At 35.7% G+C, this 144179-nt stretch overlaps 4 protein-coding genes across 5 annotated transcripts; 1 reads left to right on the top strand and 3 right to left on the bottom strand.

The window, feature by feature from the left end:
• Positions 1-57464: 57464 nt before the first annotated feature.
• LOC137920096 (kin of IRRE-like protein 1) lies at positions 57465-90177 on the bottom strand. Its single transcript, XM_068763343.1, has 13 exons — positions 90174-90177; positions 84228-84349; positions 74462-74611; positions 70322-70505; positions 63953-64147; positions 62165-62359; positions 62025-62096; positions 61834-61954; positions 60946-61086; positions 59476-59660; positions 58562-58717; positions 58368-58466; positions 57465-57499 (listed from the first exon to the last, which is right to left on the bottom strand). Exons 1-13 carry the CDS (start codon positions 90175-90177, stop codon positions 57465-57467), a joined length of 1659 nt encoding a protein of 552 aa, XP_068619444.1.
• Positions 90178-110294: 20117 nt separating this feature from the next.
• Positions 110295-113093, bottom strand: LOC137920508 (uncharacterized). 2 transcript variants are annotated; one of them, XM_068763880.1, is made up of 2 exons: positions 112834-113093; positions 110295-110647 (listed from the first exon to the last, which is right to left on the bottom strand). In XM_068763880.1, the coding sequence occupies exon 2, from the start codon at positions 110645-110647 to the stop codon at positions 110327-110329; it is 321 nt and encodes a 106-aa protein (XP_068619981.1). In that variant the 5' UTR covers positions 112834-113093; the 3' UTR covers positions 110295-110326. The 2 variants fall into 2 exon arrangements, with proteins under 2 accessions (XP_068619981.1, XP_068619980.1); XM_068763879.1 differs by lacking the exon at positions 112834-113093 and adding an exon at positions 110717-111320.
• On the top strand, positions 112882-124123 carry LOC137920088 (uncharacterized). Its single transcript, XM_068763331.1, has 14 exons — positions 112882-112938; positions 113107-113437; positions 114142-114305; positions 114374-114576; positions 114650-114883; positions 115928-116066; positions 116292-116587; positions 116696-116845; positions 119283-119528; positions 119625-119828; positions 120588-120949; positions 121044-121753; positions 122906-123065; positions 123939-124123. The coding sequence occupies exons 1-14, from the start codon at positions 112882-112884 to the stop codon at positions 124121-124123; spliced, it is 3441 nt and encodes a 1146-aa protein (XP_068619432.1).
• Positions 124124-143241: 19118 nt separating this feature from the next.
• LOC137920073 (uncharacterized) lies at positions 143242-143907 on the bottom strand. The gene is made up of 3 exons (XM_068763308.1): positions 143802-143907; positions 143611-143690; positions 143242-143478 (listed from the first exon to the last, which is right to left on the bottom strand). Exons 1-3 carry the CDS (start codon positions 143905-143907, stop codon positions 143242-143244), a joined length of 423 nt encoding a protein of 140 aa, XP_068619409.1.
• Positions 143908-144179: the final 272 nt, after the last annotated feature.

Below are 144179 nucleotides of genomic sequence, written 5' to 3'. Positions count from 1 at the left end.
AGCCAATTATAACTTAGAAGTCTTCAATACAAAAGTGAATAGTTTTTTTTAAGCGAGCATATACTGTCGTAGACTTCATCTCTTAACACCAAGCGAGACAAAGGTCAGATGCTTCACCTACAAACGATTAAAAAAAACAGTTAAATTTCATTTAAAAAATATCAACTACTGGATTTCCGTCCCGCTCTTCTCAACTGGTCAGCATTCCAAGCAAGTGCTAGATTACTCACGGATTGACTACACTGACATTTTTATAATGTTAAAAATTATTAACGATTCAAAATTGTGTGAAAATGCCTACTTGAATAAATATGTTTTGAATTTCACACGGAATTCCAGCGTGTGCTCGTGTTGTATATGTTTTTGCATACTACAATAGTGCAATCAGATGTTCAGTAAACAGTTCCTTTTAAATATTTAATGGAAATGGAATGGGAAATGGAACTCTGTGTTTGGCACTAATCGGTGTAACATAATTCCTGAAGATGCCCCGTGGAGGGGTAAAACACTTGTTGAGGTGGTAGTTGTGTAATTCGCGTTGTTTGCCGCATGCGCATTTATCAGCGAGCTGGCGGACGGTGCACTTTGTTGCACGACTGCCACTGCATGTGCGGAAGTGGCTAAATATTGGTCCTTTTCTTACTTAGTTCCTTTTAATTGTGGACTTGGTTCATTTAGATTCGGGACGCTTGACACCGCTTAGTCAAACAAATACATCGGAAATAGAGAAACCAGATGTGTGGACTACTCGCTCGATTCTGGAGATTGGGGCTACGAGATTTGGCTACGGAAAACAACTGGCTTGCCGTGCCTACCATCCCTCATACCCTGTGCCTCATTATCGGAATGCCTACGCTTTGTTAGATGTAACCTGTGAGTTAAAAGTACATTTTTATTACTTACGAAATCTGAATCTAATAACCATAGTCAACATTATATTTTAATTAACTTTTTTAATCTAGTTAACTTATTCATTAAATTTTGTATTTACAGATTTTGTATTCGAAAAATATTCATTTGTCCAAAAAAAACTTCAGTTGTAATAAATGCACGGGACTTGGACAATGTATATCTTTCATGCAACCGATTGCCGTTTGGACCGGAAGGTCCTCTATTGGCGACCGCTAGGTGATAGGCGCGGCATGAATAGGCACCCCACTAGGTAAACCAAATAGTTAAAGGTCGCAATAAGTCGCTGGGTGCGGGCAGCGCTAGGCCTATCATTGTGGCGAACTTTGAGGCCTATAGTGGGCATCTACCGGCTGTTATGACGATGAGAATATATATTGAATATTATTTTCTCTCGTTCCGAAATTTAGTAAAAAGCAGGCGAATCAAAATATGTATATGTTATGACCTCGTACGTATTCATGGTAAGAAATCAAATTTCTATTAGTACAACAATAAAAGACAAGACATATTACCGCGGTATACAAAATCAATTTAACTATCGATGTATAAAATTTTACAATTTACTAATTCAGGTCTTTATAAGATATTGTATGAACTTGTACCGAGGAATGTTGCACAACACTTTTTGACAGTGAATTGGAATACGAAAATATCTGGTATCCTAAGATCACTTTTGAAGCGAATGGCACGATATACCAAGACCAGGTTTAAAGACTGTTCTCGACGTAATCCTCAGCATTTATTTCATTTATTTATTTATAATTTTAAATAAATAATATACGCATAATTGTTATTTTTAATTTTTACTAAAATAAATATTTAATAAACGTTGTTTTTGCATAATTTGAAGTTAAAATTCAAGTTCTGCCACAGGACACCCTTTTTAAATTTTACTATCATTCGTAGTTATATTATCATTAGTCATATTATTTATATTTTAAATCATTTCAAAAGCAAAATTAAACAAATTTAAAAATTGACTGTTGGTTAACAATGCTTTACCTATAGGTTAAAAACAACATAAATTTTTGGAGTTGGTAAATCTTCTCGTGAGCAATATATACATTTTTACAATAGAAAATGTTGAAGAAGCTATTTCTGCTACATTTTAATGTTAAAGAACTTTAATGTTAGATAATGCACAGGTAAAAACTTTAAATAATCGTAATAGATCAGCACACTTTAATAAAGATATATTCACCTATTTCAATATTTATTAAATATTAAATATCGTAGGACAGTGTTTGGTGTTTAAGAATGTTTACAAATTTAGGACTCTATTTTGGAAGAAACAGATATGGGTGTCCTAAAGGGTGTAGAGAACGCTGCCCTGTACATGTATTTGATTGGGACTCCATCTTGGCCCGGCGTACCGCGAACATAACTGAAATTTGACTGCATTCTAGTATCGTTTGCGTATATTGCAGTGGCGTAGCTGGGGGGTGGCGAGCGGGGCGGCCGCACCAGGCACCACAAGCAGGGGGGCACCAAAGTTGAAAATAATTTTTTTGGATTTTTTTTTTGGATGATGAATAATGAAATGTTAAAATAAAAATGAAAACCATATTTTAAAGTGAATAACATAAAAAGAATATCGAATCTATTTTTGTGCTAAAAAAGTTGTTAAATAACATCAATAAAAAAAGTAAACGGTTACAAATTATAATATACACAGAGTTTAAGCCTTTCATTCGCAAAACACATAAAGGGTTTTTTAAAAGGGCCCTAAATCACAAAAACACATATCTGTGTTCAAGAAATGTACAAGAAGATATATATGTGTTCAACATTTAAGGACATGATCCGCTCCCTTAATGTATAAACCACAAAGATGGGTTCATAAAGGGTTCAAAAAATTAACCAAAACCCGCTGGAGCGCAAGAGAAGATGCCGTTAGATTGTTAAAAACCAACTTTATGAAGATATTAGAATCACTCGAAATCTTGACAGGTAGAAATGAAAATACCGATACAAGGGCTACTGCAGGGGGTTTATTGGTTTCTCTTCAATCTTTCACTTTTTTGGCTTATCTTGGATTTTGGGAACCAATTTTAAGGGAAATTAATGACGCACAATCGTATATGCAAAAAAAAGGGTTAAGTGTTAGGGAGTGTGCTATGAAATTGAAAGCTTTAAATTGTTTCCTCACAGATTCAATAGAAAATATAACTGATTCTTGTTTGACTTTTGCTGAAAATGTATGTTCTGAATTAGAAATTTCAACGGAACAACCCAGATGAATTTCTAGAAATAAGAAAATTTCATGGAAGAGAAGTTAGTAATGAAAATATAATTTACAAGAACAAATTAAGGCGTGAAATAAGTACATGTGTGGAAAAGATAAAACAATAAATATTAACAAGATTCGAACAGTTGCACGAAGTAGCTGGCAAATTCGGATTTCTTTCGCCCTCTCAGTTATTAAATAATCAATTTGATATTGATATTTGTGATGAACCTGATGACATAGACAAAGCAGAATTTTTAATTGAAAGAAAGAAACTTCATAATTTCGTGGAAGCTTCACCGAAGGACCACTAGAACTCTTGAATTTCATACATAAACATCAGATGTCAGATTTTGTGCCTAATATTGTAATACAGCTAAGGATTTTTTTAACTCTCGGAGTAAGTGTAGCCACATGCGAAAGAAGTTTCTCAAAACTTAAATTAATTAAAAACTACTTAAGATCAACAATGTCACATAATAGATGAAATAATCTTGCAATAATGTCAATAGAACATGAACTAGTCGACACTATTGATTTTGAAAATGTGTTTAATGACTTTGCAGGCCAAAAAGCAAGGAATGTTCGTTTTTAAATTTTCCCAATAAATTTAATTAATATCGAATGTTATTTTATGTATATTTATTATTATTTTGAACCAAAAAACTACATTCTGTTCTGAATTTTAAAATTATTTAGACTCTTTAGGGAGGGGGGGGGGAGGGCACCAAGCCCTAATCTGCCCCAGGCCCCATATACCATAGCTAAGCCACTGGTATATTGTTTTAAAGTTGATCACAATGCGAAATACTTATATAGTCGTTTGTGAAGTTTAATTCTTTAAAATTCAACGTGTGAGCTTAAATTATGTAATTTTGTTGTATTTTAAGTAAGTATAAAGACACGTTGAGACTTTTTCAAAGACTTCACAAGTCTAGGGCATTTATTATCATTTTAATAGACTTATTTTTATATCAATAAGATATGTATCGTTATCATATGTTAAATAAAAAAATAATTCGGACTTTAGATACCGCAGTAAAAGGTGCTTTTAGTTTATTTAGCTAATTTATAAATTTCGGGTGGTAATATTTATTTTCATATATTATTATGTAGGAGTATTTTCATTAATAAATTTATTTCAGATGTCCCTTTAGTCTCCATAATTGGGGCTGAAAAAAAAGTCCTTGCGAATCTAGAGGAAGGTATTAGCATTTTGTCATTAGAATGTAAGGCCGATGGAAATCCTGCACCAAGTGTATGGTGGACGAAAGATGGACAAGAAATAATGTCCAATGGCTCTCACCTCTTGATAGTGCCTGTGATGAGAAAGCATTCAGGTAGAATACAAAGTAAAAAAAATGTATGTTTTTTATATTATAAATTAAACTTTAATATCGTTTATAGGTATATACGGATGTCAAGCCAAAAACGATTTGGGTACATCCGAATCGGTGAAAACTGACATCGACGTTAAATGTAAGTATTTATTAATGTTTTAATTTTTATTTTTCAAAAACATATTTATTTTGTTTTCGTGCTGTTTTAGACCCACCTCGTGTAATTTGGGTTGGTCCGGAGCTTCGCCTCGACGTAGATCTCTACTCGCAAACAACTTTTGAATGTATAGCGGACGGGAATCCAACACCATCCTATCAGTGGTATCATTGGTAAGTTTAAGACGCTGCAAGTAACAGTTCACTATTCAACTGCCAATTTTACTTGAAGCAAATAAATCTCTTCTACCTTTAAAATTCAAATGAATAAACACCGTTATTTATACATGTACTATTTCCATATTATGTTGCCTGGTAAAAACTGCCTCGTATATTAAGACCGCCCATTGTATTTTTTCTTTAATATTGTGTAACTATATTTATATGTATATTTTGTAGCGGTAGCTATAAAAAGTATTAAATCAAATTAAACTTCACTCGCACTTTTAAATCCTGAATTATTTTTAACAAAGGTCACTCCTGTGTAAGTCATCACCAGATAATACGAGATACTGAACTTACAAGAAAACTGGTCAGAAACTTAACAATTACTCTTTGATGGGTTCAAATAAATGAAATTTAATTAATAATATTTATATTTAGATTAGATCAGATTAGATTAGATTTAAAACTAAGATATAAAGGTCTAAGATATCTTTTGGAACTTTATTACATTTGCATGCACTCAGAATAACTTTGTAATGTCATTAAGTAAGGCCATTACTATGATTTTTAATTTGTAATTGAAGCAAAATGGTAAAGGAAAAGTAATTTAAACTAATATGGATAAAAAGCAGAAGTCACAGTTCGCCAAAATCAAAGGAATATCATTAACCGAATTGAGGTCGATGTATTTCCTACAGCTGAAATAATATAGATAAAAACGTTATGTGTCCATTAATTAATAAAGTGTGTTTCCAGTCCCAGAACAATGGATACCAATATGTGCTTAGATGGTTACATAATAGCGTCAGAAGCACATCTCTCACTCTGCAACGTGACGTACTCTCATCGTGGGTCATACGTGTGTATCGTCAAAAACCTAATTGGAACAAAGGAAAGGTAAGTTATTAACATTTTTTTTCTTACATTGTAAAAAATGTGAAGGGTCAAGTAGTTAACAGATGTTTCTAGTTGTTACTTCTTTTTATTTATTGTATTTTTTATTTATATCAAACAGCAGCAGGTATAAAATTAGCCATAGATTTGTACAAATTTCGCCATAAAAATTATCTATTCGTATAAAAATGAATGTATCTGTCTGTCTGTATTCGATAGATTAAAAAATAACACTTTCAGTCCCCGTGAAAATCTAGCAAATTATTAGCTACGTGGCTGGGCAGATTTTCGAAGAAAACTTTTTTTGTAATTTTTATAATTAGTCAGAATAGTGTGAGGTATGAAAACTGTCTTTTCGTAATTAAAAATATGAATAATTAAATACATAAGACGTAAACGCGTACACCTCGTTTTATTATATTTTTTTTAATAAAAATATATGAACTAAATAAGGATATTAAATCAACGTGAACAATGAAAATTTACAAAAACGAAATAGATAGTTCACCGGTATCGTAAATAAGGAGATTGTACGAATTTTGGGTGATAATCTTAATATATATAAATCTCGTGTCACAATGTTTGTCCTCAATGGAAGTCCATTAAACCACTTAACCGATTATAATAAAATTCGCACACCATGTGCAGTTCGATCTAACTTGAGAGATAGGATAGTTTAACCTTTAACTGTGGACGCGCGGTCTCACAGACCGCTTGCAGTTTGTAATTTTTGTGTTTACCCCTTTCCCGTTGCTCCCCGCGTTTAATGCTCTCAGTAGCTTTAGTTTTAGCGCCGAAACGTATATTGAGATGATAGGTTGTGTCGGCAGACACAAATTAGGTGAGTTATTTTACTTTATACTTTAACCGCGGTCTGTCGGACCGCACGTCCACGTTTCCTGCGTAAATAACATAAACGGTGATTTCGTTAAATTTGATTGTTTTATGGTTTTTTTATTCAAAATGTCATTGAATATTGAACGAGAAGATGGCCTATGCTCATTTTATATCGCATTCTTGACTTGTGCGGTATAAATGCTCATGTACTACACAATGAGCACCAGAGCAAAAAAATAAAAATACTCCTCATTACTAAAAAAATAGCACGATCTTTAGTGATGATCTTCCGCATATGCAAAGACGAGCAACAGAACCAAATATACCAAACGAATTGAAAATGTCAATGAAGCGAGTTTTAGGGGCAGATATGCTCCAAGATGAACCCCCTAGCCAGGAGAGTGATTCATTAAAACGAAAAACATGTCTTTGTCCAACAAAACTAAAGAGAAAGTCCAATTATACTTGTATAAGTTGTAGGCAGGTCATATGTTTACAGTGTTCCAAACCCTTGTGCAAGGACTGCCAATAATTTTAATCAATTGGACCAATGTCAAAATTTTTGTATTTTAATTTGAGAAGACTTTTATTCGTTTTTATATTAGGTTAAACCTTAGATTTTTGGTTTTGATTGTTATTTTTTCTAAAAAGTTTAATTCATTCGAGTTTTTCGTCCTAGAATCGATCTGTAAATGTATGGCAAAAAGGGCCTTTCATTGTTGGTATGCTTTATTTTATTTACAAATAAAGAAAGATTGATTAAAAGCCTCGAAATTATTTAATTTTAATATACCTAAAAAACAATAAATACAATAGTGTACAAATAAAATTAATATTTACGTAATATTTGGACTTCAGAACATAGCGGTCCGAGAGACCGCGCGTCCATGGTAGTGTGACAAAAAAATGACGTCCATAGTTAAAGGTTAAATCTCAAATTATAGTCGCAATTTTAATTTATTGCTAATTATTGTCTGTTATTATTTGACAGTCACAATTATCTGTTAACTCCAAATGATTCTAACAGATGTCGATACCTTTCGACTGGGTTGAGTAAGTAATCAATAGATGGCGCTGCTATGGTAAATCTACGAACGTGTCATATAAGCTACATTTTAACAGCATAATTACCACGTGTTGTGGACGCTATAAAATTATTTAAATTTATTTTGTAGTGAACGAAATACCGTATAATTCAATTATTTCCACTTTTTAAATTTTTGGTGTTAGCATAGCCGGCCACGTGTTACTTAGACTGATGTAAGTATTATCAAATAATTATAAAATTTAATTAAAATGTCAATGCAAAAATGATACACAATTTCCTACACTTTTTCAATAGTTGTACAAATATATTTTTTTATTGTTTTCATTTAACCGCTATTAAAAAATATTTAGCACTTATTATTTCAATGTGCTATGATAACAAGTTTTTCAGATTTTTTTTCTTATATTTAAACGATTAAATTAGTATTTCAATTCTTATTGAAATTATTATTTAAACTCTATAATTTAAATATGTACATGTCAGTATTATCACATAATTATAAAAGTTAATTAGAATGATTTTCAATTTTTTTTTCTCATATTTAAACGATAATTTATTATTTTCAGTCAAATGCCACGGAAAAAATCTAACCTCAACAACGCGAGCACCAGAGAGGCACGATGCAAACGTATTAAAAGAGCCCATCAGTTGGCAGAACAAATTGAATCAAGAAATCTAGCACAAAGAATCAGTACAGCAGAAGGTCATGCACAAGAATCTCAAGAACAGTGTAACGAACGTCTTCATGAGAATATCATAAGAACAAGAGCAGCAGGAGAACGAGACATAGCCACAGTAGGAGCACAGGAACAATAATTTCAATTTACACATGTAAGTAATATCACATAGTTTTATAAAAGTTAATTAATATATCAATGAGAAAATGGCACAAAACTCCCCACACTTTTTCAATAATTGTACAAAAATTTTTATATTATTTTTATTTAATCTCTATTGAAAATTATTTTGCACTTATTATTTCAATGTGCTATGATAACATGTTTTTCAGTTCCTCTTTCTAATATTTAAACGATTAAATTATTATTTTCAGTCAAATGCCACCGAAAAAATCTAACCTCAACAACGCGAGCAGCAAAGGGTCGCGACGCAAACGTGTTGAAAGAGCTCAGCAATTACCAGAACAAATCGAAACAAGAAATGCAGCTCAAAGAATCAGGACTGCAGAAAGTCGTGCACGAGAATCTCGAGAACAGCGTGACGAACGTCTGCGACAGAATATTACGAGAACTAGAGTGGCACGAGAACGAAACATAGCTACAGTACGAGCACTAGATCGACAAAGGCAACGGATCAGCCGCTCATTAACACGTGCATCATTCGTTCGGCTTGCCTTTGAATATGCACCAGATATTAACTACTCAGCGCATTCAAAAATTGCTATCGGTGGAATGGATAAAGTATGTCAATATTGTCATGCATTGAAATTTCGGAATGAAGCAGCCGGCATGTGCTGCGCATCAGGAAAAGTTGTGCTGTCACCTCTACCCGCTCCGCCGGAGCCTTTATTATCCCTTCTTACTGGCAATTCAGATGATTCCAAATTATTTTTGCGTAAGATACGCAAATTTAATTCTTGCTTCCAAATGACGTCATTTGGGGCAACTAAAATTTGCGATCGTGCATCCGATGGACGTAATTTTGAAACTACATTCAAAATTCAAGGCCAGGTGTACCATAAAATCGGATCACTGATGCCAATGCCTGATAACAATCCGAAATTTCTTCAAATTTATTTTATGGGCGATTGTGAAGAGCGCGTGACGACTCGGTGCCTGTATAATTTTATTGAACAAGCAGAGGAAAGAGCAATTGTGATATTATTGGAAATTTTTTTAGAAGATCACAATCAAGTAATTCAATTGATAAAAAGAGTTTCGCCACGACTGCAAAATGACAATTATCAAATCGTCATAAAAGCCGACAAAGTACCATTAGGTGAACATGCTGGTAGATTCAACGCTCCAACTGTTGATGAGGTTGCTGCTATCATGGTTGGTGATCCAGTTGACAAAAGATCTATAAAAATTACACGGCGAGACAACACTATCAGTACGATTTCGGATCTACACCGTTGATATTTTGCAATATCCATTGATATTTTGGCAAGGACAAGATGAATATCACCTTAATATCAAACAGTATGATCCAAATACCGGTATATTTGACAATTATCTGTTTACTTTCTTACTATATGTATTGATTTAATTTCGTATTGCATTTTATTTTTTATTTTTTTTAGGTGATTACAGAAATAATAAAGTTAGCTCAATGAACTACTACGCACACCGAATAATGGTTAGACAACATCAAGACAATTATATCCTTCGATATCGTCAGCTGTTCCATCAATACATTGTTGATATGTATGCTAAGGTCGAAAGCGAACGCTTGCGATTCCTTCGATTTAATCAGGCAAAACTACGATCGGAAGAATATATTCACTTACGAGATGCTGTTGCTGGAAACATCGATGGAAATTTAAATCCCAATGACATCGGTAATGCTTTCATTTTACCTTCAAGCTACATCGGCAGTCCACGGAACATGCAGGAATACATGCAAGATGCGATGACTTACGTACGTCATTACGGCCGACCGGATTTATTTATTACATTCACATGTAATCCGAATTGGGAAGAGATACAAACTTTACTATTGCCAGGACAACAAGCCATTCATCGTCATGATTTAACTGCACGTGTGTTTAAACAAAAATTGAAATCCTTAATTGATTTTATTGTTAAATATTAAATTTTTGGTATCACACGTTGTTGGCTGTATACGATAGAGTGGCAAAAGCGATGTTTGCCTCATGCCCACATTTTGGTTTGGCTTAAAGATAGAATCCGTCCTGAAGTAATCGATCAAATAATTTCAGCCGAAATTCCAGACCCATTAATTGATCAAGAATTATTTGATATTGTCACCAAACACATGATCCATGGGCCATGCGGTGCTTTCAACATGACGTCACCGTGCATGGAAAATGGAAAATGTAAAAAAAACTTCCCAAAGCCGCATACGAATGACACGATCACGGATATTGATGGTTATCCAAAGTATCGCCGCAGAAGTACTGAGAATGGTGGCCACACATTTACAATGCGACTGCCGAACTTTCCAAATCAAGTTGAGTTTGATAATGAGTGGGTGGTACCATACTCACCACTACTTTCAAAAACTTACAAAGCTCATATCAATGTTGAGCTTTGCAGTTCTGTTAAATCAATTAAGTATATTTGTAATTATGTAAACAAAGGCAGTGATTTGGCCATATTTGAAGTACAAAACATTAATAAAAATGACGAAATAGCACGATACCAAATGGGCAGATACATTAGCAGCAATGAAGCTATTTGGCATATTCTCAGCTTTCCCATCCACGAAAGAGATCCTGCTGTCCAACATCTGGCAATACATCTTGAAAACGGTCAACGTGTATACTTCACTGAAGAAAATGTTCTCCAAAGAGCGTTCGAAGCTCCGAAAACGACTCTAACTGAATTTTTTACATTGTGTCAAAAACCTGATGTTTTTGGCCAATTCGCGAAGACATTGGTGTATGGTGATGTTCCACGTTATTTCACATGGAACAAATCCAGTAAAAAATGGGAGCCACGGAAACAAGGAAAACCACATCCTTCCATTACAGGCATATTCAAAGCTAAGACATTGGGGAGACTTTACACGGTACATCCAAAGCAACGTGAGTGTTTCTATTTACGTTTGTTATTGGTGAATGTTCCCGGACCAACGTCTTTTGAATTTTTACGAACAGTTAATGGTCGAGTATTCAATACATACCAGGATGCATGTCGTGAACTGCAATTGCTAGAAGACGATAACCATTGGGACTTAACGCTTGCTGATGCTGCGTTGACATCAACACCGAATAACATTCGTCAGTTGTTTGCAATTATTTTGACGACATGTTATCCCTCGTAAGCACAAACTTTGTGGGAAAAATATAAAAATTGTATGACAGAAGACATCTTGCACCGAATTAGACAAACAAATCAATCCCAAAACATAGATTATACACCAGAGATGTACAATGAAGCATTGGTCTTAATCGAGGATTTATGTGTTCTTATTTCAAATTTACCACTTAATCATTATGGTATGCCATCACCTAATCGTCCAGCCACCGACTTAGTCAATACCGATTTACAACGAGAAAATCAATATGACCATGGAAGTTTAGCAACAATTATCATGAACAGTGAACCGTTACTGACAGCAGAACAAAAAATTATTTATGATCGGATTATGCTGGCTGTTGCTGCTGAACAAGGCGGTTTTTTTTTCTTGGATGCACCCGGTGGAACCGGTAAGACATTTTTAATATCGTTGATTCTTGCCAAAATACGGTCGCAACAAAAAATCGCATTAGCAGTAGCATCGTCAGGCATTGCGGCTACTTTACTGGATAGTGGGCGAACAGCACATTCAACATTCAAGCTGCCATTGGACGTTCATAATAAACCAGATGCAATGTGTAACATCAAAAAGAATAGTGGAATAGCTGCAGTGTTGCGGAAGAGTTCTATAATAATTTGGGATGAGTGCACAATGGCACACAAATATTCACTTGAAGCATTAAACAGAACTATGCAAGATTTAAACAGCAATAATAAACTTTTCGGTGGTGCTATCTTACTTTTGTCTGGTGACTTCCGGCAGACCTTACCGGTTATACCTCGCTCTACTTTCGCGGATGAGATTAATGCACGTTTGAAACAATCATTCTTATGGCGAAGTGTTGAAACACTTCGATTGACCATAAATATGCGAGTACGATTGCAAAATGATCCATCAGCACAAATATTTTCCGAACAACTACTAGATATTGGGAACGGTAAAATAGAACTGCAACTAAATACGCAGTGCATTAAACTACCAGACAATTTTTGCACTGTTGTTCAGGATAAAAATGAATTGATTCAGAGTATTTTCCCGGATATACAGAATAATTATTTGAATCATGAATGGCTTAGTTAACGGGCGATTTTGGCAGCCAAAAACGTTGATGTTGATGAAATTAACTTCCAGATACAACAGTTGTTACCAGGCGATCTGATGTCTTTTAAATCAATCGATACTGTTGTTGATGAAAATGAAAGTGTAAATTTTCCGATTGAATTTTTAAATTCATTAGATATCCCTGGAATGCCACCACATAATCTTCGATTAAAGATTGGTTCCCCTATTATTCTACTCCGTAATTTGAATCCACCTCAATTATGTAACGGTACGCGTTTGGTCATCAAAAAGATCGCCGGAAACATTCTTGAAGCAACCATTTTGGCTGGGAAGTTTAAAGGAAAAGTGGTCCTGCTGCCACGTATTCCGATGATACCATCAGATTCTACCATACCCTTCAAAAGGCTACAGTTTCCAATTCGTTTAGCTTTCGCCATGTCTATAAATAAATCTCAAGGTTAAACAATGTCCATTTGTGGTTTAGATTTGGAAAATCCATGTTTTTCTCATGGGCAACTATATGTTGCGTGTTCACGTGTTGGGAAACCGTCGAATCTTTTTGTGTTAGCTAAAGACAGGTTAACCAAAAACATTGTGCACCGATTGGTGTTAAATTAAATTGAAATTGAAAGTATTTATAATTCAAAAAAATAGATATTAATGTTTAAAAGTTTAAGACTGTCTGCCTTGCATACCTCATTTATGAGTTTAAGCGTCACATGTTATTTACTGCATTATACTGTATTATACCTATATTTGTTATAAAATAAATAGAAATAATAAATCTGATAAATTTTTATTTTGTACCTATTGATTTCTGCTTAATATCAAGTGTAAGAACATTTTAATTAATTGTGTTCAACGTACTTCCCCTTCAAATCTCAATCCAGTGAATTTGTATACCAACATCAACATTTTCGTCTTTGTTCGTAAATAATTTCATTGTACTAAAGGGTTATAGTAGTAGAAAGTCAAATAAGGAGTCAAATTAGATTGTTTACTATAATGTAATATAACAAAAACTTTAGCCACAGCAACGCGTGGCCGGGTCAGCTAGTGTCATTATAAAACTAAGTTGTAAATAATTAAAAAAGGTGTAGATTTAGTAATGAAAATAAAAGATATGAAACGAAAACTTGTTATAAGTAAAGTATATAAGGTGAGAACTAGGTAAAACTTATGACGCACGACGCGGACTGGGTGTGCGCATAGACATATTCCAGCTGTTTCGAGCGCCTACTGCGGTCCGCTAGCCAGCTCCGTCGCACGCGGCGGGGCCGTGTTGTGCCGCGTTTAAACGGTTGGTACTGTGTTCGCGTCGACTGCGCGAGTACACGGCGCCACTGTTATAAGATTAAAAAACGGTGTCATATTGTATACATTGGGTTTTACCTCTATCGCTGGGCTACAACTGCTCAAAAAAAAAAACGATTACTTATTCGTATTAATGTAAAACCTATACCAAGTATAACGCATACATTTATACGCATCTTGTGCATGTTAACATGTATGTAAATGTAAAATGTATACTATACTTAAAATATGTGATTTGTTTTTTTCTTTATTAAATACGCCCTAAATTGCCCTTTCCTTCATGTGTCTCATCTCCATCCAAAGGTCCGCCTCTTGTACCATCTCTGCATAAGTTGTTTAACATATATTTCTTGTAGTTGTTATATATCCTTTAACATGTACTTTTTTTTTATTATTATTTGTACAACTAATTTACGAAAAAAAAAACTGGTTTGATTGTACATTATTTTTTTTGATAGACCTAACTAATTTATTGTACGCTCGTAGAAGCCACTGGTCAAAGGTCATAACGTTGAATGTCTCTGGACCGCCTGCTACGAAGGACGTAGAAATTGTTCACGGATGGAAAAGTAATATGACTCTGTTGAAAACGACGATCTGTGCTGAACCACCACCGAAAGCTGCGTATTGGGTTAGAGACAAATTGCGTTTTGACGTGCCTTCGGCATATGGTAAGTTATTATCTCATAGTCTACACAGCTCCTCCATTCAAATTACCGGACCTCCTCAAGAAAAAATCTAGGGCGGAATCTTTTGATCAGTTGGCCCGGCATTGTCCTAAACCTCAAACAAAATTTTATAAAATAAAAAAAATTGTGAAACTTTTGAATTAGGTGACGGAAGAACGGAATAGGAAATGGAATGAAAGGGTAAGACAGACGAATATGTGGAAAGTAAAGAAAAGAATGGAAGAACTTAAGATGAAAGGATATAGAGTGTGGAAATAAAATAAAATGTGAAAAAATTTAATAAGCGAAACCAATGACACTGTCCTTCCACAAGATAGGGAGCGAGAAGCCCCTTATAGCGGCGGCCATATAAAAAAAACCTCAAGGCATTTAACGGTCTGTGGCGCTTGGACAACGACTTGAAATAAAATAATGTACCAACTAATCTATAATTGAGTAAAACTTCCAAATTGTATTGTAAATATGTATAACTTTTAGCTGTATTTACCCATAAGAGAAAATTGTATAAGAAAAATTGTAAATAGTGATAAAACGCTGTCGTGCTTCGTAGCTAGGAAAAGAAACATCCGTATCAAATAGCGGCAACCCTCTCCCAACTATCTGCGTTTAGTTAAAGTGAAAAAAAATATTGTAAATAAAACACTAGCGATACAAAATGAGAATTAATAAAAAAAAGTCTACACAGCCTAAAATTCTTTTTGAATTTACGTGTACAATTAAGAATGGTGTATTGTTTTAGATCGATATGAAGCAACCGAAAAACAGTTACTGGACGGTTGTTATTTATATACTTTAATTGTTGAAGATGTTACCCCGGTCGATGAAGGAAATTATAAGCTTTACGTGGAAAACGACAAAGGAATCACTAATTATATCGTAACTATGTTGGTACATGGTAAGACTTAAAATATATCACGATTATATATATGTCATTCTTATATATGTTTAGATATTCGTAGAGAACCGAAATCGGATTAGCTTCTGTTCCAGAATCTGTTAACGTGGCGCCTATGAAAGCAGGGGTGCTTATGATTGCGACGTTGCCTCTCATAATAACGTTCTTTATCGTGTATTGCCATAAGAAAAATGGTAAGTCAATCATTTTAATACCTTTTTACGACAGATTAATATTTTTACCAAGGTAGGCCAAACTACAGGTATGTTATTTCTGGAGATTCCTAGATTTAGATCGAATAAGAGAGATCAGATTAAGAGGCCGTCCTGCATATACTAGGTAGTATGCTCGGAAGCTGCACCGAGGCTCCGTAGTAGAGACATTTTCACCTTTATACTGACCCATCACGATATCTTTAAAACCACAAGACTTAAAAATTTTAAATTTTCCGGAAACATTTCGATATCTTAGTGGATATCAGCTAAGTATGAATTTTACTAAGTTTTACCAAAAAGGACTTTTTATGAATGCATAAAAAAGTTATTTTTTTTATTTCTTTATTTTCTTTTGTATTTTTCACACGAATTGTTTCCTAAGCCATTAAAAATAAAATATATTAACTGGGCACTAGTATCCACTAAACTGGAACTTGAATTTTAATAAACTATGTTATTCATCGGTAATATCATTTTTTCAGTCATAGGTCATTTCAACATCTTCCGACAATGACCACCTTGATGGTGGATCCGTGGTTTTTATTCCAAAACATTACAATCTTAGTGGCCATTTATTCTATGTTCTATTTGGTCTACCCATTACCAGTTTAACTTACCGTTACACTATAACTTCGTTAACTAATTTCTATCGTCTACGGATCTCCTCCTTCCTGATTCAGTCTCGTAAATAAATCCCTAACACAGCCCTTTCTATGGCCCGTTTAGTGTATTGTGTGTTTAATTATGAAGACCACAAATGAGCGGTCATTTTTTATTATTAGTATTTAGCATTTAAAGTTCAGTGTAATATTTTCGTTGTAATTAATACAATGATGTTTTTTCCCAGATCGCAAAAACAATTCTGTGGTGTTTTACCGGTAATTGTTATATATTTTTTTTTATATTTAACTAAAGTAAGTTAATAATAATTTATTTTTAGCTTTGAACCAATTAAATAATTATGGAAAAAAAATTCTGCCACTAAAGAAAATTATTTTTTTCGTATAACTTTCTCAATAATCTTCCAAACATAATATATGTAAATAATTGCAAACAATAAAAAAATAGTATTATAACTATTACAACGTTAAAAATACAGTCACAAAAGAACTGTTAAATTGGTTCTATTTTCAAACTGAATAATTATAACGTAGCCTTTTAAATTTTCTTTATTTTTCCTTAAGTCAGCACTGTTTAAAGCCGCACGGAAGTTCAAATTTGAGAGACCGTTCATAGTAGCAAAATTTGAGGGAGGACTATGCCTTGCAGTCCGCGTCTATCGGCTTATATAGGATGACATAAGACCTGAAAATTATAGTCTTTTTATTCTATTTATCAGCACCAAATATTTTAAATACATTACATATTTTTTCATCATGAACTTTATATTTATGGTATATAATTTTCATTTTACAGTAGCTCAACAAAATCCTCACGATCGGAAAATGAGTTCCCTTATAACCGTAATGCTTGCTGCATTGAGGTGAATAACAGACTAAGACGAGAGTACAACGAGAATTATGCCAACGATTATCCTTCCGCACATCTCTCTGGATCTGTCACTGACTCTTCTGGCACCCTTTAAACTCTACACAGGTAAAACTAACTAGACATTAGCGAAATAAATTATAATAATAATATAAACCTATAGAACTACATATGTTTTTTACTACAATAGATATTAACGTAAAATAAATGTAAGTGCAAATTTATGCAATATTCTCGTCTCTATTTTTGGCCCGTTATATATGTATTTGAAAAAATCTACTCGCAAAGGGGATATATATGCATAGTAAATATATGCATATTTTCATTATTGTAGCACTCATAGACATAAAACTTTTAACCAATATTTTTATGGAAATTTTCTAGAATTTTTTTTTATAAAATAACAACTATGGAAGGCAGTGGTGGCCATTTATATGTAATGCAGTCTTTATATGTAAATAAAAAAATAATTTCCATATATTGTTAAAACGCATATTTATGTGCGCTAGCGCAGCTCAAACTGGTCAACGTTTATTTTTTATTATTTTTGTCAAGCAAGCAAATACTGATTTAGAAAGAAAATAACTAAAATTAAATCAAGTGAAATAATCTAAACGAAACATTGCCATTCTTATAGAAGTAAACGGAATTGTAGCACTTGTCCCAAGGAAAAATAATCGTGTACCATACAGGATTTCAAATAAAATTTATACGATTTACTATCAAAATCTTGTCTTATAATTAAATTAACGAATAAAATAATCAGTCTGAAATACGCTTTACTTTTGATAGTAGTGCCAAAAGTATTTAAAATGTTGGTCGCGGCAGCTAGTAACATATTTTTATTGAATATAAATAAATGAAACGTATTTTGTTTCATTTATTTATATTTTTTTATTATAATGCGACGAGATAATGAATTTTAGCATTATGAAGTCTGAAAAGGAATTTAGCTTTAATTATTTTGCATTACGGGAACGACTTGCTTTATTTGCTCAATGTTGTTATTTTAACGTATGAAAATATAAAAAATTACAAAAGATCTGTAGTTCATTTGTAAGTCTTTACTACATTACGTTCCTCTGTTACTCCCCAGAAATTAGCTTTGCAAGAAAAAAAATAGCTCAAACGGCAAAAATATTTTCACGCCGTTTAAAATAGCAATTTAAATAACGTTAATTATTTTAATGAAAAGGATATCTTTAAAGAATATAAATCAAATATTTATTTACATGCTCAATAGTTAATTATACTAGTTTACTTGTTTTAATATAATAGTATAATATGAAAAAATAAACGTCTTTCTTTTTAGTTTGTCCGTATTTATGTTACTAAGCACTTAACACCTTTTAACCTTTTTTTCTATTTCAGCTAATAACGTTTTTTTTTATTTTTTCGCTCTCCCGAGGTTCAAGTGGAACAAATGGCACACTGCTCTACTACGTGTCAAACAACAGCGATCCTTAAAGCTTCGTTGACGCAAATTGGATGACATTCTGACACATATTTCGTAAATTGTTACTTTGATTATCTAAAGATTTTGAAATTATAACAGATAAAAATAATATTAATAGATAAACCTGATCTATAATCAGAATATAACTTCAACGTAACATGTTTTTAGCGGAAAAAATTCTGAATTTAAATTTAAAAAAATTTCAAACTGTCGACCTCTGACTTCTAACCGACAATGTCGCCCTTCGTATTTATTATTTTTATCAAATTATATAAAACTGTTAACTATTACATATAACATTCTGTTCTGTGTGAGAGATATACTAATTACAGAGTTTAATTAATGTTAATTGATTTACTATTCAGTGACATTTAAATTCTAGATAAGATATTGTTAAGTAACGCAATGGATAAAATAAAAGTCCACAAAAATGTAAAAAAAATATATTCCTGTTTATGATCGATTGTATTCGTAATTTAGAAAGTTTAAAAACGTGTATTCTAAAATATATTAATCCATAATAAATGTTACTCGAGCATTGAAATGGCTTTTATTTCTTATTATTTTTCCTGAAACCTTTGATCAAGACGTTCTTAGTCGACCCTCTTTAAGACATTACATTATTATATTATAACTTACGTCAAAGAACCTTAATTAACACAAAACAAAATAATAAACAAAATTGAAGTACTACATAAAAGGTAAAAGAAAACACAATCTTTTATACAATTATTTCTAAATATTATATCACGTATGATTTTTTAGCTTTGAAGAGTTGAGTTTCGTAATAGGTGTAAAAGCTTTAAAATGAATGTATTGGTCATTTGACAGCAAAAAGTTTTAAAGTTTTGGCACCTATTTTTAGTCAACCTCCATATAGTTGTCACTGTGAAATATATTACATGTTTTTATTTATATTGAAGTACGACGCGCTATAAACTTGTGGCAGTACAGTCAACTGGAACAGACAGTAAACAATAATTAATTTTATAATGTAGTGTTCAGAATTTTAAAGTGGAAGCCGTAAGTTAAAGTGAAAGTGGGCGAAACACATACAACACAAGACGACATGTTTTTGAAAATCACTATAAACTAGATTCCTTTATTCATGATCAGGGTCCCCCAAACAGAGAGCCCTGTGAAATAAGATATAGGAGGCTTATGTCGCTTCAGGCAACCCTTATAAAAATATTAATATCAATCAAAAAAGTAACTCTACTAAAAATTTGAAATACCAAACTATTGTATTTGTCGTGAAATGGAGGTATATCTTAATAAATGAAAAAAAAAATCCACATTTTTAAAATATTTTTTCTCGTAATATTATCATTACTGTATTTAATATTCCTGATACTATTGATATTTGAGCACTGGTGGCCGTGCGGTAAGAACTGAGACTTGCGATCGCAGGACGCGGGTTTGATTCCCGGCATACAATCTTATATATTTCACAATTTGTGCATTAATGACATAGAATTGCCAATGTTTGTGAGCAAGTTTCCAGAGGATAGACAGAAGTATTATAAATAATATATAAGATACGCATATATATATTGGATTATCGCTAGTTTTATTCCTCTACCGCTAAACTACCGCTACTCGAATTATTGAGATATAGTGTACACATAGACTACCAAGTTTTCGTCCTTATTTTGTTTCCATACACTAGTTGTCTGTAGAAATTGTCTGAAGTGATGAGACGGCCCATTGTACTGGTAGTAATTTTTATGTTATTATAACTCTGTGTTGTTCTATCTGGATTCACGTGTACAAACTTTTATAAAAGTTTAAATATTGAAATAGAATTTAAAGTACAAAAATTAAAATTTAAATAAATAAATGGATGGATAAACTTAAATACTATCGTACCTACTGCCTACCGAAAAATTACACTGTAACGTGATCAAAGGCTTTAAAATAAATTGTAAAAGGCGACGTCAATCAAATGTCCAGCCGCGTACACAAAGCACGTGCCGGGCTGGTGTTACGTGGCAGACGATATACGTTGCTCGCTTTGTTCCTTTTACGAAAATCGGGTGTTCGATTTCAGTTTTTATACGGAAATTTATTTCTTTTTATGTTTTTCTCCAATTTTTTTACATGAATCAATAGCAAAATACGCATAATTTATTTATTTATATACATAGATCTATCAGCGACTCTTAAAGAATATTATAATTAAACATAAAAGCTTTAAAAGCCTTACTCTGCGCTTGCCGATCCGTGGTTTCGACACAAAAACCTTATATACCCAGCGGTCAGGTTTTTCGGGTACTACACCCCTGACCACTGCTTGCTAATCAACCATCAATATTAACAGCAATGCTTCTAAAAAGTCAGTAGACTCTTTGCAATGACCAACGTACCAGTAACAATAATTAAACCACAGATAAAATTAAATAATTATAAATAAAATTTTTGCGACCTTTTCTTCATTAAATATATCATACGTAATTATTACGGTGTTATATTCTTTAACTTGCAAAAAGATCTCATGTCTTTATAACAATAAAAATATGTATCAAAAGTGACAGTCTTTATCACAGAAATGCAAAGATGCCAACAACGATCCCCATATAGCGTTTACTCAGTTAAATATTCATGTATAACTGACTATTCATTTTACAACGCGCCGCAAAACACGAATCTGCAGTATAATAAAGAAGCGAAAATGAAGCAATAATATTAATGATATTTCACAAAGCATGACGCACACATACGAAGTTATAATGTATATATAATCCGCTACGCACACCAGTGCGTGTAGGCTGCAGCCAGACGCGTCGCCATGGCAACTGCCCGGGCAAAGCCAATGTAATACCTCCGGATGCTTGCAGGAGTTTCAAATGAAAATTGTGGAATTTGAGCCCTTTATTGTCGAATTGTACAGCTATCGGAATTAGTGCAACCAAATATGTACGTAGTTTTCGAGGGTAAAATGTATTGTTTTCTAATCAATGATTAGGTAAAATTTACCACGAAATTGCTTTAATTTTTTTTTACATTTGTGCAAAAAATAAAAAAGTGATTATGTTCACATGTATTGTATATCTTACTCGGTTTAGTAATATTGAAATATATTTCAGTACAGTCAAATTATTATAGTATATATTAAAATAACGTAATGAGCTTTTTAAATATATGTGTATATATTATTAGAAATCATAACCTAAAAATTGATGTAAGACACTTTTCATGTATTTGGTTACATAATGATGGTACTTTCGTTTTGTTGACGTCAGTACCTTTTGCTATTTGTAGTTTCATCTCTTGCTTGAAGTGTGCTACAGATGACTTTAAGCGGAGTAAAATATTCAAGCAAAAATTGCTTTACTAATTTGTTTACGAACATTGTTGCTCTTTGCATAGTTATAAAACTTGCATACCTATAGAGTTTGTATTTTTTAAGGTTTACACAAAATCTATTTAAAAAGTAAAATATGTATAATTCATATTCCAAGTTGTGAACCAAATAAAAAATTAATTATTTGTTTTCGTACAAAACTTTCGTTTTGTGTATGATTAGTTTGGCTTTCTTTGATTAATTGTTCCTCGATTATGCTCAATTTAAAAATGACAACCTCGTTCGCTTTGGATATATTAACATTCTACTTATCTCTAGTAAACAGAAAAGGAAAATATAGCGGTAGAGGCTATAACTATGTGGGATACATCCACGAAAAGCATGCGAACTGGCAGCAATGAAAGCAAGCCAGCACTGGGTATACCGCGAGATGTCGAAACCACAGTAAGGGCAGCAAGGCGCAGTCTAATACGAGAGGATTATATGCGACATGATTAAGTACTCGTACTTTCCAATGATTAAATAAGTTCAATTAGAAATACAGTGTACAAATGTACATATTTCTAACTTAAAACCAAACCGTACAAAACTAGCCGCAAGAAATGAATTATTTGCACAAAAACAAATCGCAATTGTTCGTTTTTTCCATTTTATTTGTGTAACTCTGTATAAATTGTGAAAAGTAATTAAGGCATGGCGAGAAGACCTTACCAATTGCAGTTTCAACTATTAAACAATCCAATTTGTACAGCGCGCGGGCAAACTGAATGTCACGGAGAGCACAAAGATGCGGACTTAATAAACGCTCTGGCCAACGCTGGGGTCGAACTTGCACCCCTGCTTTGTAAACATACCGCCGGAGCAGCAGCCGTTCAATCGCTGTTTCAATGCAAGGCTTAATTTGAACGGGACAGGTAGAATTTAATTTGGATTGACGTGGCGCTGCGCGATATCCACACAGAGGGACCTTGCAGAGATTCAAATCTATATATTGATGCTTCATTGCAAAATGTAAATAATTTTTATATGTAAATTGTTTGTCCATATGTATAGGTGAATTATACATATTTTTCTCAGTGTTTTTGGTATTAAAAGTAATACTTTTTTGTGAAAAATATTTATAGTTTGCTTCAGTTGCATTCACAGATACCTTTTATTGCAGATAAAATCTATAGATAGAAGCATAGTTCCGAATCACCAACATCATTTCAGTCGGATTTTAAGAGGCTGTCCACTGCGGGATATACCTACCCTTCAGATTTCTAATAGGACAAATAGGAAATAGCTTGCATCCAGCATCTCCCGGCGACTTTAACAAAACAGTATGTCCACCTTGTGAGTGGACGTCCGAACCTTAGCGCTAGTCTGTTCTATAGGCTATGTTATATGTGAACACGAGGCTGTTAAGTTAATGGTTTTTACAAGTTAATGCTTCCTGTTTAGCTCGAATTGTTTTACAAAAAGATGACAAATAAACACAATACATGTATCGCATCCCGTTGACATGTAGTGGTGAAGAAACACACGGTAATAAAATCTTAAAGATGTCCGACATGAAGGAGTGAAAACACGCTGACCGCATTAGACATAACTGCAGTGTTAGCGGAAGGATGATTGGAACGAAATGGAAGAGAAAGATAGATAGAACTGTAGAGTGAAAGAACGGAGAGAAAGATAATATGAAGTATGGAAGAAGAGAATAGAAATAAAAAACAGATGTGAAAAAAATAACAAAGATATATAAAACCCTGTTCCCACAAAAATAGGGGTGGAAGGAGAGGTGTCCAATAGCGGGCACCATTAAAAAACCACATACGCTAACATATACAAACACAAAAACTGTTGAATGGAACAAAAGAAAGATCAGCAAAACCTATAAGCAATACAGTCTTATATACATGTACAGTAATATATTCTACCAGAGGTTTTATGCCGGGGCATAAATAAAAAAATAAGTCGATGCAGTGAAAACAAACGTAATGATTCACTGGTACCTGTATTTAAACATGAGCAACAAAGCGACCAGGTAATATAATATAATAGGATAGAAGAACTGTTCATATGAATATTGATTATATAAGTTGGTGTTCAGGGTTATTAACCTGCATGGCTCAGCTTCGACGTACTTATCGCTTCGTTGACTAAAATTGTTGACATAATTATCATAGCATATTCAATTTAGATTGATTATATATGAGTATATATATTGTATACCTTCGTTTATAATTTATAATTCCAGAAATAATAAATAATGTCATATAATTAGAAAAAGCGTTGTTATATTTCGGATTACTACATATTAAAATTGTACTCTCTGGGGGTCCCAGTGCCTCGGATTAGATTCAGTCTGGCCAAGCTGATCAAAATTAACCTTTGTGGTCAAGAGAAACAAGGCTGATTGGAACCGAATTAAAGCATATTAAGATTGTTCTGCCTGATGTTATTGGTCTTTCGCATTTCAATTTTATTCGACACATTTCAAGATCGAGCTATCAAGAGGATATGTAAATATTTATTTTTTACTTATTTATTGGTAATAACGTTGCGTATTTGACGGAATTTTTTAAAGAAATTCACAAAAACATAAAACAAAGAGTGTCATAAAAATCTACCTTCCAATTACGCAGTGTTGTTTTACCAATCATTATCTTCGACTTATCATTACTTCGAAGGAGGTATAAAAATAGACGTAATCAATAGCACTTCAGAATTCTCGATAAAGAAAAACATCTTTTACGGGGAAATCGTTAGCTTAGGTTGTTGTTATTCTCTCTCTTATGTACATTTTTTATGTATTATCTATTTTATAAATTTTGCTTATATACATGTATATATATAATATACAAATACATATGTACAAATATATATGAGATTAACACTCCTAAACTAACTCATTGCGATATTTCTAGAAGCTTCTAGAAATTTAGTTAATTAGCAAATTACTTACATCGGGTTCAAGTCAACTAAGAACGGATTTTAGGTAAATCTACCAGTAATGGAACTGAGGAGGTTCAATGAAAATGCATTTTTTCAAGCTACTTTTCCCAGTATAAATCTCGGATAATTTTTTTTTTAAATCCACAGTAGATAGTGCGAACCATGGAATCAAGACGAGGAAAAAGTAGTTTAACATGAGCCGCTCTCTGTTCCTCGTGGTCGCCGTAAGTAACGGAAAAAAACATTTTTATTGCGTGCTCCGTGTAGGTTGAATAAAACGAAAAATTTTAAATGGAAGAATTTAAAATTGATATTTTTAATGTCAATCCTTGTGCATTAAAGCGCAAATATATAAACTATTTGTTTGCTTACCGAATTTAAGATAAGAAAATTTTAGTTTGTTCACTTTATAACATATCCTTTAAAGCTTGTTGTGTAATTTATTTGTAGGATTTGGACCCTTTTCTTCGTCCACCCTATCTAAAACCTGCTAAAGGAAGAATCTTATGACGAACTCTGGTTTTATATGTTTTATTGTTTTGTCATTTTATCATGTATCTAGTTTTTTTAAATTTCCTCATTGTGTAAAACTAAGAAAAATAGCAGTAGTTATTATTTTTATTTATGTTGTGGTATTTATTCTTTCCTGTCGGCTATATGAAATCTAAATAATATTTAATAAATAAAAATTTATCGCCAAAAGTTTTGCTGAAGTCAAAACTAATAGAGCATTTTTTTAAATTTTAGTTAAGGACCTAAGAACGTAGAAAAGCTGAAACGACGACATATATAAACTATTAATTACCGAAAATGCTTACCGGAGGGATTTGAAATTGTAGGCATCGTTATTGTATATCGTATATCGATCAGACTTTATCCCATAAGGCGGACAGACGACCGTGCAGAGATCGTCGGAAGACGCTCTATGCAGGCCGCTTCCAACCGGTCCTACTTTAAGTCTATGAAGAATACTTATGTTCAGCAGTGAACTTCCTATGGTTGAAAGCTCTGTATATTCATCCGAAATTCTGTAATACTTTTTTATTAATTTTATTGTTTTAAGATATAAAATCGTATACTAACAAGAAGTAGTTATCTTCAGATTGATTTATCACTAAGATAAGGTTGCAACCATGTTAAGGTCATCAGAAGACGTAATGTGGTCGCTACCATCCGGCCCTTTACGAAATCCATAGGGAAGACCGACGTTCAGCAGTGGACGTCAGCTTAAATGATGATGATGTATTAAAGAAATATAATGTGGCATCGAAAGCTTTGGTATGCCTAGCAAATTAAATAAATAAATATAAATTCTAGTGAAAAGATGTTAAGAGCTGGTTCTCAGACGAGAAGAATACCGTTTTGTAACAAAAAATCTGTTTATTTACATGCAGCACACAAGCAAGTGTAGTCTAAATGATCTTATGTTACTTATAAGTGTGACTTAGTGAGATATAGACTAAGGAAGAGGAACACGAGGCCCGCTGGCCGCTTGCGGCACATTAAACATGTTTATGCAGAGCGGAAATTGTTTCTCATTTTTTTTTTGTCGACTTCTTATAATCAAGATATAATATAAATTTTATTATATTAAAATGGTTATACATACTAAACCGAAACAATTATTCTTGAATCTAGCTTCATCAATTCCGGCTAACATGGAACAGCTAGAACCGAAAATACAGCCTCAAATATCTCTTTAAAAATTTCAAGTAAACTCGATTATCTGTCCTTTTCTTGTTTGGTTTTTCTTATAAATAAGACTGTTAAATATTTTTTTTTAAATTTAAATTGGCCTGTATGATAAAAAAGGTTCATATATCCCTGGTCTAGGCGTTAACATTTTGTAAACAAATTATTAATAAGCAGTATCATAACGATTTACTAATTACTGATATTATTTGATAATGTATCTAATAAAGTCTACCCCTGATGTTAATTGACGCTTATCATAACACCTCGATCCTCGTGCGCAAGCTCATAGTGGATCGATAAGCCATGGTAAGAGCTTTACTCGGGACTCCATTACCAGATCAAATCATGAATGTTGAAATCCATAGACTATATTATGGTTTTACCATTTTCTATTTGTTTAAATAATCGTTGTTATAATCTGTGATATTACTTTCATTATACAAACTAAATACAATTGAAATAGTGAAAATATTCGGAAGCATTAATTGTATGTAAAAGTTTGTTGCTCTTCCGCTACTATATAAAGAGATAGAAAAACATATCGTTGAGGTTTAAGAAGAAAAAATAATTATTATTAATATATAAATATATATATGTATGAAGATCAACAAACTTTTACATACAATTAATGCTTCCGAATATTTTCACTGTTTCAATTGTATTTAGTTTGTATATATATAGGTGTATTTTTTTAATTTTAATTTGTTGCTTGTGTGAGGAATTGAACGCTTCTGTTGGGCGGCAAGCGTTTGCTTCCGCCCTACCCGAAATAAAGCCGGAAAACAGGGGGAGTCCCTCGCCAGTCTGCTTCAAGGCCGCTAACCGTCAACATCCGAGCTAAGTGAATTTTAAAACTATTATTTATAATCGATACCTATTTTGTGATTTACAAAGGATTTTGTGTAAAGCTACCGAAATCGATATCGCTTTTCGTTGTTATTTGGCATACAGTAACTTGAGTTATATGAAAGCAAAACGTCGAAGGTGAGGAAATGCAAACACGCACGAAATTTTTCGTACCTGAAAGTGTCATTTCCAGTGCAAATGTAAGTAGCAACTGTTTTACACTTTAGTTATTATTTTACTAACTTCATAACATTAATTTATTGTGTTATAATTCATTATAATTATTTAAATGATATATAAAGATATTTAAATTCATGATTTATATTATATATACATATCATTGCAGGTAGTAGTAGTCAGTAGTGCATACAACATTAGATATTTTATATCTTCGACATTATTTTCCTTCTCATTTTGATCTTTCTTTTCTTTCTCTTTTATGAGTTTTACTTATTGCACCTTCATTAATTTACCTCTGCACCCCTCAAACGGTTAACTGGTAAAAATGCCTTCGGTATTATGTTCGCCGCACTACTTACATTATATAAGAGATATTTAAATGAATAAATAGTAAATACATTAATTGAGTATATGTACCTCATTTTAAATAATTATTATTTACTAAAAATTGCTCTTTTTGCAACAATTTTAATGTGTTAAATGCTAATATATGATTCATTAGTCTATTAATTGGGTACTATCCATTATTGATAGAGTATATTTCAAATTGTTTATATATTTTTATTTAATACATTTATGTTACTAACAAACTGTTTCACGTAATTCATTTACTAATTTTATTACTATCATTTATTATAAAGTACCCTTTACATTATTACCCTTTACGAAAATTTTATTATAATTCATTATATTTTATTGCATTCTAATAATAAATGATTTATTTATTGTGAAATGTAAGTTAGCGCAAACCGCCTGCGGTGGCAGCCAGGCGTTAGACGATCATAGGTCACGGGTTAGATTCCTGGTATATCTTAAAGAATTCACACATTATGCATTATTTTTATACGATTGCTATTGCTCACATACAAGTTTCCTGAGGGTGCGCAGCGGTGTCCTCTGCGTACCAAATCACCACATTTCCAAGCTTTATAGCTTAGAGTATCGGCGAAAAGTTACCAGTATATCGGTATGCTATACAAACACTGCATTTTGGAGAGTGTGCGTCGAAACTACACCAAATGATTCCCTCATATCCTTTCTTCCATCGGACAACAAGACGCACGGATTCTCGTAATCTGTACACGGTTGAAATCAATTTGAAGTGCGAATAGCCAAGAAGTGGAAACTATAACTTGGGAGTCTTTAAAACCAGAATAAATGAGTTGTTTCTCGGGCAACTTGAGGTCCCGCTTGTTGGGAACCTACCTACGAAGCGTCCGCCGGCTTGTGGTCGCCACTCGAGAGCCTTTCGGTCTCAAAGGCCATCGGTTACATAAGCGATGAGCCCCGCCCACCACCACTTAAGACGAGCAATACATTTGCATCTTTCTTACTTATGTGTTGTATTATTATGGTTTTTTTGTTATTCATTCTTCATTATTTATATTACTCATTATGCGATATTATTACTAACTGACATGTGATTGTCAAAACTCGCGCTAATTGTAAGTTAAATAAATAGAGAATATTGTTTGAACGCCACATAAGAAGAGTATTCTGCACTCGCCTTCGTCAACAAGGTGCATTGGTTTCTAAAAAGCCCAGTAGTCTATTTCAGCTCAAAAGTACGGCTTTAAATGCTATCAAATGACGATAAATTTTCATTTAAAAATTTACGTTTAAATTAAATAATGTTTTACTTAAATAAATGTCAGAGCATCAGTTGTTCATATTACTAAGTAACATTCTGATTATTTTATATCTGATTCCATGAACTAATTACATGTAATAAGTCTGATAATCTACTTTAGTTTTATTTTCATAAATATATATTTATTAATGAAAAATATTAGTATCACATGTTTTATTAAAAATGTCTTGTTTTGTTATAGATTTTTTAAAATAAATTACTTGTCAAAATGTAATCATACGACATCACAAGTATTGTTTAATGCAAACAAGAAGAACGAAGAAAACTATTATCTATGTCAATAATTTTTGATTTATATTCTCTACAATACAATTATTTTTAAAAAATGGGTAAGTACAATTACCATATTTTTACTATGTTTAAAATAATTGTAATTTCACATAATAATTCGTAATTTAGGTCAGTTGCCTGGAGATAAATCGCCTTTTAAATACCGAGAATCTACAACAGGTAAAACGCTTACTCACAGCCTCAAAAATCTTTATTTTGGTGAGGAAAAACAGGAATTAATTTTTAAAATTTTGTTGAGGAACGGACTAATTTAAAAAAAAATGATTCCATAATTTTTTATTATACTTTTAAATGAAAAACGAAATGTATTATATAACTGTTGACTTCGATCACTATTTGACCAGATTTTTTATTTGTATTTTTCTTTGTTACAACTTTAAACATTAGGTTCAATTTGTATGTACTATAATATTTGTGTAGCACAAATTTGCGGAGTAATGTATCATTATATATCTTTTACGCTAACAATAGTATGAAAATATTGAATGCCTAAAATAGCAAAATGTAAATATCCAAAACGTAAATTGTCAATTTCTGTTTTAAGGTATTCATAGTGTAAGTTTGTACACGTTTTTTAATATTTCTTTTTTATTACCACTTTTGCTTATACTTTTCATTTTCACTTTTCATTTGTACATTGACTTATATTACAAAATAAAGCTCCTGAAAATCTAGATAGATTCATAGAGTTTATGTAAAATATTCAGCTGTTTAAATGTTTCGTGTCATTAGAAAAAAATACGTATTTCATAGAATTTGACATATCTATAAAATAATTGAGTATATAAATAATAATACGCTTTTAAGTATAAATTATAATATTTAAAAAATTAAGTCAAATTTTCATACTCCACATTAGGTCAAATCGTAATAGAGGTCTTGAGAGTTTCCCTTTTTTTTGTTTGGGCCTCCTGTAATCCTTTGCAGCTAAAAGGCAGAGATGTTTTAGATTGGTTACATTTGTTATCATTTCTTTCTTCTTTTCACTTTTATTCTTCTATATTTTTATATTTTTCTTTATCGCTAATTCCTTGTTTAATTTTTTATCTATATAGTACTTAATTATTACTTCTTTATTATTTACCTAGATTGCTTATTTCTAAATGTTAATCTATTTATATTATTTTTCAATTTACTGCCAAATTATAATATTTATTTCCTCCTATATCCTATATTAGTCTTAAATTATGTAGTAATTCTGTTATCTATATGTACAATGTGTGCTTGCCTTCTATATACAACAAACTATTCATTACGTCGTCATTGGCGTCGTTTCAACCCATAGATGCCCACTGCAAGGCATAGGCCTCCCCCGAATATATCAATGGAGGGTAATACCATAACCTCGCTTAGCAGGCAGTTTGGTCGTAATGTGGTTTTATGGTGTGGACGCTACAGCCCATCCCCTTGGAACTTATTTGTGAGCAGTGGCAATCCTTTAAAATTAATGCACGAAGTGTGAAATACATAAGATTGGATCCCGGGTATAGAACTTGCAACACACAACTGCAAATCTCAGTTCTTTATCCCTGGAATACCACTGCTCATTTAGAGAGAATATGGGAACGTAAATTTTGGATTGGAGTGTTCGTCTAACTGTTATTTTATATTTGATTTTTTTTTTGTGTTTAAAACATTTTTAATTAAAATTATTAATCTTTTTTATAATTTCTGATGTTTAAACATAATTTATTTGTCGATTATTTAGTCGGTTTTATATAATACTTACTGTCTTATTACATTTAAGTAACACTTTATTTTGTACCATATTTTCAATGTTATTATTTTATGTCTACTGATATCTTCGTCGGGATTTCATTCAAATTTTTGTTGTATATATAAAATATGTGTTCAATATTAATACATTTTAATCAAGTATATTTAATTTTACACTTAAAAATGTAATTATTACATTTTAATGAATGTAAGCTATTATAAGTAATTAATAATTAAATTTACTTATTTAACGTTTCTGTGATAATTTTCAATATGGTTTTTAACATGACTTTTTTAAAAACAACTTTTAAAAGTTCTTATAAGAATTATCTAAGCAACCACGGTATGACGATATATAATAAATATTTACATCTGAGTTGAGGATGGTTGAGTATAGGCAGCAGCGTCTTGTGTGCCACAATACTACACTTCGAGCGCCGTCCCGCCTGCCAAGCGTGGCATTTATGGTACATCTCCCCATTGACAAATGGGGTACGCCTATGACTTATAGTGGACGTCTAAGAGCGGTACTCAATTTACGTATGTTGATTTATCAAACAAGTTTCAATTGATTTTAAAGTATATACATATAAGGGTTTTACTTTATGTTGTATGAAATATAGTTTTATATATTATATGTGGTATATGTTATGCACGTTATAGTATAGGTTATACATGGTCGCAAGCATCGAGTATTTCTCACCATTCATTAAGGTTGTTGGTGCTAAGGTACTTTTTTAGCATTATATTTACCCTGTTACTTCACACAGCGTATGAGATTTCTAAAAAAAATATTCTTCGCAGTTTAAGAAGAAAGTCGCTGGTGGCTGTATCACAGCTTGAAACTAGTAGACGAACAAACTACGTAAATAAGTCATAAGTAAAAATATTATTCGTAACTAATTACTTAGTTAATTAAACTTAATATACGAGTATGTATGTATTTTTATTTAATGCTGTCTGACAATTAAATTGTATAATAATTAATGTAGCCTTAGCAATAAGCAAAATTAATAATAAAACACTATATTTAAATGTAAATACACAGCAAGTAAAATATTAAATTTTTATTATACTCGTATGATATAAAGAAATACTTATGCGATATTTTATTCAATGTAGACTTAGAAACAGTTCATCTTTATAAATATAATATGAAATTTACAAAGCCAATTCATTATACTTTTTTTATTAAGAAATCTTTTGGTGTTGTTGCTGTTATGTTATTGAATGCGCATTGCCAGTAGTAATAAGATGCGTAAACTAGCTGCCAGCTTTTAAAAACGGTAAAAGAGTTTGAAATATAATATTGATTAGCAATTATAAATAGATTTGTAATTTATATGAATAAGATTTGCGCGACATCTCCTCCAATGCCGCCTTGACGTTCCACGCAGCAAGCCACAGGCCACGCACGTATGTGCCCTTGAGGTTGCTGGACCGGTCCGTCACCTTCTCGATAATCAGGAGGTTGGCCTTTGGATCTACACACGCTCGCAATTCGCGAGCCAACTGCTCCTAACTCGGGAGCCCTTTCTTCGACCTAGTGCGCGATGGCTGCACGGAGGGGTCGAAGAGTCCCTCCTCCTCACTGTCGGTCCCGGCGACCGTTTCCGTGCCGTCGGTCTCCTGCGCAGAAGCAGCCGCATATTTTGCGGCCACAGAGCCAGGGCTCGGGGGCTTGGACCTCCTCTTACAGACCCTAGAGGGCTCGCCAGGGCCGACCGATGCGCGAGAGGCGTCCGATCCGCCCTCACTTTCACCGGCTGTACTCATCTCCATGCAGGCGGAGCGCAAAAATCGCCCGCGCTTATCACGTACCGGGCCTGATGGTCGGCCCGGCACCTCCGGCTCTTAAAAGTTTTGGGCCCCGGATGTTAAGGGCCCAGCGGCAGACGCTGAAGCGTCGCCGCGATGCATGTTTTTGCCCCGCCCCCAGATACGGCGGGGCTGCCTGGGCAAAGCCCAGTGGTGGATTCCCCAGCATCGCTGGGACCACCCTGGGCAAAATTTGTTTTTCTAACTGCGTCCATGTTTTTTCCTTTTAAGGGTGAGGTCCCTTCGCGCTTGTGGGCTGAACTCCCTTCCAGCCATTCATCCCGTCGGCACGGTCCAACCTTGGGATTAGGGTTATTTTTGAAGAGGTTTTCTTCCTCGCAGCTCCGTACAGGTACGGAGCCCCCGGTCCCTACTGGGATTACGGGTTGTCCGGTGTCGGCAGAAGCCGAGTGCAGCTGGCACATCACCGTACTGGTCGCATCCTCTGTCCCATCTCTTAAAGATGGGCACGGGATGCTACCTCAAGCCTGAGCGGCTCGTCTCTGGGACTGTGCAGTCCTTGGCCGTTTCTCGGTTCTGGAAAGAACCGATGGTACGCCCCTAACCCTACCAGTTTTGGTAGGGTTAGGGGAAGCCCCCGATCGCGCCCGATGAAAGATCTGGCAACTCCACACGGGATCCAAGCTCTAAGCTACAACAACTTGACTGTTTACTTCAACGATATCGTCGACTTCTCCCGTCTGATCGCCACGTGGACTCGTATGCAGGTGCGTACTAAATATAATATTCCGTGTATTGTACTATACTATACTAAGTTATATTGATCTTTCGGCAATATAATAATCATAGGAAAACAATAATAAGAATGTATGAACTTAAATCCGTTCATATTTAAATTAACATTCGTATTAATTAAATACGATATATTGTAAAAGTTTAAGTTTATTTTTATTTAGTCCTTGTTTTAAAGATAGTGAGAACGTTGGAATAAGGAAATAAAATCGTTTCTCCGTAGATGTTTAAAGTTGAATTGGTAATTATTTACAACACGTTACTAATCGGACTTTATTGTAACCTAAAACTAAATCTTTACTCGGCTGTAAATACACACTACATCGTTTTACACATTTTAGCAAACGATTACAATTATGAATAAAGTATTTTTTATGGCATCTCAGTTAAGTTGTAGTTGTTGTAAGTTTAGTTGTCACGCTGACAATCTGTCGTCACTAGGGGACAATCAGCGGTTGAGTGTAACGTTATATAAATCTATGATTAGAAGCGCGATCACTGTCCCATTCCGATTTTAAATTTAGACGCTTTTTTTAGTCACGTACAATCTTTCCTCTATCGTGTACGGTAGTAATTAACCTATAGGTAGTAATTTTTTTAAAGTTATTTATATATCTAGTTTTATCCTCATTTCTGAATATTTGGATGGTAATATCATTTAATGGTGGTAATTTAATAAATTTTCGTATAACCGGCCGTTGGGGCCGAAAGGTTCTCGAGCGGCTAGATGCGACTTAGTCATGCCACCCACTATCCCACTGATGGGGAAGTCGCTGTATGATGGCAATGCACGATCGGTCATTGCGTCGATTTTTGGAAGAAGTCTTTGCTTTGCAGTGACCGTTTATTAGTTGTTATGTTGTACTCAGCTATTTACAAGAGCTTTACGCTTTTTATAAGTAGAACAAAAATAGAGATAAAAAGAAGTGCTCGAGACAATAAATTTCAGATATCAAAGCTTCGAAAGTTTGACGAGTCGTACACCGAATCCAGATATTTCATTAGGGTCCGGTAGGGTTCCCCTATCGAATACCCCGAGGCCTGTCTGCCGTCGGCTCACTGAGGGCTATGAGTTTGAGATAAGTATAAATACATACAAGTTAATAGGGGATGATATTTTATTTAATGTCAATCGTTTCTTTTACTTCATATCATTTCGTTGTTGTTGATTCTTTTTACACAGTGTGATTTGTTATGGGTGTAAAAGTTTTAAAGAGGTGAATGTAAAGCTTATTAGTCAGCAAGAACTCTGGAATGTGACTTTAATTTTTTTTTATTTAAACGCTATAAACTAATAACTTCTAGAAGTACAAAGTCTGCAGAGGCTGCTGTAAATTAGATATAAATAAATATATTATAAATAATCTTAATATGTAGAAATAATCGTACTCAATAATCCATTTTTGATTTTTGAATAGAGCGTACTAGACAATAATCGGAACGTGAATGAGGTTTACACTCACCAAAGTTTTTTAATCTATAAATAATCAACCTGTAACAGTTGTATAAAACAATAAAAGTTATACCTTTTTTCACACACGTGCAAGTTATACCTTTTGTCACACATTGCAGCCTTATGGTTGTATTGAATTATCTGTCATTTGTTTTGTTATTAAACTACCTGATACTACCATGAACAATTTAATATGAACAAAGAAGAGCATTGTCTCATAAGAATTGCTGTACTTTAAACGAGACAACAAAACCTGTTGAAAATCATAATCTATTTAGTCAGCGCAATAAATAATTGTCTTATATTTTGTGTTTTTATTAAATTTTATTTTAATTGTTTAATTATATTAAGACCTACGATACATTTCTCAAGTATAAATACAATGTAAACGTTAACTTTATAGGAGCCTATTGTCATGATAATAATTGTAGTAATAATTAGCAATTTGTTGTTCTTACTGACAGTGCGAAGGCGTGCAAGGAATTATTTGACATACAACAAAATTATTGCTTTGGTTACAAATGCAAACCAGAATATGAGTTATTTATTTATTTTAATTTGTTTATTTAGAAGTAAGGACTAATGGCGGACTTGAAAATAACGAAAAGAAATAGATATTAAAAGAAATAAACGAAGAATGATTCTGTAGCCAATTCTCATTATTCTTTTAAAAACATATAATTCCAATGAAAACAAAGCCTTCAGTAATGTTTATTTGCTTAAGTAGTCTTTATTGGTAATCATTAATTAATTATTTTAGCCTCCATTTGTTTGTTTAGACTACAAATACGTCTTTGAAAAATACTTATTGGAATCCATTAAGGTTATATCGTCCTTTTTTATCTTGTTTATTTGTCACTGATACTTCTTCGTATTTATTTATAAGGCTACCTAGTAAAAGGTATTTTATAGGAGGTTGTCGAGGTAGTATTACGGCATCTTTATCTACAGTCGAGTTTTCAAACATTGTGTATTATACTCTACAGTATTCAAATAATGGTTTAACATTTGGTTTACATTTCTCTACTTAAACTTATTCTTTAACTTGTTTGTTAGTTATTTTCTTATTACAATGGTTTCTAACTTAATTTTTTTATTATTTTCAACATATTCATTGTCATCATCACTTTAGTCGTATGATGTTCATTGCTGGATTGTCGTTTTATTGATTTCCATTAAGCACGGTACAGAGCGAGCTTTATCTACAATCTTTCGACAATCTTAACAAGTCGTCTATGCAACTTGTGAGTGGACCACTCGGGCTGCGCTACCTAGTAAATTTCGCTCTGGAACCTTATGACATTGTGATTACCATCCGTGTAGAGAAATATTCGCGCTATGTGGTCTACTTAATTTTACACTACCACTTTGTTTTACCAACTCGCCGGACTATCTCGCTTACTTTCGTTTCTCTACTGATCTCACTCCTGATTCGATATTTTACAATACAAACAAACATATCACTCTTTCTTGCTCGCTGAGCACCTACGAGTTATTTATGAGTTCCGAATTGAGAGACAATGTTTTACAGTTCATTATAATACTAAGGTTAAATTAATTGTGCGTGAAGTATTTTTATTAATATCGTACGCTTTTCCCTAGTAGGTTGAACGTCTGAACACAGGGCTCATTTTATTTAGAAATAATACAAAATATAATTATAATATAGAAAAAAGAGGAAACATACATATTAAAATGAATTATTGTATCCGTCTCTGTAGAGTTTGTACTACCAGAATTTATTGGCCTGTCATATTCCAATAGAAGTAAAATAATAAAACATGTTTTAGAGTGATTACTATACATGTTGTACATGTTCATTTATAAAGCTTTAACATTTATAACCAATCAGTAGTAAAACTATTTGACATATTATGTAAATTTAATTTATAATCTGTTATTGTTCGTTTTTGTTTTAACCCATAGATGCCCACTGCAAGGCAAAGGTCTCCCCCAAAGATATCTAAGGGGGGATAATCGCCCAGCTTGTCAGGTGGGTTGGCGATCACAGTGTCGTATTATGGTATGCAGAAGACGCTGCCGCCCATCCCGCTCGCCCTCTTGAAACTTGTTTGTGAGCAGTGATGATCCTATATAATTCAAGCGCAAAGTGCAAATTATATATGAGATTTGTCCCGGGAACAAAATCCGCGACCTACGATCGCAAGTCTCTGTTATACAACTCATATTTTTTTTTAAATCTACGAGCATATTCTTTTTGTCCAATTAATTGTCTTTTGCTTTATCCATCCCCATGCCATCAATATATATATATTAAATAACAAGCTTAGATTTATACAAAGCGTTCATTTACAATGAGTGGTAGAAAAAATATTACATTACTTATCGAGGTGAATCAAGAATACATTCGGAAAATATTTTCGATTTTTGCTCCTTAATCTAAATAAGTAGATAATTGGTTAAGCGTAAATATGCATCGAATACTAAAAGCAACAAAAGGAAACCAACTTACCAATAATATTAGTCAAATTACCATTATTCATACAAATAGATAAAATAGGACTGTTTGTTTTGAAAATATACGGCATATATACCAAAATTATATTTATTTTAAATTTTCGTTTGTCTGTCTGTTTGTTTCGGTTTATATCTGGAATAGTTGGACATATTTTGATGAAACATGTACTGGCAGGTAGCTCATGTAATAAGAAGTGACTAAGGATACTTTAATGTTTTGAAAAATTCTTATACAAAAAAAACTGTAATATTTTTGTTAAAGTCCACGCTCACAAAGTTGCATTCACAGCTAGTTTAACATATAATAAAAATAGTGTCATAATAAAGAGTAAAGATCTAGAATTGTTAATATTAAAATGTTTAATATATAGAACTACTAATCGCCTTCAATAATCCATTACACAGAGCGCACGCTGTTCATCGCTGAAATGCTCCTTGGAGATGAAACTTCTGAGAACTAGCTACTTATTCCACAACTTGCGGCGTGTTGTAGCTGACCTCACATTTATTTTATTTTAATATTATATTATAAACCTATTCATAGTACTATTTACTTAAGTATAAAGATATTTGCCAAGATTATATAAACTCTTGGATAAAACCTTTTTAAAATCTTATTTGTAAAACCTCTTTTTGGAAAGAAATTTAAAAATTTTATATTAAAATATTCATCATATCTATCATGAATTAAGCCGTAGAATGTCCACTATTGTACATAGATATACCCAACAGAACTGGGTGTCCGTCTATCCTAACGAGCTTGTTTGTTCACTCTGCGTGTGTGCACGTCCTGCGCTGTATTTGAGAGTCGGGTTTCTATACTCCAAAACCTTAAGATCCCGGAGTCAAATATTAAGTTTGTTATGTATTAAGTTTAAAAATATTAAGGTACTCTTTTGTATTAAGATAAGTCTAGCCTTTAGTCATTTGTACAATATCGGCACTCTTGGAATTACATCGAAAATAATATTTGGCGGATATATAAACATACATTGGATTTACATTTTTTACACTGTTACAACAGATGAGGTAAATCTTTATTATTATATTAAAAGATTATAATTATGTTTGTAGAGATGGTTTAAAAATACTAAATATTTTTATAAATACCAAGCCTACAGGTATCTCTAAAGATCTAACATAAAGATCTAACACCAACCATAATATATACAAATACATACATACATATATATATATATATTATGGGTGGTGTAATTGTAGATCTCTAATAACAAAACCAAATATAAAATATATGTGATTACTGCACATAATATGAGTAAGAAAGAAGCCTCTACTAAAATATTAATAAAAGTTTCTGTGTTAATGAATATTTAGATTTATGTGCATTTGACTGTACTTATATATAAAAAGTATGATATTTACTGTACACTAGCTAGCACCATGTTGTTCAGTGGTATGTACTTTATGAGTATTGATGATGTTAATACTACAGTATAACTTAGGCAGAGACTATATAACGCACTTTCAATAGCACTATGAGCGAGTGAAATAGATAGAAGAAGTTCATGGACGTTAATAGTTGTAAATGTAAGGATGCGTTTATTCAATCAGTTTTTTTTCCTGGTTTACCCATGTACATGCTGGACAAAGATATCACAGATTGAACACGATTTTATGCAAAGGATAAAAAAATACGGGTTAGATAAAAAATGGTTAAAAAAAAACTATTTACGTAAAAACATATGAAGCGTTCCCACCGTGCAAACGACAGACGAAGACTGCCATTTTCTCCCCATTTTGTAAACGCATCCTTACAGCGTTACTTGCTAATATGATAAATTGTGCAAAAATGTATAAAACATATATTTACATGAAATCTTATTTTAAAATATATACATAAATTTAAATATATGTTGGTAAGTGCGCATTTGTTGCGTGGAGTTGATTATCAAAAATTAATGATTGAGAGTATATGAATAAGGTAAGGTGTCTAGTTAGTGAATATATTCACATCGGCGTCATACAATTGTCGTTTGAAACGTAGCGTTGACCACTACCAAGACATTTTACGCCGTTGGTATAATCCAAGCAGTTTCACCGAAATTGGAAGTTTCCTATAATTACCAAAATGATATGATATATGATAACATATCATTTTGGTCCCACATAAGTATATAAATGTTAATGAATTTATCTAATATACTTTACTTTTCTAAATGTAAGTTACTAGAATATCATAAATATTTACAGTATATCTAAAAATTGACTTGTAGTATGGGAATTCATATTTCATTTATATTTACACAACCTTAATAATGTTTGCAGCAAAAATATAATTAGACGAAAGACTGAAATTATAGACGCTTTACAATAGGCTTTAAAACAGAAATCGCAGTGGGCGGAACATATAGCAATATATTGAAACAAAAGATGAATATTGGAGATGACTACATGGAAAGGACCAAAAGTAAAAATGCACTTTATTGCACGACTACTGCTACATAGCGGAAGTAGCTATATATTAGTACTTTTCTTATTAAATAAATACATTTGAACAAACTGAATATAATATAAAAATAAAGACACGAGTACTCATACAAACTTATATTTAAAATGTAATTGGTTTATGTTATATCATGTAATTGTAAAATTAAAATTGTAGATCGGGAATAAACAGGCTTTATTATTACTGCAAATATCATGCAACCACTTTGTGATATTTATAAAAAGTTTTCTGAAATATTATTACATGTAAAATTCTGTATATTAAACGAAAGACGAAGATTGAAGATTTAAATTTCCAATTTAAATAACAACGATCTAAATAATAATTAATCAATAATATTTCATTAAATATAGAAAGGTTTAAATAAAAAGGACATAATAAAATTACATAAAAAAGCATTAATCATAATATAACAGAATAAAATTATGTAAATTGTCTTTCTAATTCCACCTTATTTGAAGTATAAAATTTCTAATGTTAAGCGATTCTTTTCCCCAATTATTATCTATTGTTTTATTACCTTCTAATTATTTAAACTGTATTAGGTAATTAATTATAAGTTGAATTTAATTTGAACAGTAATGTCATGAATTTTCCCGACAGTTATGTCCAAGGTCCTTCAGGGCTAGAGTTAATAGGTATCTAGTGAGTCAGGGTGCTTCATAGTTGAACACACCGACGCTTTCCATCAGTCTAGCTAGTGAATAAACGCAGACAAGTAAGCGTTAAAAAATAAAGAGTTTTGTGAGGTGGAAAAACGTTTATTTAATTATTAAAACAATTTGTGCGCGGAAAATGAATAATTCGCCTACGCGCGGTTGCGCATCGAACCATGGCTCAAATCCGACTCTCGAGAACTCCAACGGCCGCGGGCGCACGTGCTGCGTCTTGGCTACCTGCCAAGAGCAAGCAAGAGCGCGTATCGTGCACGCCCTGCGAGTGAGCGAGACGAGTGGGCGAGACAAACAGAAGGTTAAGCGTTGTGACGACGTCCGCGGGAACTTTCACATATGGCGGCTTTTTATATAGCAATATTATTACAGTTTTCATAACACTAAACGTGAATATAATATACATAAATAAAGTTCTTGTTTTCAACATTTTCAAAGAGAACTTTTTATTAATATTTGCATTGAAATAGGTAAAAAAATTGTGGCATAGATATAAATTGAAAACTAGTGATAATATCCTAACATTTAAATAAATTTTTGATTAAATCTATCGGTTAATTATTTATTTACATTTTATTGTACACCAAAATAACACACTACATATTAAAATACATCTAAAAGGAAATTTAAAAAAAAGTTTATATCTCATAATTTAATTAATGCAGAGGTGGTACAACAGGCGGTCTTATCGATTGAGGCGGTCTCTACCAGAATAACTTTGAATGCGGATGGGAGACATGAAGGGCAGATTAGGGTGTATATAATAAAGAAAACATAAAAGTAGTATATACACTTCATAGTATAATAATCTTAGTATATATACATCCAAATACATTGTGCATTTACATTTAAATATAGTGTTTTATTATTAATTTTGCTTATTGCTAAGGCTACATTAATTATTATACAATTTAATTGTCAGACAGCATTAAATAAAAATACATACATACTCGTATATTAAGTTTAATTAACTAAGTAATTAGTTACGAATAATATTTTTACTTATGACTTATTTACGTAGTTTGTTCGTCTACTAGTTTCAAGCTGTGATACAGCCACCAGCGACTTTCTTCTTAAACTGCGAAGAATATTTTTTTTAGAAATCTCATACGCTGTGTGAAGTAACAGGGTAAATATAATGCTAAAAAAGTACCTTAGCACCAACAACCTTAATGAATGGTGAGAAATACTCGATGCTTGCGACCATGTATAACCTATACTATAACGTGCATAACATATACCACATATAATATATAAAACTATATTTCATACAACATAAAGTAAAACCCTTATATGTATATACTTTAAAATCAATTGAAACTTGTTTGATAAATCAACATACGTAAATTGAGTACCGCTCTTAGACGTCCACTATAAGTCATAGGCGTACCCCATTTGTCAATGGGGAGATGTACCATAAATGCCACGCTTGGCAGGCGGGACGGCGCTCGAAGTGTAGTATTGTGGCACACAAGACGCTGCTGCCTATACTCAACCATCCTCAACTCAGATGTAAATATTTATTATATATCGTCATACCGTGGTTGCTTAGATAATTCTTATAAGAACTTTTAAAAGTTGTTTTTAAAAAAGTCATGTTAAAAACCATATTGAAAATTATCACAGAAACGTTAAATAAGTAAATTTAATTATTAATTACTTATAATAGCTTACATTCATTAAAATGTAATAATTACATTTTTAAGTGTAAAATTAAATATACTTGATTAAAATGTATTAATATTGAACACATATTTTATATATACAACAAAAATTTGAATGAAATCCCGACGAAGATATCAGTAGACATAAAATAATAACATTGAAAATATGGTACAAAATAAAGTGTTACTTAAATGTAATAAGACAGTAAGTATTATATAAAACCGACTAAATAATCGACAAATAAATTATGTTTAAACATCAGAAATTATAAAAAAGATTAATAATTTTAATTAAAAATGTTTTAAACACAAAAAAAAAATCAAATATAAAATAATATTTAGACGAACACTTCAATCCAAAATTTACGTTCCCATATTTTCTCTAAATGAGCAGTGGTATTCCAGGGATAAAGAACTGAGATTTGCAGTTGTGTGTTGCAAGTTCTATACCCGGGATCCAATCTTATGTATTTCACACTTCGTGCATTAATTTTAAAGGATTGCCACTGCTCACAAATAAGTTCCAAGGGGATGGGCTGTAGCGTCCACACCATAAAACCACATTACGACCAAACTGCCTGCTAAGCGAGGTTATGGTATTACCCTCCATTGATATATTCGGGGGAGGCCTATGCCTTGCAGTGGGCATCTATGGGTTGAAACGACGCCAATGACGACGTAATGAATAGTTTGTTGTATATAGAAGGCAAGCACACATTGTACATATAGATAACAGAATTACTACATAATTTAAGACTAATATAGGATATAGGAGGAAATAAATATTATAATTTGGCAGTAAATTGAAAAATAATATAAATAGATTAACATTTAGAAATAAGCAATCTAGGTAAATAATAAAGAAGTAATAATTAAGTACTATATAGATAAAAAATTAAACAAGGAATTAGCGATAAAGAAAAATATAAAAATATAGAAGAATAAAAGTGAAAAGAAGAAAGAAATGATAACAAATGTAACCAATCTAAAACATCTCTGCCTTTTAGCTGCAAAGGATTACAGGAGGCCCAAACAAAAAAAAGGGAAACTCTCAAGACCTCTATTACGATTTGACCTAATGTGGAGTATGAAAATTTGACTTAATTTTTTAAATATTATAATTTATACTTAAAAGCGTATTATTATTTATATACTCAATTATTTTATAGATATGTCAAATTCTATGAAATACGTATTTTTTTCTAATGACACGAAACATTTAAACAGCTGAATATTTTACATAAACTCTATGAATCTATCTAGATTTTCAGGAGCTTTATTTTGTAATATAAGTCAATGTACAAATGAAAAGTGAAAATGAAAAGTATAAGCAAAAGTGGTAATAAAAAAGAAATATTAAAAAACGTGTACAAACTTACACTATGAATACCTTAAAACAGAAATTGACAATTTACGTTTTGGATATTTACATTTTGCTATTTTAGGCATTCAATATTTTCATACTATTGTTAGCGTAAAAGATATATAATGATACATTACTCCGCAAATTTGTGCTACACAAATATTATAGTACATACAAATTGAACCTAATGTTTAAAGTTGTAACAAAGAAAAATACAAATAAAAAATCTGGTCAAATAGTGATCGAAGTCAACAGTTATATAATACATTTCGTTTTTCATTTAAAAGTATAATAAAAAATTATGGAATCATTTTTTTTTAAATTAGTCCGTTCCTCAACAAAATTTTAAAAATTAATTCCTGTTTTTCCTCACCAAAATAAAGATTTTTGAGGCTGTGAGTAAGCGTTTTACCTGTTGTAGATTCTCGGTATTTAAAAGGCGATTTATCTCCAGGCAACTGACCTAAATTACGAATTATTATGTGAAATTACAATTATTTTAAACATAGTAAAAATATGGTAATTGTACTTACCCATTTTTTAAAAATAATTGTATTGTAGAGAATATAAATCAAAAATTATTGACATAGATAATAGTTTTCTTCGTTCTTCTTGTTTGCATTAAACAATACTTGTGATGTCGTATGATTACATTTTGACAAGTAATTTATTTTAAAAAATCTATAACAAAACAAGACATTTTTAATAAAACATGTGATACTAATATTTTTCATTAATAAATATATATTTATGAAAATAAAACTAAAGTAGATTATCAGACTTATTACATGTAATTAGTTCATGGAATCAGATATAAAATAATCAGAATGTTACTTAGTAATATGAACAACTGATGCTCTGACATTTATTTAAGTAAAACATTATTTAATTTAAACGTAAATTTTTAAATGAAAATTTATCGTCATTTGATAGCATTTAAAGCCGTACTTTTGAGCTGAAATAGACTACTGGGCTTTTTAGAAACCAATGCACCTTGTTGACGAAGGCGAGTGCAGAATACTCTTCTTATGTGGCGTTCAAACAATATTCTCTATTTATTTAACTTACAATTAGCGCGAGTTTTGACAATCACATGTCAGTTAGTAATAATATCGCATAATGAGTAATATAAATAATGAAGAATGAATAACAAAAAAACCATAATAATACAACACATAAGTAAGAAAGATGCAAATGTATTGCTCGTCTTAAGTGGTGGTGGGCGGGGCTCATCGCTTATGTAACCGATGGCCTTTGAGACCGAAAGGCTCTCGAGTGGCGACCACAAGCCGGCGGACGCTTCGTAGGTAGGTTCCCAACAAGCGGGACCTCAAGTTGCCCGAGAAACAACTCATTTATTCTGGTTTTAAAGACTCCCAAGTTATAGTTTCCACTTCTTGGCTATTCGCACTTCAAATTGATTTCAACCGTGTACAGATTACGAGAATCCGTGCGTCTTGTTGTCCGATGGAAGAAAGGATATGAGGGAATCATTTGGTGTAGTTTCGACGCACACTCTCCAAAATGCAGTGTTTGTATAGCATACCGATATACTGGTAACTTTTCGCCGATACTCTAAGCTATAAAGCTTGGAAATGTGGTGATTTGGTACGCAGAGGACACCGCTGCGCACCCTCAGGAAACTTGTATGTGAGCAATAGCAATCGTATAAAAATAATGCATAATGTGTGAATTCTTTAAGATATACCAGGAATCTAACCCGTGACCTATGATCGTCTAACGCCTGGCTGCCACCGCAGGCGGTTTGCGCTAACTTACATTTCACAATAAATAAATCATTTATTATTAGAATGCAATAAAATATAATGAATTATAATAAAATTTTCGTAAAGGGTAATAATGTAAAGGGTACTTTATAATAAATGATAGTAATAAAATTAGTAAATGAATTACGTGAAACAGTTTGTTAGTAACATAAATGTATTAAATAAAAATATATAAACAATTTGAAATATACTCTATCAATAATGGATAGTACCCAATTAATAGACTAATGAATCATATATTAGCATTTAACACATTAAAATTGTTGCAAAAAGAGCAATTTTTAGTAAATAATAATTATTTAAAATGAGGTACATATACTCAATTAATGTATTTACTATTTATTCATTTAAATATCTCTTATATAATGTAAGTAGTGCGGCGAACATAATACCGAAGGCATTTTTACCAGTTAACCGTTTGAGGGGTGCAGAGGTAAATTAATGAAGGTGCAATAAGTAAAACTCATAAAAGAGAAAGAAAAGAAAGATCAAAATGAGAAGGAAAATAATGTCGAAGATATAAAATATCTAATGTTGTATGCACTACTGACTACTACTACCTGCAATGATATGTATATATAATATAAATCATGAATTTAAATATCTTTATATATCATTTAAATAATTATAATGAATTATAACACAATAAATTAATGTTATGAAGTTAGTAAAATAATAACTAAAGTGTAAAACAGTTGCTACTTACATTTGCACTGGAAATGACACTTTCAGGTACGAAAAATTTCGTGCGTGTTTGCATTTCCTCACCTTCGACGTTTTGCTTTCATATAACTCAAGTTACTGTATGCCAAATAACAACGAAAAGCGATATCGATTTCGGTAGCTTTACACAAAATCCTTTGTAAATCACAAAATAGGTATCGATTATAAATAATAGTTTTAAAATTCACTTAGCTCGGATGTTGACGGTTAGCGGCCTTGAAGCAGACTGGCGAGGGACTCCCCCTGTTTTCCGGCTTTATTTCGGGTAGGGCGGAAGCAAACGCTTGCCGCCCAACAGAAGCGTTCAATTCCTCACACAAGCAACAAATTAAAATTAAAAAAATACACCTATATATATACAAACTAAATACAATTGAAACAGTGAAAATATTCGGAAGCATTAATTGTATGTAAAAGTTTGTTGATCTTCATACATATATATATTTATATATTAATAATAATTATTTTTTCTTCTTAAACCTCAACGATATGTTTTTCTATCTCTTTATATAGTAGCGGAAGAGCAACAAACTTTTACATACAATTAATGCTTCCGAATATTTTCACTATTTCAATTGTATTTAGTTTGTATAATGAAAGTAATATCACAGATTATAACAACGATTATTTAAACAAATAGAAAATGGTAAAACCATAATATAGTCTATGGATTTCAACATTCATGATTTGATCTGGTAATGGAGTCCCGAGTAAAGCTCTTACCATGGCTTATCGATCCACTATGAGCTTGCGCACGAGGATCGAGGTGTTATGATAAGCGTCAATTAACATCAGGGGTAGACTTTATTAGATACATTATCAAATAATATCAGTAATTAGTAAATCGTTATGATACTGCTTATTAATAATTTGTTTACAAAATGTTAACGCCTAGACCAGGGATATATGAACCTTTTTTATCATACAGGCCAATTTAAATTTAAAAAAAAATATTTAACAGTCTTATTTATAAGAAAAACCAAACAAGAAAAGGACAGATAATCGAGTTTACTTGAAATTTTTAAAGAGATATTTGAGGCTGTATTTTCGGTTCTAGCTGTTCCATGTTAGCCGGAATTGATGAAGCTAGATTCAAGAATAATTGTTTCGGTTTAGTATGTATAACCATTTTAATATAATAAAATTTATATTATATCTTGATTATAAGAAGTCGACAAAAAAAAAATGAGAAACAATTTCCGCTCTGCATAAACATGTTTAATGTGCCGCAAGCGGCCAGCGGGCCTCGTGTTCCTCTTCCTTAGTCTATATCTCACTAAGTCACACTTATAAGTAACATAAGATCATTTAGACTACACTTGCTTGTGTGCTGCATGTAAATAAACAGATTTTTTGTTACAAAACGGTATTCTTCTCGTCTGAGAACCAGCTCTTAACATCTTTTCACTAGAATTTATATTTATTTATTTAATTTGCTAGGCATACCAAAGCTTTCGATGCCACATTATATTTCTTTAATACATCATCATCATTTAAGCTGACGTCCACTGCTGAACGTCGGTCTTCCCTATGGATTTCGTAAAGGGCCGGATGGTAGCGACCACATTACGTCTTCTGATGACCTTAACATGGTTGCAACCTTATCTTAGTGATAAATCAATCTGAAGATAACTACTTCTTGTTAGTATACGATTTTATATCTTAAAACAATAAAATTAATAAAAAAGTATTACAGAATTTCGGATGAATATACAGAGCTTTCAACCATAGGAAGTTCACTGCTGAACATAAGTATTCTTCATAGACTTAAAGTAGGACCGGTTGGAAGCGGCCTGCATAGAGCGTCTTCCGACGATCTCTGCACGGTCGTCTGTCCGCCTTATGGGATAAAGTCTGATCGATATACGATATACAATAACGATGCCTACAATTTCAAATCCCTCCGGTAAGCATTTTCGGTAATTAATAGTTTATATATGTCGTCGTTTCAGCTTTTCTACGTTCTTAGGTCCTTAACTAAAATTTAAAAAAATGCTCTATTAGTTTTGACTTCAGCAAAACTTTTGGCGATAAATTTTTATTTATTAAATATTATTTAGATTTCATATAGCCGACAGGAAAGAATAAATACCACAACATAAATAAAAATAATAACTACTGCTATTTTTCTTAGTTTTACACAATGAGGAAATTTAAAAAAACTAGATACATGATAAAATGACAAAACAATAAAACATATAAAACCAGAGTTCGTCATAAGATTCTTCCTTTAGCAGGTTTTAGATAGGGTGGACGAAGAAAAGGGTCCAAATCCTACAAATAAATTACACAACAAGCTTTAAAGGATATGTTATAAAGTGAACAAACTAAAATTTTCTTATCTTAAATTCGGTAAGCAAACAAATAGTTTATATATTTGCGCTTTAATGCACAAGGATTGACATTAAAAATATCAATTTTAAATTCTTCCATTTAAAATTTTTCGTTTTATTCAACCTACACGGAGCACGCAATAAAAATGTTTTTTTCCGTTACTTACGGCGACCACGAGGAACAGAGAGCGGCTCATGTTAAACTACTTTTTCCTCGTCTTGATTCCATGGTTCGCACTATCTACTGTGGATTTAAAAAAAAAATTATCCGAGATTTATACTGGGAAAAGTAGCTTGAAAAAATGCATTTTCATTGAACCTCCTCAGTTCCATTACTGGTAGATTTACCTAAAATCCGTTCTTAGTTGACTTGAACCCGATGTAAGTAATTTGCTAATTAACTAAATTTCTAGAAGCTTCTAGAAATATCGCAATGAGTTAGTTTAGGAGTGTTAATCTCATATATATTTGTACATATGTATTTGTATATTATATATATACATGTATATAAGCAAAATTTATAAAATAGATAATACATAAAAAATGTACATAAGAGAGAGAATAACAACAACCTAAGCTAACGATTTCCCCGTAAAAGATGTTTTTCTTTATCGAGAATTCTGAAGTGCTATTGATTACGTCTATTTTTATACCTCCTTCGAAGTAATGATAAGTCGAAGATAATGATTGGTAAAACAACACTGCGTAATTGGAAGGTAGATTTTTATGACACTCTTTGTTTTATGTTTTTGTGAATTTCTTTAAAAAATTCCGTCAAATACGCAACGTTATTACCAATAAATAAGTAAAAAATAAATATTTACATATCCTCTTGATAGCTCGATCTTGAAATGTGTCGAATAAAATTGAAATGCGAAAGACCAATAACATCAGGCAGAACAATCTTAATATGCTTTAATTCGGTTCCAATCAGCCTTGTTTCTCTTGACCACAAAGGTTAATTTTGATCAGCTTGGCCAGACTGAATCTAATCCGAGGCACTGGGACCCCCAGAGAGTACAATTTTAATATGTAGTAATCCGAAATATAACAACGCTTTTTCTAATTATATGACATTATTTATTATTTCTGGAATTATAAATTATAAACGAAGGTATACAATATATATACTCATATATAATCAATCTAAATTGAATATGCTATGATAATTATGTCAACAATTTTAGTCAACGAAGCGATAAGTACGTCGAAGCTGAGCCATGCAGGTTAATAACCCTGAACACCAACTTATATAATCAATATTCATATGAACAGTTCTTCTATCCTATTATATTATATTACCTGGTCGCTTTGTTGCTCATGTTTAAATACAGGTACCAGTGAATCATTACGTTTGTTTTCACTGCATCGACTTATTTTTTTATTTATGCCCCGGCATAAAACCTCTGGTAGAATATATTACTGTACATGTATATAAGACTGTATTGCTTATAGGTTTTGCTGATCTTTCTTTTGTTCCATTCAACAGTTTTTGTGTTTGTATATGTTAGCGTATGTGGTTTTTTAATGGTGCCCGCTATTGGACACCTCTCCTTCCACCCCTATTTTTGTGGGAACAGGGTTTTATATATCTTTGTTATTTTTTTCACATCTGTTTTTTATTTCTATTCTCTTCTTCCATACTTCATATTATCTTTCTCTCCGTTCTTTCACTCTACAGTTCTATCTATCTTTCTCTTCCATTTCGTTCCAATCATCCTTCCGCTAACACTGCAGTTATGTCTAATGCGGTCAGCGTGTTTTCACTCCTTCATGTCGGACATCTTTAAGATTTTATTACCGTGTGTTTCTTCACCACTACATGTCAACGGGATGCGATACATGTATTGTGTTTATTTGTCATCTTTTTGTAAAACAATTCGAGCTAAACAGGAAGCATTAACTTGTAAAAACCATTAACTTAACAGCCTCGTGTTCACATATAACATAGCCTATAGAACAGACTAGCGCTAAGGTTCGGACGTCCACTCACAAGGTGGACATACTGTTTTGTTAAAGTCGCCGGGAGATGCTGGATGCAAGCTATTTCCTATTTGTCCTATTAGAAATCTGAAGGGTAGGTATATCCCGCAGTGGACAGCCTCTTAAAATCCGACTGAAATGATGTTGGTGATTCGGAACTATGCTTCTATCTATAGATTTTATCTGCAATAAAAGGTATCTGTGAATGCAACTGAAGCAAACTATAAATATTTTTCACAAAAAAGTATTACTTTTAATACCAAAAACACTGAGAAAAATATGTATAATTCACCTATACATATGGACAAACAATTTACATATAAAAATTATTTACATTTTGCAATGAAGCATCAATATATAGATTTGAATCTCTGCAAGGTCCCTCTGTGTGGATATCGCGCAGCGCCACGTCAATCCAAATTAAATTCTACCTGTCCCGTTCAAATTAAGCCTTGCATTGAAACAGCGATTGAACGGCTGCTGCTCCGGCGGTATGTTTACAAAGCAGGGGTGCAAGTTCGACCCCAGCGTTGGCCAGAGCGTTTATTAAGTCCGCATCTTTGTGCTCTCCGTGACATTCAGTTTGCCCGCGCGCTGTACAAATTGGATTGTTTAATAGTTGAAACTGCAATTGGTAAGGTCTTCTCGCCATGCCTTAATTACTTTTCACAATTTATACAGAGTTACACAAATAAAATGGAAAAAACGAACAATTGCGATTTGTTTTTGTGCAAATAATTCATTTCTTGCGGCTAGTTTTGTACGGTTTGGTTTTAAGTTAGAAATATGTACATTTGTACACTGTATTTCTAATTGAACTTATTTAATCATTGGAAAGTACGAGTACTTAATCATGTCGCATATAATCCTCTCGTATTAGACTGCGCCTTGCTGCCCTTACTGTGGTTTCGACATCTCGCGGTATACCCAGTGCTGGCTTGCTTTCATTGCTGCCAGTTCGCATGCTTTTCGTGGATGTATCCCACATAGTTATAGCCTCTACCGCTATATTTTCCTTTTCTGTTTACTAGAGATAAGTAGAATGTTAATATATCCAAAGCGAACGAGGTTGTCATTTTTAAATTGAGCATAATCGAGGAACAATTAATCAAAGAAAGCCAAACTAATCATACACAAAACGAAAGTTTTGTACGAAAACAAATAATTAATTTTTTATTTGGTTCACAACTTGGAATATGAATTATACATATTTTACTTTTTAAATAGATTTTGTGTAAACCTTAAAAAATACAAACTCTATAGGTATGCAAGTTTTATAACTATGCAAAGAGCAACAATGTTCGTAAACAAATTAGTAAAGCAATTTTTGCTTGAATATTTTACTCCGCTTAAAGTCATCTGTAGCACACTTCAAGCAAGAGATGAAACTACAAATAGCAAAAGGTACTGACGTCAACAAAACGAAAGTACCATCATTATGTAACCAAATACATGAAAAGTGTCTTACATCAATTTTTAGGTTATGATTTCTAATAATATATACACATATATTTAAAAAGCTCATTACGTTATTTTAATATATACTATAATAATTTGACTGTACTGAAATATATTTCAATATTACTAAACCGAGTAAGATATACAATACATGTGAACATAATCACTTTTTTATTTTTTGCACAAATGTAAAAAAAAATTAAAGCAATTTCGTGGTAAATTTTACCTAATCATTGATTAGAAAACAATACATTTTACCCTCGAAAACTACGTACATATTTGGTTGCACTAATTCCGATAGCTGTACAATTCGACAATAAAGGGCTCAAATTCCACAATTTTCATTTGAAACTCCTGCAAGCATCCGGAGGTATTACATTGGCTTTGCCCGGGCAGTTGCCATGGCGACGCGTCTGGCTGCAGCCTACACGCACTGGTGTGCGTAGCGGATTATATATACATTATAACTTCGTATGTGTGCGTCATGCTTTGTGAAATATCATTAATATTATTGCTTCATTTTCGCTTCTTTATTATACTGCAGATTCGTGTTTTGCGGCGCGTTGTAAAATGAATAGTCAGTTATACATGAATATTTAACTGAGTAAACGCTATATGGGGATCGTTGTTGGCATCTTTGCATTTCTGTGATAAAGACTGTCACTTTTGATACATATTTTTATTGTTATAAAGACATGAGATCTTTTTGCAAGTTAAAGAATATAACACCGTAATAATTACGTATGATATATTTAATGAAGAAAAGGTCGCAAAAATTTTATTTATAATTATTTAATTTTATCTGTGGTTTAATTATTGTTACTGGTACGTTGGTCATTGCAAAGAGTCTACTGACTTTTTAGAAGCATTGCTGTTAATATTGATGGTTGATTAGCAAGCAGTGGTCAGGGGTGTAGTACCCGAAAAACCTGACCGCTGGGTATATAAGGTTTTTGTGTCGAAACCACGGATCGGCAAGCGCAGAGTAAGGCTTTTAAAGCTTTTATGTTTAATTATAATATTCTTTAAGAGTCGCTGATAGATCTATGTATATAAATAAATAAATTATGCGTATTTTGCTATTGATTCATGTAAAAAAATTGGAGAAAAACATAAAAAGAAATAAATTTCCGTATAAAAACTGAAATCGAACACCCGATTTTCGTAAAAGGAACAAAGCGAGCAACGTATATCGTCTGCCACGTAACACCAGCCCGGCACGTGCTTTGTGTACGCGGCTGGACATTTGATTGACGTCGCCTTTTACAATTTATTTTAAAGCCTTTGATCACGTTACAGTGTAATTTTTCGGTAGGCAGTAGGTACGATAGTATTTAAGTTTATCCATCCATTTATTTATTTAAATTTTAATTTTTGTACTTTAAATTCTATTTCAATATTTAAACTTTTATAAAAGTTTGTACACGTGAATCCAGATAGAACAACACAGAGTTATAATAACATAAAAATTACTACCAGTACAATGGGCCGTCTCATCACTTCAGACAATTTCTACAGACAACTAGTGTATGGAAACAAAATAAGGACGAAAACTTGGTAGTCTATGTGTACACTATATCTCAATAATTCGAGTAGCGGTAGTTTAGCGGTAGAGGAATAAAACTAGCGATAATCCAATATATATATGCGTATCTTATATATTATTTATAATACTTCTGTCTATCCTCTGGAAACTTGCTCACAAACATTGGCAATTCTATGTCATTAATGCACAAATTGTGAAATATATAAGATTGTATGCCGGGAATCAAACCCGCGTCCTGCGATCGCAAGTCTCAGTTCTTACCGCACGGCCACCAGTGCTCAAATATCAATAGTATCAGGAATATTAAATACAGTAATGATAATATTACGAGAAAAAATATTTTAAAAATGTGGATTTTTTTTTTCATTTATTAAGATATACCTCCATTTCACGACAAATACAATAGTTTGGTATTTCAAATTTTTAGTAGAGTTACTTTTTTGATTGATATTAATATTTTTATAAGGGTTGCCTGAAGCGACATAAGCCTCCTATATCTTATTTCACAGGGCTCTCTGTTTGGGGGACCCTGATCATGAATAAAGGAATCTAGTTTATAGTGATTTTCAAAAACATGTCGTCTTGTGTTGTATGTGTTTCGCCCACTTTCACTTTAACTTACGGCTTCCACTTTAAAATTCTGAACACTACATTATAAAATTAATTATTGTTTACTGTCTGTTCCAGTTGACTGTACTGCCACAAGTTTATAGCGCGTCGTACTTCAATATAAATAAAAACATGTAATATATTTCACAGTGACAACTATATGGAGGTTGACTAAAAATAGGTGCCAAAACTTTAAAACTTTTTGCTGTCAAATGACCAATACATTCATTTTAAAGCTTTTACACCTATTACGAAACTCAACTCTTCAAAGCTAAAAAATCATACGTGATATAATATTTAGAAATAATTGTATAAAAGATTGTGTTTTCTTTTACCTTTTATGTAGTACTTCAATTTTGTTTATTATTTTGTTTTGTGTTAATTAAGGTTCTTTGACGTAAGTTATAATATAATAATGTAATGTCTTAAAGAGGGTCGACTAAGAACGTCTTGATCAAAGGTTTCAGGAAAAATAATAAGAAATAAAAGCCATTTCAATGCTCGAGTAACATTTATTATGGATTAATATATTTTAGAATACACGTTTTTAAACTTTCTAAATTACGAATACAATCGATCATAAACAGGAATATATTTTTTTTACATTTTTGTGGACTTTTATTTTATCCATTGCGTTACTTAACAATATCTTATCTAGAATTTAAATGTCACTGAATAGTAAATCAATTAACATTAATTAAACTCTGTAATTAGTATATCTCTCACACAGAACAGAATGTTATATGTAATAGTTAACAGTTTTATATAATTTGATAAAAATAATAAATACGAAGGGCGACATTGTCGGTTAGAAGTCAGAGGTCGACAGTTTGAAATTTTTTTAAATTTAAATTCAGAATTTTTTCCGCTAAAAACATGTTACGTTGAAGTTATATTCTGATTATAGATCAGGTTTATCTATTAATATTATTTTTATCTGTTATAATTTCAAAATCTTTAGATAATCAAAGTAACAATTTACGAAATATGTGTCAGAATGTCATCCAATTTGCGTCAACGAAGCTTTAAGGATCGCTGTTGTTTGACACGTAGTAGAGCAGTGTGCCATTTGTTCCACTTGAACCTCGGGAGAGCGAAAAAATAAAAAAAAACGTTATTAGCTGAAATAGAAAAAAAGGTTAAAAGGTGTTAAGTGCTTAGTAACATAAATACGGACAAACTAAAAAGAAAGACGTTTATTTTTTCATATTATACTATTATATTAAAACAAGTAAACTAGTATAATTAACTATTGAGCATGTAAATAAATATTTGATTTATATTCTTTAAAGATATCCTTTTCATTAAAATAATTAACGTTATTTAAATTGCTATTTTAAACGGCGTGAAAATATTTTTGCCGTTTGAGCTATTTTTTTTCTTGCAAAGCTAATTTCTGGGGAGTAACAGAGGAACGTAATGTAGTAAAGACTTACAAATGAACTACAGATCTTTTGTAATTTTTTATATTTTCATACGTTAAAATAACAACATTGAGCAAATAAAGCAAGTCGTTCCCGTAATGCAAAATAATTAAAGCTAAATTCCTTTTCAGACTTCATAATGCTAAAATTCATTATCTCGTCGCATTATAATAAAAAAATATAAATAAATGAAACAAAATACGTTTCATTTATTTATATTCAATAAAAATATGTTACTAGCTGCCGCGACCAACATTTTAAATACTTTTGGCACTACTATCAAAAGTAAAGCGTATTTCAGACTGATTATTTTATTCGTTAATTTAATTATAAGACAAGATTTTGATAGTAAATCGTATAAATTTTATTTGAAATCCTGTATGGTACACGATTATTTTTCCTTGGGACAAGTGCTACAATTCCGTTTACTTCTATAAGAATGGCAATGTTTCGTTTAGATTATTTCACTTGATTTAATTTTAGTTATTTTCTTTCTAAATCAGTATTTGCTTGCTTGACAAAAATAATAAAAAATAAACGTTGACCAGTTTGAGCTGCGCTAGCGCACATAAATATGCGTTTTAACAATATATGGAAATTATTTTTTTATTTACATATAAAGACTGCATTACATATAAATGGCCACCACTGCCTTCCATAGTTGTTATTTTATAAAAAAAAATTCTAGAAAATTTCCATAAAAATATTGGTTAAAAGTTTTATGTCTATGAGTGCTACAATAATGAAAATATGCATATATTTACTATGCATATATATCCCCTTTGCGAGTAGATTTTTTCAAATACATATATAACGGGCCAAAAATAGAGACGAGAATATTGCATAAATTTGCACTTACATTTATTTTACGTTAATATCTATTGTAGTAAAAAACATATGTAGTTCTATAGGTTTATATTATTATTATAATTTATTTCGCTAATGTCTAGTTAGTTTTACCTGTGTAGAGTTTAAAGGGTGCCAGAAGAGTCAGTGACAGATCCAGAGAGATGTGCGGAAGGATAATCGTTGGCATAATTCTCGTTGTACTCTCGTCTTAGTCTGTTATTCACCTCAATGCAGCAAGCATTACGGTTATAAGGGAACTCATTTTCCGATCGTGAGGATTTTGTTGAGCTACTGTAAAATGAAAATTATATACCATAAATATAAAGTTCATGATGAAAAAATATGTAATGTATTTAAAATATTTGGTGCTGATAAATAGAATAAAAAGACTATAATTTTCAGGTCTTATGTCATCCTATATAAGCCGATAGACGCGGACTGCAAGGCATAGTCCTCCCTCAAATTTTGCTACTATGAACGGTCTCTCAAATTTGAACTTCCGTGCGGCTTTAAACAGTGCTGACTTAAGGAAAAATAAAGAAAATTTAAAAGGCTACGTTATAATTATTCAGTTTGAAAATAGAACCAATTTAACAGTTCTTTTGTGACTGTATTTTTAACGTTGTAATAGTTATAATACTATTTTTTTATTGTTTGCAATTATTTACATATATTATGTTTGGAAGATTATTGAGAAAGTTATACGAAAAAAATAATTTTCTTTAGTGGCAGAATTTTTTTTCCATAATTATTTAATTGGTTCAAAGCTAAAAATAAATTATTATTAACTTACTTTAGTTAAATATAAAAAAAAATATATAACAATTACCGGTAAAACACCACAGAATTGTTTTTGCGATCTGGGAAAAAACATCATTGTATTAATTACAACGAAAATATTACACTGAACTTTAAATGCTAAATACTAATAATAAAAAATGACCGCTCATTTGTGGTCTTCATAATTAAACACACAATACACTAAACGGGCCATAGAAAGGGCTGTGTTAGGGATTTATTTACGAGACTGAATCAGGAAGGAGGAGATCCGTAGACGATAGAAATTAGTTAACGAAGTTATAGTGTAACGGTAAGTTAAACTGGTAATGGGTAGACCAAATAGAACATAGAATAAATGGCCACTAAGATTGTAATGTTTTGGAATAAAAACCACGGATCCACCATCAAGGTGGTCATTGTCGGAAGATGTTGAAATGACCTATGACTGAAAAAATGATATTACCGATGAATAACATAGTTTATTAAAATTCAAGTTCCAGTTTAGTGGATACTAGTGCCCAGTTAATATATTTTATTTTTAATGGCTTAGGAAACAATTCGTGTGAAAAATACAAAAGAAAATAAAGAAATAAAAAAAATAACTTTTTTATGCATTCATAAAAAGTCCTTTTTGGTAAAACTTAGTAAAATTCATACTTAGCTGATATCCACTAAGATATCGAAATGTTTCCGGAAAATTTAAAATTTTTAAGTCTTGTGGTTTTAAAGATATCGTGATGGGTCAGTATAAAGGTGAAAATGTCTCTACTACGGAGCCTCGGTGCAGCTTCCGAGCATACTACCTAGTATATGCAGGACGGCCTCTTAATCTGATCTCTCTTATTCGATCTAAATCTAGGAATCTCCAGAAATAACATACCTGTAGTTTGGCCTACCTTGGTAAAAATATTAATCTGTCGTAAAAAGGTATTAAAATGATTGACTTACCATTTTTCTTGTGACAATACACGATAAAGAACGTTATTATGAGAGGCAACGTCGCAATCATAAGCACCCCTGCTTTCATAGGCGCCACGTTAACAGATTCTGGAACAGAAGCTAATCCGATTTCGGTTCTCTACGAATATCTAAACATATATAAGAATGACATATATATAATCGTGATATATTTTAAGTCTTACCATGTACCAACATAGTTACGATATAATTAGTGATTCCTTTGTCGTTTTCCACGTAAAGCTTATAATTTCCTTCATCGACCGGGGTAACATCTTCAACAATTAAAGTATATAAATAACAACCGTCCAGTAACTGTTTTTCGGTTGCTTCATATCGATCTAAAACAATACACCATTCTTAATTGTACACGTAAATTCAAAAAGAATTTTAGGCTGTGTAGACTTTTTTTTATTAATTCTCATTTTGTATCGCTAGTGTTTTATTTACAATATTTTTTTTCACTTTAACTAAACGCAGATAGTTGGGAGAGGGTTGCCGCTATTTGATACGGATGTTTCTTTTCCTAGCTACGAAGCACGACAGCGTTTTATCACTATTTACAATTTTTCTTATACAATTTTCTCTTATGGGTAAATACAGCTAAAATTTATACATATTTACAATATAATTTGGAAGTTTTACTCAATTATAGATTAGTTGGTACATTATTTTATTTCAAGTCGTTGTCCAAGCGCCACAGACCGTTAAATGCCTTGAGGTTTTTTTTATATGGCCGCCGCTATAAGGGGCTTCTCGCTCCCCTATCTTGTGGAAGGACAGTGTCATTGGTTTCGCTCATTAAATTTTTTCACATTTTATTTTATTTCCACACTCTATATCCTTTCATCTTAAGTTCTTCCATTCTTTTCTTTACTTTCCACATTTCGTCTGTCTTACTCTTTCATTCCATTTCCTATTCCGTTCTTCCGTCACCTAAAACCTAAGTTTCACAATTTTTTTTATTTTATAAAATTTTGTTTGAGGTTTAGGACAGTGCCGGGCCAACTGATCAAAAGATTCCGCCCTAGATTTTTTTCTTGAGGAGGTCCGGTAATTTGAATGGAGGAGCTGTGTAGACTATGAGATAATAACTTACCATATGCCGAAGGCACGTCAAAACGCAATTTGTCTCTAACCCAATACGCAGCTTTCGGTGGTGGTTCAGCACAGATCGTCGTTTTCAACAGAGTCATATTACTTTTCCATCCGTGAACAATTTCTACGTCCTTCGTAGCAGGCGGTCCAGAGACATTCAACGTTATGACCTTTGACCAGTGGCTTCTACGAGCGTACAATAAATTAGTTAGGTCTATCAAAAAAAATAATGTACAATCAAACCAGTTTTTTTTTCGTAAATTAGTTGTACAAATAATAATAAAAAAAAGTACATGTTAAAGGATATATAACAACTACAAGAAATATATGTTAAACAACTTATGCAGAGATGGTACAAGAGGCGGACCTTTGGATGGAGGTGAGACACATGAAGGAAAGGGCAATTTAGGGCGTATTTAATAAAAAAAAACAAATCACATATTTTAAGTATAATATACATTTTACATTTACATACATGTTAACATACACAAGATGCGTATAAATGTATGCGATATACTTGGTATAGGTTTTACATTAATACGAATAAGTAATCGTTTTTTTTTTGAGCAGTTGTAGCCCAGCGATAAAGGTAAAACCCAATGTATACAATATGACACCGTTTTTTAATCTTATAACAGTGGCGCCGTGTACTCGCGCAGTCGACGCGAACACAGTACCAACCGTTTAAACGCGGCACAACACGGCCCCGCCGCGTGCGACGGAGCTGGCTAGCGGACCGCAGTAGGCGCTCGAAACAGCTGGAATATGTCTATGCGCACACCCAGTCCGCGTCGTGCGTCATAAGTTTTACCTAGTTCTCACCTTATATACTTTACTTATAACAAGTTTTCGTTTCATATCTTTTATTTTCATTACTAAATCTACACCTTTTTATTATTTACAACTTAGTTTTATAATGACATTATCATCCAAACTTCGTACAATCTCCTTATTTACGATACCGGTGAACTATCTATTTCGTTTTTGTAAATTTTCATTGTTCACGTTGATTTAATATCCTTATTTAGTTCATATATTTTTATTAAAAAAAATATAATAAAACGAGGTGTACGCGTTTACGTCTTATGTATTTAATTATTCATATTTTTAATTACGAAAAGACAGTTTTCATACCTCACACTATTCTGACTAATAATAAAAATTACAAAAAAAGTTTTCTTCGAAAATCTGCCCGGCCACGTAGCTAATAATTTGCTAGATTTTCACGGGGACTGAAAGTGTTATTTTTTAATCTATCGAATAAAGACAGACAGATACATTCATTTTTATACGAATAGATAATTTTTATGGCGAAATTTGTACAAATCTATGGCTAATTTTATACCTGCTGCTGTTTGATATAACTAAAAAATACAATAAATAAAAAGAAGTAACAACTAGAAACATCTGTTAACTACTTGACCCTTCACATTTTTTACAATGTAAGAAAAAAAATGTATTAATAACTTACCTTTCCTTTGTTCCAATTAGGTTTTTGACGATACACACGTATGACCCACGATGAGAGTACGTCACGTTGCAGAGTGAGAGATGTGCTTCTGACGCTATTATGTAACCATCTAAGCACATATTGGTATCCATTGTTCTGGGACTGGAAACACACTTTATTAATTAATGGACACATAACGTTTCTATCTATATTATTTCAGCTGTAGGAAATACATCGACCTCAATTCGGTTAATGATATTCCTTTGATTTTGGCGACCTGTGACTTCTGCTTTTTATCCGTATTAGTTTAAATTACTTTTCCTTTACCATTTTGCTTCAATTACAAATTAAAAATCATAGTAATGGCCTTACTTAATGACATTACAAAGTTATTCTGAGTGCATGCAAATGTAATAAAGTTCCAAAAGATATCGTAGACCTTTATATCTTAGTTTTAAATCTAATCTAATCTAATCTAATCTAAATATAAATATTATTAATTCAATTTCATTTATTTGAACCCATCAAAGAGTAATTGTTAAGTTTCTGACCAGTTTTCTTGTAAGTTCAGTATCCCGTATTATCTGGTGATGACCTACACAGGAGTGACCTTTGTTAAAAATAATTCAGGATTTAAAAGTGCGAGTGAAGTTTAATTTGATTTAATACTTTTTATAGCTACCGCTACAAAATATACATATAAATATAGTTACACAATATTAAAGAAAAAATACAATGGGCGGTCTTCATACACGAGGCAGTTTTTACCAGGCAACATAATATGGAAATAGTACATGTATAAATAACGGTGTTTATTCATTTGAATTTTGAAGGTAAAAGAGTTTTATTTGCTTCAAGTAAAGTTGGCAGTTGAACAGTGAACTGTTGCTTGCAGCGTTTAAAACTTACCAATGATACCACTGATAGGACGGTATTGGATTCCCGTCCGCAATACATTCAAAAGTTGTTTGCGAGTAGAGATCTACGTCGAGGCGAAGCTCCGGACCAACCCAAATTACACGAGGTGGGTCTAAAACAGCACGAAAACAAAATAAATATGTTTTTGAAAAATAAAAATGAAAACATTAATAAATACTTACATTTAACGTCGATGTCAGTTTTCACCGATTCGGATGTACCCAAATCGTTTTTGGCTTGACATCCGTATATACCTATAAACGATATTAAAGTTTAATTTATAATATTAAAAACATACAATTTTTTTTACTTAGTATTCTACCTGAATGCTTTCTCATCACAGGCACTATCAAGAGCTGAGAGCCATTGGACATTATTTCTTGTCCATCTTTCGTCCACCATACACTTGGTGCAGGATTGCCATCGGCCTTACATTCTAATGACAAAGTGCTAATACCTTCCTCTAGATTCGCAAGGACTTTTTTTTCAGCCCCAATTATGGAGACTAAAGGGACATCTGAAATAAATTTATTAATGATAATACTCGTACATAATAATATATTAAAATAAATATTACCACAAACGACTTTATAAGTTAAGTAAGTACTTTCACAAACGACTATATAAGTATTTCGCATTGTGATCAACTTAAAAATAATATACGCAAACGATATTAGAATGCAGTTAAATTTCAGTTGTACGCCGGGCTAAGATGGAGTCCCAATCAAATACATGTACAGGGCAGCGTTCTCTACACCCTTTAGGACACCCATATCTGTTTCTTCCAAAATAGAGTCCTAAATTTGTAAACATTCTTAAACACCAAACACTGTCCTACAATATTTAATAAATATTGAAATAGGTGAATATATCTTTATTAAAGTGTGCTGATCTGTTACGATTATTTAAAGTTTTTACCTGTGCATTATCTAACATTAAAGTTCTTTAACATTAAAATATAGCAGAAATAGCTTTTTCAACATTTTCTATTGTAAAAATGTATACATTGCTCACGAGAAGATTTACCAACTCCAAATTTATGTTGTTTTTAACCTATAGGTAAAGCATTGTTAACCAACAGTCAATTTTTAAATTTGTTTTTATTTTGCTTCTGAAAAATACTTTACGATTTAAAATATAAATAATATGACTAATGATAATATAACTACGAATGATAGTAAAATTTAAAAAGGGTGTCCTGTGGCAGAACTTGAATTTTAACTTCAAATTATGCAAAAACAACGTTTATTAAATATTTATTTTAGTAAAAATTAAAAATAACAATTATGCGTATATTATTTATTTAAAATTATAAATAAATAAATGAAATAAATGCTGAGGATTACGTCGAGAACAGTCTTTAAACCTGGTCTTGGTATATCGTGCCATTCGCTTCAAAAGTGATCTTAGGATACCAGATATTTTCGTATTCCAATTCACTGTCAAAAAGTGTTGTGCAACATTCCTCGGTACAAGTTCATACAATATCTTATAAAGACCTGAATTAGTAAATTGTAAAATTTTATACATCGATAGTTAAATTGATTTTGTATACCGCGGTAATATGTCTTGTCTTTTATTGTTGTACTAATAGAAATTTGATTTCTTACCATGAATACGTACGAGGTCATAACATATACATATTTTGATTCGCCTGCTTTTTACTAAATTTCGGAACGAGAGAAAATAATATTCAATATATATTCTCATCGTCATAACAGCCGGTAGATGCCCACTATAGGCCTCAAAGTTCGCCACAATGATAGGCCTAGCGCTGCCCGCACCCAGCGACTTATTGCGACCTTTAACTATTTGGTTTACCTAGTGGGGTGCCTATTCATGCCGCGCCTATCACCTAGCGGTCGCCAATAGAGGACCTTCCGGTCCAAACGGCAATCGGTTGCATGAAAGATATACATTGTCCAAGTCCCGTGCATTTATTACAACTGAAGTTTTTTTTGGACAAATGAATATTTTTCGAATACAAAATCTGTAAATACAAAATTTAATGAATAAGTTAACTAGATTAAAAAAGTTAATTAAAATATAATGTTGACTATGGTTATTAGATTCAGATTTCGTAAGTAATAAAAATGTACTTTTAACTCACAGGTTACATCTAACAAAGCGTAGGCATTCCGATAATGAGGCACAGGGTATGAGGGATGGTAGGCACGGCAAGCCAGTTGTTTTCCGTAGCCAAATCTCGTAGCCCCAATCTCCAGAATCGAGCGAGTAGTCCACACATCTGGTTTCTCTATTTCCGATGTATTTGTTTGACTAAGCGGTGTCAAGCGTCCCGAATCTAAATGAACCAAGTCCACAATTAAAAGGAACTAAGTAAGAAAAGGACCAATATTTTGCCACTTCCGCACATGCAGTGGCAGTCGTGCAACAAAGTGCACCGTCCGCCAGCCCGCTGATAAATGCGCATGCGGCAAACAATGCGAATTACACAACTACCACCTCAACAAGTGTTTTACCCCTCCACGCGGCATCTACAGGAATTATGTTACACAGATTAGTGCCAAACACAGAGTTCCATTTCCCATTCCATTTCCATTAAATATTTAAAAGGAACTGTTTACTGAATATCTGACTGCACTATTGTAGTATGCAAAAACATATACAACACGAGCACACGCTGGAATTCCGTGTGAAATTCAAAATATATTTATTCAAGTAGGCATTTTCACACAATTTTGAATCGTTAATAATTTTTAACATTATAAAAATGTCAGTGTAGTCAATCCGTGAGTAATCTAGCACTTGCTTGGAATGCTGACCAGTTGAGAAGAGCGGGACGGAAATCCAGTAGTTGATATTTTTTAAATGAAATTTAACTGTTTTTTTTAATCGTTTGTAGGTGAAGCATCTGACCTTTGTCTCGCTTGGTGTTAAGAGATGAAGTCTACGACAGTATATGCTCGCTTAAAAAAAACTATTCACTTTTGTATTGAAGACTTCTAAGTTATAATTGGCTGGAAGTAATGACGCCGGTTGTTTCACTCCTTGGCTGTTCGCAATATAAAATTGTGGCAGCCAAACGCTTAGTGCGGGTGGAAGGGATTTCAACATTGTACGGACGTCGTGAATCCGTGCGTCTCGCAGTCCGATGGAAGAAAGGAGATGAAACAGAATACTAATCAAGTGGTAACTTTTTACCGATGCCAAGCTTTGAAGTTTAGTTTTAGGTATCCATTATCTTACAAACCCTGCTAATGATTCGACAGAATAAGTTTCACATATTTCGATTAAATAAGAACTGTAAAATGCTATAATAATATTTATTTAATAATATGATTTTAATATTATGTTCCAAATTAAGAAAAGTAAGGTTTAAACTTAAGACATACTTTATTATTTATGCATACTAAAGTGTTAGAGTGTAATTAAAAGATGTTTGTAACACTTTATCAATTTATTTAACGCACGAACAAATATTTGTTAACGCTTGAGGGCGAGTAAAAAGAACGTGCATTCGCCGTGGGATCCTGGGGCGCACTGAGCTCCGCGACCGAGCGACAGCGGGCAATAGAACAAAGCTGCGCCTTTGTTGTTTGAAACAAAAGGTCTGCGCCCGCGTCACCGGTGCGTGCGCGTGCCCACTGCACTACGTCGGCACACTAGGCTCGCCCGTCGGCTCCGCTCGCCCACAAAATCTTACACCAATTATTCATCCAGACATCACATTAGCGCATCTACGACTCCCACAGTACTCCCCCGCTGAGACCGAAGGTTACTGCGGTCGATAGTGGTCTGGAAAGCGGACAGTACGTCCCGATTTGGTTTTCCTTACTGGAACGGTTTCTTCTGTCAAAGTGGGGCTGATATTTTTAGGAACGGAATTGGCTAAAGTCGGAATCTGCTCGGTTCTGGTTTGTGGTGTCGTGTTGTCATCTCTGGTCATATATGCTGGTTTTAGTCGATCTATGGTAACGGTGGACTCTCTGTCGTTAACAACTATCTTAAAGGTTTTGCTTCCTCTTTCTAGAACTTTATAGGGACCTGTATATGGTGGTTCCAGTGAACGTTTGGCTGCATCTTGCCGAAGGAAGACGAACTCTGCTGTGGCAAGATCTTTCGGTACGTAAAATGTTTTCTTTCCATGTCTGCTTGCAGGTTCAGGAGACAGCCGAGCCATGTGGAGACGGAGTCGTGATACGAAGTCGGTGACGTCAGGAGAAGCCTTGTTAGGTACGAAGAACTCTCCTGGTAGTCGTAGTGTTTCGCCGTAGACGAGCTCAGCTGCTGAAGCTTTAATATCTTCTTTCCAGGCTGTGCGGATCCCCAAGAGTACTAACGGAAGCGCTTCGGTCCATCCAGTGTTCTGATGGCACATGATTGCAGCCTTCAATTGACGGTGTAGGCGTTCCACCATGCCATTGCACGCTGGATGATATGCTGTAGTAGGGCGATGCTGCGTACCCAAGATGGACGTCAGGTTGCGGAAGAGCTCACACTGGAACTGTGTACCCCGGTCAGTAGTGATGCGATGAGGTACACCAAAGCGAGACACCCAGCCAGCGATGAAGGCGCGGGCGCATGTCTCTGCCGTGATGTCTGGAAGTGGATATGCCTCAGGCCAACGAGTGTAGCGATCGATGACCGTAAGGCAGTACCTGTAACCGCACGAAATTGGTAAAGGGCCCACAATATCCATGTGGATGGCGGAAAAACGTTGAGAAGGAAGAGGGAAATCGGAAATAGGGGATTGGGTATGCCGGTATATCTTGCTTTTCTGGCAATCTGTGCATTCTTTGGCCCACTGCCGACAATCTTTTTGTGCTCCAGGCCATATAAATCTTTGAGTGACAAGTTTTGCTGTCGCTTTTGCGCCTGGATGGCTAAGTCGATGTAGAGCGTCAAAGACCAGTTTTCGGTAAGAAGGTGTTACATATGGACGTTGGTTTTGAGTAGAAACGTCGCAGAAGACAAACGTTTCGGAATCAGGAGCTTTAATCTTTTTTAAGTTGAGTGCGGAACCTCTCTGTATCAGTTCTTTGAGTTCTGGGTCTGTATCTTGTGCTTTGGCGAGTGCTTCATAATCCAGCGTTTGTGTTCCAATTTCTTCCATGCGTGAAAGCGCGTCCGCTACGACATTCTGGCTTCCTTTAATATATCGGATATCCATTGTAAACTGGGATATGTAGTCAAGGTATCGGAACTGTCTGGGAGAACATTTTTCGCGGTTATGGGAAAAGACAAATGTCAACGGTTTATGATCTGTATAAACCGTGAACGGTCTTGCTTCTACCATATGTCGAAAGTGGCGGATGGCGTCGTATATAGCTAACAGCTCACGATCATAGGGGCTATATTTTTTCTGTGCTGAAGTTAAGCGTCGTGAGAAGAAAGCGAGTGGTTGCCAACTGTCATCAAATTTTTGCTGAAGTGCTGCTCCTATCGATGTATCCGATGCGTCTGTGAACACAGCCAACTGCGCGTCCGGCGTAGGGTGAGCAAGTAAAACTGCGTTTGAAAGACTGGTTTTGCAGGTGTTGAAGGCTTGTAACATCTCTGGGGTCATCGTAATGGTCTGCGATCCTTTTGTCTTAGGTCCTGATAGCACGATGTTGAGAGGGGCTTGAAATTCTGCTGCTCTAGGTATGAATCGGCGGTAGAAGTTGTACATGCCAAGAAATTTGCGCATTTCTTTCACTGTAGTTGGAGTTGGGTAGTCCTGGATAGCTTGCACTTTATCAGGAAGTGGTTTGATGCCCGTTGTACTGACTTCATGTCCAAGAAAAGTTATATGCGTCTTCCCAAACTCGCATTTACTGGTATTGATGAGCATACCATATTCTGCCAAGCGTTTGAATAATTGTCGCAAGTGTTGCAGGTGAAGGGCTTCGTCTTTAGAGGCGAGTAAAATGTCATCTAAGAATCCGTAGCAAAATGGAAGATCCTTAAACATTTCATCCACAAACCTCTGAAAAGTTTGTGCCGCATTTCGTAAGCCGAAAGTCATGTACGGAAATTCGTATAACCCAAAAGGCGTAGTGATGGCAGCTTTCGGTATATCTGCTGCGTGTATAGGTATTTGATTGTAAGCCTTGACCAAGTCGATTTTTGAAAAAATTGTGGTACCTGCCAGCTGTTGCGAAAAGTCTTGAATGTGGCGTATCGGGTATTTATCAGGAATCGTACGTGCGTTGAGTGCCCTGTAGTCACCGCATGGACGCCAACCATTGTCCTTCTTCGGTACGAGGTGAAGTGGGGATGCCCATGCACTTTCAGATCTGCGCGCGGTACCATTCGCCAACATTTCATCGAATTCGTTCTTGGCTATTATCAGTCTATCCGGTGGGAGTCTTCTAGGTCGGCTAGACACCGGTGGACCTGGTGTCGTACGAATGTGGTGTTCCGTACCGTGTTTAACCTCCCTCTGCGTGCCAGCTGGACATGTGATAGCGGGGTACTCACGTAAAAGTTGGTGGTAGACGGTGTCTCCGCTAACGGCTTTGATTGATGAGATGACATCATGCTGCTTGACAGGTGCACCGCTTGTTGAAAGTGTAGTCAGACCGTCAATTAAGCGATTATTTCTCACATCAACCAATAATCCATAAAATTTGAGGAAATCAGCGCCTATGTGGTCTTGACACGTCCGCTATTACAAAACGCCAACTGTACGCTCGCCGCAATCCAAGGTCAAGTTTCAAGTGGATCCAGCCGTAGGTTGCTATTGAGGACCCATTTGCGGCATAGAGTTGATAGCTTGCTTTAGAACGCGCTTGATTCAATAGCGACCGTGGAAACGCGCACACTTCTGATCCCGAGTCTACAAGATATGGCGTTTTCGTTGGCCGGTCTGTGACAAATAAGCGGACTGTTTTGTACGGGCAGCCGTTAGCCGCTATTTCTGGCTGCCACTTGCGTTTCCCTGCACGACGAATTTGCACGGAGTCGTACATCGAGTAGCCCGTTCACCAAATCTATTGTGGTACCAACAAAAATCTGGGTTCTGTTGTCTGGGGCGTGAGCGCGAGCGCGAGTTGCGGCTATGTTGCCTATTTTGTTGTCCATCATCACGCGAATTAGATCTGCCGTACTCACGTGATCTAGTCACTTGCCCTCGTAGTGATGCAACTTCTTTTGACAGTTCTGCTAGCTGATACATCACATCCGTCATTGATATGCTGTTGTCGGTAGACGCCACGATATGAACTGCGGGTGCTGGTACAATCTCGTACACCCGGTCCGCCAGGTCAGCCGCTGTTTCCAATGGCGTATCTGCCTGTGATGCAATAATTGTTTGCACGTTGTGTGGCAACCGACTACTCCATAAAGTGCGCAGGAACGAATCTGGTACAGCAGGGCCAGCCAGCGTCTGTAGGTGCCTCAAAAATTGAGAGGGCTTCCGGTCACCTAATTCCTCATGCATAAGTAGCTGCTTTAACTTCTTTTCCTGGGAGGCTGACAGCCGTTTAATCAGCTCCGTTTTCAACTTGAGGAATTTGTTTTCTTGCGGCGGGGCTATTATAATGTCTTTCACCTCAGCGGCATATTGCTGTTCCAGTTGGGATATCACATGGTAAAATTTTGTTGCATCAGATGTGATTCCAGAAACCTGGAATTGGCCTTCCACTTGTGCGAACCACAGTGTTGGTTCTTCGGGCCAAAATGGCGGTATTTTAACACCAACTTTAAAAATGCTGACCGCTCCGTCTGCATTGCGCTCTCGACTACCGCTTCTTGATTCCATCTTAATGCTTGCTGCGATCACGTCGGGGTCACCAGTAAAGTGTTAGAGTGTAATTAAAAGATGTTTGTAACACTTTATCAATTTATTTAACGCACGAACAAATATTTGTTAACGCTTGAGGGCGAGTAAAAAGAACGTGCATTCGCCGTGGGATCCTGGGGCGCACTGAGCTCCGCGACCGAGCGACAGCGGACAATAGAACAAAGCTGCGCCTTTGTTGTTTGAAACAAAAGGTCTGCGCCCGCGTCACCGGTGCGTGCGCGTGCCCACTGCACTACGTCGGCACACTAGGCTCGCCCGTCGGCTCCGCTCGCCCACAAAATCTTACACCAATTATTCATCCAGACATCACATTAGCGCATCTACGACTCCCACAATACTTTCAAACCTATGGCGGATTTGTTAACTTTTTAAAGACAAAATTAAGACGTTACGTGTTTATTTATATTTCTTATATTTACCATCTGCCTGTCCTTCCTTGATATGATTTTAAATAATGGCGCGTAAATAGTATTGTATAAAAATGTTATGCGAAGCAACCATCACCGTGTACCAATTTCTTTATAAATGTCTTTTACAAAATTGTTTAATAAACATTGCGTTTTTCTGAAGAGCAATTCTTCGAACTACATCGGTTCATGTGCGAATTTCTTCATTTGTGATGTTTCTCGTTTTTCTTTTTCTCTTTGCTCTATTACAATGTATATATAAGAATTTGTTAAGTATTAGGAGAATGTCAATGCAGAAAGCGCCTTATTATTAAATATTTACCTAGATACCATTCGACGCGAGCAGGTGGGTTTCCATATCTGACCTCACAGATGACCGTAGCTCTTGCTCCAGCTGACAATATAATTTTCTGGTTCGGTTCAACCAGGGTTCCGTTGAAGAGAAACCTCGGTGACTCTGGTTCAGCTCGTACAACTAGAGCTGCCGGAGGACTTGAGAGCGCATCCTAAAATAGATTACTAACTAATCTTTTAAATCTTACACATCAGTTAGATATTTTAGTATAGCATTGTGTATTTTTTTTTGTATTTGAAATAGGTATATGTAATTTTTTTATAATAATATTAATTTGAGAGAGCACGCTCGTAGTAAATCCTTTTTTTAATTAAAACACAAGTTACATATTGTATATTATGTTCATTCTTCGAGTGTAGAGAATATATACGTACAAATATGAATGTTTTTTAATATATTTTTACAGAAAACATTATTAAGGGTTCTTCGTTTTTTAATTCCTATACTATATAATAAAAATGTAATATGTTTCTATTTACTATAGACTAAAAATAAATAAACGTTTTTGATAATAGTAAATTTCTCTTTTAAACACAATTACAACGTTTTGTTATTATTATCTTTAGTTAATGATATTGGAATAAACATAAATATTTCTCATATTTTATTTTTAATGGCGAGCGACAACTACCATAAACGTCTTTAAAATTGCACATACGGGATTTACATATTAGTTAAATGATGAGAATAAATATATAGAATATTCTTATAATGTTGTTAATTTTGGAGTCTTTTTAAAATCAATAAGCAGTTTTATTTTAAATGTAATTCGATATTTTAATAAAATTCCTTAATTTCGTTAATTGCACAAGTTGTAACGTCGCAAGTTAACGTCCCATAAATCTCAGTTAAAATTTTAACCAAAAAAATATAAACACGAGAAACATCTCATAAATCGCAATACAGCAAAAAATTGTTCAACCCTTAGCGGGTAACGGTGCATCTCAAGTGGCGTGGGGTCGTGGGAGCGTGCTATTGGTTCAGCGGATCTTTGTTTTTATAACAAAAATTCCAATGCGCACGCGCACCAGCACACAGCAGTTTACACCAGTGCTCAGGAGAAGGATCCTGGCCTCGGTCGCGTTCACTAGCTAGGTGTCGTCTCACGCACCGACGCACACTCTTTGTGTCGGTTGCGTACACCAGCTACGTGTCTTCTCACGCGCCGGGGCCAATTAGAATTTACGTTATAAATTCACGTCTTGGTCCTATTCATTCTCTGGGCATCATTTAGTTCACGCCACAACCTTTATATCGCCTCGCACCCCAAAAGGGTAAGTGTTGAACAAATATTATAAAGACATCAATATTAAGTAGCATTTATCTATAAGTTAGAGCTCAACATTTTGTCTGAGTCCATAGTTCCATCATTATGTATTCATTATTACTTTTCAATTTGTTTAATTGTTTACCTCTCCTATTCTTGTTTTATATGCTTTACATTTTGTAACTCCGTTCTGACATTAAACAATCACATCAACTGCTTTCGGTTTCTGCCCTTCCTTCATCGCAAGCCATCTCCGGGTTTACTGTCAGCGGAGCAAATTGTACATATATTTATATATGTATATCATAACTGTGACATTAATTCACAGGTGCAACTTTTACACTGCGAGTTTTACACTGCGAGTTTTCCACTTAAAATTACCTACTAATTGAGGTTGAATTCATATCAACTTTCACCGGAACCATCACATCCTGCAACCTACCGGCGCTCCCTGCTCTCGACTTGCTGCCGCCTGACCAGTCCAGGGAGATCACGTCGAGGCTACCATCACCAACAGGGGAGTACCGAGCTGCGGTGCAAAATTAGACCAGACCTTCTGCCCAATACCCATTTTTATTAAATATATATATTTTTCTTCATAACGGCACACTGGCGCCCTTAACGAGGTATCAAAAGGTCTGATTTTGCATTGTAATGTAGTTATGTGATTGTTTTTTTTATTTAATTAATTTTGTGAAACGTTATTTTTGCCTTTTTTATTGCCAGCAACTGAAGTGTATATCCTTCACTTAAAAAAAAACTACTTCACTTTCCAGTTTTTGTTTAGTTTAACATACATTTTGTTCTAATGTTGTAATTTTTTTTTTGCTTTTGCTATTTTTTCATAGGACCGTACACATTAGTTGCAGTTATACACATTATTTTCATGTTTTTTTTGTGTTATTTTTTTATTCTTATACTAGCAACCATAACGTTCGTTAGTGAATTTGTAACAGAACGGAGTAGATTGAGTAGAATACTTGTTCAACACCTTCCTTATTGTGGTGCATTTAATTTTTTCTTCTTTCTCTCTTTACCAATTTATAAAAGTAGGTAAAACATGGCGCTATTGTTAATAATTTACGTAAACAAATTGCTACACTGGGTCCTCTTTTTCCTTCTGAGGATGTTTTATACTAATAGAGTCAATCAAAATTCGGACGATTCCGATAGCGTAGAAGACGTGTTTGTTAAGACGTACGTTATTCTTGATTCTTTATATAAAATGTATAATTAAAAATAATTCTCTCTTAGTGTATGTATTAGAAGACATGGCCGATAAAAATGTTGGAACATGGCACATAAAGGATTTAAAAATAATAGGTTTGAATAAATAACAAACATAATGCGACACAACATAAACTGAAGCATTACCATTAACCGCGTAATATTTCGTTTGGGTTATTAGAATGAATCTATAACCTTCATAATTGTTTGGTCGCGTTAGTAATCCTTATAATGATTACTATTGCTAGTTTGTTTGCGAGAAGTATGAAGGAATGAGTTTAAAAGGATAAAAATGAAATTGTTATCAGTAAGTTCGGATTTTATTTCCTTTAAATGAAATAAAATCCTTCGGTGACGCGCGGAGTAATGTAACGTTGCAAATTAACGTCCCATAAATCTCAGTTAAAATTTTAACCAAAAAATATAAACACGAGAAACATCTCATAAATCGCAATACAGCAAAAAATTGTTCAACCCTTAGCGGGTAACGGTGCATCTCAAGTGGCGTGGGGTCGTGGGAGCGTGCTATTGGTTCAGCGGATCTTTGTTTTTATAACAAAAATTCCTATGCGCCCGCGCACCAGCGAGATCAGTTCACATTTGCCAGGCAGAAGGATCCTGGCCTCGGTCGCGTTCACTAGCCAGGTGTCGTCTCACGCACCGACGCACACTCTTTGTGTCGGTTGCGTACACCAGCTACGTGACGTCTCACGCGCCGGGGCCAATTAGAATTTACGTTATAAATTCACGTCTTGGTCCTATTCATTCTCTGGGCATCATAAATGATATAATGATATGAACTAAAGTTCACGCCACAACCTTTACATCGCCTCGCACCCCAAAGGGGTAAGTGTTGAACAAATATTATAAAGACATCATTATTAAGTAGCGTTTTTCTATAAGTTAGAGCTCAACATTTTGTCTGTGTCCATAGTTCCATCATTATGTATTCATTATTACTTTTCAATTTGTTTATTTATTTATCTCTTCTATTTTTGTTTTACATGCTTTACATTTTGTAACTCCGTTCTGACAGTAATCAATCACATCAACTGCTTTCGGTTTCTGCCCTTCCTTCATCGCAAGCCATCTCCGGGTTTACTGTCAGCGGAGCAAATTGTACACATATTTATATATGTATATCATAACTGTGACATTAATTCACAGGTGCAAGTTTTACACTGCAAGTTTTACACTGCGAGTTTTACACTGCGACTTTTACACTGCGAGTTTTATACTGCGAGTTTTCCACTTAAAATTACCTACTATTTGAGGTTGAATTCATATCAACTTTCACCGGAACCATCACATCCTGCAACCTACCGGCGCTCCCTGCTCTCGACTTGCTACCGCCTGACCAGTCCTGGAAGATCGTGCGGCTGGCTACCACCACCATCAGGGGAGTACCGAGCTGCGATGTAAAATTAGACCAGGCCTTCTGCCCACTACCCTTAGTTAATTAAATATATACATACTTTTCTTCTTGTGCCTTTTTGTTGCCAACAACCACTACCCATTTTATTATTTTATACATATTTCTTCTTATTAAACGGCACAAAGTGTATAATGAGAATGAATATATAAAATATTATAATATTGTTTACATTTATAACCTGCATGTCGAAGTTGCTGGGAGTTACTTGGCATTGCCAATTGCCATTGTCCATGTGTAGCTTGGCACCACGAATCAGAATAGTGCAGTCGCCATTCATTTTTGTACGAGGGGTCGCCCATTCGTACTTGCCTCGATGCATACCTACAGGCTAAAAATAAAAGTCAAATTGTAATAATTGTTTCATTTTAGAGAAATGAGTGTACTTTATCTAGTTCTTCGAGTAATAAGGGATCCTTCATCCATTATCATCATCGTTACAGCCGTAGCCGTACTCTTTATTGCTGTAAAGCGTGTTAGTTATTTATTGTTATAATAACACCAAAATCTATGAGGCTCATTGAAAATTATTTCCATTGTTTGATGGATGGAATACAGTCCTTTAAACGTTGAGACCAGTTATTAATAACACACACTCTAATATTTAATGGAATCAGGCGTTACCTTGCGGAAGTCCATCCTAAGTAAGAAAAGGACCAGTATTTAGCCACTTATTATTAATGTCATCTGAATCAAGGAAGTCAAATGAATGAAGGAAGTGGCTAAATATTGGTCCTTTTCGTACTTAACACACACTCTTTTTGGGAAAATTCTTTACTGCCCATGGATTGTTTCAGAAATTTCAAATTATTATCCAACTTAGAGACGCCATACTGTCTAAAACTTATAATTCATCAAATTAAGAATGGGAGTGGATGAGAGCGCTCTTGAATCTTCAATGAAAGAGTGTTGTTATAATTCTGTTTTATTGTTGCAGAAAATTGAAAATTAAATTCCATATAAAATAATAAATATTCTTTAACAAATTATTTTTTCACCGTGTGGAATAACTAAAGATCAAGAACAACATATATCACATACAAACTCCTTACAATAATCGGATCAAGCTACCAAAGACGAAGTGGGGTAGCATGAATTGTCTGCGAAGTTTAATCGGAGTTGAACGTTTACTCTCCAGTTTAATCCAGTCTAATTGGCTATTTAGTAATAACCTGGGGATATGTGATGTTAATAATACCACAGCTAATTAATATATTTACTTCATCAAATTGAGTAACTGTTGGCTAGCAGATTAGGATTTGTCATTATTGATATGGGTTCAAATTACCGGTGTATACATTTAAACATAAAAGTTGATGTCGATTCTTAGTTATAATTGATTTGTTCTATTAACTACTAAATATATTACAATTGACTTATGTGGTAATTTATTATTTTTATTTATTTATTAGCAAAAGATAAATGTTCTTGTCAGGTAGTCATCTATTATTATAATGACAGTCCTTATAATAATTATGCTTGTTGAATTTTATAGTTATTTTTAAAATTGTGTTTCTTATATTTATTAGTAAATAAACAAATATATAAATAAATGTTTAAATATACCTGCTGAGTTAGCAAAATTATGTATTAAAAATGTTTACTAAAATAATAATATTTTTAAAAATGTTTCTAATAATATTAGAAAATTTTTACCAAAGTTCTAATTTATAAAATTAATTGATTAGAAAAAGTTACCGGGAATTTTGATAGAAAATAAAAAGATAGCGTACAAAATGTCGTGAAACAATTATTTCATTTAGGAAAGATGGTTGCATTACAAATGTAAAATAAAGACGTAAAATAATAATAATAAAAACAGAGTTATTACACACAATAATTATAGTGACATATCTAGTGGAAGTATACACAAAAACAAAAAAATAATACTTATTATTAATATACATACAGATATAATTTTTTCATAGATATCCCGAACGGAATGGTATTCTTATATGTGTATGTTTTGTTTTTGCACATGCAAGCAGACCTATTTAGACAGAACCGCGGAAGTGACGCGGTCTTTCATAGGCCCGTGATGTTCAGTGCGCATGGTCGTGTCAAATTAATTAAATACATACTCATATATGATATTATATGTATATATATATGTATATATATATATATATATATATATATGTATATATATATATATATATATATATATATATATATATATTTACACATATGTATTAGGCGTTGAAATCAGTTCCAATCTAAGTTCGTAAGTGATGGAGCATTGAGTTGGTTTGCACAAGTTTTATGTTTTGTAATAAAATGTTTATTTATTATTTTTATAAATATTTTGGACGGTTTTTTATCTAAAAACGTATGTCTAAGCACAATGGCGTTATTACATAAATTGTAAACATTAATGTATTCATGATGAAGCAATTATGCCTGGACGGTTAAAGAATGACTGCTAAAAAGCTACGAACTTTTCAGCTCGAGATTCTTAGGGAAATATGAAAAATTCTTCAAAGAGAATTTTCTCAGTATTCTGTTACATGAAAGCTCTGAAATATAATTAACTGCATTTTAACGACAATGTATTTTTACATCGCTGTTAACGATCAATAACAAGTTTCCGACAAAAATAAAAATTACTTTAGATTGTTACGTCTTAAGATAGGGATCTAATTAAAATGACATTTTACTCAAAAGGTGTAATATTTCATCATATTTCTGTACTTCATCAGAGCTGAAGACTGACCGTCATCTAATCTTGGTTATAGTAAACTGGATTATGATTTAGTTTTAGAGAGTAAGGCTTGCTCTTAACGCTACAAAAATTCAGAGTCCCTAAAGCAATCCGTACGATTGCCAGTGAAGAATTTCCACATAGAAAGGGAGCGAGCTGCCAATGGACACTTAAAATAGGCTATATAAATTTTTAATAGTTTTATATTAAACTAACATAATGTAATGCTGAAAAATATTATGTAAAATAAAAAAAATGTATTTGATTTTTATGACAAGACTAAGCACATGTGTTATTTGTGACCTAACCAGTAAATGCTCAAATTAATAAAAACAGCTTTAATTTTTATAAACAAAATGATTCTTTTATGCATATTGAATTAGTATCGCAAAAGATTAAAAGACATTTTTCAACCATAACCTTCTCTGAAGAGAGTAGTCGTAACATCCCACAATAGCTCGTCTTAACAAAGTGAACGACTTGATAAGGAATGCGTTATGACTGAAAAGGGCGAGTTCATTGCCCAAAGAGACTTGAAATGAATGGATATTAAAAGTTACCTTTTTTCGTTGACTTTCTGTTTCGTCTCGTTATTATCGATAAGTTTTTATTTCACGTTTCCCTAAGCACTGTAACCTTTACTCGGATTAAAAAACTTTCAGTGGGATATAGATTTAAGTAGATTTTTGGCGTAAATTCTCAATATTGCATAGATTTATAATATGATTTCCGGGTGCAATGAGTTGTAAAAAGAAGCCGGGCTTGGTACAAGGAACTGGCGACCTAGTTTCAGAAGGACTGCTTGCAATGAATCGGTGCCCACCATCAGCGTTAAGACTCCTGTCCCTAACTAACCAAATTGACAATGATTCTGCCAATGCTGCTTTGAATGCCCGTTGAAATGAACCGGTGTTCGCTTTTGATAAGCATAAATCTTTCAGTAGGTTGTAGAGATTTCGCTGTTATAATAGTTGGCACAAAAGTAATACCATAATGTGAACGTGACATAATTTTTACAAGTGGGCACAAATATCTGCTTTGACATTTATCAAGTAGATATATAGAGAATTAGTTGTCAATAAACGATGGAATATGTAATATATATTTATAAAGTTAGTTTTGCACCACCTGTTACCTCTCGCTTCTATTTCCACCGCATAAAAATTCACAAAAACCTAATTATTTCTAGTTATTTCGTTGACAACGGCCTAGTTTTAGTACTTGTTGACATTATTTGTGTGATTAAGAAAGGGACTAATAATATAGCCACTTCCGCTATGCAGCAGTAGTCGTGCAATGAAGTGCACCGCCTGCCAGCCCGCTGATAAATGCGCGTGCGGCAAACAATGCGAATTACACAACTGCCACCGTCAAATCACTCTACACGTGTTTTACCACTCCACGTTGCATCCTCAGGAGTAATGTTACACCGACCAGTGCCAAACACCGAGTCAATTATTTGTGTGACGTTTAAATATATTTGTCTCCTAGAGAACAATAAATTATTGTACATTGTATCGCCCGAACGATATGGCAAATTAATGAATGGAGAAACAATTGAATTTAGTTATGCCGGTGGTAAGAATAAAATTATTTCTAAAATAATTTTTAGTGAATCTAAAATACGAAGATTTCAAAAAGTATATTCTTTAAGAATATAGAATTTAACTTTACATTAAATCATGCATCAAGAAGAGGATAGAATGTTTCCGATAATTGTACAAACAATAGCCCACAGATGAATGGTTCACAGGGAATGTATTACATGTAACCCACGCAGGAATGCTTTATCAGGCAGCGTGTACCACAAGCGGTGTACGCATGAATAGTCCATCGGATGGTATGGACGTTAGTTCATGGTAGAATGACCTATTAAAATTAGCAACCACTTAAAAAATTGCTTTGGGTGAGCATATAATTCGATTATCGCAATGATAATCTTGTTTACTTAGCTATAGGCAGCGTACACACTCGCGCACTAGGATAAAATATAATGCAGGGATGATCGACACGCGGGTCGCTTGCGGCAGGTTAAACATGTTCATGTGACCCCACGAGCATTTCTATAATGAATTTATTTTATCGACTTTGCTTCTTTAATATATTATTCTAAAATTAATTATAATAAAAGGGTTATACGTAATAAATAAAAATAATTAATCGAAAATGACAACCGATCAAAACTGAAAGATGTACTATTAGATTACTAGGTACATGTAGCTTCTTCATCAATTTGGGCTGACATTGATCAGGTTGTATCAAAAAAACAGTATCAAAATTTCAAGTAATTTTCTTTTTTTTTTCTTTTTTTTAATTTATATTAAAATGTATGTATTTTAATTTAATATTCCTTATTGTACACATTGGGATACATTTAAATAGTTTCAAAAAAATGTACAAAAAGCGGTCGGCGGTCTTATCATACAAGGCAATCTCTAACAGAACCTACAGGACCGCATCCCTGCACTCGGCCCTCATCCTTGCCGGGCTGCTTCCTCTGGACCTGCGGGTCCAAGAAGTAGCCCGTTTATTTGAAATAAAGCGAGGTTTCTCTCTGCACGTGGTGAGGGACCGGGAACTGGAGTTGCCGGCAAGCTTTTTGAAGCTACCGCACCCGTCTGAGCAAATCGGTGTGGAGTTCTCCTGCCTGGAGGCAGGTGAGGAGGCTGCTCAGCTTGCCACCGCGGCTGCCGATCAGGTAATTTATACCGACGGCAGCCGCATAGAGGACAAGGTGGGTGCGGCGTTCTGTGTCATGCAGGGCGCCGCACAGAAGTACAGTAAAAAACTCAAGTTGGGCGGCTTCTGTACCGTGTACCAGGCGGAGCTGCTGGCGGAAAGAACGGGGTACGCGGTCAGCGGAGAAATGCGCCATACTAAGAGACTCGCGATCCGCCTTCCAGACTGTCGCGAGACCTGACACCCTCCATCCCCTAGCGTTAAGATTGAAAGAAAATGTCAAGAAAGCGCGCGAGAAAGGGAAGAATGTAAGTATCTTTTGGGTAAAAGCGCACGCAGGGGCGGAGGGTAATGAGAGGGCGGACCAGTTGGCCAAGGACGCGGCCCTGAAGAGTAAATGCAAACCTGTATATGAGGAATGCCCCATCTCATTCGTCAAGCGGCAGCATAGACTGGAATCGCTCGACGAATGGAATAGGAGGTATGTGGAAAAAGAGACAGCTTCGGTAACGAGGATATTTTTGCCGAATGCTATGCAGTCTTATTGCATGCTCCGCAAGGTCGGGTGGACGCGGTCTTGGCCCAGCTCTTCACGGGGCACGGGGGGTTCCCTGAGTACCTTCATAGGTTCAAGCTCAAGGAGGACCCCTTGTGCTACTGCGAACCGGGCGTGGACCAGACCGTGGCCCACTTTGTGGCCTACTGTCCCGCACATGCACGGATGCGCAGTGCCCTAGAGACTGAAACGAAGCTAAAAATAGACATAGAGAGCATCGCCGTTATGATGGGCGACGACAACCTTCGCCCATCATTCCTATCTTTCGCTCGTGGGGTGGCGAGTGATATGGTTGAAAGAAATAAAACTGTATAGAATAAGGTACTTAATAAACTCTGCACAACATAAATTGTTAACTAATAATAAGAAATAGAAAAAGAAATGTGTAATAAAGAATTAGGAAAGTAAAATAAATGTGTAAATAAAGATAAAATAAATGTAAGATAACATTAAAGAATAAAAAAAAATAAAATGTACCTAGCCACCTTAGAGTAAGAAGATGATGGAAGAAAGGCGAGGAAAGAAAGAAGGTATAAAAGAGCAAAACGAAAGATATTGTCAAGGACAAAAGTAAAGAATGAAAGATATTGTGACGCGTGAAAGAGAGTGATGAATAAAGAAAAGACTGAAAAAATTATTAAACAATAAAGTCCCTGATCCCAAAAAGTTAGGAGTACGAGAGGCAGGGGCCATGAAAAAAAAAATCTCTTACAGACAACTATAGTATAAAAAGGTTGAAGTACAAATAATGGGTAGTAAACGTATATAAGGTATAATACATTTTATAAATGTAATACAATTATAAATAAAAACATAAAACTGATTTGGATCGCACTTGTATGTATGAATATATAATGTTTTGGTTTAGTCCGGCTAATCTCTGTAATGGCTGCACAGATTTTGACGGAACTTATGCTGACAGGTATCTGATATAATAAAGAATAACTTAAGCTTATTTTATTTTAGAAAAATTCTTGTACGAAATGTAAAAACTTAATTAACTAAATATATTATTTGTTGAATTCCACGCGGATAAAGTCGCGAGCATAGGTAGTTATTAACAGTTTCGTAAATTATTTATAAGTTTTACTTTATTTGAGGCCCCAATGTATATATATTTATATATGTATATATATATATATATACCACTACTGTTTACCACTACTCGGTACAACTGTAAATATGTTTATATTACCTTGAATATAAATTATTTATTTTTCTATATAAACTAAAAAGCATTCTACATTCCGGCTACTGCAGAATTTCATAATTCTCCTTTAGCGTAGATTTTATTTTCCAGGGTTGGAATTCCTGTCGAATGTTTTATCAGATTCCATCTTTTATTAAGTCTGGTATTATTAATAAAATACTAAATGAGCTTTTTATACATCAGATGAACCTTGTTAAGGTAGCACACCAAGCTGACAAAATATACATTATTTCCGATTCGGTAAGAAATATAAAGTTTAAGTGTACGGTTTTACAAACAGAAACAAATAGTATCAACGACAAATGTTTCTATTAAAGTGTTAACAAATAATACTGAAAACTATAGAAACAAAAGTTTTTATGTGTGGATTCACAAATACATTGTTTAAGAGTAACTCTTATAAAAATAGTAATAATAAGAATACTCTTGTGTAATAGTGCCGAACCAGATATTATGTAGTCAACTTATAAAGTGCATCTAAAGAAAACAATAAAATAACCATATTACTGTGAAATAGATTTGTTAATTGATAATAGAGCTTTAAAATGAATTTCTCTAATACGGTGTTATGGAAGTTTGTAAAAATAATCACAAAACAAGCAGAAGCGCAGTTTGTTGTAGACTACATATATATATATATATATATATATATATATATATATATATATATATATATATATAGATCAGAACGTATTAAAAACCTTATTACTTGTATTTTAAGTTGAAAAATGTTATTACAAGCAGGCTCACTTTGTTTCCTACTTCTATTTACTTCTAAATTATACTTTTTATGAATGAGAGAATGAAAAAACGACTACACTAAAACATCGCAATTAAAAGTACATGCACTATAGAAACGAAAACCTCCGTCTCTTTCAATCCGGTAATATCAATCGATATCGAACCTATTTACTTAGAACGATATTTAGATTAAAAACCTTCTGCTCACTTTCGTTCAAATTCATTGAATCTGTAAATGCTAAAAATGCATGTAACTTTAGATAAAAAAGAGGTTTAGGAAGAGAATAAACCTTTTTCCAGAGACGTAGGTTAGGTTGTAATTCGCTTTATGCAGTCATGGTTATGCTCGAGATTTCTCCGCGAGATCGGATTAGGAGGAGATCTGTACGAAAGAAATGAAATGACATAGCCCAGCGGGTTGGCAAACTGAAGTGGTAATGGATAAGCCTCATATTGCTCCGAGTTGTTAGCCTCTAGGAATTAGAAATAGAAATTCTGAAGTGGATATCCTGTACAAGGTGGACAGACCACCTTCACAAAGTCGAAAGACTATGGATGCAAACCGCTTCCAACTAGATTTTGTAGCCTTCGATGTCATAGTTCTTGATAACAATTTAACTTCATATATCTTAAATTATTTTACGAAGAAAAGAGATATATACTTTATTTTGTATCTGTAGATTTGACTAAATTCATCTCTCTAATAGAATCAAGCGTTACCTCAAGGAAGTCCATGCTAACTTAGAAAGGAACTAATATCTAGCTACTTCCACTATGCAGCAGTAATCATGCAATCCAGTGCACCGCCCGCCCGCTCGCTGATAAATGCGCGTGCGGTAAACAATGCGAAACACAACTACCACCGTTAATCTACTTTGCGCGTGTTTCACCACGGGGCATTCTCAACAGATGTTAGATCGACCAATGCCAAACACCGAGTCAACACATTTCATATTAATTTTAAACGGTCTCTGGCAAGCGCTGTTTGGCTATTTGAACTCTATAAACAAATATTATGGTAGATGTTGAACTCTACTCAAAACTGTCTGCAATAAAATGGTTTGCACAGTAAAATGAAAAGTCAATGTCAGTTCTCTGACTGCGGGAGTATTTGCTAACCGGCAACTACGAAGGTACGAAACAGTTAACGGACAACCTCCTTGATATCGAAGCGCCGTCATAACTTGCTGTCGTTTAAGCAATTAAATAAAGTTTTGAACAATTTTCAATTGATTAAGAAAAGGACCAATATTTAGCCACTTCCGCACATGCAGTGGTAGTCGTGCAATAAAGTGCACCGCCCGCCAGCCCGCTGATAAATGCGTATGCGGCAAACAATGCGAATCACACAACCGATACCGCCAAATTACTCAACACGTGTTTCACCCCTCCACGGGGCATCTTCAGGAGTTATGTTACACCGATAAGTGCCAAACACAGAGTGAGCTCAGTCCGTCACCGCTCGTTATTTATATGCCACCTCCACCTCCATAACAGAAAGTAGAAACAGAAGGTAGAAATTTTAACATTAGTTATAAGGAGAATCGATTTGAATTTAATTCAAGCTGATCACTTAGGTTTTTATTCTCAAAAGATATTAGTTGCCTTCTAATAGATAATTGAAGATATAATAGCTTTTCTTACAAGAATAAGTTTTCTATTTGGCACAGAATTTTAGTAATAATGTGATTATACTTTCAATGTAATGCTTTATGGAAAACCATATTTTTTGATGCGATACACGTGTATGTTTTGACAGGGGTATTATCTACTTATGGTTTGCGAAAAATCATTTATGTCCTTGATATTTTTCGGTTTTTATCTGCATAAGGAACTTCCCTTGTGTGTTAACGAAAACTTTAAAAAATTTTGCTTTAGACGAGCCGTTATTTACGAGGTTTGCGTTCAGCAACACATTAGACGACACAAATACATTCATATATATAGATTTCACAATGGTAAAAATGTGATAAAAATGGTGATAAAGAATTATTACAAAACTTGTACAGTCACCAACGAAATTTTAAATTAATTTTATATTAAGAAAAGAAGTTTTTTACCTTATTGTTTCTCAGCCACGAGCATGCTCCCCTTTTATTAGATACGCGGCATCTCAGCAATGCGTTTTCATCCGGATTTACTTCTGTATACGAAGGTACATCTAAGAACTGCTGTAAAGCAACTGAGAGAAAATTAAAATTTTGAGAAAGATGAATCCAAGCTCTTAGAACCTCCTGCAATACAATTTTGTCTTTAAAATGAAAACGAACAGTTGCGGCGTTTAGTCGTAAAGTAATCAATACTGCGTCAAATTCTAAATGATAACGATATAAATACTAAGAGCAGTGGAAGTCCTGTGGTAGAGCTTTATATTACCAATAATACATTGCGATCACCAACCCGCCTGCTAGGCGTGACAGTTATACTCTATCATATTTTTTTCAAAAAACTTTACGTTCATAATTTAACAAACAGCTAATTATTATTTTCACATTTCTATATTTTTTAGCTTATATCAAGAGATATAATATTTTAAGTGTTTCTTTTATTTTAAGTTGTATGTGTTAAATTTTTTCGTACCAAGGTTTGTAATTACAGTACAGTAGATTAACGAAAGTAACCGACATATTCCATCGGATTGGCAGGTTGATGTGTCAGAAGAACAGTTGGTCGCTAGGGCCTTAACGCTTTGTAGTGGAGACAACGGACTGATAAGGTCAGCATGAATGACCACCAGGAGATTAGATGACCTCGGTAAGGTTATTCATTTATATATATATATATATATGTGTGTGTGTGTGTATATATATATTTATATATACATATATATCAAATCGTCGTCATCTTTTCAGCACATAGACGCACACTGAAAGATGTAGGCCTCCCTCAAAGATATCTCGATTCTCAAAATAATCAAGCAGCATAATAGAAAAAAAATAATAATATTGAAAAAAAATTATTATCTTATTAAGTCTCTTATCTTTGTATTATTATTACTAATTCATATTGTAGTTAAATGTATTTTATATTACTTGGTTTTATATTAATCATGTAATTAATTCTTTAAACATTCTCCTTATTATTTATCTTGTTAAATATGATGTTTAATTTACATTTTATATAAATTTTTATGTATTGTTTAAAAAAAATAACTAATGAAATTGGTTTGATGTTTATTATTTTAATAATAAATATTAATTTATTGTATACATATAGAAAAATATTTATTTGTAATACTTTTAGTTAGATAAGTTGTAAATATAAAAATAAACTTTTGACGTATGAATTTATATATTATTATAAAACCTCCCTATTGTACATATAGCCCTAGAATTGGAGTGTGTCATTAACATTCACGTGATCCGAACTACTTCATTAGTAGTTGTTTTACTAGAAAAGCTGTTACAGCAAATTTATAAATATTACTATGTTAATTAAAAAGGTCAATTATAGCTTTAGTTAATGAATAAGGTTGTACATACAGCTCAAACGGTTCCAAGAACTTCAAGTAATTTGGCCATATCTCTGAGCTATAAAACAAACCACAGTTGCAATCTGCCGTATAGAGAAGGACAAAAGTACAATTAAACAATAAAAATAAGATTCATCAATTTTATTTTCATAACCATCAACAGCCTTTGCCGTTGTTTTTAGTTTACCAGAAAATGGTTTCACGTTCTTGACTACATATTTAAATTATTATTACTTATACTTAGTCTGGCCATAAATACTGTTACTATTCAAAAAAAGAAAATATTACGTTTGAATTTGGAATCTGTCATTTTTATATGATTGCTTGATGTGTTTTCTTATTTTCGCGCCATTATATTGTTAAATATTTTGTTATATTAAAATGGAGTGGGGTGATAAAGAGAACCGAATCGCTGTGATTGCCTTACATAAAGTAGGTATGGAGAAAAGTGCAATTTTTAAAACCCTCCACCCGCTTGGTATTAGTCAAATGTTTGTTTACCGGGCTATTGATAGGTACAATGATACCTCCTCTGTTTGTGACAGAAAAAGATCTGGCCGTCCACGTACCGTTCGTGTGAAAAAGGTGATTAAAGCAGTTAGGGAAAGAATTCGAAGAAATCCTGTCCGTAAGCAAAAGATTTTATCTCGGGAGATGAAGATAGCTCCTAGAACCATGTCGCGTATATTAAAAGATGACTTAGGACTTGCAGCCTATAAGAGACGTACTGATCACTTCTTAACTGATAATTTAAAGAAGAATAGGGTGGTAAAATCCAAACAACTACTTAAGCGGTACGCAAAGGGAGGTCATAAAAAAATTTTGTTTACGGATGAGAAAATTTTTACAATTGAGCAGTATTTTAATAAACAAAATGACCGTATTTATGCTGGAAGCTCTAAAGAAGCTTCGCAATTAGTAAACAGAGTACAACGTGGGCATTATCCCACTTCAGTGATGGTTTGGTGGGGTGTTAGCTATGAAGGGGTGACTGAGCCATATTTTTGTGAAAAAGGTATTAAAACGTCGGCACAAGTTTATCAAAATACCATTCTTGAGACGGTAGTTAAGCCTTTAACTAACACCATGTTCAATAACAAAGAATGGTGCTTTCAACAAGACTCGGCACCGGGTCATAGAGCTCGATCCACCCAATCTTGGTTGAAAACTAACGTTCCGGACTTTATCAGCACTGAAAACTGGCCGTCGTCAAGTCCTGACCTAAATCCATTGGATTATGATTTATGGTCAGTTTTAGAGAGTAAGGCTTGCTCTAAACGCCATGATAATTTGGAGTCCCTAAAACGATCCATTCGGTTGGCAGTGAAGAATTTTCCTCTAGAAAGAGTTCGTGCTGCTATTGATAACTGGCCTCAACGTTTAAAAGACTGTATTGCAGCCAATGGAGACCACTTCGAATAAACATTGTATATTTTTAATAGTTATATATTGATGTATTAAACTAACTCACTATGAAAGGAATAAATGTTACGTATAAAAAAAAATCGTGCTTTTCTTTATAACAATATTTATGGCAAGACTAAGTATATTTCATTTGATCCGTTTAGATAATTAGAATTATTATCATTATTTTCGTAGTATTAATTCAAATCTCGAATACTTTGTATAAGGTATTTTTAAAGCTTTATAAAGAACATAATTAATTTTATAATATAGTTAGGATATATATGTAAATATATTAGAAATTTCGTCTCCATTATTACAATTTAAAAACACAAAACCAGTCTCTATGCCGTAGAGTTAACCGCCAAAACCTACACCGTTCTAACATACAGCTGCTTCGACAATAATTGCTTCCACTTTGTTAACTTCGTAGCACTTCTCGTAGCATCTTCGAAATCTACAGCTTTATGCATAGTTAAGAATTTTAAAGAATAGTTTAGGGTAAAATAATTAGATATAACTTCTGATTCAATTGATTTATCAATTTACTTTTTTTTTTAAATTATTTTTTCCAACAAGTATTTGTTTTAAATATTCTATAATAGGAGTAATATAATACGTAGACCCCTATTTTTTCTCTTGTTCTGTAACATTTTAAAATAAAAAAATATATTATTGATAAAAATTCATTAGCACCTCTTCCAATTTCAAAATGAAAATATTTTTTTTATTTTGAATTGATTTATTATTAGTTTTTATGATTGTGCAAACAGTTTTACGTGAATTCGCATGTAAATAGATTTTAGAATAGCTATTTAGTTGTAAGATCATGTACATATATAACATTAATAACATGGGAAGTCTAACCAATATAATTAAGAACGAAAAAATTCCGAGGAGTAAATACTATTCATAGACCTCGGATTTAGTATAAATTAGATATAGATAAGTTATCTACTGTTTTAACTTTTTTTATTATGTTTACTCTCAACTTTCAATTTTATTATTTTTGTCACTTTTCGGATCACCATATATCTAAAACAAACAATAACAAACTTATAAAGTTCGACAAACTTCTTTTTACCTTTTTATGTTAGCCATAATTTTTTTCTCGAAATTACGTACATCGACAGTAGTACAGGTTAAAATTCTAGGTAAAATACTCAAATATGATAAATTACAGACATCACTTATGCATTTGGCCATGTTTCGTTTTAATTGTGACTTTGATATTTAATCTTAACTTTCCCACTTTTAAATCATGCATATGTTTAGTTCAAGTTGTCTAAATAAATTATCTTTTGTTTTTAATATACCTATCTAACAATTAAATAAACGTTGCTTAGTTCTGTACATAAATTCTACGAACAACTTGACTTACACAATATTATGATTAAGTTACAATTTATTTCCGTGTCCGTACATATAATAACTGTACATATAACTTTAAAGATCCGGAAACTACCTTATATATTCCACTATTTACTATTTTAATCATTTAATTTCGCTCATTATTATTATTTTATATTATTGTACAACGTAAATTGATTAAGTATTAATATTGCACGTGCCATATAAAATCTAAAATTTTGATAAATAAGTTGAAAAGATCAAAAATAATTAGTTTGGTTGTAAGGTTTTATCAGAATGTTATTTTATTTAAATTACTTGAAATTGTTGCTAATTAAACCATTGCTTGTACACCAAAACATATTCTAATTTTTTTTTATATTTTACGACGTTTATTCTCTTCATTTTTCATTCTTTCTGTAAAAATATTTTTTTCGGTTCTATTTCTGTATTTCTATTCACGTTTTCAAAGTATAACGTGATTATGAAATAATTATGTTAATTTTATAACAAAAATTAGTATTATTTTAAATTAGTTATATCTTAAATACTTTTTTTTAATGATAGTCGATTATATTTTCATTTTATTCGTCTAAAACTTTTCTTTTATTATGTTATGTTCTATTTCAGAAAAATATTTTAATTTTATTTACATATATCTAGATCAATGTAACGAATGTACACATTGAAAGTTTTCTTTAATTTCATTTTTAAATTATGATTTTTATTTGTAATAGTCATTAAATTGTTAAAAATGACTCAATCAAAATGATAAATTTATATTAATTTATCATTATAGCTGGCAAAAGAAAACTTAATTTTGTAACGTACTTAATAACATTTTTTATTTAGATAAATGGTAGTATATATTTTTTTATTTAGATAATAGTAAAATAAAGTGAAAGCAAGAAGCTGTGTATTATCCAGAGCTAGCTATATGGTATGGTAACTGATATGTTTCATAGTATACATTGATATACGTCAGAGTAATTTTTTTTATTACTAGAATCTATATTTCACAATCAGCGTCCTAGTCTTTATTTGACGTTTAATATTTCCGAACAAAAAAAAGAACTTTTTTGCTTACGTTTTTGCATGTTTTATTGTTTACTAAGTCTTTTAATGTTTTAGTAAACAGATTAAGAGACTTTAATCATAAGCTATTTAAAACTAAGTTGAAGTCAACTAACTACTACGATTATTTTTTTTAAAAGCAACCGAGATACCAAATCTCGGTTGTTTTTAACGACGCCCTGACAACGTCAACTTTGAAAAATTTCTGTTTGTTAAGTTATTTTAGTTTAAAATTGCTTTAGATAATTTGTAGGCATAGTTTTAAGGAGTATGTACAAAAGTCAAAGAAAAAACAGTGCAACATAATAATTAAGTGGAAATGAATTCCCAGTTTTGTACATATATAGGAATATAGCTCGGTAGTAGTGTACTTTATTTTCATAATTAGCCATCAAAATAATTTATTAAAACATTGTACATACACATTAAATGCATTCATTCATTTCATTTATGATCATTTATTATTATGCAACTAAATTTATTTGGAATCATATAGACCAAAATATATAGTTTTTAAAATATTTGTAAGGTTAATTGATTTTATACATTTCATTCAAATTATTTATACTTTGCATTTTACATTAATTTTTACCCACAAAATATACAAATTACATAGTTGCATAGGGTCTAAAGACTCTCAGTAGTTTTGTAAATACAACACTTTATTAGTCTTCGTGTAATGGGTACATTCAAAAACAACATTTACTCATCTTGACTCATACATATCATTTCTAAGTTAAGACAATAATGTAGATTAGGTATCATTAAATAAATATAAAATTAAGAATGGTTTTGGGTCTCATATATTTCATTGTTTTTAGCCTGCGATGGTAAAAAGCGTTAGCCTAGAAGTAATTAATTTTTAAAACATCTTGCTAAATAATATTTTGTTGCAATATTAATAAAAAATAGTTTGTTGTAATATTAATCCATGTAATGACGGTGTCCATTACATGGATTAATAATAGTAATACGAGTTTTTAGTTAGATAAAAGTGAAAATTTAAAAAGGTAAAAACTAAAAAATAGTAGCGAATAACTTCGATCAAATACATAAGTTCTTTTATCAATAATTAAATTGTAATGTAATTATTTGATTAAATTTGTTGTTATAATCCTTAACTAAACAATACTAACTTCGTTTACTTAGCAATATTAATAACATTATTAAAATCTTAATTGTTAAATTTAATATTTAGTTATTTAGTCAATTTGATTTATGTAAAATTAACATTTGTTTTACGTTATCTGGGAAAAAAATGACGCTATATGTAACAGATCCGTAATGCTATCGCGCGTGGTGGTGGCGTAGTAGATCGACGAGTATCCTATCCAAGAGAACGTCAAATGCGGCTCCCATCATAACAATAGCTTAGTCTTTCAAACTCATAGAGTGTAATATTGAATACTTTTTTCATTTGTTTAAAAAATTGTATAGTATTTTTACTGCGCTGTGTGCCAATTAAATAAGATTGAAAAATTAGTGAAAATTATAGATTTCAATCCAGTTTAGTAATGGTTTTTGTTTAACAAGTTCATATATAAGTAAAACAGCACGAGATCATAATACGAACTACATAATTTATTAAGAATACAAACTTGTTTCTCTAATTTATAGGAATTTAATAATTATTTGGTATATTTATAAGATTTACAGTTTAATTATGATATTTTTATTACCAATTATGTAATAATTTATAAACAATGAAACTGGTTGGTTATATCTGCAGTTTTCTATACATTACAATATGTTTCCTTTATGTGTTATGCGATAGCTTGTTATGTTTAGGTAATAAAATTATGTTACCAAATATTTTGTTCTGTATTATATTTTATGATAATAAATGTTTGTTTTGTAAAATCTTATTTCATTTACTACATTTCTCCAAATCTTCGGCTCATATAGAACAGCATTCGGAGTTCTACATGCCTTTGTCTCGTGTAGCTTCTACTCCAAAACTATACGCTACTAATAGATTATTTATAATGACAGAGAAAATATGCGACAAATGCCAAGATGATTGGCAAAATGAAGAATGAATAGTTAGAACACTAAAAAGTCTTACAATTAGAAGCAAAGGTCCCCAGCCCTGAAGAGACTGTTGATAAAGAGAAGCTACATACACACAGAATGACTGTTAACCCCTGGACTCCTACAGCGCTCTCTGTTCAACCGGCGGCTCAGTTCGGGTAACGGTTACTTTATTCGACAAGCTTCATGCCTTAAAAACCGCCGCAACGGATAGCGCGTTTTAGACACGCGCGACCGTCGACACTTTTATGATGTTATACCTACGTATACACTGGTTGATTGATAATAGATCTATAAGATTTAAATGGGTTGAATGTATGGTACACCTTATCCTAATCAATGGTTTCAAAACTGATAAATAACGTAGTAACACTGTAGTGAGAAAAAGCGTTACAAAAATTTTGATTTTTACATGTTTAAATTATTATTATTTACTATCTGTACTTGTAGACTGTACAATTTATGAAATTGGTTGTATAGTAGAAAAAAAAAATTTCACAGTGATTAATTTGTACAGGGTGATTGGAAATATGTGCTAAAAACTTTAAAGTTTTTTGACAAACGTGCTGCAAATTTCAAATCACTTTGTATGAATCGTTAATATTTTTTGCAAATAGCCATTCCATATAAATCAGTCATTAGATTTACTTCATACAAGTGTTATATATTAATTGAACTAAAAAAAAAAACAAAAATTAAGTGGAATAAAATCGAGTAGACCGTATGTTAAAAATACTTTTGGCTAAATATACTACTGTCAAAGAAAAAAATATCACATCGCTCAAAATCTCGACTATGCGATTGGTTAATACCGAGCATGGTTAATTTGAAAAGTTTTTGAAAACAGAACTCAATAGATTGCGCGGTCACTTAGTACGCCTTCGTGTGAATGCAACCCACGTTTGTTCGATGATGCATTTATTAATCTTAGGTATACAAAAAATGCTGCATGTTATAGCATACAAATATAATAACTGCTATGTGTGCTAATCAAGACCAGTGACAACGTTATACTATATCAACTAATACATAATATCGCTAAAATTAAAAAAAAAAGTATTATGAAATATTTGAATTAAGAATTAATTAATTATCATCATGTCAGTTGAAAGAAGCCTTGGAGACTCCCCCAATGATCACCGCGATGAACGGTCTTTCGGATGAAGCGACTTACGTCGTTGGTCCAACTAGTGGACACTAACCATAGTGTTGCTAATTTGTATAAAACAGAATTTTTTATGTAAGATCATAAAAACTGTCAGTGTTTTTTTTTTAAATGAAGAGAAATATTTTTGTGCAAATGGATAACTTTACAGGTACATCACTTTTTTTTTAATTGTCCAAATAACAAAAAAATATTTTAAAATAATTGGTTTTATATGCCAATTGAATATTCGAATAAATATAAAAATAAATCGTCAATGATAATGTAAAGCGATAAATTCAATAATAACTTCACTAATGTGCCTTTTTATACAGTATATATGTACAATTTTTTTTTAACTCTGCCGTTGCCGGTCCCAAGCCCGGATGACAAAAGAGGAGGGTTCGCTAAGAACGGCGATCCGAATTCCTCCTACAAACACCAAGGTGGAAGTCAGCTGTAAAACAAGATGCCAACGCCGAGCAATGGCGGCGGTAAATAACCAATCAAAATCGCTAACCCATAACCGTGAGCGAGTAAATATCCTCAGAAATATTGGGTGTATGCGCCTCCTGTATTACGTGTATTACTACTCTCCCGCCCCTTTTTTTATGATAATGGAAAATAAAGAATGCGATTTGTCCTGCGATCCGGCTAATCCGCCGGGGGTTACGAGGTCCCCGGGCCTCATGGTGTGAAATCTGTTACCGAAGACTGCGCAGACGTGGGTAACCAGGCCTCTGCCTTAGTGAATGCTACTGGAATACGTAATTTTGTGCAACAGGTGTTCCATCCAAGCCTTCTTACGAGAACACGATCTAATTCACTGGGAAGTACCTCCCATATAAACTCTCCAAAACAAAAAACACTTGATAAAAATTTAGAAATAGATACTCCCAAACCGCCTGACTGGCAAATAGTACCTGTATCTAGAAACCATAAACGGAAAAATATCACCGACACCATCTCCAGAAAGAGTAAAAACCCAGAACTGATCCCAAGATCTGTCTGTGGACGAGACCAAGAATTCTAGTGAATCAACTGAAAAACAACCTAGTAAACCGCCACCATTTTATTATCATTCTGTTTGGCATTGAGGACGTAAACGGACTCACAGAACTTGGAAACGGCAGCTGATTCAAACTTATTTACCTTTAAGATAGTCAATAGAAATCAACTAAGGGTTCCTTGTAAAGATCTTACAACCTTAAAAAGGAGCAGCGCAGCCTTAGAGTGGTCATAAAAAATCTTCACCACTCCACACCACATAGTGCCATCGTGGAAGAAATAGAAAAAACTGGGAATAAAGTCTTCGGCGAGATCATTAATACCAAGTACGGGCCAGGCAAAAAACCCACATCTACGTTCTTTGTGAATATCGTCCCAGGACCAAACAACAAGGTTGTTAAAGACATCAAGTACATATACCACCAGTCTATCGTAATTGAAGATCCTAAAAAGAGGAGAACACTACCACAATGCCAGAGGTGCCAACAGTACGGCCACTCGAAGAACTACTGCATGCGACATATCGTTGTGTAAAATGCGCTCAAAGTCATAAAACTGCTGACTGTCCAAAAAAAGACCGCAACTCACCAGCCCAGTGTGTCCTCTGTGAAGGTGCACATCCTGCAAACTATAAAGGTTGCTCGATATACAAAGAGTTCCTTGCTAGAAGAATGCCACAAAGGACGACTCAGAAAAACACCACTAGGCCGACAGAGTAAAAAAAAACTACTCCAACAAAACCCGAAAACCCCGTAGGAAGTAAACCCAACGACAGCTACGCTGAAACATTAAAGAAGAACGCACGTGAACCGCAACCTGAAGCGAGAACGTATAATAAATTAGAAGAATTAACAGATGAGCACTCTCTTGAGACTCATAACAACACTGTTAGATAAGACCACAAAATGACTCCACTCATGATAGCCACTTGGAACATTAATGGTTTGACGCCAAACAAGTCCGAGTTGGAAGTATTGATTGCGAACAATAAACTGGATGTTGTACTCATATCTTGAAGCACTGCACACCAAAAAGCAACATAAAAGTCAAAGGTTGCTACATCTACATAACTTGCCACCCCGGCACTGGTCACGCAAGAACGGCCATAGCCATTAAAACTTCTATTAAGCACCACATCTTGCTCGAGTACAAAACCAGCCAAATACAGGCAACTTCTATCGCAGTTGAAAGTAAGGATGGACCCCTCAATATATCTTCAGTATATTGCCCACCAAGACATACAATAGATAGTGCAAAATTCTCTGATTTCTTCCTCACACTCCGGAACAGGTTTATTGCTGGTAGCGACTGGAACGCACACATACTGGGGCTCCAGATTAACAACTACAAGAGGCAGGCAGCTCAAAGGGTGCCTAGATAGACATAACTTAATCCCGATCTCGTCGGGCGAACCCACATTCTGGCCTACAGACCTAAAGATAAAGCTTGACCTGCTAGACTTTTTCATCACCGGAGGACTTTCGAGACACTACCTCAAACCCGAGTCTTGCCACGACAGTAACTCTGATCATACCCCTGTGATACTGACCGTAAGCACGACTCTAATAAGCTACGAGGAACCCGAAACCTTGTCCAATAAATACACTCACGAACTCTGAAGTCCACGAAGCTCTGGAGATCGAAACAGTAAAGGAGGAGATCCAGCAGTCATCTACTAATTATAAAAATCGGCTAGACAAACACCCAAATGACTTGGCTTCCGAATTGACTTGCATCCAGTACAGGAAACGTCTTAAACGCCATGACATCCAGAGAATAGACGCTCGATGGTGAACTGGGAGTGTCTCCCGCCGGGGAGACCCCTTCCAAAGATATAACCACTCAACAAATCCGCTTATAATCCTGGGACTAATCGCAGATGAAATAAGGAACACAAAAAAATAAAACTGTTAGTAGTTAGTAGTTTTTGTTGGTAGTTTTTAATATTTCATCGTGTGAATAGGTAATTTAATTAAAAACTTAATATCAAACAGTTAACATATATATTTAATAGTAATAAAGATAATTACAAAAGAACGTTCCAGCGTTTTCAATTGGAATCAAGGGCTCTGTAAATATAGAGCACTAATTGCTACTACCATTAATACTCTCGGAGCGCTTTTGCATAGTTTGTGAGATTTAATTTTCGTATTAATCCGAACCTGGATATTTCATTAGGGTCCGGTGGAGCTCACCCCTGACGCACGGGGCACATCAGCCGGACGCTTAGGGTGTCTGCGCTTCCGGGCTAATGATACACGTCGTTAATGATTTTGTAAACATACCGCTACAGCTTATACATTTTAATGACACAGCTAATAAAGATAATCCTTCATTAAGAACTTTATTTTCCAAGAAATATCAAAACAACAGGACTAATTATAATAAATCAATTCTTAACCAGATTTGGATGTAGAAATCCATATTTATTAAATCTTTCTTTAGTTTCGCGTAAAAAAAAAACTGAAATCTTAATCAACAAACGTAATTTACTTTTGTACAAATTTTGTTAAAACACACGAGGTTATCTCATTCAAATGTCTGTTAAAATTTAACAATTTCCTATAGGATTACATGATGGTATGATAGCAGCAGTGTTATATTTAAAATTACTTGTAGCTTACTTAGTAACAATAAAGTGTTTGCTAACTGACTCGACAGTTTCAGGCATTACTTCGGGTGAATATCATTCAGTGAAACCTCTATCTCTCAACACTCGCAAGTAAATTCAGCTCGGTCGTCTTTGCAATTGAAAATTAAGACAGTAAACGGAAGTTAATAAGCCTTGACTCGTATATTTTACCAACTTTCATAGCAATTTTGTCTTACGGTATTTTATTATGAGACTGCTGCCGAAATCAATTCTATGATTATTTTACAAAAAAATCTATGCGGATTCTTTAAATTTATAAACAAAAGATTCCCTGAAAGAAATTGTTATTCTTAGGGTTGCCATCATACATACCGCTTGTTTGAGTGATCTTTGGGGATGGCCTATGCCTTGCACTGGGCGTCTATGGAATGTAATAATAATATTTGAAAATTAAAGAAAAGTCTTATACTATTGAACATAAAAAATAGTATTTTTTATATTATTATGTTAGCTATATTATTATTTATATGAAGATGATGATGAAACATTCACTTAAAAATGAATACGCTTTACATGAATTTTCATGTAACAAACAGGACAAATACGATATTAACTTTTCGGAATATCAGTCAGACAAAAGTTATTAAGTGTTTCCATAAAACGAAAATGCAAATGTAACTCGACGCTGCATATTTGTATCCCGACAATTTCCGTTCTATTCAAATATTGTCGTAATATCTCGTATCTATTTTACATTTGGCATCGCTTTGACGCACGGTAAACAGATGCGAACAGTTCAAAGCTTTGGGTCAGTTAACTGAGCTTTTGATTACGCCACCCGTGTTCTCGCCATGTTCTCTGAATATTTTGTTATTTACACCCAACCCCACCTACTTTTCTGAATAACTCGCTAGTTCTGATTAACTTTCGTTCATTCGTTATACTATAATATTATATTACATTACAGTACCATTGAGATGTTCCTTGTTTTTTCGTTTTTGAGATTCCCCATCCTCGAACGTGCACACAAAACTACTACTACTACTACTAATCTATACTACTCAAGCGCGCCTTTACAGTGATCTTTCTAACATAGAAGAAGGTCGTGTAGCGGTCGTGTAGCGGTCATGTAGCGATCGTGTAGCGGTCGTGTAGCGGTCGTGTAGCGGTCGTGTAGCGGTCGTGTAGCGGGTCATCAGCCCTGTGTAGCGCTCTTCATAGCTCGCGGTGCGCCTGTGTTTAATCCTGTGCTATTTAAATAGACAGCGCTCCCCGAGGTATATATTTTTTACGCTGCAACCAACACACGCATCCATCATCATTACAATAGAGACAACGTCAAATTATAGATCGCATCGACATCACAGAAGTAAATGTGAACTTAAGACCATCACCTTAAACTTAAAGGCAGAAGAATAAAGGGCCGGCCGACAAAATCAAGTAATTGTCAAAAAATAATCCATAAGTAAAATGAGCGAATGATAATTTGAAAATAAAATTTCCCAATTAAAATCATAACAATACATAAGTTACAAATTCCGTAAACATTACTAGATATTTCCTTAATACATTTTTTCCCTCTCCGCAGATTTGAAATAGGAAAAAAATGATTTCTTTATGTTACCTTCAAAAACAGGTGTCGAAACAAGTGCTACAGCTATTTATTCGATTGAAAGAGATATCGATTCAATACGAACGTTCGAAAATGTCATATGTTTAAACAGTAGTAAAGTACAAAAGTCTTTTTCGTTGTAAAGGTGTAGATGCATATAACGAGATGCAGAGTTCATAGTTACGGATGACCTATTTATTAAATCTTCATGTACTACAGGACCCTTTGTCTTTTTCGATATAGTTAAGGCTGCGACAAGTCGCTGGACGCAGCCAGCGCAAGACTGGTCATCGCGGTGATTTTTGGGAGAAACCTCTGCCTCGACCGGAAGGCGCGGCAATCTTTATGTCAGCTGATGTACGCCCATGAAATTAATGATGATGTTGGTGGGTGCGGCGTGCGCGAATACAACGCTCGCGTAAAAGAAAATTGGTCTTACGCAAGCCTCGTTCAAGTACAGCTTGTGCCTAAGGGCAATTTGCTTGAGGAGCAAATGATAGGGTAAAGCCTATTTAGGATGTGAGAGGCTTTATTCCTTGGCGAATATGCTGGTTGAATGTCAGTTTGGAGTTGAAGGTGACCCCGAGGTATTTGACCGAATCCTTTCAAGGGATGGGTCAGTCGAAGAGGGAGAGGATGTCCGGTCAGCGAGACGCTTGCGCTTGCGTACCCGGCAGTCTGAATTCAACGCGAAAATATAATCGACTGGCTTTTGTCGGGGTTAACGTTTATTCTCCATTTCCTTAACCACTCGCTCAGGCGGGTGGCCGCGACTTGAAACGCGCGCGCGGATGGAAATGTCGCTAAATTAATGCGCGCGCTCTGCTAGAGGTGAAGAGTGCGGTGTCGTCCGCAAAGAACGCGAGTAGGATCTTGCTATCTCTCGGTATATTGCTAGTGAATAGCGAAAAGAGTAGTGGAGAGAGGCAGGATACCTGAGAGACACCTGCTCGGATGGGACGAGGAGTAAAGGATACGCCTTCCGCTCGATAGCGGAAAGTGCGGTTCGACAAGAAGGCTCGTATGATCTTAAAGAGTCTATCCGGCACGTTGAGTGCGTACAGTTTATATAATAAACCGTTGTGCCAGACTTTGTCGAAAGCCTTGGCGATATCGAACAAGATAGCGCCTGTGTCACTAGGCTTGCTTGGCTCAAAGCCGATGAGTATGGATTCCGTGAATCTGTGTGTGTGACGGACGCACGAATGGTAATTTTGGAATCCGAACTGTTCGTCCGGGAGGAGTTTTTGCTTGTGAGCGACGACTTTAAGCCGCTTGAGAAGGACGCGTTCGTATAGCTTCCCCGAGGTGTTGAGAAGACTTATAGGGCGATAACATGACGGGAGGTTCCTTGATTTGCTAGGCTTCGGAATCCCCACCACCGCCGCTTTCTTACCGACATCTGCAAAAGAGCAGCTGGCGGTAAGGGAGCTGAAGATGGAAACCAGTAGGAGAATAAGGTGAGGAGGGAGGATTTTTAGGACTCTATTGGATATACCATCAGGTCCCGGGGCAGATTTGTTTTTAAGAGCTTTTATAAGGTCTACGACCACTTCGAAGGAAACGTAAGGGATTTCCGGTCCGTACCGCGGGAGCGTCGATTTGATCCGGAGTTCAGATTCGACCGTACACAGATGGATGGCGAAGATTCAGTGCATTGTTGCTTTTAGCTGTCGGCCAGGCATTCAACCTTGTCAATGTCGTCGAATGCTAAGGAGGAGTCGGATTCTCTAAGAGGGGGGCATGAGGGAGCTATCGTCTGCTTTGAGACTTCGAGCCAGACGCCAGAAGGCGTCTTTTGTAGGCTTGAGGTCACTAAGCAGATCGTCCCATTTTTTGTTTCTGTGCTCTGCGAGCCGTTCTTTGACAAGCTTTTGAAGTTTGGGAAGGCGCGGTCTATTCTCCTCGGTGCGATACCTATCGGGGAGTCTCATAGCAGTGTTTTTTTGTCTAATCAGGCGCCGAATATACTCTGGAAGAGGGTCGAAAAACTTGCGCTTGATGACTGTCCTCCGGGTAGATTCTTCGGTGGCTGAGTGAACGTGTTTAGCGAATGAGTTTATTGCCTGTAGGGTTTCCTCAGGCGAGTTGAGGTTATCGGGAATACTAGAGAGATGCTGAGTCTCGATTCGAGGGCATATCAGTTACGCTAGTTTTGGTTGTAAGAACCTCTGTAGCGCTATGGCCCAGTTGCATTAGGACACCATTAATTTGCAACGTGACGTTGCTAAACAGGGCTAGGTCAATAGTTGACGCCCTGTGAGGCAGCAGGTTATTGGGGTAACGAGTGGGTGATGTGGGAGCCCTTATGGCTAAACCTAGTTCGTCGGATGTTTGCGTTGTTGGAGCTGGCATTCCAGCTGTCGTGCTTGCTGTTAAAGTCGCCAGCAATCAAGAGTGTTGGTCCTAAGGAAGTGAGCGTCCTAATGTCCGATCGAAATATCTCTTTGTTACTAGGGAGGTATGCAGATATTAATATTAGTGGAGGGTGTCCGGTGAGAGACATTTCACACACTAAGACTTCCAAGTTGGTGAGTGGTGGAGAATCAAGAGGAAAACAGTGCAGAGACCTTTAGAAATAAATCAAAGTTCCTCCTCCCTTTCTGGGAAGTCTGTCATTTCTAACGAAGTGATAATTAGCTATTTTAGGATCGCGGTTGGAGGGCTAGAGGTGGGAGTCCTGAATGAGCAAAACGTCGACGTTATGTTCACTCAGTAACTGAGCCACTTCATCCTTTTTATCGGAGAGGCCGTCAATGTTGAAATAGACAACAGTTAGAGCCAGCGATGGTAGGATGACGACTAAGGGGCGCGGGCTAAACCCGGTGTGTAGAGGGAGAGAGCTTTTAAGGAAAGTTTACATCTATTGCTATATTTAAATGTACAGCTTATTTAGTGTCAATGAATACATACTGCACCCTATCCATTGAGCTATGGTAGCCTAGCTGAGACTTGCAATTGTTGGTCGCAGGTTCGATCCCCAGGATGCGATCTTTAATATTTCACACTTTGTGCATTAATTATATGGCATTTTCGCTGTTCACAAACAAGTTTCCAAAGGATGGGCAGCAGAGTTCTCTGCGCCATATTATAACACCACACTGCTATCGCTAACTCGCCTGCAAAGCGTGGCGACTATGGTATATCCCACCTGGCTATCTCTGGCGGAGGCCTATGCCTATTACGGGCGTCTAGGTACTCAAACGACGACTACGACAACCCCATATCTAGAAATCAATGGTTTCAGAAATAATTTATAATGTAATGCTTGAAAACCTTTTTCAAAATTCAAATTACTGCATATTAAAGCTAATTACTGTTTCCTAGTTATCAATGCAGGTTTTGTGATGCCAAGAGTTATTGGCTTGGAAGAGAAAAATAAGTTAATGTAATATATTTCAGAGAGATTACTTTATACGGGTGATTGTAAATAGGTGCATAAGTTTTGAGGGTATTCGCTCTCAAATGAAATATACATTCACCTTTTCTAAAACTTTTCTACACCTTTAACAAATCTCCCTGTATACATTTATATGTGTATAAAAATGTGTATGTGTGTATTTATCTTTTTTAATATATTGAGCCACATTCTAAACTTTTACGTACAAAGTATACTTGTCGAATACTCGCTTCTTGTACTTTTTCTGTTGACATATTATAGTAGTCTGTTTTTTATAGGGTTCCGTTTCCGGGGCCTATTGTTCAACCCTTATAAGGGTGAACAGGGTCCATATTTACATCATTATTTTTCAAATAATTTTGATATATTTCCATACTCATCGTTCGTCCTCCACTACATCTTTTATCATTTCTATGCTTTCCTTCCATACGTCGCCTCACTTTTTTCGCTTCTTCGCACTTACGTCTAGAGTTCTACAATTTTTACGTTTATTATTTTTTATCATTTGTTTAACAATTTATTTATACATATCTTATATCATAGCTATTTCGTCACTTTAATTTATAATTTTAATTTTTTTAGTTCTTTATTTTTATTTAATTTTTAATTGCTTTTTAATGGTTGTTTGTTAGAAAGTGAGTTAAAAGATCACCCATTCTACCGGTGTAATGTGAACATTAAGAGTATTAAATTAAAAACCACTTTTTTAACACAGACATATATTTAGTAAGGTTTTACAACATCAATAAAATTCAAAATTATATATAGTCTTATCATTATTATGTAATAAATTAATATTATTATAAAAGACTAGTTAAAAACATTTATACTAATAAAAATACATTTTATTTTCGAAAATACATTCATATACATCAACATTGAGTTTAAACACTCATTTAATCTTATGACGCACAACACCGAGGTTTATTGTCATATTAACATAAATATACATTTTAAAGCACATTTACTTATACATAAGTAGCTAAATATATATTATTTATATACACTTAATATGCCAATAGTAAAAATAACAATTTTTCAATTAATCTGTAAGTATATTTTCAAAAAAATTATCTAAAACAATTATAAATAAAATTATAATTACCTTGTCAATTAAATTTCTCTAAATCGATTTCAATTGATTTTTTTTAAATATTAATACATATACCCATTAATGCAATTTGTACAAAAAAACGATGTATAAAAAATATACAAATGAATGAAAAACAAAAAATAACTTACAAATTATAAACAATGTAGTCTTTAATGAAAATTAAAATAATAATAAACCGTAACTAACTCTAATTAACATGTCTATAACTTTGTTATCAATATAGAAAGAATCATATTCCTTATCACTGCTATAAAATAGCGAGTGTCAAGAAAATGTATTTTTTAAACACACTGTGAACTAACAGAACAAAGTATGTCAATGTATTCCTAAAAATGGAACTTTGTCGAAGTACTGCTCGGTATATAATACAATCAAAACTGAACGTTCTAGAATATTCATTAATAAATTCGATACATTATGAGTTAGCAAATACAATCAACATGAAAATCCGTCCAGTAGTTTCAGACTCTACAGACTAAAACCAAAGTAATAATTATATAAAGTTTATTTTTTTTTTGTTTAACACATAATTTATTATTTACTCATAATTGTTATTTTATACATTATTCTAAAATTAACAACTCAATCGAATTACCGAATCATTGATGTAATCTATAGGCGTGCTATTAACATTTAAAAAAAGCAGGAAAGAAAACCAGAGGAAATTTTTTCCTCAAGTTACTTCCTAAAGGTATTAATAGGCTGGATTGTACATAGAATAACAGAAGATGAACAGTACTGCCAATGTTCTTTCAACATATACAATTTATAAAAAAAAAGATAAATATGAGAATAAATTTTCAATTAAAGGATAAGCAATTAAGAATCGTGATCAGGGAAATCATAAAACAATACGATAATTGAAATTATCACAAAATTAAAGGACTGAATTATTAATGACAATGTACACTATATAAGTTACTATCCACAAAGGCAAAAAATTTTGTTTTATGCCAAGATCTTAAATCAGAAATAATTACAGTACCCGGCAATAAATATTGCACATCGAACTTTGGAAAGAGACAATCGGCTTATTTCGGCTTCTATATAGACACTGTTGCTGCATATGTAATAAATAAATTGTTTAAAGTAATGAAAAGATTAATATGTGTTTACATTTATTTTAAATTAATACGGACATGGGCAAAGGCTCGAATTTAACATTACTTTCCCAATATATGTTTATACTGTCACCTACATTAATATCTTGATTTATTACTAAAAGTATTAACAATTACCTAAATACTAATGCACAATACTATACTATATATACTACCCGGACGTTGTTAAAAAAGGTAAAAAAGTGTTATTTCAACCGTACTTCAGTAAACAAGTGACAGAGGTATAATTTTACGAAGCATCATTTTAATTATAATTTTTCTTTAATAATTAAAAGTTAAATTAATATTTCCGGAGCGAGGAGTAATATGTTGTTATCTGTTATATAATCTTTAAGAAACCGATTTTGCGGTCAAAAAAAGAAAAACGTTTGATTTTCAAACTGTAAACTAAATATGCTTTTACACATGACTTCTTTTATTAATGATGCGCAGATAAACTGACAGTATAATATTTATTTTTAATTCGTTCCAAAAATCAGTTGTACGTAATCCACAAAACAAAATTATAATCTTTGAAAATTAATAAGTCCAATACAGCTATTAAAATTTTTATTCGACGTTTATGATTTTGTTGTGAGTCTAGTTATAGTTAAATTTAATTTATTTAAGCAGCAAGCACAATTACATTTTGCCACCAATGTAAACGCATCCTTATTTCTTTATAAATATCCGATAAGGAAATCTGTATATCTTGTTGTAACAACTATATCCGATATCATAAAGGTCTGAAATTACTGGACCAAATTAAAAAAAATATTTTACTACTAATAATGTACGTCACTCCGCTTCACAATTATTATTCTTCAATTTTAGTAACATTCCGAGTACTTAGGCAGCATTTCAAAAATGAATATAGACAATTTAAAACCACTCTATTCTCAAAAAAAAAAATTATCTCACATGGAACACAACAATACAGTTCGTCCTATGATTCGAAAAAAAACAGAAAAAATAATAAATGAAAAAAAAAGTATTCCTGAACTCAAACGACTCCAACCTTAACATTAATCAAAAACTGTAAAATGTTATCCTAAGAACCGTGTCAAGCGCGCTATGGCTTATTAAAAACACAGAGATCGATGAAGCGTTAAACATAAGAACTGTTAAAGAGGACTTAAAAGTAGCAGGGAGTAAATATACACAACGACTGTAAAATGAACGACTTAGCTACCGTTAGCTGCGCAAAATTGTTCAAACTCCATGTCACGCAAAAACTTGGTGACAGATGGTGAGGGATGAGGTATCTCCTGTTGAGGAGCCCCTAACACGTAATGAAGGAATAGACAGATCTGCTGACAGCTTGAGACTGATTGCAGATAAACACAGAAAAAAATTTAAGCTTATTGAAACGTTTTTATCAATATCAATTTGCAATCTCAAAGAGCACGAACTCGACATTAAAAATAAAAGATTTCATTTTTCTCGTGATAAGAGATTTGATCTAATCTTTTGAATGTAAGACTTCAAGTTTATTTAAAAGAATAGTTTTTAAAGGTCTTTCCGATTGCATTTCCTTTGTTGTGAGCTTTCCCTTTCACCTTATTACCCGTGCAAAGAAAACGCAGGGATGAACAGTTCATTCAGTGAAGAGGGCGGAATGAACTCCGTATAAATTGAAAATATATTTAATAAATTTGATCCAATATTCAATTAACATTTAAACTTAAAAATCATTTTAAAATATTAAATTTTTTTAGACGTTATTAAGTTTTTTATAATTTAAATACAAAACTTAATAACGTTCAAAAATGTTAAAAATGGAACCCGTTTGTAAATGTAAAGGATTTTTTTAAACCATAAAAACCTTCCAAAATTAAAAAAAAAATTATATGGATGCGGTAGAAAATTAAAAAAAAAGAAGTTGTGATACTAATTATACAAAATTTTAAATAATAAAGTAAAAACTAAAACATTGTTATTACAATATGAGTTTGAAATAATTTAGCAAACCGATTATCAATTTGTAATGCCATAAACTAGACGGCTATATATATTAAAGAACATAATATCTATAATCAAAATTATGTAATACCGTATTAGCAAATTAAACGTTCGGAAACGAAATTACATCAGGTACGTAACCTTGTCAAAATATATTTTATTTACTACCGAAACTAGTTTTCGGTAGTAAATAAAATATAATATAGGTATTATAGGTAGTAATAAAGTAAAAATTATTATAGGTTATATTGTAACTAAATTAATAACTTATTTACAATGCGACATTAAGACAGGCTTCAACATCATAATTGCCCCGGTAACCTTGTAAAATAAGCACATTCATTCTTAAAGTTAATATAAATATATAGGGCTCTATCGTCAACATAAAGCTCATGATCCATTTAACTAGCTTTTAGCTAAACATGTCTATGGTTTTGAACCGTGGAAGAGAATTGAAAAGATTTTGAGCCAACTAAATACCTTAAATAAAGAAAGACTTATTGTGTAAAACTTGACATTTGACATTTGACGTTTGATGTTTGACACTTGACAATTTAATTTATTTAAATAATGTTTTATGCCAACTTAAGATAGCGATAGATAGCGAAATTACTAAACTTCAATCACAAACAAATAAATATAAGTTACTTTTTATTATTATTAATCTTAAAAAAAATAATAACTTATATTAAAATGTCATGTCTTATTACTGTATTGCCATTTTAAATTTTCATAATTAAAATTCTCAAAATAAATGTCTGATACTCATTTTATTTTAGATTTTAAAAAACTTATCTTCTCATTAGTAAATGATTTTCAACATCCAGACAAACTAAAATCAAGGTTATGAAATGAAACTGAAATTAACGATTGCTTTTCGTCATTTTTAAATTGCGAACCATGTGGTATATACCTGAACCTGTCTCTGGACCTGGATAATGGTCTGTTGCCCCACTGTCTCCACTCGTACTGTGGAAACAACTCTTGTTTGCTGATGACAGAAATGCGAAAGACTGTTAGCTGGGATACTGGGAGGGCTTTGCAACACCACAATTCGCAAATATCTCTCGGGCCTGTGAGGCGTATTGTTGACTTCCATTGTTAGAAATTTATTTTAACTTTTCTTATAATATCTGCAAAAAGTTTTAAAAGTTACTTTTTCTATGAATGTGATAGTAAGGTTTAATTAAGTAATTAATTACATAATTTAGTCGATTTTAAGTCAGCTATTAATTTTAACCAATAAAATCGATAAATTTTAATTGAAGATTTTTTCACGATAACGTCGTTTTCATTTAAGCTTTATATTCGATTTTGATCCAGATCTACGGGGTGATCGGTTAAAATTACAAAAGCTTCAAAGCTGTGTATTTTCAATTTTCCTGAATAAAATGATTACTTTAAAATGTTATATTATTGTTTTTGCAATGCGACAGGCCAGTGACTTCTATCCGTACAAAGTCTGCAGAGATATATAGTAAATAATAATAATTAATAAATTAATTTAAGATAGTAATTAATTTAAAAAAATTAAATTTTGGTATATTTTCAAAAATTAATCTTTTCTTAATAATTATTAATAATTTAAGACTCATGCTGTGTCCATTTGTATTACGTGATATAATATGATGCATCATTGTTTTTCACGATTACTTCTGTACATATTTACACCGTTAATTGGAATACTATATTAAATTTAATACTAAAGTATTGTCACTCGAATTCTTTAAGTACAAAAAAATTAAATATATAGTAAATACACTATTGGGTAAAACAAATATTGTGTGGCACAAGATGGAAAAACGTCGATTGATATCTTTAAGAAAAAAAAAACACTTTTTTTCGTGGACGTTCGTGTTCATTTTACGTCGCATTTACTAAATGTTGTTCAAACTTAATGAAAGAAAAAACCAAATAATTGTTATATTTATTCTTTCGACTCTGCTAAGCACGTTCATAAAGTAAAGACATTGACAAAATAAATATTATTAGATAGTATTATTCTGTATTATCCTCATTCAACTTCCAGGGTTCGGAATATTGTTTATACCGAGAAGAACTTGGCAAGAAATTGGCATTTAATATTTATAACTCCGTAATATATATAATATCGATAAAGAAGGAGATCCTAGTGTATCGAGGCTTCGATTATCACAAAAACTTATATGTACTCAAGAGAGACATGTCTATTTACAAATTAAGTTCAAGTTACGATTACTTTAAATATTTAATTCGTCGTCATCAAAAGCTAGTAAGAGAGAGAAAAAAAAGAATGAATAAATTCAATGAAAAATATAGTTAATCAATAATAAAAAATATAAATTAAAAGTTACCTTATATAGGCAGATGTTTCTTTGTTAAAAATATGACGCGATGTACTAAAAACAGAACTTATTGATATTTCTATCGGGCACTGGGATGTTGACAGGCTGCGAGGGCCGCCCAGACTGACGCGAATATGCCACTGAATCCCCATTTGAATGAAACAGGGCGGAGAGGTATCTGACGCCCTCCCTACGTGTGGGTTCTACGAATGTTTTACTTTTTGTAATGATATTCAATTGTCGATGCTCCTTTTTTGTAGTGAGCTTAATAACAACATTTTTATACAGTAGTTATGATCCGTAGAAAAGCGCGCTAAATTATTGTGTAAAAATTGCTGAGATATATGTTTCAATAAAATGTTCGAATTAAAAAGTATATGCTCTTATTGGTGAACGCCGTTATTTCAAAATCTTGTAAAAATCCTGTGTAAATATAGTTGATTATTGTTTTTATCTAAATAAGGCGTGTATGTATAAATCTGCATTAAACTTTATTAAAAGGAGTGTTGATGTGGAGTTTTTCCCTGCTTCTTCTCCACAGCCATAACACCATGCGAAGCAGAGTAGAGTCAGAAATAAAATAGATTTAAAAAATAAATAGACAATAAGTTGGCGATCAATAAGAATTCTGTTAAAAGTTCCAATGTTGAACAAACGTGTTTTATCTCTATCTTTTTTTAACATTAAAGTTCGTTCGCAACAAGTCGTTTCGCAAATAGTTTATATAAAATTGTAATAAAATCTCTTCAACTTAATGTATCTGCTGGCTGGTTTCGATGGCAGAATGGCCTCTATATACTACTTTAGCTAAACGTAAATAAAGAAAAGAAACCTACCAATTAGTACGACATACAAAAACTGTACCAGTCTTTTATATTCTAGATTTTAGTTATTTTTATGACTAAAATAGTTCAAATGTTTTATGTTTATTTACAGATATTATTATCCATATAGGAATATTTGCAGCGATTACCTCGTCAGCAAAAGAATCCCTGAAGATCTCAATTTGATGGAAACTATAATAAGACTGAACTCTCCTATAATAGCATCCTCCTACTCAATGTTCCAAGTGCGCCCTGATATGAGAAGAGCCCACAACAAACTCAGACAGTTTAGTTTGTGGTCAATTTTACAATATCCGTAATACAGCATTAGATTCTTCATTCCCTAGCTTTATTATCAATAAAAAAATCCTTCAAACGTGGATAGAATTTTTTTTAATGAACTCAAACAACGGAGATTGACATTGCAAAAGAGTTACTAATTTTATGACTCCCAAAGAAAGGTATTATAAGCTTGTCTTTATTTATAGTTCTCACCTTATGTACTTCTGTATTCATCTTAATTTAATTAATTTTCTTAGGCATATATATGTATATATATATACATCGGATTGTCATATAATATAACAACAAGTATTTTTTTGTACGATGAGGTCCACTGCCAGGCAAAGGTCTCCCTCAGAGATGTCTTTGGGGGATATACCACAATCGCCACATTTAACAGGTGGGTTGGAGATCGCAGTTTGGTATTATGGTACTTAAAAGCGCTACTGCCCAATCTCAGATTCAGAGCAGTAGCAGTCATAAGTAATTTTTAATTATTAATGCCAAAATTAGAGTTATATTTAAGATTATAATAAGGGAAATAAACCCGTCACAATGCATCGCGACCGGGCTACCATTGCTCTTCTTCACTCCTTTCCCGCTGTTGTCACTGATTCGCGATTCCTATTTCTCGGTCAGCCTTTTCATTGACAATTCACATGTTTTAGCTTTAATAGTTCATCTAGTCCATGGCTGCATAGACTTATCAAGACCAGGGGCCACTCGGGCAAATCATGAACTAATGGCGGGCCGGCTGCCAGAATTATAGGTAATTAAAAACAATAAAGAATTGATAATTATTTAATAAAATTTAAAAAGAATTTAATAATTTGAAGCGTGGCACTGCATAGTGCTTAAAATCTTTTTTGTATTTGGCTCAAATTTCATATCAGTGATTACGACAACGCCTCGCACAGCGCCATCTAGCAAATTATTCTGTACTTACTAAGTGAATTTCGCTATGATCCTGCTTCAGTAGCGGAAATCCGCCGTAAGCAATACTGCATTTTGAACATAGACCTGAATCTGTTCCCACAAATACAATAGTTTTATGAATTTATTCCTTACGGTTCAGATCTCTCCTTTTACTATATTACCTTCTAACGCAGAATATCGTAGGGCATACCCTTGCACTCTTCAGACCGTTGGATCGCTATGGGTGATCTGCGTCCGGGAATAGGCATTCATCGATAAAAACTCCGGGGGCTGCTACAACTATTAGCGTAGGCGCGCAGGGCGTTTTCGTTATGACGTTTGGACTCGGGCAGCGCCATTGTTAGCGCTTTGTTTTTCTATCGCAGCAATACCCTGAGTTGTTTTCTTAGGGACAGCTTTTAAAATTATTTAGTTTTCGAAGAGATTCAACTGACGTCAAGTTTGTTCCGAGACAGGTCAAGGTTCAATGAAAGAGACACTAAGTAAGCTCAGCGTAATTTATTCCTGAGGATGGGCACATGCGGGCTCGCTACTCGTCTTTAGACCAGGGCGCGGAGGACACGGGCGGCAGGCGGCGCCACTGCGGCAGCTGCGACCACTGCTCCTGCTGCTCAGCGACCGCCACGGGCGCGGCAGAGACGGCGGCGTCGGGTAACGCGCGGGCAGAGCGGTGCGCGTCCGCGCATCCCACGGCGACGCTGACGGAGGCGCGCCCGAGGCAGCCGCGTGGCCCGGCGCGCCGCTGCACACCCGCGTGCCCCAGCGCCTCGTCGATACTGACAGCGGGGTAGGGCTGCGAGTCCACCACCTGCACGTGCAGCGTGCTCACGCGCCGGCACGCGCGCGTCATCTGCGCAGCGAAAGAGGAGCGGGCTCAGTGTCGCGCGGCTGTGCTGGCGGGAGAGGACGCGGTACTCACGTTGTGCACGACGCCGGAGCACTGCCGGTCCGGGATGTAGAAGTGGTCCAGCGTGGTGTCCGGCGCGCTGTAGCCATTGCCTGTGCCGATAAATCACAAATAGCTCAGCAGCAAAAGCGCTTACATACACACGAAATAAAAGGAAATAACTACAGGAGCGCGGCGAGCGGCGCGGCGAGCGGCGCGACGAGCGAGCGCATGTCCGTGGCGGCGGCGCGGCGAGTGCTCCGGCGCGCGCTTACCCGCGCTTATAGCCCCGCAGCCGCGCGCGCATTGTTCAACCGCGGAAAATTACTTACGCACGCCGAGAGAATGCTCCTCGCAATCCGAACCTCGTGCACCTCGAGTCAATAAGTATAGAAGACCAGGCTTTCTTCCTCAGAAGCGTGTGACTTCAGGAACAAACGTAAGCACGCACGCAATTTCAAATAGATTAAGTATGCAAAATACTTAACTAAATTGCACAGACTGCACTCAGGAAGGAAGGTTTCCTTTGGTTGTCTAATTTGTGTTCCTGTCGATTCGTCACACGGGCTATGAATGTTCAGTAGCCGTCGTATGCGCGGGAACAAGAAGCAGCAACAAGCGGCAACAAGCAGCAACAAGCGGCAACAAGCGGCCGACAAATAGGCCGTCGCCAGGCCGGTGAGCGCCGTAGCACTCCGCATTCGATTCATATATCCAACAAGTTCGACTCGCTTTACGTGACGAAAATATTTTAAATTGTTGAAGTTGACGTGAGAACCACTTCGAGAATCGTTTGACTATTGTTTGGATTCCGCCGCATGCGGACAATGTGCCTACGATTTAAACACGTAAGGCGAACAACGCGTCCCTCAGAGACGCGCTGTAACGATAAAACTAAGAATTTGGTCACGCGCACGAATTCCTTGATCCGTGTTAGTGGAAAAATAAGTCGCGTGTGAAAATAATGTTCCTAGAACAAATCAAACTAAGATCACCATACAAATTTAAATGTATTCTAAAGTGTACGATAACAAATTAAGACCGGGAACTGGATTACACGCCTCCTGATATATTGCTCATTAAGGGAAATGAGCAGGTGTCCTTTTGTCGTCTGCGGTTATTGTGAAACGCATTGGCGAGGCGACAACGTTATGTCCTAGCAGGGTGCCCCTACTACTTCGTTCCTCGTGACAGGGAGAAAGAAAACGAGTGTTCGGGTCCCAAAATTAATCAATGACCGCAAATACCACCTTAATTACTACCCTGTAGTCAAGCGCGCCATCGAACTTGTGGTATGAAATTTAATTTAATCTGTCGGAAAACACGCACGGAACCCGAAACATTCCTTGAAAAAGGAAAGGCAATCTGATCGGACAGAAGTTACAAAACAACTCGTGGAATCCGACCCACGCGGAACGGCACTGGACACCTTTTGGAGGCGGCAACAACATCTAAACTTTTAAGACGCACATGTACAGGTACATAAACTGATTGGTGGTTCCTTATATGAAATGATCCCAACAATATAAATAACATGTTCATGTTATTTATATAACAAAGGTTCACACTTACACTAACAATCCATTTTATACTCGTACATACAATAGTAAGTAAGTAGTAAGGTGAAATGAAACAGACATTTCAATTAAAAGGGTAGCGGCAGAAGGCCTGGTCTGTTTTTACATCGCAGGCCGGTGCTACTCTAATGCTGGTGGTGAGCAGCCGCGCGATCTCCCGGGACCCGAGAGCAGTTGATGTGATTGTTTACTGTCAGAACGGAGTTACATAATTTAGAGCATTCTAAAACAAAAGAGGAAAGATAAAAAAACTTATTGAAAAATAATAAGTGTGCGTAAAATTAGCGTGATTATAATTAAAATGCAGTCGGTACGTGTTGCTTGCATGAGTTTAATAGATGAAGTGAAAGAATGACACGTTAATGACATGCAAATTATCTATACGTAATAGTTAACAAAGTGTGTAAAAGTAAAAAAAAAAGTAATTGCCCCTACAAGTGTTCAAATATTTTACTGCATTATAAATTGTGACAATTGTTGCTTTCGTATCTTTTCTTTGTTGTTTAAATTTTAATTTAGACATGGAAAGCTAACATGCAATATTACACAACTTCATACTAAAAATCTAGTTACCGATATAAATTTCTAGAATTCTTTCTTGGTTACTAAGCGTGGTAAGTAATGAGCAAAGTTGAAGCGGTGGCTCCGGCGGCTCCAGCGCCCGACTCTCGTGCTTTGGTTGGCAGAGCCGGCGCCGCGGTCCGAACTCGCCATCGAGACATAATCGTATGAGGAAACAAAAGAACTGAGAGATTAGTCGTTCAACTCGAATGTAGCACCGCGGCAGGCAGAGCGAGCTACGTGGGTGTTGTTCGCGCGTTTTCCGATGACAATATATTAATTTAGTTTGGAACGAGGCGGGCGGGGCGCGCGGGCCGCGCGGGCCGGGCGAGCGCTTTCTATTTCAAGCGCAGTGGCGAAACGCGCGCGGCATTGGGCGGGCGGGCGATGCGCGAGTCCGCGTGGCAGGGCGCGGGTGCGGGCGCGGGCGCGGCGCAGGCGGTGCTGCGCGCCGTGTTCGCGCGGCTGACGGGCAGCGAGCTGCGCACGGCGGCGGCCGTGTGCCGCGCGTGGCTCCGCGTCGCCGCCGACGACGCGCTGTGGCGCCGCGCGCTGCTGCCGCGCGCCTCGCCGCAGCATCTGCGCGCGCTGAACGCCGCCCGCCAGCAGCAAGCAGGTCCGTGTCTCCCCTGCTCACTCCATACACTCGTTGCCGTGCGTTTGTGCGCCGCTGCGAAGGACTACGCAGCACATCGCCGTGTAACGACCGGCATCGACGCGTTCACACAGACATCTCTTCTTGTACTTTTCCGTGTTATTAAAAATTCAACATAGATTTTAAATAAGAGAACGTCTGTATAGTCCACGTTTGTATACAAACGTTGCATTGCCGCCGCCTTAGCATTATAAATGGTCGCACCTGATGTAGATCATGAAGCACTCAGTCCATAACTAGCCACCAAAGCGCGAGTGCTCTTATTACTCGTCGTCGATAGATGGCGCTGTTCATTTTCCGGCATAATCGTACAAAACGAACGCGGCGTGATGGAATCGTTAACAAAAAGGAATCTCTAGCGACAAGACATATTTATTCAAGCTTATCATTACATAAAAATTTTATCGAGTTTATAAAAAATTCAACAGTAAAACCCTACCTCTTCAACACCCGATCGAGTTTGTATTTGCTTCAATTTTTTTTGAATGAATTCGACGGTAAATTGAACAGCTTGAAAATTATCAGAAATAAAATTACATACATTATAAACGTGCGCACAAATACATTTTACACCTCGGTGTATAGCATATTAGATTATAAACAATTATAAAAAAAATAATTGTTTCCAAATCTTATTGGAAAAATTAACAAAGCGACCGTTACAGAGACATGGCGAAGTTGGTCGTGGAGGCGCGAGCACCAGCTGGCGTCAGCGCGCTGGCGCCTGCGCGCGCGCACTCTGGTAGCACGCGGCGCGCACGCCACGCACGCCGCGCTCAGCAACGCCGGCGACAGGCTGGCCGTGGCCGCAGATGACGCCTCGGTCACGGTACGCGCCGAACACCGGCCGCCCGCGGCGCCCGCAGGCCGGGTGTAGAGAGTGCGCGACGTGTGCAGGTGTGGTCGCGCAGCAGCGAGGAGAGTGGCGCAGGGTGCTGCTGGCGCGCGCGCTGGCGACACAGCGAGAGCGCGCGCGGCTGGGCGGCGGCTTGCGCGGTGCACTGGGCGCCCGATGATGCGCGCCTCCTGCTGGCCGGCCCGTTGACGCTCGCAGACCGCTGGGAGCTGGTCGTGCTGCGCTTCGATGGCGAGTACCATGCGTTAGAAAAATCGGCCGCTCGGCCAGGAGCACGCTTCTTCGGGAGCCTGAAGGATACAGTTTGCGAGGTACAGACGGGCGTGTGCAGCACGCGGCTGGGCGGCGGCGGCGCGAGTGGCGGGCAGCGCGTGCGGCGGGTGCTGGGCGGGCGCGCGCGCCTTCGTGTCGCTGACGACGCGGCTGCTGGCGCCGGGCCGCGCAGTGACCACGCTGTGGCTCAACGCGGCCGACCAGCGCCTGCACTCGGAGCACGCGGGCGTCACGGCGCCGGCGCTGCGCGTCTACAACGAGGCGGCCGCCGGTATCACGTGAGACTGCTCCCCGTTTATTCAATGTCGCGCTCGCCTGCTTCTGCTCCTGCTCCTGCTCTTGCTCCTGCTGCTGCTCTTGCTCCTGCCCCTGCTCTTGCTCCTGCTCCTACTCTTGCTCCTGCACCGGCAGAGACGTTTCAGCTCGCAAATAGTTTGGTTGACCATATTGTTTTTATTTTTATTTACGGAATTTTCCGTTAGACTTGTACGTGTCGTAACTTATCTACAATAAGAATTAAAAGTAACTTATTTACTAAGCTTAAGTAAGTTAAACCTGTTTGTCCATGCTGACTTTTATAGATCTACAGATATAAATGGCATTTAGCATATTTCTATTCTATATTTAGCTATTGGCCGATTTTCGTCTCCTTTTTGGGGAGTGCTCTCCTTAGTCGAAAACCCTGGTCTTGCGACGCCTAAAGACCCTTTGTTACTTAGTGGGGGGATAGACGTCCCGCACTAACGCTATAGTGCTCGAGCTGACGTGCAGTACCAGATCGTGTCCCAGTTCGCGGACGCGTTGAACAGCTGCCAGGTCCTTCAGAAATGTCGCTGCCTCCGCCGGTTCGATTTGTCACTTTCCGTTTCCACGACTGCTGTAACCGTCTTTCCTTTTATTGATTGAATTCTTTCTTTACACATGAAGCTCTTCAGGGTAAAAACAAGTTTGTGGGAAACTTGTACACGCTAAAGTTCCTTCGATGCTTGCCCTCGGTAGTTTACTTTAGAGGTCTTCAGATATGCAACAGGCCACAACACCTGTGTCACATGGCTACTGCGTTCCAGAACGTTACGCAAGAAGGCTCTGCCGCAGCACCCTCGCTGTGGCTCCGCAAATGTCTAATTAGTGTAGTTGTCCGTCTTGGTTTTACTTGTGCTAAGACGTCTTCGTCTTAGGAAGAGAATCCTCCTTTAGCTGATCTGTGTTTTTTTTCACTAGTACAACATAAAAAGCTAGAATTAAACAAAAACCTTACCAGCGGAAGAGTAAATTGCTGTTGCTTTTATGAATTTGATTATTTTTTGAATTTGATTTTTCAGACACTTACTCGTTGTCGAAGTGCCCGCAGAAGAGTTGGAGGTGTTGGAAGCAGAGATCGCGGCGAGCGCAGGGCCAGCGGGCGGAGGGCCGGAGGACGCCGATGGGCCGCTGCCACAGTACTGGCGCGCGACGCTGCCGGTGGGTGCGCACGACCGACCTGCGCGCGGTGTGGCCGCTTTCGTACACTACTCGGCGGGCAATGAGCGACTCTCTTCCATACTGCTCCTACAGCTTTAATATAAACCGATAGAGCACATCTTTATTCATATTCTTGTTTGAGATAATACTTTTATAGTTCGGTGAGAAAAGCCTCGCGCGCACCCACAGGACGCCCGGGTGTGATGCTTTGATGCTGTGGTGCAGGTGCAGGCGGCGAGACGCGTGCGCGTGCTAGTGGCGGCGCTGGGTGCGGTGGGCGGCGCGCGCGAGGAAGCGCGAGCGCTGGGTGCGTGGCGGCTGCGTGCACGCGCGCCGCCGCCGCTGGTGGCGCGCGTGCCGCTGGCAGAGCGCGTGCGCGCGCGCCGCACAGCGCCACCTCCCGCAGTGCCGCGTGCCGGCTCACCGCCGCCCAGCGAGGACGCGGTGCGCGTGCTGTGTACGCCGCCGCTCGCCACCTTTGACTTCGGGTGCAGGGTGCTCGGACTAAAAGTGCATTCCAAGTAATTTCAATATTAATTCACGCATCCTCAGATGACCAACCGCCATTTCGTGAAGGGAGAAGTGGCGGTAGAGATAAAATCAATGAACTGTGTTTGCGGCATGCGCAGCGGCGGGTGCGTGTGGGCGTGCGGGCGCTCGGGCGAAGCGTGCGTGTCGCTGCCGGCGCTGCTGCCGCTGCTGCGCGTGCACGACGCCGCGTCGGCACTGGAGCTGCCCTACGCGGTGCAGCCTGCCGTCTCCGACGACTTCATCGTCGCGTGAGTCCCTGCACTCTCTACGTTTCGGTTCCATCGCTCCGTTCGAATGTAATCATCCTGATCATCGACGTTTTACACATAGGATATCCACTGCTGAACAAAGTCCTCCTTCATAGGTTTTCAATAGGACGTGTTGAAAGTGGCCTGCGTCCAGTATCTTGAGACGGGTGCGCTTACAGATCAATATTGTCCACTCCAGAACCTCACGGCCCGAGCGCTCATTTGTTCTGCAGACTCGCCGCGCCAATCGGCAGGGTTAAGTCGGTTACTGTCGTTCGATTGCAGATCTCAATTCCGATTCGATCAATCGCGCCGGCCTCTCCGTGTCTCGTCGAGCGCTTGGTGTTTGTCAACGAAGCTTAGAGTGAGCGACTACATCTCTGCACCCGTTAGCCTGAGCTTCTGTTATTACGGATTCTGCTGAGTTTGCTCAAGAAATTAGTGTCTGTGCGCCTGAAAGATCGAAGGAATCATTTCAGTTTTGCAATCAATCAAATCCGGGATTCTTTCCTCAACTGTTCGAGGTATAGCGATCACACGAGCCGACCGAACTCGATATTTCGACCCAAATGATAATGTAAAGCAACCTTCCCATCCGCAACGCTTGCCTGCGGAACATTTGAATTAGGTGGATCGTAGGCACGTACGAAAGCTCCCGCCGGCGCTACATTCAAGCTTGCGCAGGCCGGGCGGCGGCGGGAAGCGCGCGCTGCACGTGTGGGCGGCCCGCTCGGGGGCGCGCGCCGCCCCGCTGCAGCACGCCGCGCCGCCCGTGGTCGCGCTGCTGGCCGCGCGACCACATCACCTGCTCGCGCTGGCCGGCCCCGACCTCTACGTGAGTACTCCTCCCCCCCCGGCCTAGCGCACCCGACACCGTATATGACATTTCTCTAATTATTCGTATATATTACTTTTTGAATTTATGTACTAGTGATAGCGGAGTGTCAATGTGATTGATATTTTGGAACAATTATTTGTTTTGTCAGTAGAGTAACATTATACTTTAATCCTTTAATAAATTAAAATATTTTACTTTTGTGGTTTATGTTATCGCAAATTACGGAAAAACTATGCACCGAACGCGCCTTCAATACCAATAAAAGGTAATACATCTACCGCATAAGTTGCGCGTCGATGACAGCGGGAAATGTAAAAAGTAACAACTCGACGCGACGACGCGACGACGTGACGACGCGACGACGCGACGACACGCCGGGCGCCGGTCGGAAGCCTTCACGCTCGGTGTCAAAAGTAAAGATGCCTGCAATTGCATCAAATATACAGATTTTAATTTACAATTTGTGCGCGCTCGGCAAGGCATTTAGAAAAGAAAAGACGTTATTGAGAAACATTTATTTAAGACATGGTTAACTCACAGCAACCGAAGTCGACTCTAATCTATTTCTCACAGTAATCATATATCACCACGACCAGGAGCAACAGCATCGGCGCGCGAATGAACACGTTTACAACCTGGATTCGGGCTACGCAAGGGCGGATAGATTAAACACAGTTCTTAAAAAAGCGTCGGCGGTGCCCGGCACTCGACAGCGGCGGCGGTCCTATCTATCGGTTCTGTCTGTGCGTATTAAAGCTTACAACAGCACGCACAATAGAGCAGCAGTTTGGCCTGCAACAATCTCGCAGCATTGCAATGCTTATATTAACCGACACAACCTAGAAGTACCGCAGGTTCTATTGACGCCGGAACCTCCCGTTAGTGCATTATGTAACCTGTAAGGCTCGCGTATCTCCGCGGGGGTATTCGATTACAGCATCTGCACCGCATTGCGTATCTATAGGGTCCGGTAAATTTTTGAACGAATGTCTGGTAAAAATTTTAAATGAAAAACAAAGTTTTATTGAAGTAAACTGCATCGAGTGGGATCTTGCACGTGGTGGTTTTGCCTTATAAACTTCCATCGTCGGTACCGTCTATTCCTGGACAGAAACCTGGTCCATAATTATGAAACCACAGAGGGAACACTGGCCAGCACTGGCACCAACAGAAAATCCTTCTACATTAGACAAATGAGCGTGATGCCATCCACCGCGCCAATCTATAGCAATGTAAAACATTCTAAGCAAAAGGCATTCAGGTACAGTGACCGACCTCACGTCTGCCGTAGCGGGGGGCTAGACGGACAAGTCATAATTTATTATATCTTGGAAACGGAACGGAGGGGTCCGTGAACTTTATGTTTAAGTTAAACACACCTACGCTCGCAATTATAATGAGCGCGGCGACGGTTAAGAATAAAACACGAAAGACCTCAAGACAGTTTGTAATAAAGTTAAATGCAATTTTTTTGATCCAAGACCCACACTTTTATAAGTACTAACATTGTGTGTAAGGTATTGTATTCAAAATAAATGTGATAGCGGCGCTGTGAACGTAAATTAGTTTTATACATAATTTACTTTGTTTATTTTAAAGGTGTGGACATGTCCAGTGCTTGAAACTGATGATGTGGTGGTCGGCGCCGAGGAGGATTAGTTTGTCGGTCAGTGGTCATTCACGAGAACCTTTTAAACAACCAAACAAAATACTGCGCGACGCGCGGCCGTCGCGACCGCGCGGCCCTCGCGACGCATCTGCGGTCGCACCACGCACGCACGGGACTCACACGCCATGGCGCTGCACCGAGCCGCGATGCGCGCGATTACCAGCCGCTTGCACACGGTAAAGCTGTATTTTATTTTCATGACTTTGGCTAAGTCGTCAAAGCTCTAAAGGATAGACTTTCAGCGCCGGCCACTTGACTGTCCCGCACCGCAGGGGCTGCGCGCGTCGTGGTGCGCGCCGCGCGAGCTGCCCGCGTGTGCGCCGTGCGCGCCGGCGGCGGAGCCCGCGTGCCGCGCGCCGGGCCGCACGTCGTTGCGCGGCGTGCGCTTGCGCTGCCGGCCACCAGCGCGCGCGCCCCCGCCGCCCTGCGCTGCCCCGTCGCCGCCCTGCGCGCTCTCCTGCCAACACCACACGCAGGTGGTTTCATTCATAATACGGTGAAATGAAAGTTCCGAGCGTTTGTGTAGTCCTCTATGTAATCAATTTTATTTGTTACAATGACATATCGTAATTGATAAAAAAATTACCAACTCGTGAACACCAGCCCGGACGAGTTTCGTACCGTCAGTACACTTACGCATGAGCTTAAAGAAGATGATTACTACTCGATTTTAGACCGAATTTTATGATGCGTTTCTTCTATAAAAACTGTTGAAGCTTTCGCTCTACGAATTCATCACCGCCGCCCATGTTCATCAAATTAGAATGTTTCTCGTTAATCGCCCGCTGCGCCGGTCAGCTGTAAACATGTCGACGTCGACAGTCAAAAATGTTTTAGCAACAAATAATCGCGAACATCAATTCACTGGAAAGGATCTGTTGCGTCAATTCATACAGCCGGCCTTCTAGAAAAAGTTTGTTCATTGCGTTTCGCCCTCTCCGAGTTGCCGTGGAAAACAACAAAATGTTCTACACAGCAACCCGAGGGCGGCAAAATAATATACATCGTGACAAAGGATTTACTAAATCCGCTTGACGAAACGCGCTCAAAACTTTTTACGTCACTCATGTAGCTCTCCAATAGATTCACTTACAACTCACGCCGACGTGCAGCTGTCAGTGACGCGAGTACAGCGCGTGGAGTAATCAGGCTAATTGATGCTGTACAGCTATAGAGCCATACGGGTCTTCCATCGTCCACTGCAATTGTATAAAAAAGACTTTTATTTTTCCCAGAGCACATCTTCGACTTCGGCGAAAGAACTCGATAACGCAAAGCCGGTTCCCAGCGACGGGCGACGCTGCGGGGACGCGCTGGACCGCGTGGCGCAACGCCTGGCTGATGCAGCGCGCGCGCCGCTGCCACTACGAGCGCGAGGTGGCAGCCCGCCTCGCGCGTGGCTCTCTCGCACCCGCGCCGCCCCGCTACCGGCTTGGCACGGACCGCGAGGTGGCGCGCGCCACCGACGGCCGCGATTACGTTGTGCTGCCCGCGCCCACCACGCCCACCACGCCCACCGCGCGCGGCTTCGTCGACTTGGACCCGGCGACGGACTGCGCGGTCGTCTCGCGTCGACCCTTGCGCACACCAACCGCGCGTTTTGCTCGAGATCGACCGCAACCTAACCGCAAATTCTCCCGGAAGCTCCCCCGTCCCGACCAATTGTTGCCGCAAGCAAAACAAAAATACAGAAACTCCTGGCGGCCAGAGCTCGGTCCCTAAGAAACTTTGCAGGGAAAACGAGTCCGCCTGCCTGAGCGCCTGGTGCGCTTCGCCACCGAAGATACAACCGGAGCCCGTCCGCTGCCGGCAGCCGGCGCCCCTCGACAAAGCCAAGCGGCGCTCCGGCAGCGCGTGCGCCGGCCGCCGCAGCTTGCACACTGACAGCAAGGCGCTTCAAGGTCAGGTCAAGGGCGCGATGGCAAACGAAATGAAAGCCGTTATCGATAGAATCACCGCCGATGCAGATAAATTAAACGCAATGCTTAGTGAAAAAAGTGCGCTCCTGCCTGCCGGAGTGGGCCGGAGTGCCGCCGCAGAGGAGCAGGAGGAGCCGGTGGCGGGCGGGCTGCTGGAGCTGGCGGCGCCGGCGGGCACGCACGCCGTGCGCCTGCGTCTGACGCTGCTGGGGGAGAAACAGCCCCGCACGCCCCCCGGCGAGACATGGCTGACCCTGAAAAATATTCAGAATAAAATATCGAGCTGCCGAAAAGACACGCCGGGCACAGAAGGTTCGAGAACGCAAAAAAATCAGTGCCCACCTCCATGCCCATCATCCGCTGAGAAAAAAGACGTTAGCGCATCACCTGGCAGGTCCAAACCCGCCCTTTGCGAGCAGAAGCAGGGCGGGCGCGTCCCGCCCCCGAGCGCTGCCGCCGGCAGGGGTTGCCTGCCAAACACCGTGATCGTCGTCTGACTGCAAGACCGGAGTCCCTGCGCGCGTCACCACCGCGTGCGTGTCACCGCTAGAAATAAATATTTTGACCACAGCGTCTCATTTATTACTAGAAGCTCTGAACGACTTCGTTCGATCGACAAAATATTACATTTACAGCATTAGTAAATTCTCATAAATTCCTCAGTCAAACGGTAAAGCAGAAGCTTCCCTCGAATCAGTAAATAAATAAAAATACCGCATCTCTTAAAACTTAAAAACTTACACTTAACTGATTATTATTTGTGTTATTCGTCCGCCACAGAGGCCGGCGATGATATAAAAATTAAAGTTTCTGGAAGCCCCGGCGCCTGCGTCGCCAATTGCGACAAAATTTGTAGGTTCGTTTGTAAACAGCTTATAATTCTCTATTTCTGATCAGGAAGCGTGTCTGTGTTGTGGCTTATCGGCGACAGTTTGCTGCCAAATATTCAGACGGCGCGCTCCGTTCACAACATTTCAACGACACTGCAATTTATAATATGTAGTTTTCTCTGTAAACATCGAAATTATTTATAAATCTTACGGGAGCCATGAGAAATTTCCTCTTTTGACGAAAAATGCAAAGCAAATGATCTCTGTGCATATGTTTGCGTAAAAATATTTTCAACTGGAATTGATAAAAATTGACAACCGTCCAATACCGAGCGACGCGCGGCCGCCCGCGGCTCGCAGTGACCGGCTTGTGGCGAAAGAGCTGGGGTTAATTTCTTGTTTAAAATTTCAAGTAAATTTGTTTATCTGTCCTTTTTTCTTTAATTCTATTTTGCATTAAAATCTGTAAGCGGCACATGGACTTTTTAAAAATTGTATATTTTTAATTGTATCGTTTATTATGAATGAAGTTGCGTAAATTATTACTAATAGTTATTTTATGGGGCCAAAAATTCAAAAATTGACATTTGCACGTTGATTAAAAAGGTTGCTCAGCCCCGCGTTAAACGTGAATTAATTTTCATAGGCTGGGAGCAAATGCGAGAGAACAAATCGATCATTTTCACCTACGGACCACTAATAGATAACCAACACTACTCTAGTTGGTTACGTTATTTGCTGTAGATGGTAGGTAAAAAGAAAACAGCAACTCGGAAACAGAAGAAAAATGTATTTAAATCATAGGGTAGTGGGCAGAAGGCCTGGTCTCATTTCACACCGCAGCTCGGTACTCCCCTGACGGTGGTGGCAGCCAGCCGCGCGATCTCCCGGGACTGGTCAGGCGGCAGCAAGTCGAGAGCAGGGAGCGCCGGTAGTTCACAGGATGTGTTGCTTCCGGTGCAAGGTGATATACTCGTAAATTCAACCTCAATGATCGAAGGATATTTTTAGCATAACACTTGCACAAAATCCGAACTCTTTGATAACAATTTCACTTTTATCCTTTTAAATTCATTCCTTCATACTTCTCGCAAACAAACTAGCAATAGTAATCATTATGAGGATTTCTAACGCGACCAAACAATTATGATGGTTATAGATTCAATCTAATAACCCAAATGAAATATTACGCGGTTAACGGTAATGCTTTAGTTTATGTTGTGTCGCGTTATGTTTATTATTTGTTCAAACTTATTTTTTTTTAATCTTTTATATGCCACGTTCCAACATTTTTACCGGCCATGTCTTCTGATACATACATTAAGGGAGAACTCTTTTTAATTATACGACGTTTTATATATTTGAGGGATAATTTCTTACTAAAGTATTTGTCCTTGTTACTTAAAACATTTGCACGTTTCATCACAATATCGCCTACATTAAATTCTATTGGCTTACGGCGAAGATTGTGATGGGATGCGATATTTTTATCGTGAGCCCGCCCAAGATTTATTTGGACTCTATTACATACGCCGTAAAGATGACCTCGGCTATCAGCATAAACATCACGCGGAAGAAACAAGATCTCGTCGCGGAGATCGTTGTCAATGTAATGCGCACCACAATTAACGATTTAATAACCCGGTCGCCTCATTAACTGAACTATTAATGGCGGACTGTACCTTTGGAATATATACGTCCCAAGTTCTCTGGTCGTCTTAGACGTATGTGTTGTATCTTTCGACGGTGTTAATTTGTGGTGTATATTTCTTACCGGCCAATGATTTCGTGTGAGTATTATGACACGATATAATGCATTATATGCATGATAACGCAGAAAAAGTACATCATAATTGGTTCTCCAGTTCTTCTTATGACGTGTCACAATGCAGCAGCTTGCAATATCTCGAGCGTGTCGCCGCGCCGGTGGCGCGCGTAGACGCGATCATTTTACAAAAGTTCGCTCGCGGGCCCCGCGCGGCGGCGGCGCCGTTTTTCCTGTTGGCAGCGTTGCCGTCCTGAGCAGGCGCCGGTCGAAGCTTGCTGCTCGAGGTTGCTCCTAAATCGCGACTTGAAAGCTTTCCTCTGCAATAATGGTATTCAACATTCTTCACAGCGGCCAACAGACGTGCGTTGACCGCGGTATTTCAGTACCAAAAATAAGAAATAATATAGTATATGTACGCACACGTGTGACGGGGGCTGGATTACTTTCAAAGTTATTTGATTAAGGTAATGAACAGTTTCAAATTGTTTCGTAACTTTATCTTTCGTGTATTTTGTCGATATTTCTGATTCATTTTTGATTTATTACTATAATAAAACGCCGGTTATGGGATTCGAACAGAACTAACTTTTTTATTATACGTTCAGAAACATACATTCATTTTACTTTATAACAATGACGGTAGGAACACTATACAATCTACGTTCCAATAGATGGCGTTACATGTATATTAATGAACCCTTAATTTGGCAAAGTATAAAATGCTATAAAACCTGAATTTTGTCATCAGAAATGTTATTTATACACATAAAACGACTATAGAAAAATTTGAAAAAAAAAATCTGAAAAGCTTAGTTTTCCTGAAAACTCATATATGCCACAACATATACCAACAACTACTCAAGAATACAAATCGTAAATGATTGATGTATGTTAGGGCATACATTATCAAATTAAGGGTTAATAATTATTTGTATATAATTTCCACACCCCCACTATATCAAATAATCACACAATGACAATATGTTAACTGAACTTGCATCTATTTTACAACTACACCTAATACATTCATAAAAGTGTGATGCTTTTTAGAACACAAACTCTTTGTGAGCATATCAGCAGGCATATCAGCTGTCGACAAATATTTTAATTGAATAATATTATTAGAAACACATTCTCTAGTAAAGTGATATTTCACGTCAATGTGTTTAGACCTATTATGAAACACAGGATTTATTGACAGCTTCTGTGCACTCTGATTGTCATTATATAAACACAAACTATACATTTTATTTGTTATTCCAAACTGTAAAGCCCGCAAATAAATGGCTTCTTTACAAGACTCTGAGATAGCCATGTACTCAGCTTCACAACTTGATAGAGCCACAGTTTTCTGTTTCTTGCATTGCCAAGATATTATACCATTGGCAAGTACAAAACAAAACCCAGTATAAGACCGTCTATCCAAACGATTGTTTGCCCAATCAGCATCAACAAAACCTTTTATCTCAGAACTTCCATTTGCGCAATATTTTATACCATAGTTTAGTCCCTTTTAAATATTTTAAAACCCTTTTAGCATAACCCCAATGCTCACTAGTGTGACAATGATTAAATTGACTTAAATAGCTAACCGCATAAGTTATGTCTGGTCTAGTTAAAACAGATAGATACATCAAGCTCCCTATGAGCTGTTGATAAGGTACTTGGTTATTAATATTTTGTTTGTCTTTCACACTTAATTTACTCTCCATAGGTGTATCAACAGCCTTACAATCTGTCATATTAAACTTTCTTAACAATGTATTAATATAATTCTCTTGACTTAAAGTTACTGACTTATTTAATTTGTCAAAGTTAACGTTCATTCCCAAACATTGTTTTACTTGACCTAAATCTTTAATTTGAAATTGATTTGACAATACATTCTTAAGTTTTTCAGTTTCTCTCTTACAATTTGAGAATATAAAAAAGTCATCGACATATACTGTAACAATAGTCTTAAAATTATCAACATTTTTTATATGCATGCATGGTTCCAACTTTGATTTACAGTAACCTATTTTTAACAAACAACTGTCTACCTTCTTATTTCAGGCCCTTGAAGCCTGTTTCAGACCATAGATGGCCTTATTTAATTTTAATATTTTATTAGAGCTACCAGCAACATCATAATAATCTGGTTTTTGCATATAAATAGTTTCCTCCAAATCACCATTGAGAAATGCAGTTTTTACATCTAGATGTGTAACATGAAGTTCCAATAGTACTGACAATGAAAACAATAGTCCTAGGGTAGTATGTCTACCAATAGGTGAAAATGTCTCCGTGTAATCTACCCCATACTTTTGAGAAAAACCCTTGGCAACTAGCCTGGCACGATATCTTACATTGTTCTCACTGTCACACTTCTTACGCAAAACCCATCTACATTGCACTATGGTTTTGTATCTAGGCATATCAACAAGTTCCCACGCATTGTTACTATCAAAGCATTGTAACTCATCACGAACAGCCTCTAACCATTGCTCTTTTTCAGGTCCTTTTAGAGCCTCATCAAGCAAAATTACACTATTATCTTCTATATTATGACCGATGCAAGCATTAGAAAGCCCATACCTGTCAGGTTGTCGTCTCTGCCTACATGCAACATCTCTTCTACCAACACTTACAATACTTTCCATAGAGCTATCGGAAGAGTCCTCTTCTGGTACATATGTCTCATCAAGGATATCTTCATTTTCAGAGCAATCTGAAAAAACCCCCACTGAATCTTCATATACCTCTAAGGAGTCTGCAGGTATTTCTTGAATTGGAACAGAAACTTCATCAGCTACTAGTGGTTTTTCAACAATGATGACATCTCTACTGGTTGTAATCTGCTTAGTTTTCAGATTGTAAACGCGGTATCCTTTCACATCATCTGGATATCCTACAAGAATTCCTCTTTCAACCTTTTTATCCCATTTCATTCTTTTTTCCTTAGGAATATGGATCATCACAATGCTCCCAAAAACTCTCAAATGGCTAATGTCTGGCTTTTCTTGTGTCCATAACTCAAATGGAGTCTTCCCATTAAGAGTTGATGACACAGTCCTGTTTTGTAAATAGACTGCAGTGTTAGATGCTTCAGCCCAAAATTGTTTATCAAGTTCAGCATCAAATAATAAACATCTAGCTTTCTCTACTACAGTACGATTAAAGCGCTCTGCCAAGCCATTCTGTTCGGGCGTGTAAGGATTACTTCTTTGATGAATTATCCCAGAATTCTTGAGATGATCATCAAATTCTTTATTACAGAATTCTCTACCATTATCGCTTCTTAAAATTTTAATTTTCTTGTTAAGTTGGTTTTCTACAAGAACTTTATATCTTTTAAAACAACTAAAAGCTTCACTTTTGTTTTTCATAAAATAGATGTATATCATGCGGCTATAATCATCAACAAATAATATAAAATATTTGGATCCTCCAATCGAAGCATTGAACGGTCCACATACATCTGTATGAACAGTATGCAGAAGTTCTTTACTTCTATAGCCATTCTGCGGAAAAGGTAAGCGGCTTTGCTTACCTTCACAACACACCGTACAAGACAATTTTGAAATATTTGCCTTTTTATCTAGGGTGATTCCTTCCACTGCAGTCTCCATTCTATTTAGATAGTTGCTATTGACATGGCCAAGCCTGCGATGCCAAATATCGCTCGAGTTCATCACAGCTGCCATCAATACTTCAGGCATTCTTAGCTTGTAGACACCATTTAGTAATGTAGCAGTACCAACTAATTCACCACATTTATTGTAAATCTCACAGCCACTGTTGTTAAACAGTACTCTATTGCCTTTAGCAATTAGTTGACTCACAGAAATTAGGTTAGTGGTCAAACTAGGAACACACAATACACCTTCAACAACGACATCATACTCGCAGTTATCTGTAAAGGTGTTTATCGATACGTCACCAGAACATTTCACCGACACCTTTTCTTTATTCGCGACCACAATTTCTTTGATCGAATGCTGAACAGAAACATTTGTGAGCCAGTGTTCATTGGCGGTTAAATGTGCACTCGCTCCGGAGTCAATATACCAGTCAATTTTGGAGAAAGCACCATTTAAAAACACTGCACTAAATGCGTTTGATTGTTTACGTTCACAAGACTTGTTATTTTCTGAATCTTTATCGGAACTGGTGCACTGATTGCGATAATGTCCTGTTTGTTTGCACTTGTAGCATTTTATAACCTTCAATTTTGACTTTGACCTTCTGGTGAAATCCGAATCATCAAACAAATTTTTGAATTTCTCCCATAACTCTTTAGTAGTCTTAGATTCTTTTATATGTACATAAAGAGATGGATCAATAGTTAAAATCAGTTTCGCCTTAGTTTTTAAGTCGGCTGCGGCTTCTTCGGGTTTAGTAACTTTGATGTAATCAAAAGTTCCCTCCAACATGATAAAATTCTCCGCTGCGAAAGCCCACTCTGTGTAGTTCTCCCGACCTTTCAGCTTAGGCACGCTCACGATATAGTTATTTGCCATTTTTAATTTTTAACTATATATCACAATTCACAGTTCACAAAACTTATAGTTCTCAATCTGCGTAGACTAATCGGCACGCTTGTGCAAGTCTTTTCGCGAGAAAAACACTTTATTTTAATAAACTCGACTGGGCGCATAACCTATAATAAAACGCCGGTTGTGAGATTCGAACAGAACTAATTTTTTATTATACGTTCAGAAACATACCTACATTTTACTTTATAACAATGACGGTATGAACACTATACAATCTATGTTCCAATAGATGGCGTTACATGTATATTAATTAATAATTATTTGTATATAATTTCAACAGTATTAAATACTAGACTCCATTGACTCGCATAGCAACAGCATCTGGGCAGCGCTCAGGTCACAGAACAGAAACGAAGTGTTTAAATATATTCGCTCACAAATGAAATATACATTAACCTTTTCTTAAGCTTTTCTACACCGTTAACAAATCTGTCTGTATACTTTTATATGTGTAGAAAAATGTATGTATGTATGTATTTGTCTTTTTTAATATATTGAGCCACATTCTAAACTTTTACGTACAAAACATATTTGTCGAGTACTAGCTTCTTGTACCATTTCTGTTCACATATTATGGTAGTCTTTTTTATATGGTTCCGTTTTGGAGCCTCTTGTAGAACCCCTATAAGGGTTGAACAAGAGGCACAATATTATCTCTCTATCTACTACTACTACTCTACTCTCTTCTATACATCGCCTCACTTTTTTCGACTTCCGTCTAGACTCTAGAGTTCTAAAATGTTTACGTTTCGTATTTTTTCATTTGTTTAACAATTTATTTATACATTTCCAATAACATAGTTATTTCGTCACTGTAATTTATAATTGTAACTTTTTTAGTTCTTTGTGTTTATTTATTTATTACTAGCTTTTTAATGGTCGTCTGTTAGCGAGTAAAAAGATCACCCATTCTACCGGCGTAATGTGAGCATTAAGAGTATTATATTAAAGACCACTTTTTTCAACACAGACATATATTTAGTAAGGTTTTACAACATCAATAGGATTCAAAATTACATATAGTCTTATCATTATTATGTAATAAATTAATATTATTATAAACCACTAGTTAAAAACATTTATACCAATTAAAGTACATTTTATTTTCGAAAATACATTTACATACATCAATATTGAGTTTAAACACGCGTTTAATCTTATGAAGCACAATACCGAGGTTTATTGTGTCATTAACATAAATATACATTTTAAAGCACATTAACTTATACATAAGCAGCCAAATATATATAACTTATTGACACTTAATATGCCAATAGTAAAAATAACAATTTTTCAATTAATCTGTAAGTATATTTAAAAAAAAAACATCTAAAACAACTGTAAATAAAATTATAATCACCCTGTCAATTAAATTCCTCTAAATCGGTTTCAATTGATTTTTTTTGGAAATATTGATACGTATGCCTATTAATGTAATTTGTACAAAAGAAACGATGTATAAAAAATATACAAATGAATAAAAAACAAAAAATAACTCACAAATTATAAAGAACTAGCTGACCCGGCCACGCGTTGCTGTGAAAATTTAAAAAGTGGAAATAATTGAATTATACGGTATTTCGTTCACTACAAAATAAGTTTAATTAATTTTATAGCGTCAACAACACGTGGTAATTATGCTGTTAAAATGTAGCTTATATAACACGTTCGTAGATTTACCATAGCAGCGCCATCTATTGATTACTTACTCAACCCAGTCGAAAGGTATCGACATCTGTTAGAATCATTTGGAGTTAACAGATAATTGTGACTGTCAAATAATAACAGACAATAATTAGCAATAAATTAAAATTGCGACTATAATTTGAGATTTAAACTATCCTATCTCTCAAGTTAGATCGAACTGCACATGGTGTGCGAATTTTATTATAATCGGTTAAGTGGTTTAGAAGTCCATTGAGTATAAACATTGTGACACGAGATTTATATATATTAAGATGTAGCCTTTAATCAAAATTAAAATAATAATAAACCGTAACTAACTCTAATTAACTCGTGTATAACTTTGTTATCAACATAGAATCATATTCCTTATCACTGCTATAAAATAGCGAGTGTCAAGAAAATGTATTTTTAACACAAACTGCAAACTAACAGAACAAAGTATGTCAATGTAGTCCTAAAAATGGAACTTTGTCGAAGTACTGCTCGGTATATAATACAATCAAAACTGAACGTTCTAGAATATTCATTAATAAATTCGATACATTATGAGTTAGCAAATACAATCAACATGAAAATCCGTCCAGTAGTTTCAGACTCTACAGACTAAAACCAAAGTGCTAATTATATAAAGTTTATTTTTTTTTTGTTTAACACATAATTTATTATTTACTCATAATTGTTATTTAATTCATTATTCTAAAATTAACAACTCAATCGAATTACCGAATCATTGATGTAATCTATAGGTGTGCTATTAACATTTGAAAAAAGAAGGAAAGAAAACCAGAGGAAAAATTTTTCTCAAGTTATTTCCTAAAGGTTCTGCCAATGTTCTGCCAATGTTCTTTCAACATATACAATTTATAAAAAAAAAGATAAATATGAGAATAAATTTTTAATTAAAGGATAAGCAATTAACAATCGTGATCAGGGAAATCATAAAACAATTCGATAATTGTAATTATCACAAAATTAAAGGACTGAATTATTAATGACAATGTACACTATATAAGTTACTATCCACAAAGGCAAAAAATTTTGTTTTATGCCAAGATCTTAAATCAAAAATAATTACTGTACCCGGCAATAAATATTGCACATCGAACTTTGGAAAGAGACAATCGGCTTATTTCGGCTTCTATATAGACACTGTTGCTGCATATGTAATAAATAAATTGTTTAAAGTAATGAAAAGGTTAATATGTGTTTACATTTATTTTAAATTAAAACGGACATGGGCAAAGGCTCGAATTTAACATTACTTTCCCAATATATGTTTATACTGTCACCTACATTAATATCTTGATTAGTGTATTACTAAAAGTATTAACAATTACCTAAATACTAATGCACAATACTATACTATATATACTACCCGGACGTTGTTAAAAAAGGTAAAAAAGTGTTATTTCAACCGTACTTCAGTAAACAAGTGACAGAGGTATAATTTTACGAAGCATCATTTTAATTTTAATTTTTCTTTAATAATTAAAAGTTAAATTAATATTTCCGGAGCGAGGAGTAATATGTTGTTATCTGTTATATAATCTTTAAGAAACCGATTTTGCGGTCAAAAAAAGAAAAACGTTTGATTTTCAAACTGTAAACTAAATATGCTTTTACACATGACTTCTTTTATAAATGATGCGCAGATAAACTGACAGTATAATATTTATTTTTAATTCGTTCCAAAAATCAGTTGTACGTAATCCACAAAACGAAATTATAATCTTTGAAAAGTAATAAGTCCAATACAGCTATTAAAATTTTTATTCGACGTTTATGATTTTGTTGTGAGTCTAGTTATAGTTAAATTTAATTTATTTAAGCAGCAAGCACAATTACATTTTGCCACCAATGTAAACGCATCCTTATTTCTTTATAAATATCCGATAAGGAAATCTGTATATCTTGTTGTAACAACTATATCCGATATCATAAAGGTCTGAAATTACTGGACCAAATTAAAAAAAATATTTTACTACTAATAATGTACGTCACTCCGCTTCACAATTATTATTCTTCAATTTTAGTAACATTCCGAGTACTTAGGCAGCATTTCAAAAATGAATATAGACAATTTAAAACCACTCTATTCTCAAAAAAAAATTATCTCACATGGAACACAACAATACAGTTCGTCCTATGATTCGAAAAAAAACAGAAAAAATAATAAATGAAAAAAAATAGTATTCCTGAACTCAAACGACTCCAACCTTAACATTAATCAAAGACTGTAAAATGTTATCCTAAGAACCGTGTCAAGCGCGCTATGGCTTATTAAAAACACAGAGATCGATGAAGCGTTAAACATAAGAACTGTTAAAGAGGACTTAAAAGTAGCAGGGAGTAAATATACACAACGACTGTAAAATGAACGACTTAGCTACCGTTAGCTGCGCAAAATTGTTGAAACTCCATGTCACGCAAAAACTTGGTGACAGATGGTGAGGGATGAGGTATCTCCTGTTGAGGAGCCCCTAACACGTAATGAAGGAATAGACAGATCTGCTGACAGCTTGAGACTGATTGCAGATAAACACAGAAAAAAATTTAAGCTTATTGAAACGTTTTTATCAATATCAATTTGCAATCTCAAAGAGCACGAACTCGACATTAAAAATAAAAGATTCCATTTTTCTCGTGATAAGAGATTTGATCTAATCTTTTGAATGTAAGACTTCAAGTTTATTTAAAAGAATAGTTTTTAAAGGTCTTTCCGATTGCATTTCCTTTGTTGTGAGCTTTCCCTTTCACCTTATTACCCGTGCAAAGAAAACGCAGGGATGAACAGTTCATTCAGTGAAGAGGGCGGAATGAACTCCGTATAAATTGAAAATATATTTAATAAATTTGATCCAATATTCAATTAACATTTAAATTTAAAAATCATTTAAAATTATTAAATTTTTTTAGACGTTATTAAGTTTTTTATAATTTAAATACAAAACTTAATAACGTTTAAAAATGTTAAAAATGGAACCCGTTTGTAAATGTAAAGGATTTTTTTAAACCATAAAAACCTTCCAAAATTAAAAAAAAATTTATATGGATGCGGTAGAAAATTAAAAAAAAAGAAGTTGTGATACTAATTATACAAAATTTTAAATAATAAAGTAAAAACTAAAACATTGTTATTACAATATGAGTTTGAAATAATTTAGCAAACCGATTATCAATTTGTAATGCCATAAACTAGACGGCTATATATATTAAAGAACATAATATCTATAATCAAAATTATGTAATACCGTATTAGCAAATTAAACGTTCGGAAACGAAATTACATCAGGTACTACCGAAACTAATTTTCGGTAGTAAATAAAATATATTATAGGTATTATAGGTAGTAATAAAGTAAAAATTATTATAGGTTATATTGTAACTAAATTAATAACTTATTTACAATGCGACATTAAGACAGGCTTCAACATCATAATTGCCCCGGTAACCTTGTAAAATAAGCACATTCATTCTTAAAGTTAATATAAATATATAGGGCTCTATCGTCAACATAAAGCTCATGATCCATTTAACTAGCTTTTAGCTAAACATGTCTATGGTTTTGAACCGTGGAAGAGAATTGAAAAGATTTTGAGCCAACTAAATACCTTAAATAAAGAAAGACTTATTGTGTAAAACTTGACATTTGACATTTGACATTTGACGTTTGATGTTTGACACTTGACAATTTAATTTATTTAAATAATGTTTTATGCCAACTTAAGATAGCGATAGATAGCGAAATTACTAAACTTCAATCACAAACAAATAAATATAAGTTACTTTTTATTATCATTAATCTTAAAAAAAATAATAACTTATATTAAAATGTCATGTCTTATTACTGTATTGCCATTTTAAATTTTCATAATTAAAATTCTCAAAATAAATGTCTGATACTCATTTTATTTTAGATTTTAAAAAACTTATCTTCTCATTAGTAAATGATTTTCAACATCCAGACAAACTAAAATCAAGGTTATGAAATGAAACTGAAATTAACGATTGCTTTTCGTCATTTTTAAATTGCGAACCATGTGGTATATACCTGAACCTGTCTCTGGACCTGGATAATGGTCTGTTGCCCCACTGTCTCCACTCGTACTGTGGAAACAACTCTTGTTTGCTGATGACAGAAATGCGAAAGACTGTTAGCTGGGATACTGGGAGGGCTTTGCAACACCACAATTCGCAAATATCTCTCGGGCCTGTGAGGCGTATTGTTGACTTCCATTGTTAGAAATTTATTTTAACTTTTCTTATAATATCTGCAAAAAGTTTTAAAAGTTACTTTTTCTATGAATGTGATAGTAAGGTTTAATTAAGTAATTAATTACATAATTTAGTCGATTTTAAGTCAGCTATTAATTTTAACCAATAAAATCTACGGGGTGATCGATTAAAAGTACAAAAGCTTCAAAGCTGTGTATTTTCAATTTTCCTGAATAAAATGATTACTTTAAAATGTTATATTATTGTTTTTGCAATGCGACAGGCCAGTGACTTCTATCCGTACAAAGTCTGCAGAGATAAGATAAGATAGTAATTAATTTAAAAAAATTAAATTTTGGTAAATTTTCAAAAATTAATCTTTTCTTAATAATTATTAATAATTTAAGACTCATGCTGTGTCCATTTGTATTACGTGATATAATATGATGCATCATTGTTTTTCACGATTACTTCTGTACATATTTACACCGTTAATTGGAATACTATATTAAATTTAATACTAAAGTATTGTCACTCGAATTCTTTAAGTACAAAAAATTTAAATATATAGTAAATACACTATTGGGTAAAACAAATATTGTGTGGCACAAGATCGAAAAACGTCCATTGATATCGTCGTTCGGAAACTCTGAATGCGGCCACCGACAACCGTTCTCGAGTAATGAAGAAACGTAGTGCAAGTAACAGAAATTCAAAAATTACTAAAGAACAATTAACATAAATAATGGTACATTTATATATGCGTTTGTTTATATACGTGTAAATGATTGTATATGAAACAACTAAGCTAGTACAAATTAATAAGTATATGCTACTTACATAGATATAAATCCCTATATCTATGTATGTTAATTATAATTCTCATAACAATTTAAATAATAATGTGCATTACAATTGTATCACAAATATGGGAAACATAGTGAAATAAAAACAATTTATTTGTTTATTATTTATTTGTGAGGATTATAAGCGATTCAAAAAGAGCTTATTTATAGTTAATACAATTTGATTGGCCGCACGTGTAAAAACTTTAAAGGTTTGAATATATAGCTTATTTGTCCTTAAATTTTTACATACCTTTCGGATCACTCTTGAAATTACTTAATAGCAAAAAAATTGTTATGTAATTACATAATTTAATAGGTAAATTTAATTATTATTGAGGATCGAATTACAATTAAATTATCCTAGATTTATATTAACTATATTCATTCAATAATAATCAGTATTATAGTATGTCTATTGATGACTAGCTGCCTCGACAGATTTAGTATTGCCGCAAGTTGTTGACTTGTTGCAAATAAAACATATTATAGTGTTATCTCCTAAACAATCGTTTAAATTGTTCATTGTTATGTTAATAATTACAACTTAAATTATCTTTTCCATAAAACAAATATTTACGTAGTCTGAAAGATTCTAGTAATAATTTCATTATATATCGTTTGTAATTTTCTTTATTTAGGTTATATCCTATCCGAAATATTTCGGCAGGTGTTGCAGCCTGAGTCTGTGGTTTGTATGACAAAACAAAGCGTTGACTTTCATAGGTTACTTGATATTTTTTTTAATTTTTCTCTTTGTAAAAACCATAACTGAATTAATCTAGCTGTTTCGAGTGTTGCGAATAACACCATATTTGGCAATTAATTTTTATTTATACAGGGTGTTTGATTATAGCTGTTAAAGTTTTAAATAGGTAAATAATGTATAGAAATGATAAGTGGTCTTGGATGGCCTCAAGACGAGGCTTGCCTCACAATTGCGAAAACTTTGAAAAATTAATACTATATTTTAATATATAAAATATAAAATATTAATAAAAAAAAATGTGAACTAGAATTAATTAGATTAGGATAAGTTAAAATGTAAGAAATAACAATTATCTAATTGTGATAAATTAAACAACTGTGATATATACAATAAGAACCGTGATACATATTTAAGAGGAAAATAAAAAAATCTGAGATATTATAAACAATAAACTGCAGTCATTGAAGATAACCAACAACAACAACGTGATAACCTGTTTATATCACTGAAACGAACAATTAATACTGGCGTAAGGCAGATAGCTATTAATACTGGCTGTACTGGTTAGCTGGTTATATCAATACGAAAGTTCAATATTTTGATGATAACGCCATCTGTTGTATCAGATACAAAACTAGCAATAAAAGACAACTACCACCTTGAGTTAGTCCCTCTCGCTAGTGTTGGCGCTGTCTTTGAATTAGCGAGGTTCCAATTAGAGTATGGACATAGAGTAAATATATTGGCATGGTATGGAAGATAACCCTCTATTACGCTAGTATAGTCTAGTTAACTCCATACATTCTACTTTTAACGACGTATGAATTGCGACAGATGGCACTATTAACCCCATTTTGGGATATATTTCTTTCAATTCTATTTTTACTTTTATAGCAAGCACATGCATTTAGACATAAAATGGCTCCTTATATTGTAATTTTGTCATTAATGAATGATATTTAACAATTAAAATCAGTTTTCATTTTTTAATGCGTGCCATCTAACGAGATGTTGCAACAAGATTTGGTTTAATTCTTTATTACCCGTACAGAGTAACTGTCACTATCTTAGATCTGAGAGTTTGCTAGATGGCGCACCATGACAATACTGTTTGGTCAGTGCTGCCAGCCCCGGAAACGCAAAAACCAACAAACAAAATTTATAAGAACAGTAAAATAGTAATTTTTATTTTTTCTGCCTACAGTTTTACCAAAATTGCTTTTTTTATAATTACTCACAGTACACCGTATGTTTCCTTATCTTACCCGCAGTTACATTTCCTATATTCACGCTTAAAATACCAAACAAAACGTAACGTAACCGCGCAGTCATGCGCTGTACTGAGCGACTCGCGGTCCGCCTTCCAGACATTCGTAAGATCTGTTCTCAGAGTTCCCGAAGCTAGTGGGAGTTTAGGGCCCCCACTCTAAACTTCAGCGACTCCGAAGGCCCCGTTTATGGTAGGGGAGTACCATTCACCGGAGGACCACGCCCTGCTGTGGGCGTTGAAGTCTCCAAGGACGATCAACGGACAGGGGAGGCAGGTTGTAGCGCTGTCCGCCACCCTGTCCAGGTACTCCTCGTAGCGTAGGTTCTGGAAAGAACCGAGAAACGGCCAACCCTACCAGTTTTGGTTCACGCCGGAACATGTCCGATACCACCCATACCTGGAATGCGTTCCCCTATCCGCCACTCGGGGGACTCGCCCGATGGAAGGTTTGGCAACTCCACATGGGACGACACTATCTACTGCAACTTATCACCTGCACTAACGTGCGCACGCACTAGCGACGCGCGCCCAAGCACACGACCACCAGATTTTCTTTACACATACAAAAGTGACGACGACTCCTTCCGGAATACGCGACGTTTTTTGTGTTATTGGATGCAATTAATGCATTTCTAACTTAGTCTTACAATGTATCCTTGATTTGTTAAATATGTAATGTTTTGTACAACTTATCAGTTTTACAACAAGTACATTGCGTTTTATAATTATTTTATTTCAAACATAGTTTTATTGTTATTAATTTTCAAATGTCTGTTAAATGTTTAGCTATGGGTTCAGTTACATTGTATTCCTCTTTTATTTTCTGATGTTTTAAAATTTATTTCGTGTGGTGCAAAACTAGGGCACTTTTAATTTTGAACATTCTTAACCTAACTCTAACAGGTATCACTCTGTGACGTCGAACGTCTAAATAAGAAGCCAAATTATCAAATATATTATTTAACGGAGAGTGCAAGTGAACTGAGGGCCTGGGGGAATGTAACCTGTCCGTTTCTATTTCTGTACTTCCCTCAGTCCGTTGTCCAGTGCTGGGCAAGTACTACATGGAGTCTTACAGCCTGAAGATGGTACTAGGCTAGCTTTTGGTTTTTTGAAGAGGTACGACCTCGGGATATATGCACGTGGCTACTGAGCCCAAGACAGCAGGAGCGATACCGTTGGGTCGAGGAAAGATTTCGGCCGGAATGCCCGACCGCTGCGCTTGCGCAAGCAAAGTCCTCGCGCGTGCCTCAGCTGCTTTAAACAATCGGACGAGTTGTGGATAGGCGTAGTGCGGTCAACGTCTGAATGGTGCACGAACTTTAACAATTTATTTTTCACCATGGCATAGCGACTGTTTGATGACGTGACAGCCATCGAGCTTGTGCATTATTCATAATTGTTAGTGTCGATTGATTGACGCCGGACATTAATACATAAATAAAAGACGATCAATTTTCAAAATGTGTAAGTGCAATTCGTGATTTGGTAAGGAGCAAATGTCCAGCAATGAACAGAGCAACACGGATCTATGTGATTTATTTTTCTAAACGAGTCATACGTGTCCGTGTCCTTAGATATTAATCGCGTTCATCAGACGATGCTGGTCGTCGATTGACCTTTAACGATATCGCAAGCGAGCAGCCGCGCGAACGCTCTCCGTCGCGGCGCGCAGATAAGCGCGAGCACAATGGCGCGACGCCCGCTAACTAATTGGCGCCGCGAATCGGCGGCACCGGCTGCGCGCGATCCGCACACACACGCGCGCCGCAGCGGAGAGCGTCCAATGGCGTCCAATGGCGTCCAATGGCGTCCAATGCGGCGGACTCCGAGATTTCTTACGGATCTAATCGATAACACTTGGCTCTACCTGCATACGTTTCAGCAAAGGTCTGAATTCGCCTTCGACCATGTCTCGGTGTCAACATTCACTTCGCTTGACAAAGAATTAGTAACTCTTGCTCTACCTTTGTCCTACTGTCGTCCGTCAGCTCTCAGAGGGAAAGAGAGCTGTCACTTGTTGCGCGCTCGCAGACGCGCCTCCACCGCGGGGGAGCAATTTGGTTGCAGCAATTATTTATGCATTTATTTAACACTTCTTATACAATTTGAGTACTTCGGAGAGCTTAATGGCGATGGTAATCTCTATCTATGAAGCCATTACTATTTATTTAAACATTATTTTAACAAAAATACCACCAAGGCTCGATGGGCTAGATGGGCTAACGTCGCAGAGCTCGTCGTGGAGCTGATTCAAAGTCAAAAATTTGTAAGCATTGCACTCCCGTGGACACTGTTACTCTTGGCTTCTCCGCGTAAATTGAACGCCAGCACAACGTCCACGCGCTCGGTGGCGCACATACCGGCCATGAATCCCGCGCTGGATTTTGCAACGATCCTGCTTCAGCAACGTCGCAAGTAGCGGTAAGCAATACTGCATTTTGAACATAGACCTGAATCTGTTCCCACAAATACAATCGTTTCATGAATTTATTCCTTACGGTGCAGATAGCTCCTTTTACTATATTACCTTCTAACGGAAAATATCCTAGGGCATACCCTTGCGCTCGTTAGACCATTGGATTGCTATTGGTGATCTGCGTCCGGGAATTAGCATTCATCCATAAAAACTCCGGGGGCTGCTACAACTATTAGCGTAGGCGCGCAGGGCGTTTTCGTTATGACGTTTGGACTCGGGCAGCGCCATTGTTAGCGCTTTGTTTTTCTATCGCAGCAATACCCTGGGTTTTTTTCTTAGGGACAACTTTTAAAATTATTTAGTTTTCGAAAAGATTCAACTGACGTCAAGTTTGTTCCGAGACAGGTCAAGGTTCAATGAAAGAGACACTAAGTAAGCTCAGCGTAATTTATTCTTGAGGATGTGCACATGCGGGCTCGCTACTCGTCTTTAGAGCAGGGCGCGGAGGACACGGGCGGCAGGCGGCGCCACTGCGGCAGCTGCGACCACTGCTCCTGCTGTTCAGCGACCGCCACGGGCGCGGCGGAGACAGCGGCGTCGGGTAACGCGCGGGCAGAGCGGTGCGCGTCCGCGCATGCCACGGCGACGCTGACGATGGCGCGCCCGAGGCAGCCGCGTGGCCCGGCGCGCCGCTGCACACCCGCGTGCCCCAGCGCCTCGTCGATACTGACAGCGGGGTAGGGCTGCGAGTCCACCACCTGCACGTGCAGCGTGCTCACGCGCCGGCACGCGCGCGTCGCCTGCGCAGCGAAAGAGGAGCGGGCTCAGTGTCGCGCGGCTGTGCTGGCGGGAGAGGACGCGGTACTCACGTTGTGCACGACGCCGGAGCACTGCCGGTCCGGGATGTAGAAGTGGTCCAGCGTGGTGTCCGGCGCGCTGTAGCCATTGCCTGTGCCGATAAATCACAAATACCTCAGCAGCAAAAGCGCTTACATACACACGAAATAAAAGGAAATAACTACAGGAGCACGGTGAGCGGCGCGGCGAGCGGCGCGACGAGCGAGCGCATGTCCGTGGCGGCGGCGCGGCGAGTGCTCCGGCGCGCGCTTACCCGCGCTTATAGCCCCGCAGCCGCGCGCGCATTGTTCAACCGCGGAAAATTACTTACGCACGCCGAGAGAATGCTCCTCGCAATCCGAACCTCGTGCACCTCGTGCACTGCACTCAGGAGGAAGGTTTCCTTTGGTTCTCTTGTGTTCCTATCTGAGTGGCTGTGGCCCAGTTAAGAAAGAGCTTCTGGGCTCGAGGGAGCCACGCTAAGTTAGCTCGATGAACCTATTTCAAGAACGATCAGGCGACCTCGACTCGTTCCGATGAAGAAATGAAATGCAATGTACAAAGAGCTTAACGCAAGGCTGGGCATGCGTACGAAGAAGATTGAAAGGTATATCCGTCACTATGCTCGAGTTTGCAGAATATGAAAAACCCTCCGATTTGGTAAAAACTTGAGGAGTGCTGTAGTCTCTCCAAAATTGCAAAGTTCAAGTGTCAAAGTGTGTTTATATGAAAAGGCCATCCGACCTAATGGTTCACCGCTGCATTGAAAGATATCTTCAAGGTCATGAACTGGAGCGGACTTGGCATCAACGGAGACGGCGATCGGTTTGCTGATGACATAGTCACAACGACTGAAGCTATGAAAGAGCCGGGGACAACGCTCGATCATCTCGGTAGAGTCTCCGGACAAATAGGCGTTAGATTAAACATATACAAGACGAAATTGATGCCTTATATCCATGTCGTGCCTACTCAAGTAAAAGTCGGAGGTGCTACGCTCCAAGTTGTAGACGATTTTATATACCCGGGACGGCCGCCGACATTAGTTGAAGTCATGATGTCAGCAGTTTAAGACCTGCCATCGTGATGATCTTTTCTGGAGGCCTATCCCTTGCAGTAGGCATCTATGGACTTATATGATAATGGTAATGAGAGGTTCTGTAGTGCTACCCCAGCAAATATACAGGAACCCTTTCCTAGCGTAGAGGACCACCGCCGAAGAAATGAATGGGTACATTCATTTATTAATGTTATGTTGAACGTTTACCGGTATGGTTATTTACTGACCACTTCTGTATGCAACTAGAATAATGCCCAACGGCTCAATTTGACAGAAAATAAAATAAGTTTCATGCACATCTTAAATTTGTTTCGTGATTATTTACTTAGAAATGCTTTACTAATGTATCAATAAAAGGTATTCAGAAATCTCACTCAACTCTAGCTTTATGCGGTTTTCTCCGTAAATAGAAAAATTAAAAGGAGTCATGGGGATGCCCTCGCAAGGATCGGTATCTCCGCCGGAGCCGTCCGCAATCTGGAACCAGTTGGCGCTCGGCTGCAGCCCACAAAGGAAAAAGTAAGAGCGCCTTGGAGTGAACTCTTAAGTCTCTCAATTTAACGGCAGCGCAGTCCACACAGATCTTTAGGAGGAGGAGTACTCGCTAGTGCAAGCATCGCTGCTCTTCTGATCTAGGGTTTCCTTTATGGTTTCAGTGTTTGAGGACCTCCCGTTCCCCTTGTCATGTGTGGACGAGAAGTTTCATTTTTGGTAAATAAGTTTTTCAGATTTGTGTACTTTATATTTTCATACTCTTTCCTTCCTTCACAATAACTTTCAAATCTTACTCGTGTCCTATCTTTCCTCATTCACATATCTTCTTCCATACTTCGCCTTTCTCTTCTCATCTAAATGATGTCAATTTTACATCACATGCTACATATTTTTATGACTCATTTTTATGTAAAACACTTCAATTCATGATTTTTATCAAGTTTTGTTTATTTCCTGTCTTACCGACCCTTAGGATCTAGAGTTGAGTCTTATTGCTATTTATTGTGCACTGCGCCGCTTTGTTACAATATTCAACGAATGTGGGCTCAAAATGCGCTCATAGTGGATGCGATGCTTGCTCCCTCTATCTTTTTGCCCACCTCAATCTCGAAATCAGAGCAGATCCGATCTAGGGTTGAAGTGGAGGGTATTCCTCCTCCACGGTTTGACTAGCAGTATCCGCAGTTCATACCCTTGTTTTACTTTAATTAAAGAAGCAGAGGGAATGGTACTCCTCTCTGCTCCGTAACCCATTTACCCGTATCCGAAGAAAGCTCACGCGTCGCACCATACATACAGGGGCTGCCTCGAGCCGCATAGGGTTGCTGTCGTTTTTAGTAGGTAGAACACCATCAATAAAATATACAAATCACCAGCTACAAAGCAGCGACCAGTGCCGAGTAGGTCCACTAGAAAAAGTCTTCCAGGGAGACATTACGCCGTTAATGAGCTGCTTCACGTGCTCGTAGTGCTCGCAGCGCAAGATTTTCTTCGGTGTGTCAGTGCGCGACACAAAGGCTATACACGATGAAATACCAGAGGTGCTGCCTCTTTTGTTTAATACAATATAAATTCCTGTGAAATGCATCATCGTATAAGCATGAACGGTAAAGCTGCGCGTAGCAGCAGCACGTACGTCCGGAGAGACTGGATGAACAGCGCAGCCACACCTAAATGCATTCATTTCATTCGCCGCCGAAGATGTTTAGCGAAACTGCTTAGGGACTTTGAAAAAAAAACGAAAGAATCTCTGAAGACAAGATTTATTGCGCGGCGGCAGCGCGGCGGCAGCGCGGCGCTCAGTGCGGTGGCAACGCGGAGGGAGCGCGCGCGGCGCCGGACGACACCTCGTCGGAGCCGGCGGCGCCGCAGTCGAGCAGCACGCGCACCAGCGCCCGCCCCGGGCAAGCGCCGCCTGGCGCCGGCGCGCGCTGCACGCTGGCCGAGCGCAGCGCGTCGTCGATGTGCACCTGCACGTGCGCGTAGTCCGTCACCTCGACCTTCACCAGCTCCAGCCGCGCGCAGTGCTGCGGCAACTGCGACCGTGTAACGTGTGCTCCATATTACACGCGTATCAATATCGCAGCTTATCAACGAATATGTGAAAGAAAACTAAATTCCCGTGCCGCTCTGGGCCGAAACGAGGCTGTGGTCCCTGCCGTACTCACATCGTACAGCACGCCCGAGCACTGCTTGTCGGGGATGTAGTACGGGCCCAGCAGCTTGTTCTCCACGCCGCACGCGGCTCCTGCAACACCACGTGACTGATGTACGAGTGCGCCCGAACCATCGCTATGTTACAGCTATGCAAACCAACGTACCTATGCAATTAAATCACGTCATTGAATCCTATACGAACCTTTCACGCTCTCCGTTTTGTATTGGAAGAAATTAATGACGTCGACGGAGTCCGCCAGCGTGGCCAGCGCAATCAATGCCACGACCGTAGCGGCCACTGCGCCCATATCGCCCATCCTAGTGCTCGCTCTCACGCCCAGAGAATTGATCGTGCCGCAACGCCGAGACCTCTGACGCCTGTGGGCAGCAGACTTGCGCGCGAAGTTGCCGCCGGAGCACTGGCTGCGGGCGCAGTGGCGAGACGCGCGCGGATTTGGGCGGGCGGGCGATGCGCGAGTCCGCGTGGCAGGGCGCGGGTGCAAGCGCGGGCGCGGCGCAGGCGGTGCTGCGCGCCGTGTTCGCGCGGCTGACGGGCAGCGAGCTGCGCACGGCGGCGGCC

Source organism: Battus philenor, unplaced genomic scaffold (assembly GCF_028537555.1).
Source record: "Battus philenor isolate CCGP_79_NKW_IND1 unplaced genomic scaffold, ilBatPhil1.0.hap1 SCAF_1, whole genome shotgun sequence".
Classification (NCBI taxonomy): Eukaryota; Metazoa; Arthropoda; class Insecta; order Lepidoptera; family Papilionidae; genus Battus; species Battus philenor.
The sequence above is the reverse complement of the archived record's forward strand: the minus strand, read 5'-3'. Positions and strand labels throughout refer to the sequence as shown.

What these genes read in the sequence shown, in the direction of transcription:
- LOC137920073 (XM_068763308.1), bottom strand. Translation starts at nt 143,907, where the DNA reads ATGGGCGCAGTGGCCGCTACGGTCGTGGCATTGATTGCGCTGGCCACG. An exon ending in CAAAACGGAGAGCGTGAAAG is followed by an intron (nt 143,691 to 143,801) that starts GTTCGTATAGGA and finishes GTGGTGTTGCAG; the next exon opens with GAGCCGCGTGCGGCGTGGAG. An exon ending in GCTCGGGCGTGCTGTACGAT is followed by an intron (nt 143,479 to 143,610) that starts GTGAGTACGGCA and finishes ACACGGTCGCAG; the next exon opens with TTGCCGCAGCACTGCGCGCG.
- LOC137920508 (XM_068763880.1), bottom strand. Translation starts at nt 110,647, where the DNA reads ATGACGCGCGCGTGCCGGCGCGTGAGCACGCTGCACGTGCAGGTGGTG.
- LOC137920088 (XM_068763331.1), top strand. Translation starts at nt 112,882, where the DNA reads ATGAGCAAAGTTGAAGCGGTGGCTCCGGCGGCTCCAGCGCCCGACTCT. An exon ending in CCTGCCAACACCACACGCAG is followed by an intron (nt 119,829 to 120,587) that starts GTGGTTTCATTC and finishes TATTTTTCCCAG; the next exon opens with AGCACATCTTCGACTTCGGC. An exon ending in TGTGTTGCTTCCGGTGCAAG is followed by an intron (nt 123,066 to 123,938) that starts GTGATATACTCG and finishes ATGATAACGCAG; the next exon opens with AAAAAGTACATCATAATTGG.
- LOC137920096 (XM_068763343.1), bottom strand. An exon ending in TCGCGTCGAATGGTATCTAG is followed by an intron (nt 64,148 to 70,321) that starts GTAAATATTTAA and finishes TGGTTCATTTAG; the next exon opens with ATTCGGGACGCTTGACACCG. An exon ending in CGCTTTGTTAGATGTAACCT is followed by an intron (nt 62,360 to 63,952) that starts GTGAGTTAAAAG and finishes AATTTATTTCAG; the next exon opens with ATGTCCCTTTAGTCTCCATA.